This window comes from Chiloscyllium punctatum, chromosome 46, assembly GCF_047496795.1.
Source record: "Chiloscyllium punctatum isolate Juve2018m chromosome 46, sChiPun1.3, whole genome shotgun sequence".
Classification (NCBI taxonomy): domain Eukaryota; kingdom Metazoa; phylum Chordata; class Chondrichthyes; order Orectolobiformes; family Hemiscylliidae; genus Chiloscyllium; species Chiloscyllium punctatum.
This window is the reverse complement of record NC_092784.1, coordinates 58,503,360-58,633,593: the sequence shown is the minus strand read 5'-3', so window position 1 is coordinate 58,633,593 and position 130,234 is coordinate 58,503,360. Positions and strand designations below refer to the sequence as shown.

At 48.4% G+C, this 130,234-nt stretch overlaps 3 protein-coding genes across 4 annotated transcripts in view; 2 read left to right on the top strand and 1 right to left on the bottom strand.

The window, feature by feature from the left end:
• Window positions 1-1,913, bottom strand: part of slc27a1a (solute carrier family 27 member 1a) — a 79,100-nt gene extending 77,187 nt beyond the window's left edge. Inside the window, exon 1 of the mRNA XM_072564368.1 lies at window positions 1,817-1,913. The gene's annotated coding sequence lies outside the window, so the exon portion shown is untranslated. The remainder of the gene's footprint in view (window positions 1-1,816) is intronic.
• A 7,238-nt stretch (window positions 1,914-9,151) lies between these two features.
• Window positions 9,152-22,723, top strand: LOC140468151 (N-acetylmuramoyl-L-alanine amidase-like). Its single transcript, XM_072564356.1, has 5 exons — window positions 9,152-9,255; window positions 9,625-10,473; window positions 12,561-12,771; window positions 18,046-18,340; window positions 22,432-22,723. The coding sequence occupies exons 1-5, from the start codon at window positions 9,180-9,182 to the stop codon at window positions 22,441-22,443; spliced, it is 1,443 nt and encodes a 480-aa protein (XP_072420457.1). The 5' UTR covers window positions 9,152-9,179; the 3' UTR covers window positions 22,444-22,723.
• A 1,896-nt stretch (window positions 22,724-24,619) lies between these two features.
• Window positions 24,620-118,631, top strand: LOC140468149 (ras GTPase-activating protein nGAP-like). Of its 2 annotated transcripts, XM_072564354.1 has the most exons (18): window positions 24,620-25,126; window positions 43,980-44,119; window positions 49,176-49,248; window positions 80,327-80,415; window positions 83,710-83,780; window positions 87,870-88,014; window positions 89,633-89,731; window positions 92,258-92,806; window positions 94,951-95,095; window positions 99,154-99,298; window positions 100,918-101,154; window positions 101,810-102,011; window positions 103,265-103,365; window positions 105,568-105,940; window positions 107,202-107,333; window positions 108,049-108,221; window positions 109,156-109,240; window positions 115,865-118,631. In XM_072564354.1, exons 1-18 carry the CDS (start codon window positions 24,670-24,672, stop codon window positions 116,093-116,095), a joined length of 3,447 nt encoding a protein of 1,148 aa, XP_072420455.1. In that variant the 5' UTR covers window positions 24,620-24,669; the 3' UTR covers window positions 116,096-118,631. The 2 variants fall into 2 exon arrangements, with proteins under 2 accessions (XP_072420455.1, XP_072420456.1); XM_072564355.1 differs by lacking the exons at window positions 24,620-25,126; window positions 43,980-44,119; window positions 49,176-49,248 and adding an exon at window positions 60,170-60,370.
• Window positions 118,632-130,234: the final 11,603 nt, after the last annotated feature.

Genomic DNA, 130,234 nt, shown 5'->3' with positions numbered 1-130,234 from the left:
GGGGAGGGGGGTCAGTGATTGGGGAGGAAGGGGGATCAGTGATTGGGGAAGAAGGGGGATCAGTGATTGGGGAAGAAGGGGGATCAGTGATTGGGCAGGGAGGAGGGGGTTCAGTGATGGGGAGGAGGGGGGTCAGTGAAGTGGGGGTCAGTGATGGGGGAGGGGGGTCAGTGATGGGAGGGGCCAGTGATAGGGGGGAGGGGGCCAGTGATAGGGGGGAGGGGGTCAGTGAAGGGGGGAGGGGGTCAGTGACGGGGGGAGGGGGTCAGTGAAGGGGGGAGGGGGAAGGGGGGTCAGTGATGGGGGAACGGGGGTCAGTGATGGGGGAAGGGGGGTCAGTGATGGGGGAAGGGGGGTCAGTGATGGGGGAAGGGGGGTCAGTGATTGGGGGGAAGGGAGGTTCAATGACGAGGGAGGAGGGTCAGCTATGGGGGGGGGGAAGAGGGTCAGTCATGGGGGTCAGTGATGAGGGGAGGTGGGTCAGTGATGAGGGGAGGTGGGTCAGTGATGGGGCGAGGTGGGTCAGTGAGGGGGGGAGGTGGGTCAGTGATGGGGGGAGGTGGGTCAGTGATGGGAGGGTCAGTGATGGGGGGTTAATGATGTGGGGGGCTCAGTGATGGGGAAGGGGGGTAGGTGATGGGGTGGTCAATGATGGGGGGGTCAGTGATGGGGGGGTCAGTGATGGGGGGGCTCAGTGATGGGGAAGGGGGGTAGGTGATGGGGTGGTCAATGATGGGGGGGTCAGTGATGGGGGGTTAATGATGGGGGGGCTCAGTGATGGGGTGGTCAATGATGGGGGGGTCAGTGATGGGGGGTTAATGATGGGGGGCTCAGTGATGGGGAAGGGGGGTAGGTGATGGGGTGGTCAATGATGGGGGGGTCAGTGATGGGGGGGGTCAGTGATGGGGGGGGTCAGTGATGGGGGGGGTCAGTGATGGGGGGGAGTGGGTCAGTGATGGGGGGATGGGGGTTCAGTGATGGGGGGGTCAGTGATGGGGGGAGGGGGGTCAGTGATGGGGGGAGGGGGGTCAGTGATGGGGGGAGGGGGGGTCAGTGATGGGGGGGTCAGTGATGGGGGGAGGGGGGTCAGTGATGGGGGGAGGGGGGTCAGTGATTGGGGGCGGGGTCAGTGATGGGGGGGTCAGTGATGGGGGGGTCAGTGATGGGGGGGTCAGTGATGGGGGGAGGGGGGTCAGTGATGGGGGGGTCAGTGATGGGGGGAGGGGGGGTCAGTGATGGGGGGGTCAGTGATGGGGGGGTCAGTGATGGGGGGAGGGGGATCAGTGATGGGGGGAGGGGGGTCAGTGATGGGGGGGTCAGTGATGGGGGGGTCAGTGATGGGGGGAGGGGGGTCAGTGATGGGGGGAGGGGGGTCAGTGATTGGGGGCGGGGTCAGTGATGGGGGGGTCAGTGATGGGGGGGTCAGTGATGGGGGGGTCAGTGATGGGGGGAGGGGGGTCAGTGATGGGGGGGTCAGTGATGGGGGGGGTCAGTGATGGGGGGGTCAGTGATGGGGGGGTCAGTGATGGGGGGGTCAGTGATGGGGGGGGTCAGTGATGGGGGGAGGGGGGTCAGTGATGGGGGGGTCAGTGATGGGGGGAGGGGGGGTCAGTGATGGGGGGGTCAGTGATGGGGGGAGGGGGGGTCAGTGATGGGGGGGGTCAGTGATGGGGGGGTCAGTGATGGGGGGAGGGGGGGTCAGTGATGGGGGGGGTCAGTGATGGGGGGGTCAGTGATGGGGGGGTCAGTGATGGGGGGAGGGGGGTCAGTGATGGGGGGGGGTAATGACGGGTGTGTGTGGGTAGAGTCTACTCACCCTCCCCAGCCCCAGCCCCAGGTCCTGGTCCCGGCCTGGGCCTGAGCCTGAGCCTGAACCCGAGGCCGCCCTCTCGCTCCGTTTCCAAGACTCCCGCCCGCCGCCACCTCCCCTTCACCCACCCCGTCCCGCGCATGCGTCTCCCGCGGTCAACCATTGGCGCAGGCGAACCACGAGCCAATCACAGGCTCGTTCGAAACTGCCGCCCCCGTTGCACGCCGGGAAATGTAGTCTCCGGGTCACTCAGGCCTACAACCCCCAGTGGGCACCTCCCCCTTGCACCCCGGGAAATGTAGTCTGTGGACTGCTCCGGACTACAACCCCCAGTGTGCTTCGCGATAGTACACCTGGAGCAGGTATCTGCAATTCATTTAGGTGTGTGTTTCAGTCCCACTGCAACTGGGGAACTCCACAGGGTACAACTGATATTATTTAATCAATTTTAAACACACGTATACCCTCCTAGGATATAAATTAAAACTACTTTTTTTTTGTATTTATGTAGCAACTTTAATATGGTAAGATGCTTTAGCAAAATGTTATTGAGCAAGAGTTGATAGCAAGCCACCCACATAAGGAAAGTGGCCAAATTGGTGGGGCTTTAATGCATTGGACCCTCCTGGTGCCTCAAATATATATAAATATAATCTTGTACACTTAAGAATGTCCTTTGGTTCGCTTGCTGGATACAGTCAAACTCCAACGTTTGTTTGAAAGAAAAACAGAAGTCGCTGGAAAAACTTAGCAGGTCTGGCAGCATCTGTGAAGAGAAATCAAAGTTAGTGTTTCAGGTTCCATGACAGCCTCAGAGTAAATGGAACACCTTTTAGAATGGAGATAAGGAGAAACGTCTTCAGCTAGAGGGTGGGGAACTTATCGAAATCGTCACCACAAAAGACTGTGGAGGCCAGGTCATTGAGTACGCTTAAGACTGAGATAGATATGTTCTTGAGTATCAAATGAATCAAGAGTTACAGGGAGAAAGCAGGAGAATAGGGTTGAGAAACGTATCAGCCATGATTGAATGGCGGAGCAGATCCGATGGGCTGAATGGCCTCATTTCTGCTCCTATGTCTTATGGACCCTTCCTCAGAACTGACAATGTTTGCTTGTTTCATCCTATGCTACTGTACAGAACTGAACTGCTTTGGTTGACTATGTATCTACATAAAGATATTTTTATGAATAAAGTATATTTTTGAAATTAGAAAGAATTTCCTGCCTTTTCCGTCATAACTCTTGATTCCCTTCCTGATTTTAAAAAAATCTGTCGATCACAACCATGAATATACTGAATGACCCAGTCTCCACAATCATCTGTGGTAAAAATGTCCACAGATTTACAACCCTCTGAGAGGAAATACCTTCTCATAGAGTCATAGAGATGTACAGCACGGAAACAGACCCTTCGGTCCAACCCTTCCATACCGACCAGATATCCCAACCCAATCTAACCCATCTCTGTCCTGACTGTGTGGTCCCTTATTCTGAGATGATCTCACTGAATGGTGGAGCAGGCTTGATGGACTGAACGGCCTACCTTTGCTCCTACAGCTTATGGTCTTCATTACCATTCCCTGCACTTCTTCCAGAGTGACTGATGAGCATTCAAACAACGAGGCTGAAATATTTCGATTTGGAAACGTTTTTTCTCCTTAGCCAGTTAACCACCAATAAATGTCAAAACATTTGAGGCACGATTGCTTCCAAGTCTTTATTTCAATGACTTTGGTTTAGAGATTTTCTCTTTTAAGGCGAGGTTTGGTGAGATGCTGTAACTGAATGCACAGAGTCAGAAACTGCTTGGAGCTGTTTCTCCACTGATTCGAATGCTGCCAAAAAGCAGAGTGAGAGCAGCAAATAAAGTAAAAAAGCAAAACACTGAGTCTAGAATATGTAACCAATGAAACGGAAAATGACAGTGAAATGCTGGATGAAGAATAGGATTGACAGCTTGTGTTCAGAACTCAAGTTTCAAAAAGTTACGGAAACTTTGTGGGACTGAGAAATGTTGGCATTGCTCTACAGCACAACTCCGTGGCCATAATGCGGAGCTGCATCCTCACAAATCAATTGAATTACAACCAGCATAACCTGCATTTATGTAGCACCCTCAGTCTGTTCATGGCCCCCCCCCCAGGAGCCCTCATCTTTATATTAGCCTGCTTCATCATCTTCATAAGAGATTCAACTTTGTTAGTAAACCATGGTTCACTTGCTCAACCACCTCCTCCCTGCCTGATAGTAGCTGTTCCTTGAACAAGCTCCACATTTAAATTGTGCCCAACCCCTGCAGTTTCATAACCAGCACAACCTGCATTTATGTAGCACCTTGAGTCTGTTAAAGAGCCCCAGGAGCCAACAGCAATGTTATCATGCAAAGTTTCCCACTGAGGGAGACGTTTGGGCGTACTTTAGATGAGTCCGTTTTTGTTCAATGTGTGCAGGAAGGTTTCCTGACACAGTGTGTAGATAGGTCAACAAGAAGCGAGGCCATATTGGATTTGGTACTGGCTAATGAACCAGGCCAGGTTTTGGATTTGAAGGTAGGTGAACACTTTGGTGATAATGACCACAATTTGGTTACATTTGCTTTAGTGATGGAAAGGCATAGGTATATACTGCAGGGCAAGAATTATAGCTGGGGGAATGGCAATTATGTTGGGATAAGGCAAAATTTAGGACGTATAGGAGAGGGAATGAAACTGCAGGGGTTGGGCGTAATTGAAATGTGGAACTTGTTCAAGGAACAGCTACTGCGTGACCTTGATAAGCATATACCTGTCAGGCAGGGAGGAGGTGGTCAAGCAAGTGAACCATGGTTTACGAATGAAGTTGAATTTCTTGTCAAGAGGAAGAAGGAGGCTAATGTAAAGATGAAGGCTCCTGGCGCCCTTTAACAGACTGAGGGTGCTACATAAATGCAGGTTATGCTAGTTGTGATTCAATTGGTTTGCAGTGATGCAGCTCCTTGTTATGGCCATGGGGTTGTGCTGTATAGCAATCCCTACATTTCTCAGTCCTACAAGGTTTTCAGTAACTTTTTGAAACTGAATTCAGAACACAAGCTGTTAATCCTCTTGCTCATCCAGCATTTCAATGTCATTTTCAGCTTCATTGGTTACATTCAGTTAGAGCGCTTGACAGTTACAAGTTAGTCAGGAAGGATCTAAAGAGGGAGCTAAGAAGAGCTAGGAGGGAATATGATAAGTCTTTGGCAGGTAGGATCACAGAAAACCCTAAAGCTTTCTATCGGTATGTCAGAAATAAAAGAATGACTAGAGTAAGATTAGGGCCAATCAAGGACATTAGTGGGAAGTTTTGCATGGAGTCCGAAAAGAGAGGAGAGGCGCTAAATGAATATTTTTCATCAGTATTCACACAGGAGAAAGATAATGTTGTTGAGGAGAATACTGAGATACAGGCTGCTAGGCTATTAGACGGGATTGAGTTTTATAAGGAGGAGGTGTTAGCAATCCTGGAAAGTGTGAAAATAGGTAAAATCTCCTGGGCCAGATGGGATTTATCCTAGGATTCTCTGGGAAGCGAGGGAGGAGTTTGCAGAGCTTTTGGCTTTGATCTTTATGTTGTCATTGTCTACAGGAGTAGTGCCAGAAGACTGGAGGATTGCAAATGTTGTCCCCTTGTTCAAGAAGGGGAGTAGAGACAACCCTGGTAATTATAGACCAGTGAGCTTTACTTCGGTTGTGGGAACAGTGTTGGAAAGGATTATAAGAGCGAGAACTTATAATGATCTGGAAAGGAATACTTTGATTAGGGATAGTCAACACGGTTTTGTGAAGGGTGGATTGTGCCTCACAAACCTTATTGAGTTATTTGAGAAGGCGACCAAACAGGTGGATGAGGGTAAAGTGGTTGACGTGGTGTATGTGGATTTCAGTAAGGCATTTGATAAGGTTCCCCATGGTAGGCTATTGCAGAAAATACGGAAGCATGGAATTGAGGGTGATTTAACAGTTTGGACCAGAACTTGGCTCGTTGAAAGAAGACAGAGGATGGTGGTTGATGGGAAATGTTCATCCTCGAGTTCAGTTACTAGTGATGTACCGCAAGGATCTGTTTTGGGGTCACTGCTGTTTGTCATTTTTATAAATGACCTGGATGAGGGCATAGAAGGATGGGTTAGTAAATTTGAGGATGACACTAAGGTCAGTAGAGTTGTCAGTAGTGTTGAAGGATGTTGCAGATTACAGAGGGACATAGATAAGCTGCAGAGCTGGGCTGAGACGTGTCAAGTGAAGTTTAATGTGGAAAAGTGTGAGGTGATTCACTTTGGAAGGAATAACAGGAATACAGAATACTGGGCTAATGGTAAGATTCTTGGTAGTGTGGAGGAGCAGAGAGATCTGTGTCCAGGTGCATAGATCCCTGAAAGTTGTTACCCAGGTTGATAGGGCTGTTAAGAAGGCATACAGTGTGTTAGCTTTTATTGGTAGAGGGATTAAGTTTCAGAGCCATGAGATCATATTGCAGCTGTACAAAACTCTGGCGCGGTCGCATTTGGAGTATTGCGTACAGTTCTGATCACCGAATTATAGGAAGGATGTGGAAGCATTGGAAAGGGTACAGAGAAGATTTACCAGGATGTTGCCTGGTATGGAGGGAATGCTGAGGGATTTGAGGCTTTTTTTTTAAGAGAGAAAATTAAGTAGCGACTTAATAGAGACAGACAAGATGATCAGAGGGTTAGATAGGGTGGACAGTGAGAGCCTTTTTCCTCAGATGGTGATGGTTAGTATGAGGGAACATAGCTTTAAATTGAGGGGTGATAGATATAGGACAGATGTCAGAGGTTGTTTCTTTACTCAGAGAGTGGTAGGGGTGTGGAACGCACTGCCTGCAACAGTAGTAGACTCACCAACTTTAAGTAAATTTAAATGGTCATTGGATAAACACATGGATGAAAATGGAATAGTGTAAGATAGATTGGTTTCACAGGTTGGTGCAACATAGAGGGCCGAAGGGCCTGTACGACGTTGTACTGTTGTATGTTCTAAAAGCTTTGACTAAAGAGGTTGGGTTTTAAGGAATATCTTAAGGGAGGCAAACTAAAAGCAGAGGGGTTTAAGGGGAGAGAATTGTGGAGCTTAGGGCCTCATCAGCTTTTGACCCAGCTGCCAAGAAGTTTGAGGGAGTTGAGGAGAACAGAATTGGAAAAAGGAATGATCTTGGAGGGCTGAAGGAAGTTAATGATGAGAAGGTGGGGAGAGGGCTTTGAAGGTAATAAATGGACAATAAATGTTGACCCAGCCAACGATGCCCACATCCCATGAGTGAACAAAAAAAAAAGCAAAGCTTTGACTATTTGAATAACTACAGAGTATTGGTGAGATCATACCTCGTTACAGATTTGGCCACTTTAATGAAGGGTGGATAATAATGTTCCCGCAAAAACAATGCAACCGCTCAGAGGATCCCTGCACAGAGATCAGGCTTGTCTTCCAATTCTGGAAACTATTGCTGAACTCTGACCTCAGAGGCTGGGAAAATTAAAGGGAACGTTAGTGGGTTTACTTAATACAGAGAAGGGTCGCTAGGCCGATTCGCGGGAAGAGAGAAAGGCTGAGCAGCTTGTGTTATCACTTGTCAAGACCTTAGAAGCATCTTATTAGAACATTGTCATTTCTGAGAGGGGTTGAGAGGGTGGGTGCTGAAAGGATGTTCCCCTTGTGGAGAAATCTAGAACAAGGGAACATCACTTCAGGAGAATCGATCTCCTGTATAAAATGGAAGTGAAGAGGAATTTCTTCCTTCATAAGGCTTATTGAATATATTCGAGGCTGATTTAGGTCCGAGATTTGATCTACTAGAGTAATGGGGAGCTGACAGGTAAACAGATTCAATGCCACAACAGGATGAGCTTTGATGTTATCGAGTGTTGGCACAGATTTGATGGGCTGAATGGTCTACTCCAGTCTCTGATTTTCCAACGTGCCCATCAAGGGGTGATTAGTCCTTGGTGTGGTCTTATTTAGAGGCTTGTAATTGGCTGCTTCAGGTTTCCTGAAGCAATGACGGTGAGGTCACACACATCCTCCACTTGTATTGGTGTTTTTTGTTCATTTGTGGGATGCCAGCGTTGCTGGCTGGCCCAATATTTATCACCCGTCCCTAATTGATCTGGAGCAGACAGTGGTGCGCTGCCTTCTTGAACCTCACCAACCTTTGGGGTGGGGAGATACACCCACGATATTGTCAGGGATGTAGTTTCAGGGATTTGGACCCAGCAACACTGAAGGAACAATGACTCACTTCCAGGTCAGAGTGGTGAGTGGCTTGGAGGGGAGCTTGCAGATGGTGGTGTTCCTGTGTATCTGCTGCCCTCGTCCTTCGAGACAGAAGTGGTCATGGGAGTGGAATGAAATCTTTGAGGACAATTTTACGGCTTTGTGTGGCCTACGTATAATGATTTTGAACAGTTTCTGAATAGGGAAAGGCTTCAGAAATCTGAAGCACAAAGGGACTTGCGAGTCCTTGTTCAGGACTCTCCTCATGTTAATGTGCAAGCTCACTTGGCAGTTAGGAAGGCAAATGCAATGTTAGCATTCATATCAAGAAGCCTAGAATACAAGAGCTGATGCTGTATAAGACTCTGATGAAACTGCATTTGGAATATTCGGAGTACCTATGGGAAGATGTGTTGGCGTTGGAGAGGATCCAGAGGAGGTTTGCAAGAACGATCATGGGAATTAAGGGCTTGTCATATGAGGAGTGATTGAGGTGCCTGGGTCTGTACACGCTGGATAGAGTGGATGTGGAGAAGATGTTTCTACCAGCAGGAGAGACTAGGACCCCAGGGGCACAGCCTCAGGGTGAAAGGGCGACCCTTTAGAACTGAGAGGAGGGGGGAATTTCGTCAGCCAGAGGGTGGTAACTGTGTGAAACTCATTGCTGCACAGAGCTGTGGAGGTCAAGTCATTGAGTATATTTAAGACTGAGATAATAAGGGGGTCAAAGGTTAGGGGAAGAAAGCGGGAGAATGGGGTTGAGAAACATCTCAGCCATGATGGGAAGGCAGAATACACCTGATGGGCCAAATGGGCTAATTCTGCTCTTATATCTTACTGCCTTATGGTTTCAGGTCAGTGCTTATAGTAGACATTGGGCCTGTTGAAAACCCTGCTAATGGGTCCAAATAAACATCACCCAGCCTTAACACTGTTGTCTGAAGTGCTTTAGCATTTTGAAGAGATGTCATTGGATACAATTGTATCGCAATCTGATGAAGTAATAATTTGTTGATGAGTAGAAGTAAAGTTCAAGTCAATGATCCACAGGATTTCAGGTCAACCAGCTGATAAAGGGGGAGGAGAGGTTACTGCCTGTCTCAGGAGTCGGAGCCATGTCAGTCCACGGACAGATTCAGTGCTGCTCCCTGCTCCTCTGGTGGTTTTACCCTGTCCTCGGCTCCGTCAGGGGTGAGTACCATGTCCTACTGCCGTTCTGAAAGCTTTTCCCGTGGGCTTTGAGACGGACTGCTCGGTGGATGAACAGCAAGTGGCAGTGCTCCAGGGAGGGAGGGAGCCGGACGGATTCAAACACAAGGCCGGAGCCGGAGCCAATGGGTTTAAGGTCATCTTCGCCCTGTACCGGGTGGCTGTGTTAACGTTCCATTGAGGGACAGTGCTTAACTCAGGGAGTCATTACCCTGCTAGCACCAGTGACAATGTTCTTCATGACACTTGCATCACTACAGGACCGTGTTGAGTTATACTTTTAATGTCAAACCATTGCTAGTTATTCTGTTACCTTCTCTAACTCTCTCATTGTTTGATCTTTCCTTCCAGCACCAGACTATCACCTCAATAATGTCTTAAGCATCATCGAGGAGTTGGAAGGCCTCGACCCAGCGTTGACTATTCTCGATGTGGCCACTGGCCTAGGGGGACTGCGGACCTCTGACCAGGATTACCGCCATCTTCTTCTCGGTGATGGCTCAGCCCCTCCCGCTTCTCTGCCGCCTCTCTCCGAAGACCAGCTGTCTTTTATGAGAGACGTCATGAACCACAGAGCCAGCCCTCCAGCTGAGCGCGGCGTGGTCCTCACTCCGGACGGGACCACCATCGCTTTGGCCAACCTGATGGCGGGGATAGAAGCTGGACTGAGAAGGAAGAAGGACTGCTCTTGGCCGGACGTAGCTGGGGACGTCCCGATCGATAATCTCTACGCTCTGACGTTGGCCAAAGATCTCGGCTTAGCAATCGTGGCCCATCACTCAAACAGCAGCCAGGTGTTACTGGGACCCAATGGCTGCTGGGACAATGTGATTTCTCCTCAGGTTTTCACTGGGCTGAGTCCCTTGTCTCTCGCCACAGATGCTGTGATGAATGGAGGCATGGATGGCTTCATCCTGGGACACCTCCTAACTCAGTTCCAAGGCCCAACATTGCCCAAGCTCAGTGCTGTGCTGAGGGATTACTATGGCGAGACCCAGGGGCAGATCGGCCTCAAGGCCAATGCGCGGCGAAAGAACTTTCAATCAAAGGTTGACCTCAATTCTTTTACCAATCAGGTTATAAGTGCGGTTTATCTATACAACTACATCAGGAATGATTCAATTCTCCAACACCTCAATGACAGCGTCCTTAGACGAATTTCCGACCAAGGAGTTAAACAGTTTCGTCGTCACTATCTTGGTAAGTACACTGTTTGAACCGACTGGTACTCCTATCAAAAACACACCTAAACTATGGCAGGCAAGTTATGTCCAAAACACCCTCTGTTTTGTTGCAGATTTCTTAGGAATACTGTCAATGACGGAATATTGATTCTAATTAGATAAAGGTACCATAGTCTGACCAGACCATAGGCTGTTCCCTCATTAGAGAGAGAGACACTTGGAGTAGTTTAACCTGAGAGTTACCACACCTCAGGCGAGAGGAGATATTGGGAAGGGGAGTCTTTCATGGTAACCTCAGCCAGTGATGGGGATTGAACCCATGCTGTTGGTGACATTCTGCATCGGAAAGCAGCCCATCCAGCCAACTGAGCTAACCATGAACAGATTTTTAAAAAGCATTTCAATGTAAATGTGAACAATTCATTCACATTTAATTTTTCTTCTAAACGTTACACTGATATTTTGTTTGTGACAATTAAGGAATGGTATCATTATCTCCCTTCAGCACCCAGGGTCACTTCAGCTGAATAAGCTACCCCTGTAATGCTAATGTGACAGTTGTATTGTTTACATCTGCTCAAATGGCTTCATTGCCCAGTCACTGGCAAGGAAAGGGTACTATCCTGCTAGGTAGAGACTTCCCAATCCCATCTTCCCATTGACAGGACGAAGTTAAACAGTGTAATTTATAAAATCATGAAGGGCATGGAAAGGGTGAATAGATAAGGTATTTTCCTTGCGTCAGGGAGTCCAGAACTAGAGGGCATAGGTTTAGGGTGAGAGGGGAAAGATATAAAAGGGACTGAAGGGGCAACGTTCTCACCATGAAGGTGGTACGTGTATGGGATGAGCTGCCTGAGGAAGTGGTGGAAGCTGGTACAATTGCAACATTTAAAAGGCATCTGGATGGGTATAGGAATAGGAAGGGTTTGGAGGGATATGGGCCGGGTGCTGGCAAATGGGACTAGATTAGGTTAGGATATCTGGTCGGCATGGACGAGTTGGGGTCCGCTTCTGTGCTGAACTGCTCAATGATTCTATGAATCTATGATTGTTTTAAAACCTGAGAATGGCAGAAACAATTGCTCTACATTTTGAAAGCAAACTACCAGCACTTATCATATGTGATGTTCACACTGCTGCTTGATTCACCAATGGGGGAAGGTTTCTGTGGATGAACTGGAACCAGGGATTAAGGTAGTAACTGATTGGTCTGTGGAGTAGTGACCCAGTTGCTAACAAAATGGAGCCTTTCTACCTACCAACAACTACGTGATTGGCTCCAGGTAGCTGAACAGGTTGTGGGAGTGAACAATATAGCCAGAGGCTTTTGGACCTTTGAAAGAGAAAATGGTGCCCTTTATCATTGAGTCAGAGAGATGTACAGCACAGAAACAGACCCTTCGGTCAACTCATCCATGCCGACCAGATATCCTAAATTAAATAGTCCCATTTGCTAGCAGTTAGCCCATATCCCTTTAAACCTTTCCTATTCCTGTACCCATCCAGATGCCTTTTCAATGTGGTAATTGTACCAGCCTCTATCACTTCCTCGGGCAGCTCATTCCATACACACACTACCCTCTGTGTGAAAAAGTTGCCCCTTAGGTCACGTTTAAACCTTTCCCCTCTCACCCTAAACCTATGCCCTCTAGTTCTGGACTCCCCCACCCAAGGAAAATACCTTATCTATTCACCCTATCCATGTCTATTTATCTTATCCGTGCCCCTCATGATGTTATAAACCTCTATAAGGTCACCCCTCAGCCTCCGACGCTCCAGGGAAAACAGCCCCAGCCTGTTCAGCCTCTCCCTACAACTCAAACCCTCCAACCCTGGAAGATCCTTGTAAATCTTTTCTGAACACTTTCAAGTTTCACAACATCCTTTCAATAGGAAGGAGACCAGAATTGCACAGAATATTCCAAAAGTGACTGAACCAATGTCCTGTACAGCCGCAACATGACCTCCCAACTACTGTACTCAATGCACTGACCGATAAAGGAAAGCATACCAAACGCCTTCTTCACTATCCTGCGACTTTCTGTTTTTGTTTCTCACTGAGTTATTGTTAACTGCAGCTTTATTTTGTTATTGTTGCAGAATGTCCCGCCATTATTCCTCGGTGCCTGTGGGCTGCCAGACCGTACAAAGGGTCTCCGGTGATGCTCGCGCTTCCTCTGCACTTTGTCTATATCCACCACACCTATGTGCCCAGCCAGCCCTGCACCACCTTCCGCCATTGTGCAGCCAACATGAGGAGCATGCAACGCTTCCACCAGGATGTTCGTCAATGGGACGACATCGGCTACAAGTAAAGGAACCCAACTCCGTGAGCTCTCCCGAGTGCAGACCAGAGCGACAGGCCACTCGGCCCAACTCGTCCCTGCCCATCCTCGCACTGCCTCCTCACTTTACCCCATCAGTGCAGCCCTCTGGAGTTTTCTCCTTCATCTGTTTGTCCGGCTGGGACTCAAACACACCCAGTTATCGATCAAGCTTCTCACACAGTTCACCTTTCAAAACCTGAGTTCCATTTTATAAAGAAGTGATACTCCCGGTATCTGGTTGGTCTAAGAGGGCGGTAGGGAGTTTGGAGTGGAGGACAGGCTGGAATGAAGAGGCCATTGATCCATGAGATGGAAGCTGGGCATTGTCCATTGCCCATTGTGAGCAGGGGCAACAGGAGCTGATGGTCCCATGGCTAGAATTCCCACCCCCACCAAAAACAACTCCCATCATTGAAGTTATTCCAGGCTGTGGAGTACTCTCCTGGATATCGGTCTGTGAGATCTCTCACTCCGTTTGGGTCCACTGGGACCCCTTGGCCAGTTTGAGTCCGCATACCGGCAGTAACTACAATGGCTTGCCGGCCCGACCCTGAAGAAAATGTTAACCATTTGGCCGAGGCTTGGCTTTTGTTTTGGGGTCTTGCTGTGGGCTGACCTCAGTTCAGGATAGGTCTTGAGTGAGGATGTGCAATTGCTTTCACTCATGTGGTGTTCCCCCAGCTCAGTCAGACTGGTGAGGGTATCCACTTCCATCAGAATACACTGCAACTCCTAAGTTCCACTTGCTGCACTTTCCAACAATAAAGCCAGTTCTGGTGTCTGTTGGGCTTCAGTTAGTCGACACTTTGGCAGGGTTACATCATTACTCCCACATTCCAAATGGTCACTCAGCACCTCATTAAGTGTTAAACCAAACTCACATGCTTCTGCCGGTCTTAACTGAGTCAAAAATCCCAATATGGATTCCCCTAGTTCTCGAATGTCCAAGTAAAACCAATAGCATCTCAGAATTAGAGGGTGATTATATTCCATAATTAAACCTGTTAACTCTCGAAAGCTTTTAGTATCTGGTGCCTCAGGGACAGGCTTCTAGTTAGGGTCTGAAATAATTGGAAAAGCTGCAGGTCCACATGCTGTGAGAATTACTTGTTGCTTTTCATCTGCTCAATGTCATTCCCCCACAAAAAAAATCACAATATTTCTACACGCTGGGCTCAGACTTCAACAGCAGGATCGAATGAGTCAAACTTCCCAAATAATAGCACAATGTCAGAAATGCATATCCCGACTCAAAGGCGACTGTTATGAGTGAGTTTCTTCAGGAACATGCTCTACTCTCGTCGCCACTGAACTAACTCGACCAAGGCCGGTATCCCATCACCAATTGACCCTTTACTTTACATACCTTGACACTGATCCAGCTCCCTCAGAGCCAGCTCTCAGAGTGAACAGAACCTCTGACATTCCTGTTTATATCTATCAGCCAGGGATCCCTGATTGAACTAGGTTAACAGGGAACACATATTCTCTGAGGTCCACCTGGCAATCAATACATGGTTGCATTTTAAAAGTCAGGGGCTGCCATTTTAAGATGGAGATGAGGGGAAATTTTCTCTGAGGGTGCTGATTCTTTGTAATTCTCTTCCTGAAGAGGTAATGGAAGTGGAGTCCTTGAATATTTTTACAGCTGAGGTAGATGAATTCGTGATAAGCAAGAGAGGCGAGAGGCAGTAAGAGGGAAATCAGGAACGCAGATTTGAGGTTACAATCAGATCAGCCACCATCTTATCAAATGGGAGAGCAGGTTTGATAGACTGAATGGCTTCAGCTCATTGGTTGTTCTTTTCAGTGGATTCTTTCGTAAATCTACATCCTTTTTAAATTGCTTAAAGAATCAATCACAGCTCATGAGGGGAATAATTGATCAACCTGTTCAGAGATGGATTCATCCAACACGGAAACGGGCCCAACCAGTCCACACCGAACATAATCCCAAACTAAACTAGTCCCACCTGCCTGCTCCTGGCCCCATATCCCTCCAAACCTTTCCTGTTCATCTACTTATCCAAATGTCTTTAAATGCTGTACCTGCATCCACCACTTCCTCTGGCAGTTCATTCAACACGTGGGACACGCTATGTGCCAAAGAAATTGCCACCCTGTACTTTTTAAATCTTCCACCTCCCACCTTAAAAATATGCCCTTTCGATTTGAACTCCCCCCCCCGACCCGAGGGAAAAGACCCTGGTCATTCACCCTATCTGTGCCCCTCATGATTTTATAAACCCCAACCTCCTCAACCTCTTACACTCCAATGGAAAAATGTTCCAGCCTGTCCCTATAACTCAAACTCTCCATTCACAGCAACATCCTCATGTTAATACACACCTCTGGAATAGGTGGGCCCTGAAACTAGGTCTCCTGGCTCAGAGGCAGGGATGCTACCATTGCAACCACAAGAGCCTTTGCATCCTTTTTATAACATGAAAAAACGTGCAAACCTGGTGTGATCTGGGCACCATCTTTTAATAGGCAGGTAGAGACGATGGAGAGGTGGTTTACTGGGACAACGTTATGAAAGGGCAATGAGGGCAAAATTGCGTGGGTGCTGGAAATCTGTAATTACAAACAAAAAAACGCTGGAGAAATTCAGCAAGTCTGGCAGCATTTGTGAAGAGAGGAACAGAGTTAACATTCCAAGTCCGATATGGCGCTGCTTATGAACTAGACAAGGGAATGAATGAGGGAGTTCCGTTGTTGGGGAAGCAGGGATTGTTCTCCTTTGAGCAGAGAAGGTCATGGGACAGCACAGTAGAAGGTTCTGAAGGGGTTTGAGACACCAAGTAGGAGGAGAATATGTCCTCTGGACAGTGGGTTGCTAGGTTACAGGTATAACATGATTGGCGGAAGAACTGGAGAGGAACTGAGCAAATAGGTTGCCACACAAGTGCTTATTCAAATTCAGATTGCATTATGCGAAAGGGTGTTGAAAAGGTATGATGTGCAGTGTGGGGTGGGCAAAGTCAAAAATCACACAACCTGTTGGGCTATAACCTGGCATCGTGTCTCTGTAAAGATAATCAGATGTGTACTCGGAGAGGCCTCCTTTTCTATACAGTGGGCAATTGTAAAGATGTGTACAGGTTAGGAGTGAGAGCAGAACCTCTCAGACCTGCCCTGTCCTTCCATCAGATCAGAGCTAATCTGATTACTCCACATTCCCACTAACAAAGGAAGTGATTGACTAAAGCAAGGAAGTCCATAATGAAGCATTAATTTGTGATTAACATGAAGCACACTGGAGAGGAATCGCAAGCGTGTCATCACAACCCCAGATAAAAACCCTGAGCATTCAGGACGACTTGAAGCCTATTTCCAGAAACATGATGTGATAATGACAATATGACCTGTTTCTGTCAAGGTTCTGTTAGGTAAGGGCATTAGGACCCTGGAGTGACCTTGTGATGATGTCATGGAGCTGTGCCTCACGATTTATAAATAGTGCAGTGTGGGTGGAGTTAGAACATACTAGAACAGGAGGCACTTTTCTCAACAGTGCAGGGACACACACACACAGAACACAACCTAGTCCATACCTAACAGAACTACAAGTCAGAGTCTGGTATATTTATGATGTCTAAGTTTGAAGAGAATTTTTTGGCTACATCTTCTCCTTGATCCTGAACTCAAACTCATTGTAAGGCATTGACATGATAAAAGGGGGTCAGAGATGAATACTGGCCAAGGGTGGAGTGCAGGGGAATACGGATATGATAATGGTGGTGGTATAAGTGATGATCTAATGCTGGCATTGGCAGAAATCAGCAGAGTGGAGAGAGTAACGTGAAATGGAGACTTGAAGAGCACTGTGCGAGAGAGCTATATTCAGTATGAGGATATCTTTGTGTAAGTAAAGGTCTTAGAAAGAGTTAGGGATTGCAGAACAGTTGTGGAGACAAAGAAGGCCATTTGGCCTATTGTGATTGCACTGGGTTCTGTTCCCCACTGTCCACAGGCTCCTCCATTTTCTGGATTAGTGGTGCTGGAAGAGCACAGCAGTTCAGGCAGCATCCAAGGAGCAGCGAAATCAACGTTTCAGGCAAAAGCCCTTCATCAGGAATAAAGGCAGTGAGCCTGAAGCGTGGAGAGATAAGCTAGAGGAGGGTGGGGGTAGGGAGAAAGTAGCATAGAGTACAATGGGTGAGTGGGGGAGGAGATGAAGGTGATAGGTCAAGGAGGAGAGGGTGGAGTGGATAGGTGGAAAAGGAGATAGGCAGGTCGGACAAGTCAAGGAGACAGTGCTGAGCTGGAAGTTTGAAACTAGGATGAGGTGGGGGAAGGGGAAATGAGGAAACTGTTGAAGTCCACATTGATGCCCTGGGGTTGAAGTGTTCCGAGGCGGAAGATGAGGCGTTCTTCCTCCAGGCGTCTGGTGGTGAGGGAGCGGCGGTGAAGGAGGCCCAGGACCTCCACATCCTCGGTAGAGTGGGAGGGGGAGTTGAAATGTTGGGCCACGGGGCGGTTTGGTTGATTGGTGCGGGTGTCCCGGAGATGTTCCCTAAAGCGCTAGGGGGCACCCAGTCTCCCCAATGTAGAGGAGACTGCATCGAGAGCAACAAAGATACAATAAATGATATTAGTGGATGTGCAGGTGAAACCTTGATGGATGTGGAAGGCTCCTTTAGGGCCTTGGATAGAGGTGAGGGAGGAGGTGTGGGCGCAGGTTTTACAGTTCCTGCGGTGGCAGGGCAAGGTGCCAGGATTGGAGGGTGGGTCGTAGGGGGGTGTGGACCTGACCAGGTAGTCACGGAGGAAACGGTCTTTGCGGAAGGCAGAAAGGGGTGGGGAGGGAAATATATTTTTGCGGAAGGTGGAAATTTGCCCATCTCCCTGCTCACCATGATGTTAGGAGAATCACAACTCATAGCCCTCACTGTAATAGCCCACGGTATGGTCACAGAGGAGCTCTCCCCAAGCAGGAATGTAGGGAGAAATCCTCTTCTTGTTCAGAGTGAACATTGTGGGATCATCTATGTTCAAACATCTTAACTCAGTTTCAAAGACAGTAGCTCCATTAGTATGGCATACCAAGAGTACTCTGTTTAGCATGTGGGTGTGGATTTTCTGCTCAACCTTTAGAAGTGGGATTTGAACGTGTGATCTCAGTCTCAGAGCAGAAAGCGAGGGATTGACTCGCTTACTCCTGCTCCTAGTCCTTATGTATTGACTGAGCCACTGCTAATGTGTGCAAAGGAACAGAACCCTTTCTGTTTAAATGATCAGAATGATCTCTGTAGCTTTGTTGCAGGTTCTGATGGATACATCTATGAAGGACGTGGATGGTTCTGGCAGGGAGCTCACACCAAAGGGCAGAACTCAAAGGGGTATGGAGTCAGTTTCATCGGTAACTACACCTCCGAGCTCCCAGACCAGGCAACAATGGAACTAGTCAAGGAAACGTTCATGAGGTGCGCTGTTGCTAACAACAGAATCGTCAGTGATTACGCCGTTCAGGGCCATCGGCAACACAGACCAACCCTGTGTCCAGGGGAAAGGTTCTTCAACGAAATCAAGACCTGGGAGGCATTCAGGGTAATGATGTTTCTGTCGGGTAATCTTTGGGAATTGGTGTCACACCATGTTTTATAAAAGGTTGATGGTCTGATCCACCCCCCCACCAAGTCCAATCCCTGTTTGAACACCCTCTGTGCCTTTATTTGTTTTACACAGGGTTTGTTTAAGCAAGGCAATGTGGTCAAAATACTCAACTGCCAACCTCTTATCCTCTTCTTCATAATACTGGTTAATCACCCTTCTCCATTTACTCATGTCAAATCACCTATTCCACTCAGGAGCACCCAAATTCGGGACAGCTGTAGGCCATTCAGCCCCTCCCCCCTACCCCAGCCTGCCAATTGTATCGTGGATGATCTGATTACTGGCCCATTGCTGCCTATTCCCAATAACCATCCACCTCTCTCCCAACGCTTACCAAGAATGTACCGACCTCTGCCTTAATAAAAACCATAGACCCTGCTTCTCCCACCTTTCGATGAAGACTTTCAAAGATGCATGACCCTTGTGGGGACAGAATTGACTTATCTCTGTCTGAAATGGGCCTCTACCCCCATCCTGAATTGGTTGAAATCCTTTCAACACTAACTCTATCAATGTCAAAAAAAAATGACATTGGTATTGGGGCTTCAAATCATAATTATTATTTGTAGGCAATGGCTTAATGGTATTACCCCAAGACTATCAATCCAGAGACGCAGGTGATGTTGGAGGGAGCTGGGTTTGAATCCTACCACAGTGGCATTTGGATTCAATAATAATCTTGGAATAAGAGTTTGCTGATGCTGGGGAAAAATCCATCTGGTTTGCTAGTGTTCTTTAGGGAAGGAGGCTGCCATTCTTACCTACTGAAAATGTGTTGCTGGAAAAGCGCAGCAGGTCAGGCAGCATCCAAGGAGCAGGAGAATCGACGTTTCGGGCATGAGCCCTTCTTCAGGAATGAGGAGAGTGCGCCAAGCAGGCTAAGATAAAAGGTAGGGAGGAGGGACTTGGGGGAGGGGCGTTGGAAATGCGATAGGTGGAAGGAGGTTAAGGTGAGGGTGATAGGCCAGAGTGGGGGTGGGGGCGGAGAGGTCAGGAAGAAGATTGCAGGTTAGGAAGGTGGTGCTGAGTTCAAGGGTTGGGACTGAGATAAGGTGGGGGGAGGGGAAATGAGGAAACTGGAGAAATCTGAGTTCATCCCTTGTGGTTGGAGGGTTCCTAGGCAGAAGATGAGGCGCTCTTCCTCCAGCCGTCATGTTGCTATGGTCTGGCGATGGAGGAGTCCAAGGACCTGCATGTCCTTGGTGGAGTGGGAGGGGAGGTTGAAGTGTTGAGCCACGGGGTGGTTGGGTTGGTTGGTGCGGGTGTCCCAGAGGTGTTCTCTGAAATGTTCCGCAAGTAGGCGGCCTGTCTCCCCAATATAGAGGAGGCCACATCGGGTACAGTGGATGCAGTAAATGATGTGTGTGGAGGTGCAGGTGAATTTGTGGTGGATATGGAAGTATCCCTTGGGGCCTTGGAGGGAAGTAAGGGGGTAGGTGTGGGCGCAAGTTTTGCATTTCTTGCGGTTGCAGGGGAAGGTGCCGGGAGTGGAGGTTGGGTTGATGGGGGGTGTGGACCTGACAAGGGAGTCGCGGAGGGAGTGGTCTTTTCGGAACACTGATAGGGGAGGGGAGGGAAATATATCCCTGGTGGTGGGGTCCGTTTGGAGGCGGCGGAAATGACGACGGATGATATGAGTCGAGATTAGAGTGGTGCTGGAAAAGCACAGCAGGCCAGGCAGCATCTGAGGAGCAGGAAAATTGACGTTTTGAGCAAAAAGCCTTCATCAGGAATAGAGCTCTGTTCCTGCTTCTCGGACGCTGCCTGACCTGCTGCGCTTTTCCAGCACCACTCTGATCTAGACTCTGGTTTCCAGCATCTGCAGTCCCTGTTTTTACCGAGAGAACCGTCTCTGTCTAGCCACACTACACCATGGGTCACAACATCGATTTCACTGTTTACTTTGTTTCTGATAAGGCTAATCATGCCCTTTCTCTCTATGAGAGTAAAAAAGATCCAATCACTGGCTTTCTTTAGTAAAGACACAGATGTTTGATTTATTGTTAGACGAAACTTAATGAAGATGAGGATTGATTAAGACGCTCAGTTTGCATTATTCGGATATAATTGCTTACTTCTCTGAATAACCCAAAACATCTGCACAAACAGATACACCAGCAAACAGGGAAAAATGGGTTTCTGTCTGCAGAGATTCACTTTGGGGAGAAAACGTTTGCCCAAGAATTGTTGGTTCTTGAAGGAAACTAAAGGATAAAGTGTAGAATGTTAAATTGGCCGTGGATTTTGCACATGTAGACAGGTCAATCAGACATGGCAGCTGTCTTTGGGGTCTTAACCGATGCAGCTTGCTTGGGTGTTTTGGTACCGAGAAGTCTCTTTAAGGGAGCAATCAGGATTCACAATGAAGGTGATTCTGAGATCAGAGAGATGAGCTAGGTAGGAGAGTCGACATTTCGGGCATAAGCCATTCATTAGGACTTACACCTGAAACCTCAACTCTTTTGCTCCTGACCTGCTGTGCTTTTCCAGCATCACACTTTTTGACTGTGACTCTCCAGCATCTGCAGTCCTCACTACCTCCGAGACGAGCTGGTCAGCCTAGCTTCCCCCACTGCTAAACCCTTGTTCAAACTGAATGGCCATTACGGGGACAGTGAGGACTGCAGATGCTGGAGATCAGAGTCGAGAGGGTGGTGCTGGAAAAGCACAGCAGGTCAGGCAGCATCTGAGGAGCAGGAGAATCAATGTTTTGGGATGGAGCCCTTCATCAGGAATGAGGCTGGGAGCCTCGGGGGTAGAGAGATTAATGGGAGGGAGGTAAGCCTGTGGAGAAGGGCTGGGAGCAACCATTGCACCCAGTCAGGGTAGCCCCCAGCAGACAAATCCAGCAACAAGTTAAAGCAAAGTGGTTCTCAAGAAATAACTTGTTAAAAACAAAGATTTATAGCTTTTCATTGTCCATTGAAAATAAAAAATCCTCATAGGTCCACAGAATTTGAAATAAATCAAGTTTTTCCACAATCCTAAAATCAAGTCCTTGAAAAATGAATATGAAACTTCTTTAGCAGTTCAATGCTTCCATAATCTTCACTATTCCTCTTCCTTTTCAATTTGAGTCCAAAATACCTCAGCGTCTCCCAAAGCTTGTATCATGTGACTCAGACATTGACCTTTTCTCTTGGTACCTTAAGCAACTTTCTATCCCCATCCTGAATTGGTTGATATCCCTCCAACATGAATTGTATTAAGGTCAGAAAGGTGTGACACTGGTATTGGTGCTTTGAACCATAACCATTATGGAGTGGTCATGGCCTATTGGTATTATCCCTAGACTATTAATCCACAGGTCCAGGTCTGAGGGCCTGGGTTCAAATCCCCACCACAGCAGAACTTGAGATCAATCGTAATCTGCTGGTTGTTGATTGTTAGGAAAAGCCCATCTGGTTCACTAATGTCCTTTAGAGAAGGAAACTAATGTTCTAACCTGCAGGTGACTCCAGACCCTCCAGGTTTACTCTTAATTACCCTCTGGGCAATTATGGATGGGCAATAAATGCTGGCCTAGCCAGTGACGTCCACATCGCAAGAATAATTAGGAGCAAAATTGATGGAGTGCAGGTGAAATCTATAGATCATTCCAAAATTTTCCTGTAGTGTCTAGGTCTCAGCCTTCAGATGATCGTTCATTCTGACAGCTCTGTGAATGGAATGCCCAGTCGTTTCCCAACAGACATCCTGGTAGAGGAAAGCTACAGGAGAGACGTCCTTATGTGGTGAAGATAAGTGGTCAAGCAAGGAAAGGGACTGGATTTTACCTCCAGCCCCATAATCCAGCCCAGACTCACAATTCTCTTCGATCTGTTGGCCAGAAGGATCCCGTGCAGAAAGATTCTGAGCCATCTCCACCGAGGTGGAACTCCCTGACACCCAGAGAGGCCTCGGGTTTGGCGAATGGCCATGCTGTTGGAGTAGGGGATGTCTCTCTGAGATTGAGCTGATTGCCATTTTGTGGGTGGAACGGGAAGGCTGAATTCTAACCCTTTGATCTGTATTCCCTGCATCAGGAGGTTGAATAAGCCAATGGAGCCACTGGTAAGTTGCAACCCCTGAAGAACAAGGCTTAGAGAGAGCGTGAGGAGATGGAGAAACCAGTTCACAAACACAGAAGAGTTACTTGGATCATCCTGGCTGTACGAGTGAATTCTAATGTGTCGTCCTCCCACTTTCCTCAGTATGAATTATTTAATACCTGTTTATGATCTTAACGTTTGGAATTCCCATGTATACAATATTCACCAATGAAATTAAATTTGCATATTAATTAACCTTGAATTATACAACGCAAGATTGGCTGAATGATTTTCTGCCTGTGTCAGCTTTTTGAAAGAGCTATTTTCAACATACTCATTGGCTTGTGTTGGAAAAACCGATGGTGTCAGAAATGTTATTGAGCTGTGGGGGATATCGAAAGACATCATTTTAAAATTAGAGTCAGGCTGTTTAGTGGTAACATTAGGAAGCCCCTCTTCCTGCAGCTGGATTTTGGAAATCTAGAGTTTGTGCTATTGAAGGTCGGAGGGTCAACTGAAAATTTTGCAAGTGAGATTGAGAGATTTTTGTCAGAGAAGGTGATTATGACCTTTTGGAACTGATGTAAATACACAGAGCTAAGATACAGATTGACGATAATTGAGCTTCATGGCCTCTTCCTATGATGTACCATGTGCCTTATACGAGACTAAAATAGGGACGTGCTGCATTCTCAGTGTGATAGTGAGTATAATGTTTTAGATGCAACTCTTCTTCCTGGTGATCTGAGGGTAGAGTTGGTCTTTCTTTCAATAGTGATACTGTTTGTCCTTCAGGCTATTATTGACCTGGCCGAATATCAGGAGAAGTCATGTCTTCTAGCCTTGCTCAGACTAATTAAAGCACAAACCATTTCCTGTATCATAGTCAACATGTGCTGAGTACACTCTTAGTAACAAGGAAACGCACCAGCACCTCTGAGCAATATCTCATCACTGTCTCACATGCCTGATATATTACTGCTTTCTCAGATCGCCTTTCAATTTGTCAAGAAACACTGGACTATTGTCAAAATTCAATAGGGAATCCTGTACAGGGACATTAGCATGGGTGATCAAAAGCATAGTCAAGGAGGTAGGATTTAAGGATTACCATTAAGGAGGAGAAAGAGGGAGAAAAATGACCGAATAGTATAGAGATTTACAGAAATTCCAGAGCTCAGTACATTGGAATACTAAAGTCAGGACTTATTGTATTCTTGGTGTGATGATGGATACAATGTTCTCAATGCATCTATTTGCCTGGTGTTTTTAGGGTAAAGTTGGCCTTTCTTTAGTAACAACTTTAGTCCCTCCTTACAGCCTCCGAACCACAGAGAGATTAATTCAGGGACGTGTATGTGTCCCACACTGGGGGAGTCCAGAGACTTCGGGAGAGCTCATGGGTTTGAAGGCGTAGGTGAGAATTGTAGGACTGAAATATCAGTCAGCGTAGGAACCAATGATGGCCAGCCAGGTGAACGTGGCTCCGCGGGGAGCAGAGTATCAGATGTGCCTCTGAAGGTGGACAGTGGGAAATTGGGTGGTGTTAAACCAAGGGAAACACTCAAATGGTTACGTTCAGAGGTGTTAAGGGCATCAATGAGATTTGAGGTGTTACTGGGGAGAGCGATACTCTGCTCTAGAGGAATTGAAGTGCACTTTGCTTACACTACTGGATGGGGACATGTGCATTCTGGGCCATGTTGACACAGAGGTGAGGAGCAAATGTTATGATTGGCCCGGAATCTGCTGAGTTGAATAAAATTTAACCTTTAGCCTCAAACGGAGGAAAGAGGCCACTTTAGCTGAAGAGTTAGGATAGTAATGTTGTATAAATCTTGCTGTGAGTCGGTTTTGAGTGGAGGGAAGGATGTCTCACGGTTTTGAAAGAAAACAATCCATTTAATCTCTGTCCATCTGAGGTTGTGGTTTACAGTCTCCTTTTGAGTCTCAGGGTTTGATTGGAGCTCTCCCTGAGCTTGTACCCTCCTCTACTTCCTTTTTCAACAGATGTAATGTGACAACACCTTTTTAAAATATAAAAGAACACCCACACACACACACGCAGAACAGAGCACGTCTCTCTTTCTGAGCCGGGACCCTCAGCGACACGTGACGTTTGTGATCTCTCTCTCGCTCGCTCGCGCTCTCTCTCTCTCTCTCTCTCTCTCTCTCTCTCATTGAGCAGATACGATCAACGGGGAGTTGCTTTCCTCGCCTGGTTGCTTAGCGATGAATGTGGAGCGGAGCTCGGCCTGTGTAGTGGTGGACCCTCCGGACGGGCAGGCTGGGGACAACCCACTGGGGTCCTACAAGTGGTTCACGGGATGCAAGCTGGTCGCCAGGAGGGTCGAGGATGGAGAGGAGCAGGCAGCTCCCAGGGAGGGGGTCAGGGGGGAGGAGGAGGTGGAGGAGGCCAGGACGGCTGAGGGGGAGAACTCCGAGCTGGATGGGGGTCCGGCCCACGGCGAAGGGCGGTCAGCGCAGCCCGGGAGGGACCCACTCTCGAGGAGAGCAAGCTACCAGCGAGCTGAATCAGTGCCTTCCCAATCCAGCAAAGCTCCTGCCGCTCTGAGGAAGGTGAAGTCAGACTCAGCTGAGAGGTTCCGCAGGTTCCTGAACTCATTTTCCAGCCGGTTGTCCCGGAAACGGTCCTTTCAGGAGTCGGCCCCAGAGTATACCCAGCAAGGTAGGTGGCTGCACTGTCAAGATGGGCAGGGGAGGGAGTGGGGAGGGCTGTGCTGCTTCCCCTGGGTCATTTCTTCAGGCCTTCAGGGTGTGGCAGGGATCTTCTCACCCACTGGTTCAGAGATGTTATCTGGAGCAAGGTGGGACCTGAACCCAGGGGGCCTCCTGGCTCAGAGTAGGGATGCTACCGCTGCAACACATGAGGCCCACTATCAAGGTGTTGTAAGCGAGCATGAGCAGGGGATGGGGGGGGGGTGGGGGAATGGGGTGGCAGTCAAATGCCCTCGGTGGGGGAGAGCGTGCTTTCCCTCACCCCATCGGTGAGTTTCCAGAGTTTGGGAATAGCTGAGCACAACAGAAAAGCACAGAGCCAATTCTGCATTTACAATTCCTGAAAAACAGCCAGACCCAGGGTGGGAGGTGGGCGACAGGAACTGCAGGTTACTGAGGCTGGGACAGCACCGGGGGGAGAGTGCCGTCCTGTCCTTGTGCATCTCAGTTAAGGGTTAAACAGGGAGAAACGTTCATTTCTGTAGTGCCTTTCATGCGATACCCAAAGTCTTCTGCACTTTGGAGGAGCCGTCGGGGCTGTGCACAGCAAACAGCGACTTTGGGACGATGAGGAAAGTCAGGCAGTTTTATCTTTGCCCTCGGAGGATGAAGTTCCTTAAAGTAGTGGGGCAGCGTTTACGGTCTGTGTCGGCTGGTGTGAAAGATAGGATTTCAGCACTCACTCAGTACTGAGGGGAACCGCGTGGTTAAAACGAAAAAAAAAACACAGGCAGGTAAGTTGAAGGCTGGTGGTTAGCTGGCATTTAGCTCAGTTTTAATATTCTGCACATTTTGAAAGAAAGGGAGACCACAGGAAGTGAGAAGCTGCAGGGTTGAAGGCTCTGAAGAGAGATTCAGTAACTGCGCCAAAGCCTCGTTTCGACAATGAAGCTGTTAGACAAAGAATCTTGCAGTGGGTGACTGGAAATCTGTGGGCAAGGTTCAAATCCAGGACCGTGATGGGAGACTCCTGCACTTTCCTGGATGCGTGCAGCTCTCAATAACAGTCAAGAAGCTCAACACCATCCAGGATAGAGCTTGCAAGGCACCTGTTGAACAGTCAGTCCCTCCATTGTTGGTGTACAGTGGCAGCAGTATGTACCACGTACAAAAAGGCACTACAGTAATTCGCCAAGACTCCTCCAACAAATGTGACCCCTGCCACGTAGAAAGACAAGGGCAGCAGGTCCATGGGAACACCACCCCCTGCAAGTTCCCCTCCGAACCCCCCGCTCACCGTCCCATGTTGGGAAATACATCGACGTTCCTTCACTGCCACTGGGAATCCTGGAATTCCATCCCTGACAGAACCGCGGGTGTCTCTGCACACCCCATGAACAGCAGCCGTTCAAAAAGACAGCTCACCACTACTTAGTCAAGGACAATTGGGAGCAGGTAACAAATGCTGACCCATCCAGCAATACCCACATCTGGTCAGGAAAAACCAATAACAGAAGGAATGGGAGATGGTGTAAGACAGTTCGTTTGTAGCTGAGTAAGACCAAGGCACAACTACTGAAGAGTTAAGTATTAAAGAGATAAGCATTTGGTGCAAAAAAACATAAGAGCTAGGAGCAGGAGTAGGCCGTCTGGCCCTTCGAGCCCGCTCCACCATTTAGTAAGATCATGGCTGATCTTTTGATGGACTCAGCTCCACTTACCCACCCGCTCACTATAACCCTTAATTCCTTTATTATTCAAAAAATCTATCTTTGCCTTAAAAGCATTCAACGAGGTAGTCTCAACTGCTTCACTGGGCAGGGAATTCCACAGGTTCCCAACCCTCTGGGTGAAGACGTTCCTCCTCAGCTCAGTCCTAAACCTGCTCCCCCCTTATTTTGAGGCTATGTCTCCCTAGTTCTAGTTCCACTGCCCAATGGAAACAACCTCCCTGCTTCTTTCCTGTCTATTCCCTTCCTAATTTTAAATGTTTCTGTAAGATACCCCCCACATTCCTCTGAATTCCAATGAGTATAGGCCCAGTCTACTCAGTCTCTCCTCATAAGCCAACCCCCTCAACTCTGGAACCAACCTGGTGAACCTCCTCTGCACCCCCTCTGATGCCAGTTCATCCTTTCCCAAGTAAGGAGACCAAAACCGCACACAGTACTCCAGGTGTGGCCTCACCCAGCACCTTGTACAGCTGCAGGAAGGAAATAAGGAGACAAGACAGATTACAACAGGGAGAGGGGTGGAACTGTAAGGCTGGAGGTGAGAGGGGAATTCTATCAGACCAGCCCTCTTCGAGTGTCCTCCCAGTTCTAAGATCCCTGACCTTTGGCCTCTTCATCCAACAAGCTGTGAAGTTTTGGGTGAAGCATTCAAGACTAAGACCGATTGTTTTGTTCTGATCGGGAAGTAGGGATAAGGAGGAAAGGCAAGGCGATGGTGTTGAGGGCTAAGTGAACAGCAGTGCAGGTTTGAATGGCTGATGGCCAACTCATGCCCTCGCTGTCCTTGAGCGGGGGTGGGGGGGGGTTAGCAAGATGTTTCTTGATGGTGAAAGATTGAGGTGATGCCTTTAACTGTCAGGCCATCAGAGATCCACTAATTCAGCAGAAACCCAGCTGAAGACACTGCTGCGCTGGCAGACAGGAGCAGTGTGTGCTGTTGTTATCACTGAATCTACTCACACTGTCAATGAGTTAGGTTAAGAATGGAAACAGAGCTCACAGCCACTGAGGGCATGTCAGATACAACTTCAGCAGGAGACAGCAGTGATGGGGTGTGAGTGGGATTATTGGAACAGGATGAGAATGAGAATATAAAAGTTCGCCATGTTGTAATGGGGGTTGGGGGGGAAGTGACATTAATGTTTTAAAAATGTTTTTAAATGAAGCAATTCTTCAGAAACTCTCTGGGGCAAGACTTTTCTATAAGGCCACAAGAAATAGGAAGATGAATACACCATTCAGCCCCTTAAGCCAGCTCCGCTATTCAATAGGATCTTGACTGCTCTGATATTCCTTGTGTCCCCTTTCCGAATAACCCTTGATTCCCCGACTGATCAAGAATCCCTCTATCTCAGCCTTAAATTTACAGCGTCTGAAGTCACATGACATCAGGTTAGAGTCCAACAGGTTTAGTTGAAATCACAACCTTTCAGAACATCGCTCCTTTGTCAAGTGACCTCACCTGATGAAGGAGCAGCACTCCGATAGCTAGTGCTTCCAAGTAAACCCATTGGACTATAACGTGGTGTCTTGTGACTTCTGACCTTGTCCACCCCAGTCCAACACCGGTGCCTCCACATCTTAAATATAAACAAGGACTCCTCCCCATAGCTTTCTGTGACAAGGGGTTCGATGATTGAAAGTTGGATTCCTCGGTTCCTGATGAAGAGCTTATGCCCGAAACGTCGATTCTCCTGCTCCTCAGATGCTGTGCTTTTCCAGCAACACACTCTTTGACTCTGATCTCCAGCATCTGCAGTCCTCACTTTTGCCTTTCTTGGGTTCAGTCTGTGTTACCCCAACCGCAGAATGGATCTTGTTTTATTAAACTCAGCAACTTGTTGCATTTTGTTACAACAAACCATGGCAGGACTTATACAATTACTGGTAAGGCCTTGCGTAGTACTGTAGAAGAGAGGGTCCTAAGGATTCAGGTAAATAATTCTTTGAAGTTTTGTGTCACATGTAGACAGGGCGGTTAAGAAGGTGTTTAACACACACGCCTTCATTGCTCAGCCCTTTGAGTACAGGAATTGGGACATCATATTGAGGTTGTACAGGACCTGGGTGAGGCCTCTTCTGGATTACTGTGGGCAGTTCTGGTCATCCAGATACACGTTATCGTTAAACTGGAGAGGGTTCAGAAGAGATTTACCAGGATGTTGCCGGGTATGGAGGGTTTGAGTTATAAAGAAAGGCTGTGACTTTTTTTCACTGAAGCGTAGGAGGTTGAGAGGCGACCTGGTAGAAGTTCATAAAATAACGAGGAGCATAGATAGAGTTAATTGTAGTTGTCTTTTCCCTAAGATGGGGAATTTCAAGACTTGGGGGCACATTTTGAAGGTGAGAGGAGAGAGATTTAAAAAAGACATGAGGGGAAAATTGTTTACACACAAACTGATTCATCTGTGGAGTGAAATTCCTGAGGAAGTGGTGGACATGGGTACAATTACAATGTTTAAAAGAATTTAGATAAATACGTGAATTGGAAAGATTTGGAGGGTTATGGGCCAGGAGCAGGCAGGTGGGACTAGTTTCGTGTTAGATTATGGTCAGCATGGACTGGTTGAACCGAAGGGTCTGTTTCTGTGGCTGTATGACTCTATGGTGGGATGATTAATCTGCTTGTTACATCAGGAACACTTTGCATTGTAACATCTGCACCAATGGCCACTGTTGGAAAACACTGTGCAATCCATCTCCTCGTGGTATGTTCACTCTGATGGGTCCTGACCTCTACATCCATTCCCTATATTCACCTCTAACCACTGTTAGAATGTCCTTGCACTCATTTCCCCAAGTGTCCTTTCCATTCACTGTGTCATTGATTCCATTGATCTGAATGTATTCATTCCCAGGTCTGTTCAAAGAAAGGGAACATTCGAATTATGGGCAGGAAGAGGCCATTCAGCCCCTTGAGCCTGCTTTGTCATTCAATACCATCATGGCTGATCCCATCACAGCCTCAACGTCACGTTCCTACCTGCTCTCCATCACCCTTCAACCCGTTAATAATTAAAACCCCGCCTTTCTCCTCCTTACACTTAAAGAGAACATTTGCATTTCTGCAGCGCCTTCCATGACTTTAGGAGATCCCAGAGTGCTTTGCAGTCAAGGAAGTACTTTTGGGGAATAGTCACTTTTGCAAGAAGCAAGTCAGTCCATTTGCATATAGCAAGATCCCACACACAACAAATGTGGTAATGACCCAATCATTTGTGGCCGCCATGTTGGTTGAGATGGGGGCACCAGGCAGCGCATCCCATCACAATTTCGAGAGGTGCATCGGCATCTTTTATATTCACCAATGATAGGGTCGCAGTCGGACCCTTCATCTGAAGGACGGCGCATATCCCTCCAACCCCTTCCTATTCATATACCCATCCAGGTGCCTTTTAAATATTGTCATTGTACCAGCCTACACCACTTCCTCTGGCAGCTCATTCCACACAAGCACCACCCTCTGCATGAATAATTTGCCCCTTAGGCTCCTTTTATATCTTTCCCCTCTCACCCTAAACCTATGCCTTCTAAATCTGGACTCCCCCACCCCAGGGAAATGACCTTGTCTATGTACTCTATCTATGCCCCTCATGATTTTATAAACCTCCATTTTATAAACACCCTGGTGAAGCTCCTCTATATCTGCTCCAGGGCAACCACATCCTTCCTATAGTGAGGCAACCTGAAGTGCACACAGTATGGGAGGCACGGTTGCACAGTGGTTAGCACTGCTGCCTCACAGCGCTAGAGACCCGGGTTCAATTCCCGGCGACTGACTGTGTGGAGTTTGCACATTCTCCCCGTGTCTGCGTGGGTTTCCTCTGGGTGCTCCGGTTTCCTCCCACAGTCCAAAGATGTGCAGGTCAGGTGAATTGTCCATGCTAAATTGCCCGTAGTGTTAGGTAAGGGGTAAATGTAGGGGTATGGGTGGGTTGCGCTTCGGCGGGTCGGTGTGGACTTGTTGGGCTGAAGGGCCTGTTTCCACACTGTAAGTAATCTAATCTATTCCAACTCATCCAAAAGTGTGTTGCTGGACCCATGGACCCCATCCCGTCAACATCCCAAAATCTATTGGTGTCTATCTCGAACTTGACTGAGTTTGAATACAACATAACTCTCTGAGTGAAGGAAGTTCTCCTGGTCTCAGCCTTCAATGACTTCCCCCTACCCTGAGTTACTGACCCTTGGCATGTCGACTCTCCAGTAAAGGGTGGGGTGGGTGTCAAGAGGCCTCTTGACATCCATCTTGTCAAACCTCTAAGATTTTTATGTGTTTGAGCGTGATCGTTGCCTTCTGAACGTATTTCTATCGCTGCATCCGGGTTTGTGGTGAGACGAGAGCTGTCTAGTTTCACAGTGTGTGTGTGACACCAACTGTCAACACACAGATCAACACATCAGCAATCAGTGCTGGGAGAGTTGGGAAAACGAAGCTTTGTTAAACTGTGCTCAGGGGCAGTACTCTGCCTTCCTGGCCTCACTGGTCTGGACCCATCAGAGTGAACGTGCCATCCAGAAAGTGGGTGGCGCAGTGTTTTTCTACAGTGTCCATTGGTCATAGAGTCATATAGAGTCATAGAGATGTACAGCATGAAAACAGATCCTTCGGTCCAACCTGTCCATGCCGACCAGATATCCCAACCCAATCTAGTCCCACCTGCCAGCACCCGGCACATATCCCTCTAAACCCTTCCTATTCAAATACCCAACCAAATACCTTTTAAATGTTGCAATTGTACCAACCTCCACCACTTCCTCTGGCAGCTCATTCCATACACATACCACTCTCTGTATGAAAAAGTTTGCCCCTTAGGTCTCTTTTATATCTTTCCCCTCTCACCCTAAATCTATGCTCTCTAGTTCTGGACTCCCCGACCCCAGGGAAAAGACTTTGCCTATTTACTCTATCCATGCCCCTCGTAATTTTGTAAACCTCTATAAGGTCACCCCTCAGCCTCCGACGCTCCAGGGAAAACAGCCCCAGCCTGTTCAGCCTCTCCCTATAGCTCAAACCCTCCAACCCTGGTAACATCCTTGTAAATCTTTTCTGAACCCTTTCAAGTTTCACAACATCGTTCCGTATGATGTGAATTGTTCCTAATGTAACAGGCAGAGAACTCATTGAGTTGTACAGCTCGGAAACAGACCCTTCGGTCCAACCAGTTCATGCCAACCATAATCCTAACCTAAACTAGTTCCCACCTGCCTGCTCCTGACCCATATCCCTCCAAACCTTTCCTATTCATGTATTTATCTAAATGTCTTTTAAACATTGTAACTGTATCCATGCGCACCACTTCCTCAGGAAGTGGGTGGCACGGTGGCACAGTGGTTAGCACTGCTGCCTCACAGCGCCAGAGACCTGGGTTCAATTCCCGCCTCAGGCGACTGACTGTGTGGAGTTTGCACATTCTCCCCCGTGTCTGCGTGGGTTTCCTCCGGGTACTCCGGTTTCCTCCCACAGTCCAAAGATGTGCAGGTTAGGTGAATTGGCCATGCTAAATTGCCTGTAGTGTAGGTAAGGGGTAGATGTAAGGGTATGGGTGGGTTGCGCTTCAGCGGGGCGGTGTGGACTTGTTGGGCCGAAGGGCCTGTTTCCACACTGTAAGTAATCTAATCTAAGTTCATTCCACATGTGAACAACCCTCTGTATAAACAACTTTCCCCACATGTCTTTTTTAAATGTGTCTCCTCTCACCTTCAAAATGTGCCCCCCCAGTCTTGAAACTCCCCATCTTAGGGAAAAGACAATTACCATTGACTCTACCTATACCCCTCATTATGTATGCGTGGTTCCATGACAAGGTGCAACCTACTTCTCATCTTGTTTTTGACTCTTTCCAGTCACGTTAATATTTCCACTTGACGCTGATATTCAGGGCCACGTTACAGAAAAATGGGATTCTGAGTTTGAACTTGAATGCAGGTTCTTGCCTGCCTCAGAGACAGACAGCCCAGTTAACGGGGACAGTCAGGAGGAAGCTGCATTCCCACCTGTCCCAGTCGGACTTCCTGTATAAGGCCGGTCTTTGTGATTGGTTCTTAAAGGCATGAGTCCGCCCTACAACGGGGCACTTAGTCAAATGTCTGACTTTCCCAGAGCTTGCTTTCACCAGCACCTCCATTGTTATCGGAGTCCCCAGGTACATCATGGGAGTGTTGTCAGATGCTTTCAACCACACCAGCTTGATCGAAGAGGTGGGGGCAGGAAGCTAGAGCCTAGGACAGGGCCTCCCAAACACTTTCTCACTGTTACCCCCATTTTGAGACTCAATTTGTTGTGATCCCCTAGCGAGAGGGAGCAGAGAGGTAGAGAGAGAGACACCTGTGAGGAGAGAGGTCTCATCGAGTCATGTAGCACAGAAACTGACCCTTCGGTCCAACCAGTCCACCTCGAACATAATCCCAAACTAAACGAGTCCCACCTGCCTGCTCCTGGCCCATATCCCTCCAAACCTTTCCTATTCATGTACTTATCCAAATGTCTTTTAAACTACTCTACCTGCATCCATCACTTTCTCTGGAAGTTCATTCCACACATGAACCACTTCCTGTGCAAAAAAACTGCCCCTCATATCTTTTTTAAATCTCTCTCCTCTCACCTTAAAAATCTGCCCCCTAGTCTTGAAATCCCCCATCCGAGGGAAAAGCCACCTTATCACCTTATCTAAACCTTTAATAAATGATTTTATAACCCGTTATAAGGTGACCCTCAGCTCGAGTGAAAAAAGTCCCAGCCTCCAGCCTCTCCTAATAACTCAAAACCTCCATTCCCAGGAACGTCCTGGTCAATATCTTCTGAACCCTCTCCAGCTTATTAACATCCTTCCTATCCCAGGGCGTCCCAGAACCGGACACAGTATTCCTGAAGAGGCCTCACCCACATCCTGCACAGCCTCAACATGACATCCCAACTCCTGTACTCAAAGGTCAGAGCAATGAAGACAAGCATGCTAAATGCCATGCTGTCTGTATGTCATGCAAACTTCAAAGAATTACGTACCTGAAGCCTTGGATCTCTCTGTTCTACAACACTGCCCAAGACTATAATTTTATTGTGCAACTCTTGTCTTTGTTTGATTTGTCAAAACGTAATACCGCACAAAATTGAACTCCATCTGCCACTCCTTAGGCCATTGACCTAATTGATCGTGCTCTCTTTGTAATCTTCTTTACCGTCAATCCTGATGTCATTGGCAAACTTACTAACCACGCCTCCTATATTCTCATCCAAATCATTTATATAAATGACAATCAAAAGTGGACCCAGCACCGACCCCTGAGGAACACCGCTGGTCACAGGCCTCCAGTCTGAAAAGCGACCTTCCACCTCCACCCTCTGTCTCCTGTCGTCAAGCCAATTTTCTATCCAATTGGCAAGCTCCCCCTGAATCCCATGTCATCTACCTTTACCATGTGGGACCTTGTCAAGGACCCAGTAAACAATGTGTACAGCTCTGCCTACATCAATTTTTACTTCCTCAAAAAAAAACTCAGTCAAGTTAGTGAGACATGTTTTTCCTCACACAAAACCATGCTGACTATCCCTAATTGTTCTTTGTTTCTCAAATGCACTTGTATCCTACCAGCGTCACCTCCAACAAGTTACCCACCACCAAAGTCAGACTCAGAGGTCCATAGTTCCCAGGCCTTCTCCTGACATCCCTTCTTAAACCATGGCACATCATTAACCACCCTCCAGTCATTTGGCACTCACCCGTGGTTATAGATGATGCAAATATGTCTGCAAGGGGCCCCACGACTTCCTCCCTAACCTCCCTCAAAACCCTGGGGTACACTAGATCAGGTCCCAGAGATGTATCCACCTTTATGTATTCTAAGACCTCCACCGCTTCCTCTTCTGTATTGTGAACTGTTCCCAAAACATTAATATTTATCTCCCTCAGTTCCCTCGCCTCTATTTCTTTCCCAACAGCAAAAACTAACGCAAAGTATTCATTTACTATCTCTCCCATCCCCTGAGGTTCAATACAAAGACAACCTCTTTGATCTTTCAGGGACCCTACTCTCCCTCTGGTTGCTCTCTTGCTCTTGATGTACTTGTAGAATCTCTCTCAATTATCCTTAACCTTAGTTGCCAAACCTAACCCATATCCTCTCTTTGCCTTCCTGATCTCCTTCTACACTCTTTATATTGTTCAAGATTCATTTGATCCTAATTGTCTGTATCTATAATTTTTTCTTTTTCTTGACTAGAATCTGAATATCTTTATTATCCTTTGCTCCCTAATCTGACCAGTTTTACCTTTCACTCTGACAGCAACTTAACTCCTCTGGACTCTTTGTATTGCACATTTGATAGCCTCTCACTTATCTAACATCTGTTTATTTGCGAACAGTCCACTCAAAGCAACTTTTGAAAGTTCTTATCTCAAACCATTAAAATTTGCCTTCCTCCAGTTACTCTGAGAGGAAGCTGGGCGATTGGGATTGGTGTTGGAGTTGGGATTTTTGGAGGGGAGGTGGACAGAGATCTGTGAGGGATTGTGGGGTGGGAGCCTCTGAGTGGAGGGGATAGGCTGTCAGGTTTGGAGTTGGAATTGGAGTTGGGGGAGGTAGAGGTGCTCCAGTGGATGATGGGTGAGAGGGGGGCAAAGGGAGTGTCTGGGAGGGTGGAGAGCGAGTCTTATCAGAGGGGAGGGCAAGAGGGAATCCTGTGAGGGGGGGAAGGGGAGAGGGAGTCCTGTGAGGGGGGAGGGAAGGGGAGAGGGAGTCCTGTAAGGGAGAGAGGGGGGAGAAGGAGTCCTGTGAGGGGGGGGGAAGGGGAGAGGGAGTCCTGTGAGGGGGGGGGAAGGGGAGAGGGAGTCCTGTAAGGGAGAGAGGGGGGAGAAGGAGTCCTGTGAGGGGGGGGGGGAAGGGGAGAGGGAGTCCTGTGAGGGGGGGGGAAGGGGAGAGGGAGTCCTGTGAGGGGGGGGGAAGGGGAGAGGGAGTCCTGTGAGGGGTGATGGGGGGAGAGAGAGTCCTGTGAGGGGGAGGGGAAGGGGAGAGGGGGTCCTGTGAGTGGTGAGGGGAGAGAGGGAGTCCTGTGAGGGGGGGGCGGAAGGGGAGAGGGAGTCCTGTGGGGGGGGGAGTAGGGGGGAGAGGGAGTCCTGTGAGGGGTTGAGGGGGGAGAGGGAGTCCTATGGGGGTCCTTTGAGGGACAGTTGGTGGAGGGAGGGACTCTGTTAGAGCAGGAACATTGTTATTCCATCTCGGTCTGAGCTCCAAAGCTCCTTTCTTGGGGCTCACAATCTGAAAATTCCAGCTTGTGTGCCCAGCCTCAGATCCAGAATCCCAGTTTATGAAGCAACATCTACCCAGCCCATCGTCCTGCAGCTCACAACACTTATGGTGCAGATCCAGGAACACTTTAAAAAGAGTTTAGGGCTCCACTGCCAACTCAGGCAGGGAATTTCAGACATGCACCACCCTCTGTATAAAAAGGTTTTTCCTAACACCCCCTTTAATCCTTCTGCCACTTAGCTTGAATCTATGAACACTGGTTTTTGAACTCTCTGCCACGGGAAACAGGTTCCTCCTGTCTACTCTATCTCTACCTCTCACAATTTGTATACATCGATCATGTCACCCCTCAGCCTTCCCTGTTCCAAGGAAAACAACCACAACTTCTCTATTTTTTCCTCATAGCTACAATTCTCTAGCCCTGGTAACATTCTTTAAAGCTTCTCTGCAATCGCTCCAGAGCAATTACATCATATCTGTAATGTGATGTCCAGAACTACCCACAGTCCGGTTGTGGTCTCACCAGTGTCTTATACAGTTTCATCATTATATCCTTACTTTTGTATTTTATACTGTAACTCTGCTGATGAAGGAGAATTCCATATGCCTTCTCTACAACCTTATCTATCTGTGCTGTTATCTCACTTTATCTCCCCCCTCTCAGTATATTCCCATTGATAGAGTATTCCCCCTTTACTGTCTGACCTTCGTAAATGCACTACCTCACACTTCTCAGAATTGAACTCAATCTGCCACCTGCCTGCCCACTCTGACCCATGCCACTCTGGGCAATAAATGCTGCTCCAGTCAATGATGGCCACTGCCTGTGAATGAATTAAATCAAAACAGCATGACAGGCAGGAATAGATGCTGATAGGGGGGGGGGGGGGGGGGGGAACGACGCTTGTATAGATGGGATACATAAACAGAAATTGCTGGAAAAGCTCAGCCTGGTGCATCTGTGGAGAGAAATCAGAGTTTTGGATCTGATGACCCTTCGTCAGAACTGGTGGGATAGTTGGGTCTGTTCCTGTGCTGTACGCGTTGTGCCATTTTCTTGTTTCTGGTCATACGACCCCATGGAGTCAGTGCAGGGTGCATAACGAAGTCTGTGAGTGCAATAGCGGTTTGTTCACTGCATTCTGTTCTGCTGTCCCTTTTCTGTTCAGTAGCTTCAAAGGATGTTGATGTCATGAGCAAGGCTGTAACCTTGAACCAGCTCCCGCTGCAGTGACATGGAATCCCTACAGTGTGGAAACAGGCCCTTCGGCCCAACAGGTCCACACCGACCCTCTGAAACATAACTCACCCAGACCCATTCCCCTACATTTACCCCTGACTAATGCACCTAACCTACACATCCCTGAACACCATGTGCAACTTAGCATGGCCAATCCACCCTAACCCGCACATCTTTGGACTATAGGGGGAAACCAGAGCACCCAGAGGAAACCCACACAGACACAGGGAGAATGTGCAAACTCCACACAGACAGTCGCCCAAGGCTGGGATCGAACCAGGGACCCAGGCGCTGTGAGGCAGCAGTGCTAACCACTGTGCCACCGTGCCCCTCCTGATGGTTTGTTTGACATAACAACACCATCACAGACGGTCGATCAACAGTCAGGTACCTTGGAATGGGACTGGAGTCACATGGAACTCACACTGGGTGAGGGTGGCAGGTTTCTTTGCCCACCAGCCGTCAGTGAGTCCCTCGGGTGATCTCTCCCCAATCCGACGGCCACGCAATGGCTTTGACCAATTCCCGTCTTACGGCCCCAGTCAGCTTGAACATTCCCGTTGGCATGGCAGCTCTCCTGAATTGCCAGATTCTCCCCGCGGTTTCCCTGGATTGAGGGTGACTTTCTTCCAGGCAGGTTTGGTGGGGAGGGTTGACCAGTCCGATGTCTTATTGGCACATCCTGGGGCAGACTGTGATCAAAGGGTTTAGGCCTGGCTGGCTATTCTGGGAGTGTGTCCCCCAATACCCCGACTTCACCCCTTCACACACCCCCCTGACGTAGCCCCTCGCTATGTATGATGCCTATTCCGGCATGAACGGTGCCCATTTTGGTCAGTCACCAGAGACAGGGTCAGAGGGGTCTGTTTGACAGTTTATACCCTGTTGGATTTATCAGTGCATCAACACACCCACTGCATTAACCTGGAACAACCCTGTGACCTGGGAGACACAGAGTTCAGATTCACATTATCGATGTGAATTGTACGACAGGATTGAGAGACCGAATGGCCTCCACCTTTCCTTATGCTAGTGGTGAACAGGTCACTGAGTCTAAAGGTACCCCAGCACACTGGGGTAACTGATAAGCCAGCTCCTCCATCAGGTGGATGTGCAAGATCCCATGGTAATATTTCAAAGGACATTCTCCCTTGTGTCCTCGACAGTATTCAGCACACTGGCATGGCCAGCTAGTCAATCCAATCCTGGCTGATTCAACTCTTCAATGCTTTTCGCTGACTCCATCTCTATAACCCTGTATTCCACTGGGAATCCGACATCTCTCAATCTGGACCTTAAACATGCTCAAAGGCTGAGTTTCCACAACCCTCTGTGGCAGAGAGTTCCAAAGGATCACAATCCTCTGAGTAAAATAATTTCACCTCATCTCAGACCTAAGAGACATCCCCATTATTGTCAATATATGTCCCCTGTTTCTGAACCAGAGATACCTTTTCTGTTTTGATCTACCACTTCAAGTATTTTGTAAGTTTCGATGTGATCACCTCTCATTCTTTGAAACTGTAGAGAGTACCAGCCCAGTTTACCTAATCTCTCTTTATAGGTCAGTTCCACCTGGCCCAGGAACAAGTCTGGTGAACCTTTGTTACACTCCCTCTATGGCAATAATATCTCTCCTGAGATAAGGAGACCAAAACTGCACACCACACTCTCGGTGTGCTCTAACCAAGCTCCTATATAATTGAAGTAAGACTTCACTCCTCCTGTACATAGATCCTCTTGCAATAAAGGCAAACACTCCATTAATCTTCCCAATAACTTGCTGCACCTACATGTGAGTCTTCAATGTCTTGTCATAAGGATAAGAATACCAGCTCCCCTTGGACATCTAAGTATTACAACTTCTTACCGTTTAAGAAATTCTCTGCACATCTGTTTCTCCGAGGTGCATAACTTCACATTTTTCCACGTTATATTTCATCTGCCGTGCTCTCGCCCATTCACTAACTCTATCCAAATCCTCCTGAAGCCACGTTACATCTTCCTCACTGTACATATTCCTACTTGTAATATTTCCAAGTTTGGGGATGATACATTCAGACTCCTGACCCAGTACTGTCGTTCTGAGAATTCAGTTCTTTCACAATACTGAACCCCACAACAGTCCTGCTCCATAAATACTCTACAATGTACATCACTACACAAAGGTTATCTGATGTAATCACATTGTAATCTGTGAGATGGACTGCCTCATTTCCTATTTTACAACATGAGGTGGAGGAGCCAGTGTTGGACTGGGGTGGGCAAAGTTAAAAACCACACAGTACCATGTTATAGTTGAACAGGTTTATTTGGAAACACCAGCTTTCAAAGCACTGCTTCTTCATCAGCTACCTATAGCTGTATCATAAAAGTACTTATTTGGCTGGAAAGAATTTTGAGATGTCCATTAATTTTGGAGCGCATTTTATATGTGCAAGTCTTTGTTTATTCGGTTGCCCCTCCGACAGTGCGCTGTTCCCTCAGCACTGACCCTCTGACAGTGCGGCACTCCCTCAGTTACTGACCCTCTGACAGTGCAGCACTCCCCTGGTACTGACCCTCTAACAGTGCAGCAGTCCCTCAGCACTGACCCTCCGACAGTGCAGCACTCCCCTGTACTGACCCTCTGACAGTGCAGCACTCCCTCAGCACTGACCCTCCGACAGTGCAGCACTCCCCTGGTACTGACCCTCTAACAGTGCAGCACTCCCTCAGCACTGACCCTCTGACAGTGCAGCACTCCCTCAGCACTGACCCTCCGACAGTGCAGCACTCCCTCAGCACTGACCCTCTGACAGTGCGGCGCTCCCTCAGCACTGACCCTCTGACAGTGCGGCGCTCCCTCAGCACTGACCCTCCGACAGTGCAGCACTCCCTCAGCACTGACCCTCCGACAGTGCAGCACTCCCTCAGCACTGACCCTCTGACAGTGCGGCGCTCCCTCAGCACTGACCCTCTGACAGTGCGGCGCTCCCTCAGCACTGACCCTCTGACAGTGCAGCACCTCCTCAGTACTGACCCTCTAACAGTGCAGCACTCCCTCAGCACTGACCCTCTGACAGTGCAGCACTCCCTCAGCACTGACCCTCTGACAGTGCAGCACTCCCCTGTACTGACCCTCCGACAGTGCAGCACCTCCTCAGCACTGACCCTCTGACAGTGCAGCACTCCCTCAGCACTGACCCTCTGACAGTGCAGCACTCCCTCAGTACTGACCCTCTGACAGTGCAGCACTCCCTCAGCACTGACCCTCTGACAGTGCGGCACTCCCTCAGCACTGACCCTCTGACAGTGCGGCACTCCCTCAGCACTGACCCTCTGACAGTGCTGTACTCCCTCAACACTGACCCACTGACAGTGCAGCACTCCCCTGGTACTGACCCTCTAACAGTGTGGCACTCCCTCAGCACTGACCCTCTGACATTGTAGCGCTCCCTCAGCACTTTCCTCTGACAGTGCGGCATTCCCTCAGCAGTGACCATCTGATAGTGCGGCACTCCCTCAACACTGTCCCTCTGACAGTGCAGCACTCCCTCAGCACTGACCATCTGATAGTGCGACACTCCCTCAACACTGTCCCTCTGACAGTGCAGCACTCCCTCTGCACTGACCCGCTGACAGTGCGGCACTCCCTCAGCATTGACCCTCTGACAGTGCAGCACTCCCCGGTACTGACCCTCTGACAGTGCAGCACTCCCTCAGTACTGACCCTCTGACAGTGCAGCACTCCCTCAGCACTGACCCTCTGACATTGCAGCGCTCCCTCAGCACTTTCCTCTGACAGTGCGGCACTCCCTCAGCACTGATCCTCTCACAGTGCGGCACTCCCTCAACACTGTCCCTCTGACAGTGCAGCACTCCCTCAGCACTGACCCGCTGACAGTGCGGCACTCCCTCAGCACTGACCCTCCGACAGTGCGGCACTCCCTCAGCACTGACCCTCCGACAGTGCGGCCCTCCCTCAGCACTGACCCTCTGACAGTGCGGCACTCCCTCAGCACTGACCCTCTGACAGTGCGGCACTCCCTCAACACTGTTCCTCTGACAGTGCAGCACTCCCTCAGCACTGACCCTCTGACAGTGTGGCACTCCCTCAACACTGTCCCTCTGACAGTGCAGCAGTCCCTCAGCACTGACCCTCCGACAGTGAGGCACTCCCTCAGTGCTGACCCTTTGACAGTGTCGACTCCTTCAGCACTGACCCTCTGACAGTGCGGCACTCCCTCAGCACTGACCCTCTGACAGTGTGGCACTCCCTCAGCACTGACCCTCTGACAGTGCGGCACTCCCTCAGCACTGACCCTCCGACAGTGAGGCACTCCCTCAGTACTGACCCTCTGACAGTGTGGCACTCCCTCAGCACTGACCCTCTGACAGTGCATCACTCCGTCAGCACTGAACCTCTGACAGTGTGGCACTCCCTCAGCACTGACCCTCTGACAGTGCGGCACTCCCTCAGCACTGACCCTCCGACAGTGCGGCACTCCCTCAGCACTGACCCTCCGACAGAGCGGCGCTCCCTCAGCACTGACCCTCTGACAGTGCGGTGCTCCCTCAGCACTGACCCTCCGACAGTGCGGCGCTCCCTCAGCACTGACCCTGTGACAGTGTCCACTCCCTCAGCACTGACCCTCCGACAGTGAGGCACTCCCTCAGCACTGACCCTCTGACAGTGCGGCACTCCCTCAGCACTGACCCTCTGACAGTGCAGCACTCCCTCAGCACTGACCCTCCGACAGTGTGGCACTCTCTCAGCACTGACCCTCCGACAGTGAGGCACTCCCTCAGCACTGACCCTCTGACAGTGCAGCACTCCCTCAGCACTGACCCTCTGACAGTGAGGCACTCCCTCAGCACTGACCCTCTGACAGTGCGGCACTCCCTCAACACTGTCCCTCTGACAGTGCAGCACTCCCTCAGCACTGATCCTCTCACAGTGCGGCACTCCCTCAACACTGTCCCTCTGACAGTGCAGCACTCCCTCAGCACTGACCCTCCGACAGTGAGGCACTCCCTCAGCACTGACCCTCTGACAGTGCAGCACTCCCTCAGCACTGACCCTCTGACAGTGCGGCACTCCCTCCGCACTGACCCTCTGACAGTGCTGTACTCCCTCAACACTGACCCACTGACAGTGCAGCACTCCCCTGGTACTGACCCTCTAACAGTGTGGCACTCCCTCAGCACTGACCCTCTGACATTGTAGCGCTCCCTCAGCACTTTCCTCTGACAGTGCGGCATTCCCTCAGCAGTGACCATCTGATAGTGCGGCACTCCCTCAACACTGTCCCTCTGACAGTGCAGCACTCCCTCAGCACTGACCCGCTGACAGTGCGGCACTCCCTCAGCATTGACCCTCTGACAGTGCAGCACTCCCCGGTACTGACCCTCTGACAGTGCAGCACTCCCTCAGCACTGACCCTCTGACATTGCAGCGCTCCCTCAGCACTTTCCTCTGACAGTGCAGCACTCCCTCAGCACTGATCCTCTCACAGTGCGGCACTCCCTCAACACTGTCCCTCTGACAGTGCAGCACTCCCTCAGCACTGACCCGCTGACAGTGCGGCACTCCCTCAGCACTGACCCTCCGACAGTGCGGCACTCCCTCAGCACTGACCATCTGACATTGCAGCACTCCCTCAGCACTTTCCTCTGACAGTGCAGCACTCCCTCAGCACTGACCCTCTGACAGTGCAGCACTCCCTCAGCACTGACCATCTGATAGTGCAGCACTCCCCTGGTACTGACCCTCTGACAGTGCAGCACTCCCTCAGCACTGACCCTCTGACAGTGCAGCACTCCCTCAGCACTGACCCTCTGACAGTGCAGCACTCCGTCAGCACTGACCCTCTGACAGTGCAGCACTCCCTCAGCACTGACCCTCTGACAGTGCACACTCCCTCATCACTAGTTATGAGCCCTCGATATGCCTCAGTGTCTGAACTTTCTTACTGTGTAGGCAGAACACTTGCTGTTGACATCCCGAACCCTCACAGTGCCCTGTAAAGACAGTCTTCTCCTCTGCTGAGAGGTTCTCACGGTCGACACTGATGTTTCTGACACCCAGGCCGAGTGTTTTCAGCTGGGGCCGGAAATCCCTTGCATGCAGCACACCTTGTTGCTGCTTCCTGTGCACACCACAAAGTGGCAGGCGAGACAGGAAGGTGTGATCATTGACTGAACATGATCTGTGCCCAGTACCCACTGCCCTCCCTGGTGTATACCAGAGCATGATCAGTTTGACAGATGAACCTTGGTTTGCCCACTGGGGGGCAAAAGCACCCCTTTTGTAATTTTCTGGATGTTTAACGTATATTGAATGGGACTGTCATAATCACATGAAGTAGCATCTCTAAGTGACAATAAGAAAACCATTTTAACACATTTGTTGGTGGTGTATTAATGAAAACCTCCAGCCCGCAATCATGTAGCTGTGATTTTGCCCATACATGGATTGTGGGATCATTGGCCTTGGTTGGTCTGTGTGGTAATGAGCATAAAGGGTCTGATTTCTCTTCTTCACTTTGGGTACCATGTACAACTGCAATGCTTTCTTTTCACGGTGGGATGTGTGTTTTTTGTTCTCTCTTCCCTGATGTGTGTTTTTTATTCTCTCTTCCCACCTTGCCATCCCTTTACAGATAGTGTTGATGCAGCAGTGACCTCTGAAACTCAGAGCCCTCCCATTTTGCTGGTACCTTCAGCAGGAGTGCCAGTCTGGGACGTCAATAACTGTACTCTTGTCAACGGTCAGTTGATGCTGATGTCCAAAGATGATGAGGTATGTAATAGTACGTGGACAATGATCTTATACAGGGGTGTGTGTGTGTGTGAAGGAGTATGTGTGACAGAGAGAGTGTGTGTGTTTGAGAGAGAGTATGTGTGTGTTTGAGAGAGAGTGTGTGTGTTTGAGAGAGAGTGTGTGTGTGTGAGTGAAAGACAGAGAGTGTGTGACAGAGAGAGTGTGTGTGTGTGAGTGAAAGACAGAGAGTGTGTGACAGAGAGAGTGTGTGTGTGTGAGTGAAAGACAGAGAGTGTGTGTGACAGAGAGAGTGTGTGTGTTTGAGAGAGAGAGAGAGAGTGTGTGTGAGTGAAAGACAGAGAGTGTGTGTGACAGAGAGAGTGTGTGTGTGTGAGTGAAAGACAGAGTGTGTGTGACAGAGAGAGTGTGTGTGTTTGAGAGAGAGAGAGTGTGTGTGAGTGAAAGACAGAGTGTGTGTGACAGAGTGTGTGTGTTTGAGAGAGAGAGAGAGAGTGTGTGTGTGTGAGTGACAGAGAGAGTGTGTGTGTTTGAGAGAGAGAGAGAGTGTGTGTGTGAGTGACAGAGAGAGTGTGTGTGACAGAGAGAGTGTGTGTGTTTGAGAGAGAGAGAGAGAGAGTGTGTGTGTGAGTGACAGAGAGAGTGTGTGTGTGTGTGTGTGGTGTGTGTGAGAGGGACGCCCCCTGGCTCTGTAATAGAGCACTGCAGATCCCTGCCCACCCAGCCCCTCCAGGGCACACAGGGAGTGTTTGTAACACTGGTTCAATAGCTAGACAATCAGCACCTTAGTCCTTCCAAAACTGTCCCGAAAGGGGAAACAAACAAAAGCATCTGTGAAGATATGAAACAAATGTATGTGACATTGGTCAACAACTTGCCCTCAATACAGTGCCCTCAATGTTGTAAAATATGCCAGGGGGGGTTCACTGAACCACATCAGACAGACTGTAGCTAAAGATGGAGATTTTAAGTAACTTAAGAATGGAAGAACCGGGAGCAGGAGTAGGCCGTCTGGCCCCTCGAGCCTGGTCCACCATTCAGTACGATCACGGCCGATCTTTTCATGGACTCAGCTCCACTTACCCATCCTCTCACTATAACCCTTAATTCCTTTACTGTTCAAAGATCTATCTCTGCCTTAAAAACATTCACCGAGGTAGTCTCACCTGCATCACTGGGCAGGGAATTCCACAGATTCCCAACCCTCTGGGTGAAGACGTTCCTCCTCAGCTAAGTCCTAAACCTGCTTCCCCCCTTATTTTGAGGCTATGTCTCCCTAGTTCTAGTTCCACCGCCCCAGTGGAAACAACCTCCCTGCTTCTTTCCTGTCTATTTCCTTCAGAATTTTACATGTTTCTGTAGGATTCCCCCCACATTCTTCTGAATTCCAATGAGTATAGGCCCAGTCTACTCAATCTCTGTTCATAAACCAACCCCCTCAACTCTGGAACCAACCTGGTGAACCTCCTCTGCACCCCCTCCAGTGCCAGTTCATCCTTTCCCAAGTAAGGAGACCAAAACTGCACACAGTACTCCAGGTGTGGCCTCACCCAGCACCCTATACAGCATCCTATGCAACATAACCTCCCTATGTTTATACTCCATCCCTCTAGCAATGAAGGGCAATATTCCATTTGCCTTCTTAATTGCCTGCAAACCAACTTTAACATGATAATATTATAACATCTCCCCCTGTGTCTTTGGGAAGTTGTTGGATAACGTTTCCAAAAAGTGCCTTGGGATGTTTGACTCCATGAAAGATTCCGCGGCGAGCTGAGCTAACTTGAGAACTCTACAACACCACCCAGCCCCACAGGGATACAGTGGGATTGTGGTTATCTCACTGAGCTGGTTGTGCTGGAATGATCGAGAGAGTCATGTTCAATCCCAGCACGGCAGATTTTCGGTCGAGTGAATCCTGAATTAAAAGTTAATGTCGCAACCGCTGCGTTATGCTTTACAAACCTCATCTGGTTCACAAATTCACTTCAGGGAAGAGAGTGTGCCATGCTTGCCCAGTCTGGCTTGGCATGGTTGACTTTGAACTGCCTCCTGTTATAGTTTGCACATGTACTTGTCGGATATGGGAATCGCTGGCAAAGGCTGAATTGCTTTGTCCACCCCAACTGTGCCCCTAAACTGGGGCATGTCAGAGATGGTTTCTCTCTGGATACAACACGATTGAACAGGGAATAATCTGACAACTGGGGATGCTGGAAATCTGAAACACAAGCAGAGTTTGCTGGAGAAAGTCAGCAGTTCTAGCAGAGAGAGAAAGCAGAGTTCATGTTTCAGGTCCAATGGCCCTTGCAGAATTTCCTGAAGCAATCGATAAACTGTTTTCAAGACCAGCTTTATATTATTTTCTGAATTTAAATTCCACCATTTACCATGGTAGGATCCAAACTCATACCCCCAAGGGATAGCCTGGATTAAAGGCCTGGTGACATTACCAGGCGGCCATCACCTTCCTGCAATGTACCTCAGATGTCGATCTCCCGTGACGCAATTGGAACAAAGCTTGGCTTAGTGAACATGGGTCTGTGTCTGTAACTCACTCCCTTGGTCTGTCAAACTGCTCCCTCTGCTGTCTGTTGGAGGAAACCTGACAGCAGGAACTGTGTGTCGATCATTATCAGTGTCTAGCTCAGTGTGGTGCTGGGAATGCACAGCAGGTCAGGCAGCATCCGAGGAGCAGGCATATCGACGTTTCGGGCAAAAAGCCCTTCATCAGTAATTATTACCCTGGCTGTAACCCAGTTATGGTGAATCATTGCCTTTTCAGCCTGATAGGTGGACAAAAATAACATAAATGCCTTGTCATTGTGTATTTTGTTCCACTTTAGCCCACAACCTTGTCCCTGTCTTGTAGTGAGGTCAACCAAGTGGAACTCAGAGGATATAGTTCTGAGTTCTCAGAGGATAGAGTTCCTAGATCGGGGCTGTTAACCTGGTCCAATCAGGGAGCCCTGGCTGACAGATGTAAACAGGAGGGTTAGGGGTTCTGTTCACTCTGAGGGCTGGGTCTGAGCTAGCTGGGTCAGTGTCATGTACTTTGCACGTGTATATAAAGGGGGACTTGGTGATGAGGCCTATCCGGCCTCTCCTTATAACTCAAACCCTCCAGTCCCAGCAACACCCTCGTCAATCTTTTCTGAACCCTCTCCAATCCAATAATATCTTTCCTATAACAGGCCTCTGCATTTATTTCATCCCTGTCTCTCTGAAGTTCTCTTGCTCCACACGTTCCCCGTTCCTTCTAAGCTCTGACTCCAGCCTCTTATCCCCTGCTTTCTCGCTCGGTCTCACCACTGCTTGTCACTCCTTGATTCCAAACTCCTCCTAACCTTTTTCTTATCTCCCAATCCTTCCTGTAAGACTCTCGCTACAGCCCACCCAGTTGATCAAAGCCCTCTCACTTTGATTCAAGTTCCTTTCCCCTCCTGCCTTTGAGAAATAACCTGCAATATTTTTTTCACAAATGAACACCAGAAATTGCTGGAGAAACTCAGCAGGTTTGACAGCATCTGTGGGGAGAGAGAAAAACAGAGTTTCGGAAGACTTGAGGGCGAGTCACACTGGACTCTGCTTCTCTCTCCATAGGCGCTGCCATATCTGCTGAGCTTCTCCAGTATTATACAGTTATACAGTCAGAGGGTCAGACAGCACGGAAACAGACCCTTCGGTCCAACCAGTCCATGTTGACCATATTTCCAAACTAAACTAGTCCCACCTGCCTGCGCTTGTTCCATATCCCTCCAAACCTTTCTTATTCATGTCCTTATCCAAATGTTTTTTAAAGATTGTAACTGTACCTGCATCCACCACTTCCTCTGGTAGTTTATTCCACACGAGAACCACTCTCTGTTTAAAAGAAGTAGCCCCTCATGTCTTTTTAAAAACTTTTTCCTCTCACATTAAACCTACATCCCTCCGCCCTGGGGAAAAGACCCTTGTTCACCTTATCTATCCCCCTCATGATTTCATAACCCTCTACAATGTCACCTCTCAACCTCCTTTGCTCCAGTGAAAAACATTCCCAGCCAATCCAGCCTCTCCTTATAACTCAAACCCTCCAGTCCCAGCAACACCCCGATCAATCTTTTCCGAACCCTCTCCAATCCAATAATATCTTTCCTATAATAGGCCTCTGCATTTATATTAGATTTCCAGGATCTATAGCAAATACTCTAATACTTTTATTAGAGTATTTTTCTGTATTTCAAGGAAGAGTAAATAGGGAAAGGTGTATGGCAATGTTACGAGTCTAGTAGCCTAAAGGTCTAGGTTAATACCCCAGGGATAGGGATTTAAATCTCACCCTAGAAGCAGGTACAATTTAAAATTAATGAATTAATCTTGGAACGAAAACCTATTCTCAGGAATGGTGACCATGATAACTATCAACAATTGTCATAAAAGCCCAAACCAACAGAAAATACTGGAGAGACTCAACCGATGGTATCTGTGATGACGAATTGTGTTGAACTCGAAATGTTAATTCTATCTCTCTTTACAGACACTGCCAGACTTGCTGAGTTTCTCCAGCACTTGCTGTGTTTGTTTCAGAATTCCAGCGTCTGCAGTATTTTACTTATAAAGCCTATTAAAAAAAAAGCCCATCTCTTTCATTAATGTCCTTCAGGGCAGGAAACCTGCCATCCTTACCCAGTCGGATTTACACATGACTCTGGACCCACAGCGATGGAGTCGCCTCTTCACTGTCCTTTGTAGTGACACTCTGGGCCTCTATTTTATTCAAGAAGGCAGCTCATTGTCACCTTTTCCAGGGCAAGTAGGGAAGGGCATCAAATACAGCCTTGTCCATGATGCTCCCACATTTTGTGACGTAATGCAACAGTACCTATTTGTCCTTTGTCTTTATTGTCGTATCATTTGGTCTTTGTGCATTTGTCCATTGAATCTAATGTAGAAAGCACCAGTGATGTGTATCTCTCACCAACAAGATTTAAATGCATTTTATTATGGGAGTAGAAATAATGGTGAGATCTATAATAAAAATCACCAGTTAATAGTAGTTATCTGTTATAACCATTGCTATTTTTTGTAATTGTAGGCGGGCTGTAGAATTAGGCTAAGGACCAGTAGCTGCATATCTGATAGTAGCCTCGGTGCATCTCAGAATTGGGGTAAGAATCTTCTCTTTATTCCTCTCCCTTGACTGCTTCAATGTCTTTTTATAGTTGACTGGCCAAGCCCCAACAGTGTGGGGAGTCACAAAGACCAGGAAGAGAGATGGGATGACGATGGGCAACATTAAGGAGTGCTCAGAGGGATTTAGAGAGTCAAAGAGATGTGCAGCTCGGAAACAGACCCCCTCGGTCCAACTCATCCATGCCGACCATATATCGCAACCTAATCTATCCCATTTGCCAGTATTTGGCCCTTATCCCTCTAAACTCTCGAAAATATCACTCTTTGATCTTTTGTGCTTAGAGCTTTGGAGTCATACAGCATGGAAACAAACCCTTCTGTCCAACTCATTCGTGCTGACCAAACATCCCAATCTGATCTACTCCCATTGGCCAGCCCTTGGATCGTATCCCTCCAAACCCTTCCTATTCATAAATCCATCCAAATGCCTTTTAAATGTTGCAATTATACCAGACTCCACCATTTCCTCTGGCAGCTCATTCCACACACGTACCACCCTCTGTGTGAAAACGTTACCCCCGAGGTCTCTTTTAAATCTTTCCCGTCTCAGTTGATATCTAGTTTTGGACCCCCTACCCGGGGGGAAAAAGACCTTAGTTATTCACTCTGTCCCTGCCCCTCATGATTTTATAAACCTCTACAAGGTGCCCCCTCAGTCTCCAATACTCCAACCCATTGATGGTAAGAGGCAAACCCATGAGGATGAGATGGTGGAAAGGTATGAGTTGGGTAAGACTGTTCCTTTCAAAGCCAGGTTATACCAGTTAGGAACAGCTTCTGCACACAAAGGATGGTAGACCATTCTTCACATGGGTGAGAGTGATACATTTATGTTATCCATACGGGTGGCACAGTGGCTCAGTGATTAGCACTGCTGCCTCACAGCACCAGGGACCCAGGTTTGATTCCAGCCTTGAGTGACTGTCTGTGTGGACACGTTCTCTCCTTGTCTGCAAGGGTTTCCTCCCACAGTCCAAAGATATTGCAGGCCAGGTGAATTGGCCATGCTAAATTGCCCATAGTGTTAGGTGCATTAGTCAGAGAGAAATGAGTCTGGGTGGGTTACTCTTCGAAGGGTCAGTGTGGACTTGTTGGGCTGAAGGGCCTGTTTCCACACTGTAGGGAATCTAATCTAATCTGAAGGGATTCAGGATAAAATGGCATCTGGAGTCAGGTTAGAGATCAACTAATATCTTACTCAGTAGTGACAGAGATTTGTGGGACTGCCCCCATTTCTATGTTTCCACGTGGCTGTGTCTATATGTATTTCTAAGTGTGTGATTTATAGTCTGAAGGAACAGGGGGAAAATGACGCAAACTTTTATTTGCACAGAGTTCCATTGTTAATTTCATTGACTTTCATATAAAAAAAGATTTTTCAGTGAGAGGGAGAGCAAGGGCAGAACTGGCTGACCACCCACTTGGGATAACTTACCAGCTGTTAATGTTAGTCCCACTCAAGTGAGACGCAAGACTCTCAGGATTGTGACCGGTGCCACGGGTTAGTGAGGCTAGGAACAGAGAGTGAGGTTAGGATCAGAGAGTGAGGCTAGGATCAGAGAGTGAGGCTAGGGACAGAGAGTGAGGCTCGGATCAGAGAGTGAGGCTAGGATCAGAGAGTGAGGCTAGGGACAGAGAGTGAGGCTAGGATCAGAGAGTGAGGCTAGGGACAGAGAGTGAGGCTCGGAACAGAGAGTGAGGCTCGGATCAGAGAGTGAGGCTCGGATCAGAGAGTGAGGCTAGGAACAGAGAGTGAGGCTCGGATCAGAGAGTGAGGCTAGGAACAGAGAGTGAGGCTAGGATCAGAGAGTGAGGCTCGGATCAGAGAGTGAGGCTAGGATCAGAGAGTGAGGCTCGGATCAGAGAGTGAGGCTAGGATCAGAGAGTGAGGCTCGGATCAGAGAGTGAGGCTCGGATCAGAGAGTGAGGCTCGGATCAGAGAGTGAGGCTAGGGACAGAGAGTGAGGCTAGGGACAGAGAGTGAGGCTCGGATCAGAGAGTGAGGCTCGGATCAGAGAGTGAGGCTAGGAACAGAGAGTGAGGCTAGGAACAGAGAGTGAGGCTCGGATCAGAGAGTGAGGCTAGGGACAGAGAGTGAGGCTAGGAACAGAGAGTGAGGCTCGGATCAGAGAGTGAGGCTTGGATCAGAGAGTGAGGCTAGGAACAGAGAGTGAGGCTAGGGACAGAGAGTGAGGCTCGGATCAGAGAGTGAGGCTCGGATCAGAGAGTGAGGCTAGGATCAGAGAGTGAGGCTAGGATCAGAGAGTGAGGCTAGGGACAGAGAGTGAGGCTCGGATCAGAGAGTGAGGCTAGGGACAGAGAGTGAGGCTAGGAACAGAGAGTGAGGCTCGGATCAGAGAGTGAGGCTAGGATCAGAGAGTGAGGCTAGGAACAGAGAGTGAGGCTAGGAACAGAGAGTGAGGCTCGGATCAGAGAGTGAGGCTAGGATCAGAGAGTGAGGCTCGGATCAGAGAGTGAGGCTAGGATCAGAGAGTGAGGCTAGGGACAGAGAGTGAGGCTAGGATCAGAGAGTGAGGCTCGGATCAGAGAGTGAGGCTAGGATCAGAGAGTGAGGCTAGGGACAGAGAGTGAGGCTCGGATCAGAGAGTGAGGCTAGGATCAGAGAGTGAGGCTCGGATCAGAGAGTGAGGCTAGGATCAGAGAGTGAGGCTAGGGACAGAGAGTGAGGCTAGGATCAGAGAGTGAGGCTCGGATCAGAGAGTGAGGCTAGGAACAGAGAGTGAGGCTAGGGACAGAGAGTGAGGCTAGGATCAGAGAGTGAGGCTCGGATCAGAGAGTGAGGCTAGGAACAGAGAGTGAGGCTAGGGACAGAGAGTGAGGCTCGGATCAGAGAGTGAGGCTCGGATCAGAGAGTGAGGCTAGGAACAGAGAGTGAGGCTCGGATCAGAGAGTGAGGCTCGGATCAGAGAGTGAGGCTAGGAACAGAGAGTGAGGCTCGGATCAGAGAGTGAGGCTAGGGACAGAGAGTGAGGCTAGGGACAGAGAGTGAGGCTAGGGACAGAGAGTGAGGCTAGGAACAGAGAGTGAGTGCCGATGAACACGTGGCTGCAGGGCTGGTGTAGGAGGGAGGGTTTCAGGTATGTGGGTCATTAGGATACCTTCTGGGGAAGGTGGGACCTGTACAAGAGGGACGGGTTGCACCTGACCTGGAGGGGCATCAATATCCTGGGCGGGAGGTTTGCTCGAGCTCCTCAGGAGGGTTTAAACTAGATTGGCGGGGGGGGGGGAGAGAGAACCTGAGCCACGGATCAGAGGATGGGGTAACTGGTCAATAAGCAGATACAGCATGCAGAGAGTTTGTGGGGAAGAATAGACAGTTGATAGGGCAAAGTTGCACTTAGTGTGATGGGTTGAAGTGTTTCAAACTCAGAGCATAGATCAGTACTTGGAACTATGATGTTGTGGCCATTACGGAGACTTGGACATCATAGGGGCAGGAACGGTTGTTGGATGTTACAGGATTTAGATGTTTCAAAAGGAATAGGAGGGAGGTAAAGAGGTGGGGGACTGGCATTTCTAATTATGGATAGTATCACAGCTGCAGAAAGGGAGGGTGTTGAGGAGGGTTTGTCTACTGAGCCAGTATGGGTGGAAATCAGAAACAGGAAAGGAGCAGTCACATTACTGGGAGTTTTCTATTGACCCCCCATTAGCAACAAAGACACAGAGAAACAGATTGGGAGGCAGATTTTGGAAAGGTGCAGAAGTAACAGGGCTGTTGTCATGGGTGACTTCAACTTCCCTAATATTGATTGGAACCTCCTTAATGCAAATAGTTTGGATGGAGCAGATTTTGTCAGGTGTGTCTACGAAGGATTCCTGACTCAATTTGTCGATAAGCCAACTAGAGGGGAGGCCATATTGGATATGTTGCTTGGTAATGATGTAAAAACAATGACCGCAGATGCTGGAAACCAGATTCTGGATTAGTGGTGCTGGAAGAGCACAGCAGTTCAGGCAGCATCCAAGGAGCTTCGAAATCAATGATCCAGATCAGGTGTCGGATCTCTTGGTGGGAGAGCAGTTCAGTGATAGTGATCACAGCTCCCTGACCTTTGCTACACTTGTGAAAAGGGTTAGGTGCAGATGGTTGGGAAAGTATTTAGATTACTTACAGTGTGGAAATAGGCCCTTCGGCCCAACAAGTCCACACCGCCCCGCCAAAGCGCAACCCACCCATACCCCTACATTTACCCCTTACCTCACACTAGGGGCAATTTAGCATGGCCAATTCACCTGACCTGCACATCTTCGGACTGTGGGAGGAAACCCACGCAGACACGGGGAGAATGTGCAAACTCCACACAGTCAGTCGCCTGAGGCGGGAATTGAACTCGGGTCTCTGGCACTGTGAGACAGCAGTGCTAACCACTGTGCCACCGACTTAATTGGGGGAAGGGGAATTACAATGCTATTAGGCAGGAACTGTGGAGCATAAATTGGGAACAGATATTCTCAGGGAAATTCATGACAGAAATGTGAAGGTTGTTTAGGGAGCACTTGCTGATAGAGTTGGACAGGTTTATCCCACTCAGGCAAGGAAGGGATGGGAGGGTGAAGGAACCTTGGGTGACAACAGATGGGGGACATCCAGTCAAGAGGAAGAAGGAAGTTTACTTAAGGTTGAGGAGGCAAGGATCAGACAGGGCTCTAGAGGGTTACAAAATAGTCAGGAAGGAACTGAAGAATGGACCTAGAGCTAGAAGGGGGCATGAAAAAGCTTTAGCGAGTAGGATTAAGGAAAACCCCAAGGCATTCTACACTTATGTGGGGAACAAGAGGATGGCCAGAGTGAGGGTAGGGCTGATCAGGGAGAGTGGAGGGAACTTGTGCCTGGAGTCAGGGGAGGTAGGGGAAGTCCTGGGAATTACAGATCAGTCAGTCTTATGGTGGGCAGATTATCGGAGAGGATTCTGAGAGACAGGATTTATGATAATTCGGAAAAGCATAGTTTGATTAGAGATAGTCAGCATGGCTTTGTGAGGGGCGAGTTATACCACACAAGCCTTATTGAAGTCTTTGAGGATGTGATAAAACACATTGATGAAGGTAGAGCAGTGGATGTGGTGTATGTGGATGTTAGCAGGGTGTTTGATCAGGCTCCCCATGATAGGCCCATTCAGAAAGTAAGGAGGCATAGGATACAGGGAACTTTCCCCGTTTGGATACAGAATTGGCTGGGCCATGGAAGACAGAGGGTGGTAGTAGATGGAAAGTGTTCAGCCTGGAGCTCGGTGACCACTGGTGTTCTACAGGGATCTGATCTGGGACCTCTGCTCTTTATGATTTTTATCAATGACTAGGATGAGGAAGTGGGAGGGCAGGTTAGTAAGTTTGCTGATGACACGAAGGTTGGTGGAGTTGTGGATAGTGTGGAAGGCTGTTGTAGGTTGCAACAGGATATTGATAGGATGCAGAACTGGGCTGAGAGGTGGCAGATGGGGTTCAACCTGGAAAAGTGTGAAGTGATTCATTTTGGAAGGTTGAATTTGAATGCAGTATACAGGGTTAAAGTCAGGATTCTCTTCAGTGTGGAGGCACAGTGGGATCTTGGGGTCCACATGCATAGATCCCTCAAAGTTGCCACCCAAGGCGATAGGGTTGTTAAGAAGGTGTATGGTGTGTTGGCTTTCATTAGCAGGGGGATAGTGTTAAAGAGCCATGAAGTTATGCTGCAGCTCTATAAAGCCCTGGTTCAACCCCCACATGGAATATTGTGATCTGTTCTGGTCGCCTCATTATAGGAAGGATGTGGAAGCTTTAGAGAGGGTGCAGAGGAGATTTACCAGGATGCTGCCTGGACTGGAGGGTATGTCTTATGAAGAAAGTAACTGGGGAATTCGAAGACTAGGGGGCACATTTTTAAGATGAGAGGAGAGAGATTTAAATAAAGACGTGAGGGGCAAATGTTTTACTCAGAAGGTGGTTTGTATGTGGAATGAACTTCCTGAGGAAGTGGTGGATGTGGGTACAGTTACAACGTTTAAAAGACATTTGGATAAGGACAGGAATAGGAGGGATATGGGCCAGGAGGAGGCAGGTGGGACTAGTTTAGTTTGGGGTTACTGTCAGTATGGACTGGTTGGACCAAAGGGTCTGTTTCCGTGCTGGATGACTCGATGACTCTGTAATAAGATATAAGTAACTCATTTAAAGACGTTTACAAGTATTTAATGGGGAACGATTAGGGAAGAAGGAGGAATGAGCCCACATTATCAGGTCACTGACATTGTGTAAGAGTCTGAGAGCGACAGATCTGCAGTTCTCAAAACGACTTTGGTTGGAGATTCCCTTTTCAAGTATGTCAGTAGTAATGATCTCACAAACTGATGAAACCCAACAATACCACTGTTCATTTGGAAAGGGAGAACAAAAGAAGACTATTTAAATGGAGGTACATGTGAAGAACTTTACAATAAATGCCTTGAAGAAACAGATAACTCCTCATTGCAGCAGCTTGAGTTTGACAGATTAGACCCAGGAAAGTCAAGGATAAAGCTGATGTGACACTCGACTAATGTTGGGGTGTGTACAACCTGAACTGTTTTTGATGTGGGAACACCACCCCCTGCAAGCTTCCCTCCAATCCTGACTTGGAAATATATCGCTGTTCCTTCAGTGCCGCTGGGTCAAAGTCCTGGAACTCCCTCCCTGGAGGCCATTGCAATAGATCCAGAAGTGAGGCTTAGCTACCTCCTCTCCAGGGGCAATTAGGGATGGGTAATAAATGCTGGCCCAGCCAACGGTGCCCTCGTGCTGTGGAAATTGAAAATACACCCAAACAGGGGCAGAATAGGCTCCTCCCCTTCCTATGTTCCACATTCAACACAAAGAGTTATTGGTCAGATGAGCAAGTTCACTAACACACTGACAATTTCATTCCTCAAAGAAAAATTCCAATGAAGAAATAAACTTTCTCCCCTCTGTTTCTAATATCGGGGCAATCACATGAAAATGACTTTCTCCGGAATATTCTGTGCGCACTGATGGCAGCTTGTCTGTTATGTAAATGTTCCCAGAGTGTACACGACAGCTAGAAGGCTTATGTAAGGCAAACTGACCTTTCCCACGTTATCAACTCAACCAAACGATTAATATAAATGGGAAGTGTTAGAAATACCCCAGCTGGCCAGGCAGCATCGTAATGACAGTCACAGAGCCTAATTTCAACGGCTGTAATGGATTCCAAGTCTTCCATGTTGATTGAATGTGCCAAACCCCTCCCCCCATCACAAAATTAGAGCATTTACGATCCTCACATCACCCCCCCCCCCTCCTCCACAAAGTAACTGGGTGACTCAATGCATGCAAGGTAGCTCAGTGGTTAGCACTGCTGCCTCACAGCGCCAGGGACCTGGGTTTGATTCCACCCTCGGGGTGTCTGTCTGCGTGGAGTTTCGACATTCTCCCCAATGTCTGCGTGGGCTTCCTCCCACACTCACAAGATGTGCAGGTTAGGGAGGATTGGCCATGCTAAGTTGTCCCAAAAGGGATGTACAGGTTGGGGGGGGGGTCAGCCATGGGAGATCTAGGGTTATGGGGTAGGGGGTGTGTGTCTGGTCGGGATCCTCTTCGGAGGGTCAGTACAGAATTGACAGGCTGAATGGCTTCTTTCCACACCGTAGGGATTCTGTGGAAGCAGGCATCCATGACTGGGTCGAGTAGGTGTCTAGTCAGCCACCTGAGTGGGATTAGCATTAACTCTTGGTAACTTATCCAAAGTGGGTGGTCAGCCAATTCTAGCCTTCTCTCTCTCTGGTGGAGAAATTATTTTGTGGGCAATATTGGGAATCGCTACAGAATACCGCCAGGTCTCTGTCGACCTATTTGATAACCAATGTGGCGGACAATGCTTCCATTCAATCAGGAGAAACTCTCTTTGCCCCGAGAGCAGTGTGAGTGTGAAACTCACCACCACACAGACGTGAATATGTTGGGTACGCTCCAGGGTGATGCTGGATAAGCACATGGGGGTCAAAAGGAATGGCAGGATATGTTGATAGCTTGAGGTGAATTGGGGGCAAGGATGCAACTGGTGGGGTGATGTAGACCAACATGGAACAGTTGGGCCAAATAGCCTGTTCTTGTGTTGTAGATCATTGTCATGTTTAATGAACACCCTTCACTTGTTGACAGTAGCCTCTAACTGTTGGAAATGGTTACTGACTGCACTGTGTAAAGATGCTGTGTCTGGGAATGGTACCATCGGGGGGGCTTTTGGCTTCTGTTTAGTTCGGGCTGGTGTGGTTAAGACAGTTGCTCTATTTCCGAAATGTCGATTGGTGGGCAGGAAATGACTCACGCTCCTTAAGCACGTAACACCACAAGAGGAAGGGAGGCTTTTCAAGTCGGCCAACAACGTGCCCCAGTCCTGGGCACGCTCAAAGGAACGTCTGGCAAGATTCCTGGCAACGAGCTCCTTCTGCTGTTCCAGCACTTTCTTAACCTGAAGTGCAGGCCTACCTCCCCAGAGGATTGAGGCAATGCATTGCCAAACCTTTCCCCCACTGTGTTCCTGGTTTTAAACCAATGGTTACAACCTCTCAGTGAGAAGGTCTGAGGTAGTGTAAGTGGAGGTAGTGGTTGTGGCAGAGACCATAAAGATTAAACCATAAGATAAGGGAAAATCAGACCATTCGGCCCATTGAGTCAGCTCTGCCTTTTGATCATGATGGATTTGTTTCTCAACCCCATTTTCCAGCCTTCCCTTGATCCCCTTACCAATTAAGTACCTATCTATCTCCACCTTAAAGACACTCAGTGACTTAGCCTCCACAGCACTCTGTGGCAATGAGTTTCCAAGATTCCCCACCCTCTGGCTGAAGAAATTCCTCCTCATCTCCCTTCTAAAGGTTCATCCCTTCACCCTGAGGCTGTGCCCTCGGGTCCCAGTCTAGAGGAAACATCTTCTCCACGTCCACTCTCTCCAGGCCCCTCAGCCTTGTGTAAGTTTTAGTCAGATTCCCCCCTCACCCTTCTAAACTCCATCGAGTCCAGACCCAGAGTCCTCAACCGCTCCTCATATGACAAGCCCTTCGTCCCCGGGATCATTTTGCACGGGGTGATGGGAAGGAATGCCTGTGAGAGATGGGGCAAGGGGGTGAAGGGGACGGGTTGAGTCGGGAAATGAGGGAGACCTGCTCCCAACAATGGCCAATTGGACGTCAGAGATTGGGATCCCAAGGTCTCAGCTCGTGATGCCACGGTGTTGGGGAGCGGGGGTCCCAACTCCCACTTCGGGAAGCACTGGATGTGGAAGTTCATTCAGATGCTTGCCACAGTATTGCAGGATCTGGGGCAGCCATGTAATAATGAACGTTAACATTGTCCGTGACAACGTCACCCGTCCCTGTGCTCCTGTTGCTGTTTGTGCTGGTTATATGACCCAGGATCCAGACTGTGTTGTAGTCCACCCAATTAGTAACATTCAGGGGTGACATCTGGGGCTCTACAGTTGACCTCAGGATATCTGCAGGATTGCGAGGTGAAATCAGCCAGGTTCCTTCCCTGCTGGGAGACTGGAGGAGCTGAGAGAATTCTCTTCAGAGCATGGGATGTTAAGGGGATGCAAAACAGGAACGTTCAACATTGAGGATGGCTCCAAGAGAGTCATTAAGGGGGAACTGTATATAATGGCAGGTGGGATATAGGTAAAGCAGTGTTACTTCTGCAATTATGATTACTTATACAAGGTAAATGAACTCGCACCAGTGTATAATTGTTTCAGCCAAGAGCTGAGTTAACAAGAATGAAAACTATGTGAAGGATTGATAAATTCTTGATGTCACAAGGAATTAAGGGCTACGGGGAGAATGTGGGTAAGTGGAGTTGAAATGCCCATCAGCCATGATTAAATGGTGGAGTGGACTCGATGGGCCGAATAGCCTTACTTCCACTCCTATGTCTTATGGTCTTAAGGAAATATATAATTGCTGCTTCAGATCTTGTCTCGGACTGAAATTATTAAAGTGAGTGAGCTTCATTTCTCACAGGCAGGACAGCTGGAAAACACAAAACCACAGAATGGTTACAATAGTGAAGGAGGCCATTTATTCTGTCACTGCCTGTACTGGCTCTGAGAATGAGCACTATTGAAGGTTTATATAATTCACACAGTAACCAGAGTGGAAGGTGATTTTTTTTGTCATGCGCTGTGAGTTGTACAGGCCATCTGAATTTGAAGCATAAACCCAGAAGAACTAATTAAAGCCCCTGCTATCTCAGAATGGGCAGCTCAGTGGTTAGCACTGCTGCCTCACAGTGTCAGGGACAGCTGTTCAATTCCACCCCCAGGTGACTGTCTGTGTGGAGTGTGCACATTCTCTCCGTACCTGCGTGGGATTCCTCTGGTTTCCTCTCACTGTTGAAAAATGTGCAGCTTAGGGGGGAATGCAGGGTTGCAGGGATAGAGTAGAGGGGGTGGGCCCTGATGAAGAGTGGGTTTGCAGGCTGATGTGGAAATAGCGGGGTGCTGGGACTGCCGTTTTGAGTGGGACTCATTGGAGAATTTCTTCAAAGAGTTAGCAGAGGCTGACGAGCTGAATGTCTTCCTTCAGTTCCGTACCGTTCTATAGTCCCTGCCGAACTTAGCTGGCAAGCTGACAATTGCACGGCTTATCGCCAGTCTAAGAAGCACATACAATCTTGGTGTGAAACAGGGGAAATTTGATTTTTTGCAAACAGGATGTTAAGAAGGTAGACAGATGACAATGTTCAGGTCGGAATGCTTTCTTTGAATCAGACTGACGTGGTCATGTGACCGGTGAAGTTGGTTGGCTGTCAGTTACACTGAAGCTGATACTCGCTACTCTGCGTCGCAAAAGATCAGAGCGTCGTGGGGAAGAGAGAGAGAGAGGAGAGAGAGAGAGACACCACCCGGGTTTCGGGGCAGACAGGGAGAGGCTGGTGCTTTGCAAAGGCAGCACCAGCGGTGGTCGTGGGAGAGACTCTCACACACTCCGAGGGCTCTGAGCGCACCGAGTGTGACACCCGACCCTGGGAGCAACAAGACCGAGATGCAACAACGACAGAGCAAGATGGGCTTGAAGCGTTGGCTTTTCTGTGGGGCACAGCAAGGTGAGTGACAATTCTGTGCTCGCTGACCCAACCCTCAGCACTCATCGTTCAGCAGAGGCGAGAACTCTCTCCTCCCCTTTGGCTGTGCTGCTTTTACACAGGGAAGCTTAACTTAAGAGAGAAACAACGTTTTTTTTTAAAAACTCACTCCAAACCGTAGCATTGTTTAGCTGAGTAAACTATACAAGTTGGAAATAGTTCCAACCACCCACCTCAGTTCAAAAAAAAAATTTCCCTTCATAAATTACTTTGGATGTCTGGAGAAAATCTGAGAGGAACCTACATTAATAAGTCATAAGACTTTACTCCAGCAAAGGAATTTGCCAAGCAACGGATCAATTATCAATAGAATTTGCCTAATTGCAATGTCTCCCTGGGTTTCCTGCGGGTGCTCCGGTTTCCTCCCACAGTCCAAAGATGTGCAGGTTAGGGTGGATTGGCCATGCTAAGTTACCCCATGGTGTCCAGGGGTGTGCAGGCTAGGTGGGTTAACCATGGCATATGCGGGCTTAGATCAGATTCCCTACAGTGTGGAAACAGGCCCTTTGGCCCAACCAGTTCATACCAACATCTGAAGAGTAACCCACCCAGACCCATTTCCCTCTGACTAAAGCACCCAACACAACGGGCAATTTAGCATGGACAATTCACCTGGACCTGCACATCTTTGGACTGTGGGAGGAAACCCACACAGACACTGGGAGAGTGTGTAAACTCCACACAGACAGTCGCCCTAGGCTGGAATCAAACCTGGGACCCTGGTGTTGTGAGGCAGCAGTGCTAACCACTGAGCCACCATGCCATGGGTTGGGGTGGGGCTGGGTGGGATGGTCTTCGGAGGGTCAGTGTGGACTTGATGGGCCAAATAGTCTGCTTCCATTCTGTAGGGATTCTGCATCTAATGAACGGGCGCTGTTTATTTACCTCTCTCTAGATTCCAACCAACAGGTTTGGAACTAAAATGGGTCCATCTTGTCCAATGGCGTTAATGGATATTTTGTGAAGATTGAACTTTTAGGTTTCAAGAAAGACGGAAAATTTAGTTTTGTTTATCTGGGATAGCCAACATTTTCCATGAACGTATACATGTTCCTGATAGGTTAAAGGAAGAAAAAGGCTTGCATTTATATAGCACCTCCCATGATCTCAGAATGTCCCAAAGCACTCTACAACCATTGAAATGCTTTTTTTTCCAAGTGCTGTCCCTGTTGTTTTGGAAGGAGTCTACTTGTGCACAGCAAGCTATCCCAAAGAGCAATGTGGTAAATGACCAATTTATCGGTTTCGTGGTTTGATGTTGGGGGAGGGATGAATATTGGGCAAGGCAATGGGGAGAAATCGTCTGCTCTTCCCCAAATGGTGCCCTGGGACCTGTCGCATTCTCCTTACGATGTGTCTGGCTTTTATGTCTCATGTGAAAGAAATTGCTTGTGGCACCCCCTTCACACTGCACTTCAGGTTCAACATGGGGTTTATGCTGAACCATAGAAGGAAGCAGCACAAGGAGGCCATTTGACCCATCAATACCCATACTGGAAATAGTGCCATCCCCTTGTTTCTAAAATGGGCTGTGAACCTTCTGCCTCAGAGGCACCAGCTGGTCCTCAGCTAGCTCTAGGACAGGAACAGTGGAGGTGGTGACACAGTGGTAAAGTAACCCAGAGGCTAACGTCCATGGCGACCAGGGTTGACTTCCCAGCATGGCAGCTGCTGGGGTTTTAATTCCACTCAGAAATCTGGAATAGAAAGCTGGCCTCAGTGATGGTGGGCATAAAGATATTATTGACCATCATGTCAACCCATCTGAGTCACTGATGTCACCGTGGCATCCTGACCTGCACGTGGCTCCAGACCCACAGCCCTCTGACATGCCTTAGCCAGCCTCTCCATTCAAGGGGCAATTAGGGATGAGTAAGAAATGCTGACCCAATCAATGACACCCACATCCCTTCGATGAAAATTAAATTTTTTTTATTCGGTGAGATTAAATTGTGTAGGTTAGGTGGATCGACCATAGGCAATGCAAGGTGACAGAGATAGGGTAAGGGGTTTGGGATGCACTTTGGAGGGCTGGTGTGGTCTCGGTGGGCCGAATGGCATGCTTTCACACTGTAGGGATTCCATGATTTCTAGGGCAACATGGTGGCCCAATGGTTAGCACTACTACCTCACAATACCAGGGTCCTGGGTTTGATTCCAGCCTCGGGTTATTGACTGTGTGGAGTTTGCACATTCTCCCCGTGTCTGTGTGGGTTTCCTCCCACACTCCAAAGATGCCCTGGTTGGGGTGAATTGGCCATGGTAAATTGGCAATGGTGTTCAGGGATGTGTAGATTAGGTGCATCGATCAGGGGAATTGGTCCGGGTGGGTTAGTTTTCGGAGGGTCAGGTTGGGCCAAATGGCCAGTTTCCACACCGTAGTGATTACATAACTGAATTTCCAATGGGGAATAGCTCTTTAATCCAGTGGTAGCTATCCCACAGGATATTATAAATTAGTGGACAACACATATTGAGTAATGTCTGTGGAGTCGTAGAGATGTACAGCACAGAGAAAGGTCCATCAAGTCTGTGTCAGTCAAAACCAACTACCTGACTATTCCCATCTCATTTTCCAGCACTTCACCTATAGTCTTGGATACCTTGGCATCTAAATTCTCCTTTAATTGTGATGAGGGTTCTTGACTCTCCTCCCCTCCCAGGCGGTGAGTTCCCGATTCCCCACCACTCTGGTGCGGCAAGCAACTATTTCCTCACATCCCCTCGAAACCTCCCGCCCCTTACCTTCAATCTGTGCCCCCGGTCACTGATACCTTCATCAGCCGGGAAAGGTTTCTCCCTGTCTATGTCCCTCATGTGGTCTTGCCATTGGTACCCACAGGCCGTGAAAGAATGAAAAGGGGAAGCTGGCACATTGTAGGTTGTTGGCATTAACTCCATGCATGCCAACCCTTCTCATCAGGGTCACTGGAGGAGGAGGTGGACTCCTCACAGAGTTTCTGTCCCACCGAGGCTAATCAATGGTGGGTCTCAGAGGTATTACCAGTACACAATGTCAGCTTACACTGCTGGAGGATTGTTGTGAGTAGATGTCATGTCATTGGGTAGAGTGCCTCAGAAACTGATTGGACCACTACCATTGGAATCCTGAGGATAGAAATAGGAAGATGTACTGGCGTTGGAGACAGTCCAGAGAAGGTTCATTCAGCTGGTCCCTGAGGGACCCTATTTTGAGGGAGAGTTTGCGTAGTTTGGACTTTCGAAGGATGACAGCAGATCTTAATGAAACATACCCCGATTCTTAGGGGGTTTGACAGGGGAGGCATGGAGCGGTGTTTCCCCTTGTGGGAGAAGCTCGGAGCAAAGGGGAGAATTTCAGGATAAGACACATTTAAGACAAAGATGAGGAGGGAAGGGTGGTGGATCTGTGGAATACTTTACCGCAGAGGGCTGGGTCATTAAACGGCATCAAGGCTGAGATGTTTTAGTCAGTGAGGGATTTGAGAGTAATGGGGGGAACCAGCAACAAAGTGGAGTTGAGGATGATCAGATCAGTCAGGTTCTCATTGCGTGGTAGAGCAGACTCAATGGGCTGAATTGCCCACTCCCACTCTAACCTTGAGTACCAGGGATGAAGAAGCTGAATGATGTAGAGATACTGGAGCATCTAATGTTGGTCTCCTTAGAATACAGTCAGAAAGTGTGGTGCTGGAAAAGCACAGCAGGTCAGGTTCCGTCAGATGCTGCCTGACCTGCTGTGCTTTTCCAGCGCTACATGTTTCGACTGATCTCCAGCTCCACAGTCCTCACTTTCTCCTTAGAAGAGAGCAGACTGAGGACATTTGATAATGACGTCCAGGATTATGAGTGGTTTCGATTGAGTAAATGCAAAGAAAATGTTTGCCCTTGGCGGTGAGAGGGTCGGGTGCACAGATTTACTGTGGGAGAAGCAGCAAGGGAGATGATTGGCTTGTTCAGTGGGTTATGGTCTCAGAAGTGCTACCTGAAAGAATTCTGCCAATTGTAGTTTCAATACGAAAAACGGACTTAGGTCAATATTTGATTAAAAACAAACCGCAATGGGGAACGAATGGGGGGGGGGGGAAGGATGAGTTCATCAGCCCAGGTTCAATGGGCCGATTGGTCTTCTGTCTGGTATTACTCTGACGTGATCGAGAGTGGGACTTCCCCGCCCTGGCACATTCATTCTTTCATCAGCAACTTTTCATCTGGCTAAAAAAAAAACAACAGCGAAATTAGGTTGTTCGTAAGAAGCTGACTTCCCAAGCTAAATTCACTGAAGCCTTCAGAAGACAGTCAGTGCAACTGCAATATAAGCCCTGGATGCAACCCAGAGATCATCCTTCCCATCACAACCTCTGGAACGGAATCCAGTCAGTCATAGAATCAGGCAGCATGGAAACAGACCCTTTGGTCCAACCTTCTCCAGGTTTCCAAAACTAAACTAGTCCCATTTGCCTGCATTTGGCCTATATCTCTCTAACTCTTTCCTGTTCATGTTTCTGTCCAAATATCTTTTAAATGCTGTAACTATACCGACATCTACCACTTCCTCTGGCAGATTATTTCACATACAAACCACCCTCTGTGTGAAAAAGTTGAACTTGCGTGGTTGAGAGTATGAGAGCAGTGAAATAGTTAGATAACAGGAATCGGTTGCAACGCCAGCTGAGTATTTGAAGATCATCAAGCAAGTTAGGAAAATGATATTGGGTCAAGGGGACGACTGAGGCTGAGGTAAGGGCTAAGGTAGAAGCTTAGCGATGGCTAATGCGTGAGGGAAATCTTGAAGATCAATTGGGGGTACACCACAAAAACAAGCATTACTGATACCAGACATATGCCAGCCAATGACCGTCTCCAATCAGAGAGAAACTAATCATCACCCCTTGACATTCAATGGTGTTACCATCACTGAATCTCCTAACATCAACATGCAGGGAGTTACTATTGACCAGAAACTCAACTGGACTAGCCACATAAATAAGCGAAGATGAGGACTGCAGATGCTGGAGATTAGAGTTGAGAGCGTGGTGCTGGAAAAGCGCAGTAGGTCAGGCAGCATCTCAGGAGCAGGAAAATTGATGTTTCATGCCAAAGCCCTTCATCAGGAAAGAAGCCACATGAACACAACAGCGACAAGAGTGGGTTAGAAGCTAGGAATCTTGCAACGAATGACTCACCTTCTGACTCCCCAAAGCCTGTTCACCATCAATAAGGAGCAAGTCAGGAGTGTGATGGAATACTCCCCACTGGCCTGGATGGGTGCAGATCCAACAACACTCAAGAGGTTTGACATCATTCAGGGCAAAGCAAACAGCTTGATTAACACCCTATCCACCACATTCAGCATTCACCACTTGTGCACTCATGCACAAGATGTACTGCAGTGTTGCACTCTTATTACAATCCCATGACCACTTCCCACTAGAAGAGCAGCAGATACATGGGGACACCACCCCCTGCAAGTTCCCCTCCAAGCCACTCACCGTCCTGACTTCGAGATATATCGCTGTTCCTTCACTGTTGCTGGGTCAAAATCCTGGAATGCCCTCTTTAATAGCATTGTGGGTGTTCCTATGCTGCCTGGACCATCATAATTGTAGGGTGGAGCTCCCCACCAGCACTCCAGAGCAAGTAGGAACAGGCAATTAATGTTGACCCAGCCAGCAACATGAATAAATGGGAAGAGATTCCGAGTGTTCGAGAATGGAACTGTGTGGAGAGGGACTAAATAACAAAATGTCCATTTAACTTCAAAAGTAGTCAAACAAGAGGTTAAAAAAACAATTACAATAGACAGTCTAAGAGAAGACAGAGATGGTTGCATACCCTTTCTTGGTTTCATTCAGCCATGACTCTGTACATGTTGCTTTCAGTTGTGAGTCAGAAGGTGCTGGGTTAAACCACTGCTCCAGAGGATGAGGAGAGGCAATATGATTAGATTCCCTCCAGTATGGAAACAGGCCCTTTGGCCCAACAAGTCCACACCAACCCTTCAAAGAGTAACCCACCCAGACCCATTGCCCTCCATTTACTCCTGACTAATACACCTAACACTATGGGCAATTCACCTGACCTGCACATCTGTGGACTGTGGGAGGAAACCCATGCAGACACGGGGGAGAATGTGCAAACTTCACACGGACAGTCACCTGAGGCAGGAATTGAACCTGAGTCCCTGGTACTGTGAGGCAGTATTGCTTATCACTGAGCCACTCATACCTCAGCTCCTGATCTCACTGCAGTACCTAGGGAGTTTGGCACACTGCAGGGTACTGCTGTCTGAATGAGAAACATAAACTAGACATCATCTGGCTAAGAAAATGGACTTTAAAAAATCCCGTAGCAAAATTTAAAGACAGCAATCGATTTCTCCCTGGTGTCCTGGTCAATTTTTATCTCATTTAAAATCCTGAGAATATTTTGTCATTATCGTATTGGCGTTTACTGCCTGCACATTGACTGCTGAACCTCCCACATTACAATACCTCAGAAGTGCATTCTGAGGGTGAGAGTTTAAAAAGAAAACTGCAGATGCTGGAATCCAAAGATATCCAGGCAGGAGACCGGAAGAACACAGCAAGTCATGCAGCATCAGGAGGTGGAGAGGTCAACATTTCGGCTATAACCCTTCTTCGGGACAGGGGGGTGGGTGTGGGGAGCTGCAGATAAAGGGGCTGGCGGGGGCAGGGTGGTGAGTTGGGGATAGGTTGAAGACAGGTAGAGGGTACGACCTGGTTGGTCAATGGGTGGAATGAATCCGGTTGGCAGCAGGGAGCAGTGGAAGGGAGGGGGAGGGGCTGGGAAGGGAATCGGGGAATGGGGAGGGAAATTATTTGGAATTGAAGAACTCAGTGTTGAATCCTCCAGGTTGTAGGCTGCCCAGGCAGAAGATGAGGTGTGGGCACTGTAGGCGTGCAAACCATCACCTTTCTTAATTTACCACAGAACTAATTATTAAGCTCAATGGAGATAGTGAGGGCAATGGAACAGACCTACGATTGATGGCAGAAGTTTTTTTTCATGAAATAATTGCTGGCAATTGACTTCTAACCGAGGTTGTGGAAGTCAGTTTGATCCCTGATTGAGAGACGGTAAGTTTTTTAGCATGAGCTTTGCTAATTTTTATGTTGCTTCCGAACATCGTGAACAAGTACCCTAATGTGATATTATTAATGAAACAAAACAATCTGTGAGAAGAAGTGGGTTTGTGAGGAGCCTGTATTCATTGTTTACCAGGACCAGAGATACCAAACTGAGAAGTGTGAGGAGGAATCTCACATTTTATTTTTAGCCAAGTGTCAGTATCATCAATGTTTTTTTCCGGGGGAGGTTGGGGTGTTCTTGTTGTGGAGCCCTATGTGTTTTCCTGACGTGCCTTACCGAACATACCTCAGTAACTACCCGACCACTTATGGTGACCCACCCCCCCCTGTCCTGATCCCAGCCCCATTCAGCACTCACCGCGTTGCTGCTAAAACTCCGCGTCTTCTTTAAAAAAGGCCACTGTGAACCCAGATAAGCGTTGGCGATCCGTCTCGTTGGCAATGCAGTAGAATATAGCAGCCACAAAGCCACAGCGCCCATCCCACCCCCTGGCACATACACCCACTGTCTAATCACCAGGGCATACAGTCTACATGCTATCCCTAGATCACCAACACCCTGCACCCACCCAATGCTCACTGGAGACCAGCAGTTTGTCATAATCCAGTAGACGAACATCACACACAGGCCAGGAACCAATATGGTCAAAAACAGAAATTGTTGGAGGGTCTGGTATTGTCTGTGGAGAGAGAAAACCGAGACAACTTTTCGAGTCCAGTGACTGTTCAGCCTTTCTACCTTGTACTACCCCAGCAGCCCATTTCCATCCATCCCTATCCCACCCCCCCCAATGTGGAGACCCATCGCATCGAACAACACCAATGGCTGTCCTCCCTGTCCCTGAACCCCACCATTACACCTAAATAACCCCCATCCTGGTCCTCCATGATCCTGCGGTGGAGACCAGTGAGTGGGGTCGTGGTCAATAACCCCCCCCCCCCATGCCGTTCTGCATACTCCCAAAATGCCTTGAGACTCCACAACCCCCTCCCCATCACCATATTTGTTGTGAACTCCACAAATGCCAGTGTTTCTCTCCCCCCACCATGAGTCCACCCCAAACCCCCCGCAACCTTGTTTGGCAATGATTTCTCCCAAGTGACAGGAGTTCTTCCATCGTCCCAGGAGCAGCCTAATGGGTAAAGATGATCTGGTGCGTGAGCACACAGTAGTTTGGGTGGAGATCTTGTTGTGGCTATCAGACTTCTTGACAACTGTGGCAGCACTTTGAAACGACATCATTTCCTGGAAGTCACTCCAGTCAGCCTCAGCTTGTGAAAGACACCAGTTCCTCCTTTGTGATCTTGCTTTGTCAGCTCTGCCTTTGATGAGTTTTGTATTTCCCTGAACTTGTTAAGTCCTGGAGTAGTTTCAGGGGGAAGTATCTATAAGGACGTGTGGGCTCCAGCCACTGAATAGTCAGTGAGCACTCAGAGACATCCTGGATTGAGACCCAATTTGATTCGGCTGATGAACGTGATAAATTTAACACCAGTTCATCTTTTTGCCAAAACCTCTTGCTGCGGGAATTTGGGATCTGACTGGTTGTCCTCTCTCGCATTAGCTAAGCTGTTGTAACATCACTCACGAGTAATGTGGTTACTCAAGTTGCTTGTCTCGTCTGCTGTGAGATTGGCTCTGCAGGCATGTTGTGTGTTATTAGTGCACACAGCAACGTCTGAGAAAGAAACGTGTGAGACTGAGGGGGAGGGCGCCTTTCTGAGGTAAAAGGTTGTTGCATTTGCTCGTGTGCCTGGAGGCAGTGCCACTTCAGCCTGCAAACTGGTGGCAGTGTTTCCATCGGAGGGGAACGTGAAGACTGCAGATGCTGGAGTTCAACGTTGAGAGGGTGGTGCTGGAAAAGCACAGCAGGTCAGGCAGCATAGAGTCAGAGAGATGTACAGCAGGGAAACAGACCCTTCGGTCCAACCCGTCCATGCCAACCAGATATCCCAACCCAATCTAGTCCCACCTGCCAGCACCTGGCCCATATCCCTCCAAACCTTTCCTATTCATATACCCATCCAAATGCCTCTTAAATGTTGTAATTGTACCAGCCTCCACCACTTCCTCTGGCAGCTCATTCCATACACGTACCACCCTCAGCGTGAAAAAGTTGCCTCTTTTATATCTTTCCCCTCTCACCCTAAACCTATGCCCCTCTAGCTCTGGATTCCCCCACCCCAGGGAAAAGACTTTGTCTATTTATCCTATCCATGCCCCTCATAATTTTGTAAACCTCTATAATGTCACCCCTCAGCCTCCGACGCTCCAGGGCAAACAGCCCCAGCCTGTTCAGCCTCTCCCTGTAGCTCAGATCCTCCAACCCTGGCAACATCCTTGTAAATCTTAGAATCAACATTTTGGGCAAAAGCCCTTCATCAGGAATGAGGCTATGAGCTGAGGGGGTGGTGAAACCCCTCCATTATTAGATTAGATTCCCTACAGTGTGGAAACAGGCCCTTCGGCCCAACAGGTCCACACTGGCCCTCCAATATGTAACCAACCCAGACCCATTTCCCTCTGACTAATCCACCTAACACTATGGGCAATTTAGCATGGCCAATTCACCTGGCCTGCACATCTTTGGACTGTGGGAGGAAACTGGAGCACCCGGAGGAAACCCACACAGACATGGGGAGAATGTATAAACTCCACACAGACAGACGCCCGAGGCCGGAATTGAACTCATGTCCCTGGCGCTGTGAGGCAACAGGGCTAATCATTGAGGCACCGCGCTGCCCTTAATTATGAAGGGCCTCCTAGCAAACTAAGACGATTTCACGGTAAACAGGAAGCAGGAGTCTTTTCCCCGAATGTCGTCAGGGATGGGAGGTCCACATAGTCTGGCTGGAGAAGCTGCAGTTGTCCTGCTCAGAGCAAAGGAGTTTGACATAAAATTGGATGGGTCCAGGAAGGGTTTACAGGGATGTGAGCCAGCTGCTGACAAGTGGGACAAGATTAATTTCAGATATTTGGTTGGCTCTGTTTCCATGCTGTACAGCTCTATGACTCTGTTAGACTGAGGTGCACTAGAGTGTAGATTAGAGTGGTGCTGGAAAAGCACAGCAGGTCAGGCAGCATCCGAGGAGCAGGAAAATTGATGTTTCAGGCTTGCTTGAAAGGTTGAATTCCCTACTCCTCGGATGCTGCCTGACCTGCTGTGCTTTTCCAGCACCACTCTAATCTTGAGTCTAATCTCCAGCATCTGCAGTCCTCCCTTCTGCCTAGTTGATCTGTGCACAAGAGTGTGCCAGGCTTATGTGAGGTAGACAAAGAAAAGGTGTCCCCATGCGCTGACCAGGAAACTCGGATTTCGTGGTGAGTAATATGGGGTGGGTGGGTGTGATGTGAAGACATCTTCTTGTTGATATCATGAGTAACAATGACCATCTCTACAAGGACGGTGGGATCAGAGGCGATCAATCTTTCTCAAAGGAATAGACGTGCAGGGGTAGAGCATGGGAATAGACCAAGCTGGATTGCTCAACAAAGGGCTATCATCGACTTGAAGGGCTGCATGGCCTCTATCTGTGCCGTAATTATAACTTATAACTCTAACCGGATTCTGTATAAACTGTGGTATGGCCTGCAAATTAAAGCCAAGTACTGGGAAGTGGGATGAGTGGAGATAGGTTGGTGCAGTCTTAATGGGTCTCTTCAGTGCTGTGTGGCGGGAGGGGCAATTTATTTTACACAGAGAGCAGTTTGTGCGTGGAATGAACTTCCTGAGGAAGTGTTGGATGTGGGTAAAGTTACAACGTTTAAAAGCCATTTGGATAAGTCCATGAATAGGAAAGGTTTGGAGGGATATGGGGCCAGGAGCAGGCAGGTGGGACTGGTTTAGTTTGGGATTATGATCGGCACGGACTGGTTGGACCGATGGGTACGTTTCCATGACTCTATGACTTTATTTCTCCAGTAAAATGCAATAAGTGGAGGATAGCTACCTTAGACAATCTCAGGCCCAAATAGCAGTGCAGACTCCCATAATGACTGAGAGGAGAATTGTCTGGTCTGCTCTCAATGTGTAGCACTTTGTCTACTCCCAAGAGCCAGTTGGTGAGCTAGGTATAATTTTTGCACACCTTTATAAATATTTACTTACAGAATCACACATGACAAGCATGTGCCTCTTCACCCACCGACCACAGTTTCAGCCCGTGTCTATTTTAGGGGCACAATCAAAACTTCAGTTGATACCCACCACCCTTTGACAGCACAACTGAGAACTCTGTTAACTTTGAAGGTGTGGTTTCAAATCGGTCTGTCGGATTGAGCACAACTAACTAAACTGGCATTTCATCATGGTACTGGAACAGCAACTTACAGACTGGCCAAGGAGCTAGATCAAAGACTAAAACACTTAGTAGAAGGCTCACGCCACTCCATCCACTCCACCCAAGAATTCCTGAAGACAATCAAAGACACCAAGAGAGAAGAGGATGAAATAATGGTGTCCTTTGATGTAACAGCCCTGTTCATATCCATCAACATCAACCTGGCCAAGGAAACACTGACTACACTATTAGAAGAACCAAAGACACATATACCAAACACCACCAACCTCATCAGCAAGGACAATATCGTCAAGCTAGTGGACCTATGCCTTACCACCCACTTCACCTTCAATAACAAGACCTACAGACAAACCAACGGATCATCCATGGGATCTCCGATATTAGGGTTCTTAGCAGAGGCGGTAATGCAGAGACTCAAACAAACAGCTCTGCCAACCATCCAACTCAAACTCTGGGCCCACTACGTGGATGACACTGTTGTCATCACTAAACGAAACAAATTCGAGGAAACTTTCAAGACCATCAATAATACCCTCACTGGCATAAAATTCACTAAAGAGGAACTCAATAAAAAACTGCCATTCTTCGATGTCACAGAGTGAACAGCCAATGGGGGAACTTCAAACCAGTGTCTACAGGAAAACAATAAATACGGACCAAATCCTGAAGCCATCATCCCAACATCCACAAATGGAGCTGCATCAGAACATTATTTCAATGAGTCAACACACACTGCAGCACTGAGGAACTTCGCAGAGCAGAGAAAAATCACTGATAGTGTATTCAAAAAGAATGCGTACCCAGTGAACACAGTCCGCCGATTTCTTAGTGACAAACCCAAACGAGCAGACAAAACACATCCAGAGACCCTAACTACTCTCCCATACATCAAAGACATCTCAGAAATGACCGCCAGACTACTCAAACCCACCAACACACTAAAACCACAGCTAATGAACTTGGAAGACCCTATACAGACAACAAGCAAAACGAATGTCACTTACAAAATACCATGCAAGAACTGTAACAAACATTACATCGGAAAAACAGGCAGAAAACTGGCCACCAGGATATATGGACACCAACTAGCCACAAAACAACATGATCCTCTCTCACTAGTATCCTCACATACGGATGAGGAAGGACACACTTCGACTGGGACAACACATCCATCCTAGGATAAACCAAACAGAGACACGTACGAGGATTCCTAGAAGCATGGCATTCCAACTGGACCTCTACCAACAAACACATTGACTTGGACCCCATCTACCATCCCCTGAGGAAAAGAACAGGAAATGGCATCACCACAGGAAATGAAATAATCAACCCAAAGAAACCCAAACATGTAAATAGCGGGCAGGAACCATCAGCAGCGCTTCGCCTGAGGCCCACTGAAGATGTTACCTAGTATGGTGACGAAATGTCTGGAAATGAATCTTCCAGCTCAGCGAGCAAACCTACATCCAGAACCTCAACCTGAGCTACAAATCTTCTCAAAACCCGCTACGTTGGAAGAATTTAACAGCAAATAGTGACATTCAATCGGGTACATCCGGGGAGTCCCAAAATGGGGGTCGTGACCCCAGGTGGAGTTAGAACAACGGGGCACCTGCTCCAAAAGACAAGCCCCGTACTTCCACAGAGTCCATCCTCACTTCTTCCCCACCACTCTCCCTGTTTTCTTTAACATCCCCCTCTGACCTCTACCTCACTTACAGTAGGTCACACACTTCAATCCTCACCATTGTGTCACTGTGGGACGACGTTTTGAGAAGTCTGCTTCACACCCACCTGAGAACAGACAGAGCTGTGCTTTAGCATCTCATTAGGAGGACAGCGCCCACGGCAGTGCAGCACTCCCTCGGTACTGCACCGAGAATGCCAGCCTGGAATATGAGCTTCATGTGGGACCTGTGTCCTTCTGAGGGATGAAGATCCCAACTGGAGGCATCACTGATGTGGATAGAGGATTGGCTGACTGGCAGAAGGCATAGAGTGGGGATAAGGGAATCTTTTTCAGGATGGCAGCTGGTGACTGGTGGAGACTCAGAGGGGCCCGTGTGGGACCACAACTATTCATATTCCCACACTAAACGGTCTGGACAAGGGAACTGAGGGCATTGTTACTGAGTTTGCAGATGACCCACGATATATGGAGGGACAGACAGCGTTGAGGAAATGGGGGAGGCTGCAGATGGACTTGGACAGGCTGGGAGAGTGGACAAAAAAGTGGGAGATGGAATACAGTGTGGGAAAATGTGAGATTATACGCTTTAGTAAGAAGAATAGAGGCGTAGACTATTTTATAAATGGGGAAAGGCTTCAGAAATCTGAAGCACACAAGGACTGAGGAGTCCTAGCTTAGGGTTTTCTGAAGGTGGACGTGCAGGTTCAGTGGACTGTTAAGAAGGTCAATACCGATGCATTGTTCGCATACATTTCAGGAGAGTTAGAATACAAGAACAGGGATGTACTGCTGAGGCTGGATAACGCTCTGGTCAGACCGCATTGGGAATATTGTGAACAGTTTTGTACCTTGTATCTAAGAAAGGATGAGCTGGCATTGGAGAGGGTCCAGAGGAAGTTTGCAAGAATTCTGGGTATGAAGGGCTTGCAGTATAAGGAGAGGTTCAGGACTCTGGGTCTGTACTCCATAGAGTTTAGAAGGATGAGGGAGATCTGACTGATACTTATAGAATACTGAGAGGCCTGGATAGAGAAGACATGGAGAAGATATTCCCACGAGTGGGAGAGACTAGGACCCGGGGGCACAGCCTCAGGGTGAAAGGACGACCCTTTAGAACTGAGATGAGGAGGAATTTCTTCAGCCAGAGTGGGGGGAGTCTTGGGAACTCATTGCCCCAGAGAGCTGTGGAGGCCAAGTCACTGAGTGTGTTTAAGACAGAGACAGACAGGTTCTTGATCAGTATGGGGATCAAGGGTTATGGGGAGAAGGCAGGAGAACGGGATTGAAAAGTATCTCGGCCATGATCAAATAGCAGGCAGAGTCAACAGGGTGAATGACCTAAATCTGCTCCTACATCGTATGGTGTTCTGGTCTCCCTAATGAGCTGAAGGTTGTCTAACCAATCATTTGAGGCAATGGGAATGGTGCAAGGGCTTGCAAATGCTGAATGCTTGATTGTTACTGAGGCTGGTGTTTCCCTGCATTTTGAGATTAACTGGAAGCTCAGTCAGTTGATTTAATCACTCACCATTTCCTCCCCACTGTATCTATCAGCACACGTGGTAACCTCTTTGAGATTGTATCTACAAGACATGATTGACTTCACCTCAGCAAAATTCATTTGCAGCAGCATCTGCTAAAAAGCACTGATGTGTTTTTTTTTCTGATGGACTCCTCTGCTGTCACCTGGTTTTGGAATAGGATAGAGTGCCCGGGCGCCTCACAGTGGGCACAACTCAGATTACCAAGCCCACCACCCAGAATCATACCGAGTCTACAGCTCGGAAACTTGCCGTTCAGCCCATCTAATTCAGTGTTGGTGCTCCTCGTAAACCTTCACCCACTCAACTTCATCTCATCCTGGTGAAACACAACATCCCCAGCTTGATAATAATCGGGCCATGTATTGTAGTGAGAGCTTATTAAATGTCTTCTCTCTGCCTCTGAACCAACCAATGATCTAGCAACATGGGACTGCCTTGCTGTTTTTGGGAAACCTCTATATCGAAGGAAGGATGTGCTGGCCTTGGAGGGGGGGTCCAGAGGAGGTTTACAAGAGTGATGCCGGGGATGAAGGGCTTGTCGTATGAGGAGCGGTTGAGGACTCTGGATCTATACTTGATGGAGTTCAGAAGGGTGAGGGGGAATCTGATTGTAACTTACAGAATCCTGAGAGGATAGTGTGGACGTGGAGAAGATGTTTCCACCAGTACCAGAGACTAGGACCCGGGGGCACAGCCTCAGGGTGAAGGGATGACCCTTTAGAACTGAGAGGAGGGGGGAATTTCCTCAGCCAGAGGGTGGGGAATCTCGGGAACTCATTACCACAGAGAGCTGTGGAGGCCAAGTCATTGAGTGTGTATAAGACAGAGACAGACAGGTTCCTGATTAATAAGGGGATCAAGGGTTACTGTGAGAAGGCAGGAGAGTGGGGTTGAGAAACATGTCAGCCAGGATTGAACATTGCAGTTGTACTGAACATTGGTGAGGCCACCTTTAGATACTCTATACAATTCTAGTCACCCTGCTTTGCGAAGGGTATTATTACATTGGAGAGGGTTAAGAAAAGTTTTACCAGGACGTTGTCTGGAATGGAGGGTTTGAGTTATAAGGAGAGGCTGGATAGGCTGGGAGTTATTTTCACTGGAGTGCAGGAGGTTGAAGAGTGATGTTATAGAGGTTTAGAAAACCATGAGGGGAATGGATAAAATGAATAGCAAAGGCCTTTTCCCTAGGGTGGGGATTCAAAACTAGAGGGCATAGGTTTAAGGTGAGAGGGGCCAAGATTTAAAAGGGACCTAAGGGACAGCTTTTTCATCCAGAGGGTGGTTTGTGTGTGGAATGAGCTGCCAGAGGAAGTGGTAGATGAAGATACAGTTATAACGTTTAAAAGGCATTTGGATAGGGACATGAATAGGAAAGGTTAATAAGGGTATGAGCAAAACACATGCAAATGGCACGAGTTTAGTTTGGGAAACTTGGTCGGCATGGATGGGATAGACTGAAGAGTCTGTTTCCATGCTGTATGACTCTATGACTCTCTGAATGACGGAACAGACCTGATGGGTTGAATGGCCCAATTCTGCTCCTATATATTGCAGTATGCTTGGAATGAGGTCTGTGAGTGATTTTTAAAAATGTAGATCGAAAAGGAGTCATTTGTGGGGGTGTGTTAGCTTGCTCTGTCAAAGAGATGGAACAGGCACAATGGGAGGATGGGTAACTGTGTCTCAGTGAGACCAGATAATGAGACATTGTGGGCGGCACGGTGGCACAGTGGTTAGCACTGCTGCCTCACAGTGCCAGAGACCCGGGTTCGATTCCCGCCTCAGGCGACTGACTGTGTGGAGTTTGCACATTCTCCCCGTGTCTGTGTGGGTTTCCTCCGGGTGCTCCGGTTTCCTCCCACAGTCCAAAGATGTGCAGGTCAGGTGAATTGGCCATGCTAAATTGCCCATAGTGTTAGGTAAGGGGTAGATGTAGATGTAGGGGTATGGGTGGGTTACGCTTCGGCGGGGCGGTGTGGACTTGTTGGGCCGAAGGGCCTGTTTCCACACTGTAAGTAATCTAATCTAATGACATTCTTGCAGATAAATCTCTTGCTGGCCAATCCTGCCTGGCCAATCACCACTTGGTTAAAAAGTGGGACTGATTGCTTTCGTGGACTGTGTTGGAAGGGCTGTCTTTCTGAATTTTAGATTTCTCTATTCTCTAATTTATTCCCACGGGGCTGGACTTTTTATTTCTTTACTTTTCTATTTTATCTTTCTGAAGAACTCGTCCTGAAGGATCTGTACCTTGTACCTAAGATGGCGCCTTAAGTGGTGATGTGTGAACTTCACACTGTAATCATGTGATAATAAAGCCTCAGCTCAGTTGGCCATTGACGTGACCCGCCTGACTTTCTGAGCACTGGCTACCTCCCCACAGGGAGGGGCTGGGCCAATCCCATCCTGGAAAGGTTCCCGTATGCTCTGTTCCCATTCCGTAACCCGCTCGTGGCTTCAGCCAAAAAGGGAGTGGGGGGGTGGGGGGGTGGGTGGGGGCGAGAGCTGGGAATTCCCGGGTGCGCTCACCCTCCACCTCGCTATCGATTTTGAAGACCGTGCAGGATCTGTACGTTGGACACCCATCAACCCATCTCCCAGAAGGCAGCACGTTAACCCATCCACGAGATCAGAAACCTCTGTTGACCCTGTGCGCGGGCTGCAGTTCGGAGGAATGGGAATGTTGGGAGAACATAGAACTGTACAACACAGGAACGGGTCGTTCAGCCCACAGTGCTGTGCCCAACGTGATGCCAAATTAAACTAACCCTTTCTGTCTGCCCTGGGTATGTACCCCTTCCATTCCTTGCATATTCATGCACTTATCCAAAAGTCCTGTTAAAATGTCAATATTAAATGTGAAAGCAAGGCAGATGTTCTGCCCCCTGAGTCAGCTCACATCCTGCTGACCCCATCAGCTGTATCTTTGTTACCATCAGCCCTGGCTGCTCTATGACACTCCATTCTCCAACTCCCACTCTCTACAAACCCATTTCTCGTTCCATATCCCCACTGCCTGTGCCCAGACTTGGGCACCCTCTGGTCCCTCTATCTCCCCCCTGCTCACTGTCCAATACTCTAATGTTGGTCAAACAGTTCTGGATTTTTCAGATGATCACCTCTTTTTCAGGTCCCACCCTGTCCTTATCCCTCCTTCTCTCTGGAGGTCTCCCAGTCCTTCTGAGCTCACACTGTTCCCCTATTCCTGGCCTTCCCCAGCAGTCCTGACGTGACTCCCTCCTGAATGCTCACTCTTCCCCTCTGAGATGCTTCAAGAACCCACCTCGCCGACCAAGAGTTTGGTCACCCGCCCAAATTGTAGTCTTACCTCCAAATTTTATTCGAAGGAAGTGAGTCAGGACATCGTGTTGCACCAGTGGTGCTTTGGAAATGCAGGTTGTTGATGCTATCTGGCTCTGTAACCATTGAGAAACCAGTTTGGCTGTCTTCCACTGACCTAGACCAGCAGCAGAGTGTAAACAGGAAGCACTGACCACATCTCGCGAGTGTATCCCTACCACAGGCTGCCTGCAGTATGCAGGGTGGGGGTGAGGAGTGAAACACAGGCACTGTTCGCCAGGCATCTCTGTGACATTTTCACTGACCTTGGCCATTCCAGGAGATTCAGGAGCAAACAGACAGTGTGCCTTAAGGACAGTTACATGACAACAGCACATGTCCCAGAATAGAAATAACTGCCTTCCATCACTCTCTATACCCTCCTAGTCCCTACCCTGATCTCTATCTCTGTAATCTCCTCCAGCCCCTACACCCCCTCCCTATCTCTGTAATCTCCTCCAGCCCCTACACTCCCTCCCTATCTCTGTCTCCTCCTCCAGCCCCTATACCCCCTCCCTATCTCTGAAATCTCCTCCAGCCTCCTACACCTCCTTCCTATCTCTGTCCACTCTTCTAGCCCCTACACCCCCTCCCTATCTCTGTAATCCCCTCCAGCCCCCATACCCCCTCCCTATTTCTGTCCCCTCCTCCAGCCCCCACACCCCCTCCCTATTTCTGTCCCCTCCTCCAGCCCCTACACACCCTCCCTATCTCTGTCCACTCCACCAGCTCCTGCACCCCCTCCCTATCTCTGTCCACTCCATCGCTCCCTATCTCTGTAACCTCCTCCAGCCCCTACACACCCTCCCTATCTCTGTCCACTCCATCGCTCCCTATCTCTGTAACCTCCTCCAGCCCCTACACCCCCTCCCTATCTCTGTAACTCTCTCCAGCCCCTACACCCCCTCCCTATCTCTGTAACCTCCTCCAGCCCCTGTACCCCCTCCCTATCTCTGTAACCTCCTCCAGCCCCAACACCCCCTCCCTATCTCTGTAACCTCCTCCAGCCCCTACACCCCCTCCCTATCTCTGTAACTCTCTCCAGCCCCTACACCCCCTCCCTATCTCTGTAACCTCCTCCAGCCCCTGTACCCCCTCCCTATCTCTGTAACCTCCTCCAGCCCCAACACCCCCTCCCTATCTCTGTAACCTCCTCCAGCCCCCACACCCCCTCCCTATCTCTGTAACTCTCTCCAGCCCCAACACCCCCTCCCTATCTCTGTAACCTCCTCCAGCCCCCACACCCCCTCCCTATTTCTGTCCCCTCCTCCAGCTCCTGCACCCCCTCCCTATCTCTGTAACTCTCTCCAGCCCCAACACCCCCTCCCTATCTCTGTAACCTCCACCAGCCCCTACACCCCCTCCCTTTCTCTGTCACCCCATTCAGCCCCTACACCCCCTCCCTATCTCTGTCTCCTCCTCCATCCCCTACACCCTCTCCCTATCTCTGTAACCCCCTACAGCCCCTACACCCCCTCCATATCGCTGTCACCTCCTCCATCACCACCCCTCTGCCCTCCTCCAGGCTGGCAATCCTCTGCATGTCCCATGTTAATCTACTCCGTCCTCGGCTGACTGGTCCCCCAGCCGCCATCCCTCCCTCTCCACCTTGAACGCCCCCCCGCTCTGAGCACTCTGTGAGTGGGGTCGTGGAGGTCAGGGGTGTGCTGGAGATGGAGGAGTGTTGATGTCTGTGTAGATTGTCTGGTTGGACGTGGTCGGGGGTGGGGGGAGGGGGGGGGGATGTTTTTTAAACTGAGGCACAACTGGAGGGAAAATGCCAAGCGAGTCAGTGGGCACTTGGATTGTGGGTGAATCGGTGTGGACGGGGATTTGCAGATCCTCCCTGCTGCTTCAGGGCTTTGGAGGGGTCCATGCCACAGGAAGAGCTGATCAAAGTTAACCTCAACCAGGGTTCCTCTTGACCCTAGTCTGTCTCTTCCCTTAGACTCTGTACCTGGCAAAAGGAGCCCAGCTTCTGTGAGGAAATTGGAACGGGCAGGAGGCACTGGCGAGGGCCCAGTGAACAACGTGAAGGTAAGTTGCTTCGAGCTATTCCGCACTGGGTGCCATCGCGAGTGGACACCTTCTTCCTTTGGTGTTTGTTTTGTGTTGATTTGTATTGCTCGTTTCTGGTTGCTATGGAGCACGGACACCCCAGGAGACTGATTGAGTTTAAACCAGCTCTCTGTTAGCGTTATCCCCAGTCCTCTGCCCCGTCTCCTGTTAATCCTCCCCCTTGCAAAATCTGTATCCAATTCCCTTTTGACAATAACCATTCCCCTGCCCCTTCAGGCAGTAGGTTTCAGATCCTAACAAACCTCTGAACATCCAGAATCTGCTGGTCATCTCTCCTCCTGTTCTTTTAGCCAGTGATTGGGGGTGGCACGGTGGCTCAGTGGTTAGCACTGCTGCCTCACAGGTCCAGGGTTCGATTCCCGGCTCGGGGACTATCTACGTGGTGCCTGTATGTTCTCCCTGTGTCTGTGTGAGTTTCCTCTGGGTGCTTTTGTTTCCTCCCATGATCCAAAGATGTGCAGGTTAGGGTGAGTTTGCTGTGCTAAATTGCCCTATAATGTTCAGGGATGTGTCGGTTCGGTGCATTAGTCAGGGGTGGATGTAGGGGAATGGGTCTGGGTGGGGTTACTCTTTGGAGGGCTTTTTGATTCCCGACAGTGTGGAAATAGGCCCTTCAGCCCAACTGATCCATACTGACCCTCCGAAGAGTAACCCACCCAGACCTATTTCCCTCTAACTATTGCACCTACCACTACGGGCAATTTAGCATGGCCAATCCACTCTGACCTGCACATCTTTGGACTGTGGGAGGAAACCGGAGCACCCAGAGGAAACCCACGTAGACACGGGGAGAATGTGCAAACTCCACACAGGCAGTTGCCCGAGGTTGGAATCGAACCTGGGACCCTGGTGCTGTGAGGCAGCAGTGCTAACCACTGAGGCACCGAAGGGCCTGTTTTTACATTGTAGGGATTCGACTGATTGAATCCTCCAGTTGCGAACCCTCCAGATGATTTCCCTCGATTCTCTCGAACGAAAGCCCGTGCTAATTTTGACCGCCCCTTTTCAACTTCCTCTGCACCCTCCCAGTTCTCAGGACACCACCCTCAGCTTCTCCATTCTGGCTGCCTGAAACTGAAGTTCCTCATCTCGCATTTGGCTTTTCCTTTAAGAATGTATCAAGAGTTCCTGCCCACAACTAAACATCAGACTCAATGTCTCAAACGTATGGAGAAACCACTACCTCTTTGACTCTTTACTCAGAGATTAGTAGGGGCCTGCAACAGGAGTAGATTCGTCAACTTTACAGGGCATTTAAATGGTCATTGGATAGGCATATGGATGAGATTGGATAGTGTAGGTTAGATGGGCTTCAGATTGGTGTCCTAGGTCGGCGCAACATCGAGGGCCGAAGGGCCTGTACTGTGCTGGAATGTTCTATGTTCTATGTCCAAGCTCAGGGTTTCTAATTTTTCTTTGGAAAGAAATGCTTCCGCAGGCTGTGGGTGTCACTGACATGGCTGGAGTTAGTCACTCCTTCCTAGCTGTCCCCTGAGAAAGTGGCAGTGAGCTGCCTTCTTGAACCACTGCCCTCCTGGGATGTAGGAACAAAACACAGAGTGCTATTAGGGAACAAGTTCCAGGATTTTGACCCAGAGATGGTGAGGGAAGAACAAGCTATTCCCAAATCCGAATGGTACGTGGTTTGGAGGGAACAATACAGGGTCTGGTGTATTCATGTCTCTGCTGCTGTTGTCCTCTTGGTGGTAGTGGCTGAGGGTTTGGAATGTACTGGGCCCACATTCCAGATCCCCTGGTCTGACATAACTCCCATTAACATGGTCTTGGGGAAATATAGTCTCTTAAATTGATCTTATCTACACTCACTCACTCACTCGCTCACTTATTCACTCACTCACTCACACTTACTCACACACACTCACCCAGACATACAGACACACACACACACACACTCTCATTCACAGATTCTCACACACACTCTCAAACACACACTTACACACACACTCACTCTCTTATACACCCACTCACATGCACATACACACATTCTCACACACACATACATAAACTCACACACACAAATATACACACAGACTTGCACAAACACACACACATACAGACACACCCTCTCTCACACGCATGCATACACACACACATACTCACACACACTCTCACACGCACACTTGCATCCTTTAGTGATATCTTATCAGAAGTACTAGAATCATAACTCTGGTGTTCTCACTGCCGTTCGTAGTTATTACAGCAAGGCAGTACAGATTTCTGTGGGTTATAAAGTTGTTTTTTAGTTAAGTTGTGCTGCTCGTACACGAAGCCACTTCCTGTTTTATTGTCGATTAATCGATTTTGGTGGAAAGTACACAATTTGACTCCAACCCTCAGTAATGATGAACAGACTTGTAAGAGTGCAAGAGGGGCCCTTAAACCTAATACCAACCCGCTGTGCCCACCTCACTGTTCACCAGCTGCTCCAAATAAATCCAGGTGTGTGCAAGTGTGTCACAACGATTATAGTTAGTAAGTGAAGTCGCCATAGTCCCAGAGGACCCTGGGGCTGCTCTGTCATTAGAGAGAGATGGCTGGTGTTAGTTTAACCCAAGGGCCACGTCTCAGGTGAGGGGAGAGATTGAGAAGGAGAATCCTTCATAGTAACCTTGGCCGGTGTTGGAATTGAACCCTCGCTGTTGGCGTCAGTCTACATTGCAAATCAACCATTGAAGCTAACTCCCTCCCCCCACTCCCCCCCCAACACCACTTCCCACAAATAGGCCACATTTAAGGAGATAATCAATGCAAAAATAAAAATGCTGGCGATTAATCCAGGGGGGGGGTTCACCAATGTTAGAAGAAATCATAACCTTCTCCTGAAGCATGAACGACTCTTTAAGTCAGGAGGACGAACACTGCCTCCCCTTGGCCACCTTACAGATATCAACACATCCCAACAGCGCCCCCATAAAAAGATTTATGCACTCCCCAGGTGCCAGAAAACACTACCAGACTCTTTATCTCTCGCTCTCTCACTTACTTTCTTTCTCCTCTTTCACCCTTTTGTCTTCCTCTTTCTCCTTCTGTCTCTCCTCCTTTCTCTTTTCCCCCTCTCGCCCTCAGAGGGTTCCGGAAGTCCCTGCTCTCTGAGTCGGCATTACCTCCCTTCCCCACCCTGTTCCATTCATCACCGCAGTGTGTGAAAGACTGAAGGCTGTCTGTTGCTCTCGGAGGGGTGTGTGCTCAGCCCAGCCCTCGCGGAATTAACGCTCTTCACTCCTGTTCCAGAATCTGATCATTCGAAGATTGCGAAGGAAGAATCAAAATCAACCAGAAACACCACAGTTTCCAAATGACAGGTAGGGTGAAGGGACCTTATAGCGACTTAATATCATTGATGAACACTCCAAAATCAGGTTTGGGATGGGTTGGAGATGGAGACACCTCCCTTTCAAACACTGAAACCTGGTCTAATTTGTGAACCACACTTTGCAATCCAATAAACGTGACTTCCTTAAACTTTCTCTGAGCAGAGTTGTCATCTACCTATATATAGGTGAAATGTAACACCTGGCATTGGGAGTTAAACTCTTCCCCTGAGATTTTCCTTCAGCCCTTACTATACCGTTCTGTAATGCCACATTTATTGCTCTTTAAGAGATTTTTAGGATCCCTACAGTGTGGAAACAGGCCCTTCGGCCCACCAAGTCCACACCGACCCTCCAAAGAGTAACCCACCCAGGCCCATTTCCCTCTGACTAATGCACCTAACACTACGGGCAATTTAGCATGGCCAATCCACTCTAACCTAGACATCTTTGGACTGTGGGAGGAAACCGGACCACCCAGAGGAAGCCCACACAGACATGGGGAAGAATGTGCAAACTCCACACAGACAGTCACCCGAGGCTAGAATCGAACCGGGTGCTTGGTGCTGTGAGGCAGCACTGCTAACCACTGAACCACCATGCCGCCCATTGGGGATCAGAGGAAAAGTAGGCCATTTGGCCCCTCTAGCCTGTTCTGCCATTTGATAAGATCATGGCTGATCTGACTGTGGTCTTGACTCCTCATTCCCGTCAGTTGTCCCCCCCCCCCACCCCAACAACAGTAACCTTTGACACCCTCGTCAATCAAACGTCTGTCTAACTTGGGGTTGGATATATTCGATAAGTCCCACTACGGGACGGAATTCTATAGTCTGGTCTCTGAGGGAAGGAATTTCTCCTTCGCCCCACCGAGAATTTTCAGCAGTGGTCTCCCCCCATTCTGGAATCCCCCTGGTAGTGGGGGATATACTTTTGTAACAGACACGGTTTGAAACACTCTCTCAGTTGGAGATCATTTGTTGACTTCCCTACACTGGCCAGAGGTAATGAGCATTTGACAGTGTGACCGAGTCAGGTATGTGCACCGTAGCATGGTGTGGCGATATAGTTAATTGGCAGGACCGTCTGGGTAACTGGCCTGGATTTTAGCAGCTGGTTTAAAGGAAGCTTGCCTTTATGAATCCTCCAGTGAGGCTCCTGCCGAGGTGTGAGTGATCTCGAGTTGCTCAATGATTTGCGCCACTCAACCATGAGCCTGGTGAAAATGGAGCTCACCCCGACCCTCTCCAAGAATTGCTACACTTGAACATCGATTTTGCGCTCAACCCATGACAGAAATCAAGGTCTGGAGTTGAATAACCTCAAAATAACATACTTTGTATTTTGTTCAAAAGACACACAATTTGTAGTCATGGTCAGTCAAAATAGCATTTTACAAATTCCTAACAAAAACATAAGAACAAAAGAGGCCCTTCGGCCCTCTAAGCCTGGGCTAATCATTATGCCCCAACTAAACTAAAAAAACTGCCCTTATTCGGTCCATATCCCCCTAATCCCTCCCTATTAATGTAACCATCCAAGTGCCTCTTAAATGTCTCCAATGTGCCTGATTCCCCCACCTCTTTTGACAGTGCGTTCCAGGCCCCTACCACTCTCCGTGTGAAAACCTTCCCTCGCACATCTCCCCTTAAATGTTCCCGCTCTCACCTTGAACCTATACTCCCTTGTAATTGAAACTTCAACCCTGGGAAACAGCCTCTGACAATCCATCCAGTCATCATTGTCTAGTCCTCTATCAGGTCTCTGCCCAGCCACCGTCTTTCCAGTGAAAACAATCCTGGTCTTTTTAACCCTTCCCCACAGCCAATGCCCTTGAGACCAGGCAACGTCCTGGTGAACCTTCTCTGCACTCTCTTCGAAACTTCCAACATCCTTCTGGTGGTACCTTTTGAACGATAGTTACATTTCTGCAACATCACTCCGAAACGGAACATTTTAAACCACAGAGCCTCATTAGAGTCATAGAGTCATAGAGATGTACAGCATGGAAAGAGACCCTTCGGTCCAACCCGTCCATGCCGGCCAGATATCCCAACCCAATCTAGTCCCACCTGCCAGCACACGGCCCATATCCCTCCAAACCCTTCATATTCATAAACCCACCATGGATCCTCATTCCTACGCGGTAAACTGTTAGAGATTTGAAAAATATTTTCTTACTTTTCCTTCTGTCTGTTTTCTCTCTCACTCTCAATCCAATCTTTCTAGCGCCATTTGCACCTAATTCAATTCTAATCCCTCCCATTTCCTTCTGGTCTAATATTTGGTTGGTCACATTGCTAAATTTTGTTAGTTATTTTTTAAAGTTGAGAAAAGCAGCTCGTGGATATTAATTATCCTTCAGCACAAAAAAAAGAGACAAACTGTGACCCTACGGCATAGGTTAGGAGCTAGGAAACTGAGCAAGTCAATAAACTTGGTTCTGAGGAAGGGTGACTGGACCCGGAACATTGCCTCTGGTTTCTCTTTCCATCGATGCTGTCAGAGTCGCTGCGTTTTTCCAGCAACCTCTGATTTTGTTGTTGGTGTCAATAACCTTCCTTCACAGAATTGTCTGCCTTTCTTTCTAGAGTCAAAAGGTGTGGCGCTGAAAAGCATAGGCGGTCAGGTGGCATCCGAGCAGCAGGAGAGTCGATGTTTCGGATATAGGCCCTTCATCAGGAACTTCCTCCTTAAACACTGCAGCCTATTCGCTGTCGGGACACATTCCTGATGAAGGGCTTATGCTCAAAACGTCAATTCTCCTGCTCCTCAGATGCTGCCTGCGCGGCTGTGCTTTTCCAGCACCAGACGTTTTGACTCTGATCTCCAGCATCTGCAGTCCTCACTTTCTCCCAGTTAATTATGTCACACACACACACACACACACACACACACACACACACACAGAAACACACACACAGACGTGTACACACTCACGCGCACGCTCACACATGCGGACACACACAGAGAAACACACGCACACAGACGTGCACACACTCGCGCACACACTCACACATGCGCACACACACAGAGAAACACACCCACAGACGTGCACACACTCGCGCACATACACACACACTCATGCATGCGCGCACACACGCATACAAACGCACGCGCACACACAAACACACGTGCACGCACATACACAAACACTCACGTGCACACACAAACACATACACACACACGCACACTCGCACACTCACACACTCACGCACACAGGCACACATACACTATCTCTCTCACACACACACACACACACTCACTAACTGGCCCAGATTCTCTGAGCACCCTGTTTCTTTATTATTGCCTGATTTATTTACAAAAAAAAATCATTCAGAGGTTGTGGAATTTATTGTCAAGGCCAGCATTTATTGATCTTCCCCAATTTCTGTTGAGATCTTCCTCCTTAAACACTGCAGCCTATTTGCTGGAGGGCCAGCCACAGTGCTGTTGGTGAGAGAGTTCCAGGATATGGCCCCCGAGACACTGGTGATGTAGTTCCAAGACAGGATGGCGAGTGGCTTGGACGGTCCTTGCTGGTGTGGGTGTGCCTCGTAGATGGGGGACAGGCTTTGAGGAGCCAGGGGGAGAGTGACTCACTGCAAGGTTCCTAGTGTCTGACCTGCTATTGTAGCCTCTGTATTGATACGGCTGGCCCAGCTCAGTTTATGGTCAGGAAGATAGCCTGTTGGTTCCATTGTTAAGCAAGATCCCAGATGTCATAGAGACGGGTACAGTTACAACATTTAAAAGACGTTTGGACAGGTAGAGGGATAGGAAAGGTTTAGAGGGATATGGGCCAAACCCAGGTAAATGGGACTAGTTAAGTTCGGAAACGTGGTCAGCATGGACAGGCTGGGCCAAATGGTCTTTTTCCACCCTGTGTGACTCTATGTCCCATTGCCCTCATCGTTCTGTTACCAGCGTGTCTACATGCAAAGTATTTTGAGTTGAAAGGCACATTAAATATCATACAGTTACAAGTTATACCATGAGATGCTGAGTGATAAATAGTGCTAATTGTCCACTCACTGATTGTCAGTGATTCTGACCCAGCTTCTTCCTGCTCTTTCCTAGTGGACGGAGCTTGACTGGCGCTGGCTCCTATGAATCCTTGACTGGATCCTTAAACCCGATCGAAACTCTCGATCTGTCTAACGAGACAAATGTAATAATCAGGCCACTCCACAGCAGTATCCTGGGAGAGAGATACTGCTTTGAGGTAATGGAGTGTGTGTGTGTGTGTGTGTGTGTCTGTATGTGTGTCTGTGAGTGTATGTGTGTCTCTCTGTGTCTGTGTCTGTTTCTGTATGTGTATGTATGTGTGTCTGTGTCTGTGTCTGTGTGTCTGTGTGTGTGTATGTGTCTGAGTGTGTGTCTGTGTGTGTGCCTGTGTATATGTCTGTGTATGTTTGTCTGTGTGTGTGTATGTGTCTGAGTGTGTGTCTGTGTATATGTCTGTGTATGTTTATCTGTGTGTGTATCTGTGTGTGTGTCTGTGTGTGTATGTGTCTGTGTATGTTTGTCTGTGTGTGTATCTGTGTGTGTGTGTCTGTGTGTGTGTATGTGTGTCTCTGTATGTGTGTGTCTGTGTATGTTTGTCTGTGTATGTTTGTCTGTGTGTGTATGTATCTGTGTGTGTATATGTGTGTCTCTGTATGTGTGTGTCTGTGTTTGTGTGTCTGTGTTTGTGTGTCTGTGTATGTTTGTCTGTGTGTGTGTATCTGTGTGTATATGTGTGTCTCTGTGTGTGTCTGTGTATGTTTGTCTGTGTGTGTGTATCTGTGTGTATATGTGTGTCTCTGTGTGTGTCTGTGTATGTTTGTCTGTGTGTGTGAGTGTGTGTATCTGTGTGTGTGTATGTGTGTCTCTGTGTCTGTGTGTGTGTATGTCTGTCTCTGTATGTGAGTGTCTGTGTGTGTGTCTGTGTATGTGTCTGTGTGTGTGTGTATGTCTGTCTCTGTATGTTTGTGTCTGTGTATGTGTCTGTGTGTGTGTCTGTGTCTGTGTGTGAGTGTATGTGTTGGAGTGTGCGTGTATGTTTATCTGTGTGTGTGAGTGTGTGTATCTGTGTGTGTCTGTGTGTGTGTCTGTGTATGTTTGTCTGTGTGTGTGAGTGTGTGTATCTGTGTGTGTGTATGTGTGTCTCTGTGTCTGTGTCTGTGTATGTCTGTCTCTGTATGTGTGTGTCTGTGTGTGTCTGTGTCTGTGTCTGTGTGTGTATATGTCTGTCTCTGTATGTGTGTGTCTGTGTATGTGTCTGTGTCTGTGTGTGAGTGTATGTGTTGGAGTGTGCGTGTCTGTGTGTATGTCTGTGTATGTTTGTCTGTGTGTGTGTATGTGTGTCTGTATGTGTGTGTGTGTCTGTCTATGTATGTTTGTCTGTGTGTGTGTTTGTGTGTGTGTGTCTGTGTGTGTGTATATGTGTCTGTGTGTGTATGTATGTGTGCCTGTATGTCAGTGTGTCTGTCTGTGTATGTTTGTCTGTGAGTCTGTCTGTGTCTGTGTGCCTGTATGTGTGTGTGTGTGTGTCTGTGTATGTTTGTCTCTCTGTGTGTGTGTCTGTGTGTCTGTCTGTGTCTGTGTGCCTGTGTATGTGTGTGTGTGTGTATGTATGTGTGCCTGTATGTGTGTGTGTGTGTCTGTGTGTCTGTGTATGTTTGTCTCTGTGTGTGTGTGTCTGTGTGTGTGTGTGCCTGTGTCTGTGTGTGTGTGTGTGTGTGGAGTCGAGTTGCTTGTTTGTTCTTGGGACTGAAGTTCGATTTCTCAGGAGTCATTTATTCCCAGCAAGGTCCCATGAGCCATTGACCAGTCTGACACTCGAACTCTCGGTCTTTCAGGTGATTAATTCCAGAGGGAGTCGCTGTTTTGGCTGCACATCTGCAGCTGAGAGAGACAAATGGATAGAGAATCTTCTTCGAACAGTCCAGCCCAACAAGGTAGGAGACAGTGGCTTGCTCTGGGCAGGTGGGAGGGTGTGGGGGGGCAATGGGCTCAGTTACAAGCAACAGGACTGAAACCCTGTCCGTGCTACTCCAGTAAAACTCAGCTCAGAGCTACCTTCCCAGGGCATTGGCTGGAAGAACTACAAATATATGTGCATGTGGGTTAGGAGCACCTGGAGGCCATTCAGCCCTTTGAGACTGCTCCACCATGCAATAAGAACATGGCTGACCTGTTTGTGTTCCAAATTCCACATTCCCAACACACTCCCCCCCCCCCCCCCCCCCCCCCGAATAGCCTTCAAATCCCCCCAACCAAACCAGAGCTTGTCTCCTCAACCTTAAACACACTCTGTAGCAGAGCGCACCAACACCACACGCCCCTCTGCCCGAAAGAATGGTTTTGATTGGTTTGAATGGTCTAGGTAAAAGCAATGACTGCAGATGCTGGAAACTAGATTCTGGATGAGAGAGGTGCTGGAAAAGCTCAGCAGGTCAGGCAGCAACCCTGCTCCTTGGTTTGAATGGTTACCAATCTTGAGCCTTCCATGTTCTCAATTGTCCAGGTTTTGCTTTTTATTTTTTTATTATGGGATGTGGGCATCCCTGGCTGGTCCCAGCGTTTATTGCCCATCCCTAGTTGCCCCTGGAGAGGGTGGTAGTGAGCTACCTTCTTGAACCGCTGCAGTTGATGTCCTCGTCATATTATCGCTGGACTGGGCCAGGTCATGTTCTGTGGAGTTGGGATTCAATCCCCCCTCGACAGATGGTGGAATCTGAAGTCAATAAAAAAATCTGAAATTAAGACTCTAATGATGACCAACTGCTGGGGAAAAACCCCATCTGGTTCACTACGTCCTTTAGGGAAGGAAACAGTCATCCATACCCAGTCTGGCCTACACGTGACTCCAGACCCACAGCAGTGTGGTTGATTCTTAATGCACTCTGGGCAATTAGGGATGGGCGATAAATACTGGCCCAGCCAGTGACAGTCTCATCCCATGGGTGATTCTTTTTAACATGACCCACAATGCCCTTAGGGTGGGAGTTCCAGGACATTGACCCAGTGACACTGAAGGAACAGTGGTATGTTTCTAAGTCAGGATGGTGAGGGGCTTGGAGGGGAACCTTCAGCGGGTGGTAATCCCACGTATCTGGTGTTTCTAGATGAACATGGTCATGGGTTTGGAAGGTGCTGACTAAGGAGTCTTGGTGAGTTTCTGCAGTGCATCTTGTAGATGGTACACACCGCTGCTACTGAACATTGGTGGGGGAGACAGTGGATGTTTGTGGGTGTGGGGCCAATCAAGCGGCTGCTTTGTCCTGGATGGTGTTGAGCTTCTTGAGTGATGCTGGAGCTGCCCCCATCCAGACAAATAGGGAGTATTCCATCACCCTCCTGAGTTGTACCTTGTAGATGGTGGACAGGCTTTGGGGAGTCAGGAGGGGAGCTACTCACTGCAGGATTCCTAGCCTCTGACCTGCTCTTGTAACCACTCTGTCATCCATCAATCATTGTGACTCAGATGGTCTGAGCAGAATCCCTTTATTTAATTGCTTTCTGATTCCCTGAACCATTGGGAAATATAAAATGTAATGAACCAATATCCAAGTCTATTAGATATTTACTAAGTGCGTTGCTGCAATGAGACACTACCTAGTGCAGGGGAGTCAGAAATTACAGTCGGTCAATAGAAATAGCCCAACGGAGAATTCGGGAGAAAGGTTTTAATTCAGAGAGCAGTGAGAATGTGCATTGTGCTCCCACAGTTTGAGGTTGAAGGGTCAGCCATAGAGTCATACAGCATGGAAGCAGACCCTTCGGTCCAACTAGGGTCATGCTGAACATAATCCCAAACATGGCGAAAGTGGGGACTGCAGATGCTGGAGATTAGAGTCAAGATTAGAGTGGTGCTGGAAAAGCGCAGCAGGTCAGGCAGCATCCGAGGAGCAGGAGAATAGATGTTTCAGGCAAAAACCCTGATTCCTGATGTAAGGCTTATGCCCGAAACGTTGATTTTCCTGCTCCTCGGATGCTTCCTGACCTGCTGTGCTTTTCCAGCACCACTCTAATCGACAATCCTAACTAAACTAGTCCCACCTGCCTGCTCCTGGCCTGTAACCCTCCAAACCTTTCCTATTCATGAACTTATCCAAATGTCTTTTAAATATTGTAACTGTATCCACATCCACCACTTCCTCAGGAAGTTCATTCCACACATGAACCACCCCCTGTGTAAATAAGAATGTGGCTAAGCCCCAGGGAGAATGGATTGATGGATTTGTTGGTGCAGTGAGATGGGGTGAGGAGGCTTCCTGTGAGACAGTAGGTCCAGCATGATCTGGACAACATGATCATGAATGGCCTGAACCATCTATATGATTCCATGAATAGACTGTCACCGGATGATGACCATTGGCTGTGAGGTGCTGCTGGATGCCCCGTGGTTGGGAAGGGTGCTACCTAAATGCAGTCTCTCTCTGTCTCTCTCTGGATTGTAACCTGTTGCCTTGCTGTTGCAGGATAACTGCGAGAGGGTGGAGAACATGCTGAGCCTCTGGGTGAATGAAGCCAAGGACCTGACCCCCAAGAAGAGGTACTTCTGTGAGCTGCATCTCGACGGCTCGCTGTACGCCCGCACTACCAGCAAGCTCAGCCAGGAGGCGCTCTTCTGGGGCGAGCACTTTGAGTTCGGCAGCCTGCCCCCGACAAAGGAGGTCACCTTGCACCTCTTCCGGGATGACGACAAGAAGAGGAAGGAGATGAGTGCCCTCGGCTCGGTCACCATCCCCCTGAGCGAGGTGACAGGGCGCCAACATGTGGAGAAATGGTACAACGTCAACGCGCCCCCCCTGAACAAGGGCAAGCTCAATGTGCCCACCATTCGGATTAACCTGCGGTACCAGAACATCAAGGTGTTGCCGATGATACACTACAAGGAGTTTGCCGAGTACCTCATCTGTAACTACACCACCCTGTGCTCTGTGCTCGAGCCGGCTCTCAAAGTGAAGGATAAGGAAGAGGTGGCCTCTGCCCTGGTTCACGTCCTACAGAGCGTCGGGAAAGCCAAGGTACGAGTCGTAGGGTCCCAACGGAGGCCATTCGGTCCATCGTATCCACACTGACCCTCCAAACAGCATCTCACCCAGACCTCCCCTATCCCCGCATTTACCCATCCCTGGGCACACTATGGGCCAATCCACCCGAACTCACGTGTCTTTGTGACTGTGGGAGGAAACTAGAGCACACCCACGCAGGCACGGGGAGAATGTGCAAACCCCACACAGACTGTCGCCCGAGGTTGGGATCAAATCCAGCTCCCTGGCGCTGTGAGGTAGCAGTGCTAACCACTGAGCTGCCCACAACAATTTGGTAACCTTCCACAACTCTGCCTAGGATCCTGCCAGGCCTTGGGCAGAGTGGACTGGAATGCTGGCTGGAATATCTCAATGTAACTGCACCATCGGAAGACCTGCCCCCCTCCATGAGCTGCTTGTTCACTCAGGCAGCTCCCTGGTTTGGTTCGTACAGTGGACTGATGCCAACAGTACCAGCTCAATCCACGTGCTCACTGAGGGCACTGCACGCCTTGCCTGAGATATGCTTAACCCATTGCCAGTCCTCTCTCTCTCTCTCTCTCTCTCTCTCTATCTCTCTCTCACACACCCTCTCTCTCTCTTTCTCTCTCTCTCTCTCACCCTCTCTTTCTTTCTCTCTCTCTCTCCCTCGCTTTCTTTCTCTGTCTCTCTCACCCTGTCTCCCTTGCTCTCTTTCTCTCTCTCTCTCTCTCTCTCTCTCTCCAAGATCTCTTTGTTCATCAACACTCCCTAGGACCTTACCATTAAGTGTATAAGTCTTGCCCTGATTTGCTTCATTTGGAGGGCTAGTTTATAAACAATAGGCCAAATGGCCTTCTTTTGTGCTGTACCGTTCTATAATCACATGAGACCCATTTCCCACACAGTCTGCACTCTACAAATGAGACTTGATTGGTGAGGAAAATTTTCACAGAGTTGCCTAGATTCTAGCCAAACCAGTTTCATTCCCCTGCAGCAAGAATCTGAGCTCAGTTTGATCCCTGGGCCAAGTGATGGAGTGAGAGCTTCCTGACTTGCTGTATCACCAGGTTCCTCCCTCCCACTGACCTCATTCTGGGGCTAGCTGACTCTGCATCTTGACTCGAAACGTTAGCTCACTCTCTCTCTCCAGGGATGCTGCCAGACCCGCTGAGATCTCTAGCATTTGTTATTCTCAGAACAGATTCCAGCATCTACAGTAATTTGCTTTGTCCTCATTCTGGGAGCTGGTTGGAACTTTGGATTCAAATTTTGTCTAAATCACAGAGATCCAGAGCCCTGATTGTGTTTGAGATTTACACTCACGGTTTGGGGAATTGGATAGAAAGCAATTGGCTCAGAGACACTGAATGTTGGTGTTAAACTGAGCACCAATCGTATGTCCAAGCCTTTCTCGGTAAAAGGGCGATATGCAAATTATTGTCCATTTTGTTGCTGTGCCCGACATGAGATTAGATTACTTACAGTGTGGAAACAGGCCCTTCGGCCCAACAAGTCCACACCGCCCCGCCGAAGCGCAACCCACCCATACCCCTAACCTAACACTATGGGCAATTTAGCATGGCCAATTCATCTGACCTACACATTTTTGGACTGTGGGAGGAAACCGGAGCACCCGGAGGAAACCCACGCAGACACGGGGAGAATGTGCAAACTCCACACAGACAGTCGCCTGAGGCAGGAATTGAACCTGGGTCTCTGGCGCTGTGAGGCAGCAGTGCTAACCACCGTGCCACCGTGCCATACTGAGTAACATGTGGGCACACCTCTGAATCAATCCAAAAGGTGTTGCTCATTCAGCGTGCCAACACAGAGGCGATGGGCAGAACCTGCACCCTACTCTGGTGGGACTGGGAGGCTGAGCAGTCAATACCAACTGCACTTGGGGTCACGTCTGAGCTGGATATTGAGGACATGTGACCAGGAAATGCCCAGGAAAAGGAAGTGTGCATTTTGTATTCTTCCTGAAAAGGTGCACAAGCCGGATGGGGAGGAGAATGGAATTAGGGTCTACGGAACAGCAATGCTGCTCCAGCACCTACTCACCCTAGGACCCTGATCTCTTAGTCCTATTTAAATGGAATTGGACTCCTATCTGATGGGCTCATGGACGTATCTCTTCTGTCCCTGCCATGTAGGATTTCCTGATTGAGTTGGGGATGGTGGAGGTTGACCGCTGTGAGGAGAAACATTCCGTGCTCTTCCGGGAGAACACCTTGGCTACCAAAGCCATCGATGAATACATGAAGCTGGTTGGACAGAAGTACCTGATCGAAACCCTGGGTAAGATCGATGGGGTTGTGGTGTGGGCTGGAGGGGTGCAGTGGGGAGAGCTGGGTGGGGGGGGGTGGGTGATGGAGCAGGAAACGACCTTCACCTCGTGGAGGCTGGGATTGGAGTCGCCAAATCCTGGAGGCTTCATCAACTGACCACCAACCCAGCCTTCACCCCATTGGTCCATCCTCTGGGTGCTCTGCCTCTCTATAGCCAGTCGGAAAATGATTGGCTCTTTGTTACCGAATTGGATTTAAGGGTCAAACAACCATCATCTCTGACACTTTTTCATCCAGTAAATTCGAGCGTTCAAGGAAAGCCAGGGGGGAAGCAGCTCACAATTTTATTTAGTTGCTCTTAATAATTTTTCTACCTTCGTGAATGGGACATGGGCATCGCTGGCTGGGCCCAGCATTTATTGCCCGTCCCTAGTTGCCCCTTGAGAAGCTGGTGACGAGTAAACTTCTTGAATCACTGGAGTCCTAGGGGTGTAGATAGATCCATAATGCCATTAGCAAGGGAATTCCAGGACTTCAACCCAGCGACCTTGGGTACTTCAAGTCAGGATGGTGAGCTGCTTGGAGGGGAATTTGCAGGTGATGGTGGAATCTTTACCTCCTGGAATCTCCAATATAATTGTGTGTGGGAGTTTGACATCTTAGGTTGTGAGCTCTCCAAAGTTACCAAATGTCCCCAGCCACTTGCCCATCTTGGTGCTGGTCTGGCCATATCCAAAATGGTGGCATAGCGCTCATGTCACTGGATAGGGCATTCAGGCTAACGCTGAAGGGGCCAGAGTTCAGTCAGATCGGCCAGTGGGATTGATAATCGATCTGGATCCGGCCTTCGAGTTGGTAGCCAAGGCAACCAATGGCAACTGCTGTCCAATCCCGTCCAGTTCACTCATGTTCTTAGGGAAGGAAATCCACTGTCAATACCCAGTCTGGACTATATGTGACTCCAATCCAAAAGCAGTGTGTTTGAGTCCTAACTCCGCTCCCCTCCTTCCTCCGAAATGGCCCCGTATGTTGGCTCAGTTCATAGAGCACTAAGGGGTGAGGGTCAAACGCTGGCCTTGCCACCCATAGCCACAACCACTTCAAGAATTTTTTAAAACCTAAAAGATGGGGTGAGAGGAGGTGGGAGAAGGGGTCACTTCATGTCACTTAAAACACAAACAGACTGAGCGACTGCTCTGGCAAAACTCTGATTGTGAAGAAAGTGAAGGAACAGGAGGAGACCATTCTGCTCCTCAAGCCCATTGAGATCTTCAGTGGCTGGTTTGGAAATGACAGCCCCAGGTGGCACGGTGGCTCTGTGGTTAGCACTGCTACCTCACAGCGCCAGGGACCCGGGTTCGATCCCAGCCTCGGGTGACTGTCTGTGTGGAGTTTGCACATTCTCCCCGTGTCTGCGTGGGTTTCCTCTGGGTGCTCCGGTTTCCTCCCATAGTCCAAAGAGATGTGCAGGTCAGGTGAATTAGCCCAAGCTAAATTGCCCATAGTGTTAGGTGCATTAGTCAGAGGGAAATGGGTCTGGGTGGGCTACTCTTTGGAGGGTCAGTGTGGACTGGTTGGGCCGAAGGGCCTGTTTCCAGGGAATCTAATTTAATCTGTTTGGTCTCTGCCCCCTAATGCCATTCACCAGCAAGTACCTAGCCATCTCATTCTTTGAGGATTTCAGTTAACTGCACTCATTCACAGCCCTTTTGGAGGGGAGGGTTGTAGATTGGCATCACTCTTTGTGTGAGCAGGGCTACCTGGTTCCATGCCAATCCACCTGACTCGGAGTCTCTGATTGGTCACGAATGGATGGACCCATTAGAGCAAGTTTGGGCATGAGACCCCTGCCATCTAGTGGCTCCTCACATCATAACAAGAGAGGTTTGCCCATGTTCTCACTGGAGCAACACATAGAGTCAGAGAGATGTACAGCACAGGCCCTTCGGTCCAACTCATCCATGCCGACCAGATACCTTAAATTAATCTCTCCCCATTTGCCAGCACTTGGCCCATATTCCTCCAAACCCTTCCTATTCATGCCTTTTAAATGTTGTAATTGTACCAGCCTCCACCACTTCCTCTGGGAGCTCATTCCATACACGCACCACCCTTTGCATGAAAAAAGTTCCCCTTCAGGTCCCTTTAATATCTTTCCCCTCTCACCTTAATCCTATGCCCCTCTAGTTCTGGACTCCCCCACCCCAGGGAAGAGACCTTCTCTATTTACCCTATCCATGCCCTTCGTAATTTTGTAAACCTCTATAAGGTCACCCCTCAGCCTCCGACACTCCAGGGAAAACAGCCCCAGTCTCCAGGTTCAAAGTTCCCCATCCCCAAACAACCTGCTACCTTCTTCCCAAAATCCTCAAGCAGGAATGCCCAGGGAGGCCCATTGCTTCTGCCTCTTCCTGCCCCATGGAACATCTCTCTTCCTATCTTGGCTGAATTTTCTCTCCATTTATGCAGTCCCTCCTCACTTCACATCTGCGATTCTTCTGTCTTGCTGAATTATTACCCCAAAGCAGCCCATTTTAATGCTTGAAAATTAACAACAACCCTGGGCCTCAACAAAAGCCACACATTAAATCAACGTGGTAATATTTAGCATATCTTTATCACAGTTCTTGTGTTCCAACCTAGAACATAGAAAAGTACAGCACAGAACAGGCCCTTCAGCCCACAATGTTGTGCCGAGGATTATTCCTAATCTAAATGAAAATAACCTAACCTACACCCCTCAACCCACTGCTCTCCATGTGCCTGTCCAGCAGTTGCTTATATGTCCCTAATGACTCTGCTTCCACCACCATCGCTGGCAACACATTCCATCCATTCACAACTCTGTTGTGTTGTCGATACAATATCGTGTAAAGGTGAAAACTTTGGGTTTTCAAAGTGTTTTGTAAACAATATTATTCTATCATGGGCTCACCAGACCCTTTACGTTGTCGGAGCTGCTCCCAAGCATGGGCCTGTTAGTCTATGGGCATCTTGACTATCTTGAAGTGACTGCTGTGGAGATCCAGGGGCATTCTTCAATCCTCAGCAGGTTGGGTTCAGGCCTCAACTTGGCCAAGGGATGCTCATCGTCAGGACTAGGCTTTGAGATGTTGTGAAGTCATTATGGGCAGGTGCCCATGGCCCACAAATACACACACACAAAACATCGGAGCAAGAGTGGACCATTCAGCCCATTGAGTCTTCCCTTGCCATTCAATGGAACCATGGCTGATCCCCCTATCTCACTACTGCACTCCCAGTCTCTCCCCCCTTACCTTTGACACCATTAGCCTCTAGAGATCTCCCTCTTCCTTCTTAATTTTGCCTCCATGGTGTCAGTTGTTGGGAATCCCACAGGATCACTGAAGCACATCTCCTTATCTCATTCTGAAATAGCCCATTGAGGCCTTGAATGATCCCTAGTTCTGGACCACTGCCAACCCCACCTCCACCCCCACCCTAGCCCTGCATCAGTCCTATCTTCAGATCCCCTCTCGTTCTTTGAAACTCCAGAGAATACGGACCCAGTCTCTCCTCATATTTCCAAGGATTCAAGCTGGTGGGTCTTCCAAACACTCCCTCTATGTTAAGTGTACCTTATCCCTGGCATGGTGACCAAAACAGAACGCAATACTCTAGGTATGGCCTTACCAAGGCCCCGTACAGCTGCAGCAAGACTCGATTATACTTGAGCCATCTTGCTATAAAGGCCAATCCCTCATAACAGATCGCTGCAAAGACAGGGTTGAGGGTGGGGGGGGGGGGTGGAAGAGCGGAACAAGTAGACACCCTGGCACTGCCTGGACCTTGGCGTTAGTGCCACCCCTGTCTGACCAGGAAGCTCTAACAACTCCCCCCGCTGGTTCTGCTGTCCCAGGTGAGGTTGCGACCCTCGTTTTTCGGAACTTGAATAACAGGGGGATTGGCGTTTTGAAGCAGGGGAGAGGGGTTCTGAGAGTAGTCGGTCTCCTCGAGTTCCCCCAGCTCGATCGGAAATCCATCCAGGCCGGAGGATTCTGGCGCTGTGTTAAGGAGGGCTTTAATCTCCCTCGGTGTCATCCGCAGGAGACTTTGTGACCAGGCTTTACAATCCAGAGGAAAATTATGAAGTTGATCCCAACAAATGTTCAGCCAATGACGTGTCAGAGAACCAATCCAATATGAAGGCCGTCTGTGAAGAGGCGTTTCGGCAAATCACAGATTCGCGTTGGTGAGTACGTTAACAAAATCTCAACTGGACCAGCCATCTGAACGCAGTGGCTACGAGAGCAGGTCAGGGGAATCCTTCAGCGAGTAACACACCTCCCAACTCCCCAATGCCTGTCCACTATCTACAAGTCAGGAGGGTGATGGAATACTCCCCATTGGCCTGGATGGGGGCAGCTCCAGCCACACTCAAGAAGCTCAATACCGTCTGGGACAAAGCAACCCCCCCTTTGATTGGCACCACATCCACTATTTTCAACGTTCACTCCCTTCAATACCTATACACAGTAGCAGCAGTGTGTACTATCCACACGTTGCACTGCAGTACCCACCTTCTGCCAGCACCTTCCAAACCTGTGAGCTCCGTCCCCGAGGTGGACAAGGGCAGCAGATGCCAGGGAACCATCTGTAAGTTCCCCTCCGAGCCATTCGCCATCCTGACTTGGCAATACATCGCCGTTCCTTCGGAGTCACTGGGACAAAATCCCTCTCTAACCGCGCGGTAGGTCTCCCTTCACCTCAGTGCCAACCTCACAAGGATGATTGAACGTGGGATAAATGTTGGCCTGAGCAGCAATGCTGACATCCTGTAAAGGAATGTGAGGAGGGATCAGAGGAAAGCAGGAGGATGAAAGGTCCCTTCAGCTTATGTTCCCCAACATATTGGATCAGGACGGACCCTCTGACCAAGCCATGTTTGACCCCTAGACTGCTTTAATGTCCAAGAACCAGCTGAACTCATTCATATACATCCAGCCCTCTGGGATGGATGATTCCAGAGATGACAAACCCTGATTTCCGAGAGATTGATCCTCTCTGAAATGGGCCAATCCCGTGTCTTGTGAATATGATGCCCTAATATAACGACTCTCAGCATTCTCTGTCTTGCTTCAATGACCTCGCTTCCACAACTGCTGCTGGCAACGCCATAAAGACTCTTGCCAATTATTATAGATGCATCGCGGAAACGTCCTATCCGGATGTATCATGGCTTGGTACGGCAACTGCTCTGCCCAGGACTGAGGCTCTACAGAGAGTGGTGGACACAGCCCAGTCCATTACACAAACCAGCCTCCCATCCATTGACTCCACCTACACTCCCCACTGCCTCAGGAAGGCAGCCAACATCATCATGGACCCCTCCCACCCTGGTTATCATCTCCTTCGGGCAGAAGATATAGAAGCAGAATTTGAGAAGATTTGCAGCTCAGGTTGAGGTTTTGGATGTAGATTTGCTCGCTGAGCTGAAAGGTTCATTTCCAGGCGTTTCGTTACCTTACTAGGAAGATATATAAACGTTTGAATACATGCACCAACACATTTAAGAATTGCATCGTCCCTGCTTCTGAACGGACTTCTCAAATTTTAAATTGAATATTGATCCTGCTCTTTGTTCCCCTTCTCTGCAGCTGTAACATTGTAGTCCTCATGGTGTTCCATCACCCTGACGTGCATTGTATGGTATGATCTGCCTGCAAAACAAAACGTTTCACTGTACCGAGGTACATGTGACGATAAATAAAATTAAATCACCAATTTGCACATCCCAGGAGTGTCAGGATTCGCCCTGAATTTGTACAAGTGGATGTGTCTCCTACCTTTCTTCCTCCTTTCCTTTCACAGCATCTTTCCCGACGAGCTGAGGGAGATATTCGCAACTTGGCAGCAGCAATGTCTCAGCCGGAGGAAGGCGGAGCTTGGGATGCGGATGATCTGTGCCTCATTGTTTCTGCGTTTCCTCTGCCCCGCGATAATGTCCCCCAGCCTATTCAGTCTGACCCAGGAATACCCCAATGACAGCACGGCGCGGACTCTCACCCTCATCGCCAAAGTCATTCAGAACCTGGCCAACTTTACCACGTATGTACACCGTCAGTCTGATCTCAGCTGCTGAGCTCGGGCACAAATCTGTGGGGGGAAAGAAAAGATTTGTTTAGCACCTGTCACGACCTTGGGGTATTGCAAAGTGCTTTGCTGCCAAAGAGTTATTCTTAGAGTCAAGTCGTTGCTGTAATGTAGGACGCACAGGAACCAATTTGCGCACAGACAGTTCCGACAAACAGCAATGATCTGACTTTGTAATGTCATTGAGGGATAAACACTGACCAGAACATCAGAGAGTGCTCCCCTGCTGCCCTTTGGAATAGTGCCATGTGATTTTTTACACTGCAGAGGGGAGGTGGCACCTTCATTTAAGGTCTCATTAAAAAGGTGAAGTCAGGAATCACATGACACCAGGTTATAGTCCAACAGGTTTATTTGAAATCATAAGCTTTTGGAGTGATGCAACTTTGGCAAGTATCTAGTGGGAGCTGCACTATGTATGATATTGGCTGAGTTGGTAATATCAGAGTCAGGGATGGCATGATTTCATAGTACGTTCCACAATTATCGAAGCCCGACTTGCTCCTTACCTGTGCGCAGTCTCTCCCCAGAGACACGGTATCTGTCTTGTTTCTGCACCAGTTGAGGCTTTACCCAGAGGTACCCAGTTTGGTCTTTGCTCACCCTACAGGTTTGAAGACAAAGAGGGCTACATGACCTTCATGGACAATTTCCTGGAATCAAACTGGGACAACATGAAAATCTTCCTGACAAACATTTCCAGTCCAGAGCCCAGCATCAACAGTTCAGAGTTTGAAGGCTGTATTGACCTGGGTTTGGGTCTGTCCATCTTGCACTTACTTCTCTGTGACACCATGTCTCGCCTGGAGCAGGTAATGGTTGTGACACGTTGAGCTTGCTGTTATTTTCAGGTGGCACGGTGGCTCAGTGGTTAGCACTGCTGCCTCACAGCGTTAGGGACTAGAGTTCGATTCCAGCCTCAGGCGACTGCGTGGAGTTTGCACATTCTCCTCATGTATGTGTGCGTTTCCTCCGAGTACTCCGGTTTCCTCCCCCAGTCCAAAGATGTGCAGGTTAGAATGAATTGGCCATGCTAAATTGTCCAGAGATGTGTAGGTTAGGTGTATTAGTCAGGGGTAAGTGTAGAGGAAAGGGTCTGGGTGGGTTACTCTGTGGAGGGTCGGTGTGGACTTGTTGGGCCGAAGGGCCTGTTGCCAGACTGTAGGGGTTCTATGATTCTCCACTCTGTCTGAGCTGTTGACTTTGAACCTGGTTTACTCAATGGCCCTGAACCAAGACTCTCATGTTGAGAAAGACTGTTAGAATGACTCTTGGACATCTCTTCCTAGTCCAACAAGAAATGGGTTTGACTAGCTTTAGCCTGGTCAGCCCTCACGAGGAGTGCCTTGCTGATTCACAGCCACTGAGTTGGTGTTGTCAGAAAAAATATTCAAATGGGGATGCCATTTCATTTCTGATTGGTGGTTGGCATTGTATAGAGAACTTTCCCTTTAATAGACTTTGAGGTAATGACATTGAAGTGCAATGTGGATTGACTTTCTATCCAGCACCTTTTAGACATCATGTGGTGCACCAAGGTCCTTTATAGTTGTGTTATCCTAGTAAGAATCTTGCAAAGTTTTGTCTCTGAACCGATCAGGAAGATTAAAAACTGAAAGATCTGTGCATGCTGTAAATCAGAAACGAGAACAGACATTGCTGGAAAAGCTCAGCAGGTCTGGCAGCATCCGTGGAGAGGAATCAGAGTTAACGCTTCTGGTCTGGTGTCCCTTCCTCAGAACCGCTGAGCTTTTCCAGCAACTTCTGTTTTTCTATCAAGGAGAGACCAGGGTAGGCGAACAAAAGCTGGGCTCGAAAGATGTAGGGTTGGAGAAATATTTCCGAGGACGGGGGGAGGTGGGGAGGATAAGAAAGGGGGAGGTAAGTGGAGTTGGCAGTGCATCAGAAAAGGCTGCAGCCTTTGACATTCTTAAACATGATGACTAATAAATGTCTTTTTAAAATGACGTAACTTGCAACTCATGTTGCTGCCTGTCTAATGGTTTTTCCCTTTTCATGTCTATTCTTACTGCACCCTGTCGTTGCCATCGCCTACAAATGATAGCAAGAACTGGGCAGACTGAGACCTCTCCCCGCCATTCTCAATGGAATTACCCACTCTCTGAAAAACCCAAACATACCGCTGATACATTACCAAGACTTTGGGTAAGTCCGAATAACCCTTACTAACGGAGGTGGGGTAGGCAATGGACCAGGATCCCCGGAATTGGGAGTGATTTCAGAAGAGCAATTCCAACAAGTTTGTCAAGTACAGGGATAAATAGCAGGAACAGACCATTCAGCCCCTCAAACAGGTCCCAACCTTCAATTTCGATCGATAAGACAAGATATGGGAGCCACAGAAGGCCACATGGCTCACTGGGTCATCTCTGCCTTTCGGTCATGTCTGATGTTTGTCTCAGTCCCATTCTCCCACCCTCCTGATCCCCTTACTAATCAAAAACCTCGCTATCTCGGTCTCAGGGACTCTCGGTGGCTGGGTCTCGACAGCTTTTTGTCGCTGATCCACAGTTTAGCAAGTAACACCTTTTGTCCCAGCTCCCTTTAGCATGTTTTGTTGATAAGATTCTATCCATCACCAACTTTCCACGTAACCAATGTCCACTGCTGTGTGCAAAAGAAGGTTTTAATGTTCTCTTGCCCCTTGTGTATAGAGGTGTTTCTTAAATTCCCCCCTGAAAACGCTGGCTTTCATTGTAGATTCCCACCTTGCTGTTTAAAACTGCCTGACCATTGGGAATAGTTTCTGTCTTATCTCCTCCCCTTCATATCTTTCACATTTCAACTAAATAAGCCTTCCAAGGAGTCCCATTCCCTATCTCATGAACCAGGTGGATCAGGATGTAAAATCAAGATCAATGTTCTCTTTTTTAAGTGGGGTGTGGGTATCTCTAGCCAGCCTAGCATTTATTGCCCATTCCAGAGGGCAGTTCAGAGTCAGCCACATTGTTGTTGGTCTGGAGTCACGTGTAGGCCAAACCGAGTAAGGATGGCAATTTCCATACCTCAAGGACTTTAGTGTACCCAGATGGGTTTTTCCAAAGATTGACAATGGCTTTATGGTCATCATTAGACCCTTAATTTTGGATTTTTTAATCGAATTCTAGTTCTACTGGCTACCATGGCAGGATTGGAACCTGGGTCTCCAGAACATTAGCTGAGTTTCAGAATTAATAGTCCAGCGATAATACCACAAGCACATTGTCTCCCCCATGTCTGATCTATAACCGGTCATGAGTAAAATTGAGAAATCAAACAAAATTGAATGCAGGGTCAGGAAGTGTGTTCTGAAGGTGATGTAAGGGGATTAGTGGCATATTTCCATTGAATTATTGGGTCAAGGGGTTCACTGAAGAATGTTGCCCAGTAGGATGTTACAATATCAGGATAGGGGACTGAGTATCCAGCTGGCTACTGTGTGGTTTGGAAAAGACCAAAGGTGTGTGCTTTTTTCTGTCATGTGTATGTGTATGTGTGTATGTCTGTGTATGTCTGTGTGTGTATGTGTCTGTGTACAAGTGCATGTGTGTGTGTGTCTGTGTGTGTGTCTGCATGTGTCTGTCTGTGTGTGTGTGTCTTTGTGTGTCTGTGTGTGTGCGTGTGCGTGCGCACATGCATGTACGTGTGTGTGTGACTGTGTGTTTGTGTGTCTGTGTGCGCACGCTTGTGTCTGTGTATGTGTGCATGTGTGCTTGCATGTACGTGCATGTGTGTCTGTGTGTGTAACTGCGTGTTTGTTTTTGCGTGCTTGTGTGTGTCTGTGTGCACGTTTGTGTGTGTGCGTGTATGTGTATGTGTGTGGGTGTGTATGTGTGTGGGTGTGTGTGTGCATGTGTGTGTATGTGTGTGGGTGTGTATGTGTGTGGGTGTGTGTGCGTCTGTGCATGTGTGTGCGTGTGTGTGCACTTGTGTGTCTGTGTGCACGCTTGTGTGTGTGTGTGTGTGCGCACTTGTGTGTGCGTGCGCGTGTGTGTACGGGTCCGTGTGTGCGTGTGCGTGCGTGTGTGTGCGCATATGTGTGTGCGTGCGCATGTGTGTGTGTGCATGTGTGTCTGTGTACACACTTGTATGTATGCCTGTATTCGCACTTGTGTGTGTACATGTGTGCATGTGTGTGTGTGCGTGTATCTGTGTGTGTCTGTGTGTGGATGCATGTGTGTGTGTGTGTGTGTGTGCGTGTGCGTGTGTGTATCTGTGTGTGTGTCTGTGTCGGTGTGTCTGTGTGTGTGTGTCTCCACCATATTGACCCTTTTCCCTGTGGGAGGGTTCAGGGTGGATCCCAGATGAAGATGTTGCCGTGGACCCAGTATGCTGCACAGTCCTTACACATGCTGCCTTTCCTTCCAGTGAGTATTGCCGGGACGACAAGCCGGTCTATGTAGCACCCAAAAATGTCCAAACAGTGAGTGCATCATTACTAAGCCTGAACAAGTGTGCACAGGAGGAGCAGCAGCATGTGAAGAGCAATGGCAAACAAGACAAGGGAATGTCTGTGGTGAAACGGACCCAGAGTGCACCAGCTCGCAAACGACCCAACATCTCCCGGCAACACTCAACGCTGGAAACGGTATCCAACGTGCAAGGGCATGCCAAGGAAGACATACTCACAAACCTGCCGGACAGATCTTACGCTACCCTGACCAAGACTCCCCTCTCTGTTACCCAGTCCTTAAAGTCATCGTACACCTGCCCACAAAGCAACCCGCGCCTCAGGATACAGGTAATGGTCTTGTTCCTCAGAGGCTATCTCTGAATGCTACCCTGTGCACGTTGATGCCACTGAGTTTATGCTGAAACAGGAAGCACTGGGAAGATGTAACAGATCCTCAACCTCCTATAAAGAGGGACGCGGGAGCACTATACCCCAGATGAGGTGGGAGGAGGGGGTATATTTCTAGTGAAGTACATTTGCTAACCAAGGGTGCAGTATTAAACTTGCACGGGACCATGTTAGATCATAGCGTCATAGAGTTTATAACAATGTGGTAAAAGGCCCTTCGGCTCATTGATTCTATACTGGCCATCAAGTGGCTATCAACCCTAATCCCATCTGCCAGCATTTGGCCTGTCTCCATGACTCCCTATGGTGCCCGTTTTAAGAAGTCCCAAATGTCTTGAGGGTTCCTGACGTTGCTTTTAATGTGATGAGTTCCAGCTCCCCACCACCCTCTGAGAGAAAAATCTTTTCCTCAACCTCTCCCCAAAACTTCCTGCCCCTGCCCTTAAGACCACAACTCCCGGTCATTGAACCCTCGAAAGGGAAGAGGAGTCTCCCTATCTACTCTGCCTGTGACCCTCAGAACTGTGGACACCTCAGTCAGGATCCCCCTCCACCACCCCCCCACTCCCTCCACTGTAGGGAAACCAGCCCTGACCCTACCTGGTCTCTCTCCATCGCTGAGTCACTCCAGGCCCGGCTGTGCTCCAATGAATCTCCCCCCGGCAGAGCTGCAGCATCGTGCACAGCCCTGATCTCCCAGGTCGTACCAAGAGTCGGGAGGCTTCAAACAATACTCAACATCAGGTGGTAGGACAAAGGCACAACAGAGAGGCTGTGATGGTCGGGAAAGACCGAATGGGATGGTGAGGAGGAATGGGTTGATAGAGGTCTTTATAGCCATGAGGCATTTGGGAGTGAACAAAACTGTGGCCTTCTAAATCTACGATTAATAGCAACCAATGGAACGTCTCCATGTGTCAATTCAGAATGGAGCCATTGGCTTACTCTTTGTCCATTGGCTAGAGTCAAATCTAACATACCAAGATCTGAGGCTAAACATACCTTCCTATTGGTTGGTGCAAATTTTCGGCCTTCATTGGCTGAATTGACCTCATGCTGCGTACTCTCTTGCCCACTCATTGCCTGCACCCCTCCCCCCCCACCACCCTCTCCAACCTCACTCCTGGGTTTGGTTTTGAGCAGATCGTGAGGATTGTTAATGCACGTGTCTGAATAGCCAACTCTACTGTGTCTGTGACAGAGTCATAACCCGCGCCTGATGCCCGTTGACTCATTCAGAAAATCCCAAGTCCCATGGGAGCGCATCTCTGGACACGAGGAGTGGTCCTGTCAGACAGAGGGAGGAAGACAAGACTTCAAACCCTTTGAGAAGGTAATCAGGCTGGAAACCGACATTTGCTTTTGATGAGCTATCTACCTCTGATTGGCTCCTATCTTTACCATTGGGCTGGTTTCAGGGCTGATCAAAGTCAAGCACTTTGGGGATTCCTGAGGTTGTGAAAGGCACTATATCAATTCAAGAGTTCCTCGCCAGAATGCACTGGGTCCTGTGCTACCCTCCCGCTAGCTCCATCAAGTGTCCATCCTGACATGCAGGGATCTGCAGTTCTTTCAGACATCCAGCTGATTTCTATGCTTTGTTCACCTGAGGCTGGGGATCAGTGTCTGGAGCTGAGGGGTGTGAGAGCAGAGGCGCTGACCTTCTCACTGTTCCAGAGCTTGGCCTGGAATCTCTCCCAGTTTTTGGCTGTGTTAGACACACTCACCTTCTGTGTCCACATCGAGGGACCCGCAGCTTCTGGCTCAGAGGTAGGGACATTACCCACTGTGCTGTAGACCCGTCCCATCCTGGCTCTAATACCGTGTGGTTAGCGTTCCCATGGATAGGGGAGGAATGGGCAGTGGCATTTGAGTTGGCACTAGTCTGCTTTGGTTAAATCCTTCAACATTCTCCAAGTCCAGGTTTGACATCTCTCTCTCTCTCTCTCCCAGAATTCCCAGCTGGCCTAAAAATGCTAAATGTTCAAATCCCTGTCGAGAAGCTAATAAATCTCCCCTTGTTCCCTCCCTCCCATCCCCTACCCCAGCATGAGCAAGACATTTCACACCTCCAGGCAAACGTGCAAACCATCAATGAGGAGCTGAAGCAGTTTCAGAGTCGCATCGATGAGCACGTTCAGAGAGTCCTCCAGGAGAACGAGGAGAGGCAGAAAACCCAACTGGAAGAAAAGGACAAACAAATTAAGGATCTGAGCACCAGGTAAGGGCGGGTTAGTACTTAAAAAGCTCATTGTCCAACTCGGTTGACATTGTCCAGGACGTTAATGGGGCCTCCTCTGGAGTACTGTGTCCAGTTCTGGTCGCCCTGTTACAGGAAGGAGATTATCGAGTTGGAGAGGGTTCAGAAGAGAATTACCAGGATGTTGGTGGGTATGGAGGGTTTGAGCTATTAGGAGAGACTGGTCAGGCTGGGACCTTTTTCCCTGGAGCGTGGGAGGCTGATAGGTGACCTTGTAGAAGTTCGTAAAATCATGACGGGTTTAGATACGGTGAAGGGCAGGTGTCTTTTCCCTAAGGTGGGGGAGTTCAAGACTAGAGGGCACCGTTTTCAAGGTGAGAGGAGAGAGGTTTAAAAAGGACATGACAAGCAATTATTTTTACACAGAGAGTGGTTTGCGTGGGGAATGAGCATTCCTGATGAAGAGCCGATGCCTGAAACGTCAACTCTCCTGCTCCTCGGACGCTGCCTGACCTGCTGTGCTTTTCCAGCACCACCCTCACGGCTCTGAGCTCCAGCGTCTGTAGCCCTCACTTTCTTCTACTCTAAAAACAGTCAGGTCTAGAATGTGACGGCTGCGTTCTTGTGTATCCCCGAGTTATAGAAAAATCACGGTTGAGAAACGCCGCTTAAAGTGTTGACGCTGTAATGGTGTTACAGCCAGCACATATTTTAAAGATTTCCGCTTTAGAAACAGTGACCCCAATGCATCAATCTCATTACAGTGAATTTCCATTGAGGATATGTGAGTTATAGCTGGGCAAACTGTACTGCCAAACTCTGCGTTTTGTCCCTCAGATTACTCTCCCACCTTTATTTTCATTCTCACTCTCAACTTTTCTCTCCTATTTCCATTCACCTGTGTTATCATTATCCTGACCTGACTCTGATGTGAAATGTTCTCCAAATGTTCCAGACTGGAAGCAGTTGAAGAGGAGAGGAAGAAGGACCTTGAAAGGTTCGAGGTTGCTGCACAGAACCAGCAGAAGATTGAGTCTTTGGTGAGTATTACCTGCCAAGCTGCTCTTTGTCAGCTCGATCAGTCTCATCGCCCGCTTTTTGTAGTGCTTTAATGTAATCCCAAACTCCAGCATAGCCCTGCTAACCATTCCTCTCGAAGTACAGGTCCCACTGCTTTCCGGAAGGTTCCACTAGGACCTCATTCCATGAAGCTTTCAGGTGACCTCCACATCTCATCGCTCCTCCCCTGTCTGAGACCATTCTTCCTTGCTCCCCCTTTAGGTTTTTAACCAATCCATTACAACTGGTGACCTCTGGTTATCAGAGGAACCAGTTTCTCACCACCCCTCCTGTTTTATCAGTCCCCTCCCGATCACCTCTGTTAGATTTCCCCTTAACCCCCTCTGCTCCTAGGAGAACCATCACATTTTCCCTAATATCTCCACATATCCGAATTCCTACATCCCTGGGCGGTTGAACCCACTCCGTCCCCTCTCCAGTGCCTTGACAATCTTCTTAGTTGCTTGTTTTTCTTTCTCAGTGTCCCTATTCCTAAATGCACTCCCCCCTCATACACATAACCATTTCTTATTTCTCCTATGTCCTGTTGCTCCACACATAAACTATCTCGTTGATCTTTAAGAGGCCCTATTCTCTCCCTGGATTATCTTTAGCTCTTAATGTACTTATAGAATCTCTGTGGATTATGTTTAATCTTATCTGCCATAGTTATTTCACGGGTGGCTCAGTGGTTAGCACCGTTGTCTCACAGCACCATGGTCCCAGGTTCAATTCCTGCCTTGGGCAACTGTCTGTGTGGAGTTTGTGCATTCTCCCCGTGTCGGCGTGGGTTTCCTCAGGGCAGATATGGCTAACACGAGGGGTCATAGTTTTAAACTGGTTGGAGGAAAGTATAGAGGGGATGTCAGAGGCGGGTTCTTTACACAGAGAGTTGTGAGAACATGGAATGCGTTGCCAGCAGCAGTTGTGGAAGCGAGGTCATTGGGGACAGTTAAGAGACTCCTGGACGTGCATATGGTCACAGAAATTTGAGGGTGCATACATGGAGATCAATGGAGTGGGCGGCACGGTGGCACAGTGGTTAGCACTGCTGCCTCACAGCGCCAGAGATCCGGGTTCAATTCCCACCTCAGGTGACTAACTGTGTGGAGTTTGCACGTTCTCCCCATGTCTATGCGGGTTTCCTCCGGGTGCTCCGGTTTCCTCCCACAGTCCAAAGATGTGCAGGTCAGGTGAACTGGCCATGCTAAATTGCCCGTAGTGTTAGGTAAGGGGTAAAAGGTAGGGGTATGGGTGGGTTGCGCTTCGGCGGGGCGGTGTGGACTTGTTGGGCCGAAGGGCCTGTTTCCACACTGTAAGTAATCTAAAAAAAAATGGTCGGCACAACATCGTGGGCTGAAGGGCCTGTTCTGTGCTGTACTGTTCTAGGTTCTATGTGCATAATAGGGTGGATTGGTCATGCTAAATTACCCATAGTGTCCAGGGATTGCAAGTTACGTGGATTATTCTTGGGAAATGCAGGGTTATAGGGAGGGAGGGAAGCTCTTCAGAAGGTCAGTGTGGATTCGATGGGCTGAATGGCCTGCTTCCACACTGTAGGGACTCTATGACATTAGCAGAAAGAGGTAGGCACAGAGTAGATTCAGTGTAATGGAGTAAGTGTAGACTTTGTAAGAAACAAAATGGAGGAGTAGCAGAATCTAAATGTCGAGGAGGAGTCTCTGGTCTACATTGTCAAAGGTGAAGTGACCAGGGAGCAAAGATGGCTTGTAGAATCATATAGCACAGAAAAAGACCCTTCAGTCCAACTCATCCACGCTAACTAAGTTTCCTCTGGGTGCTCCGGTTTCCTCCCACATTCCAAAGATGTGCAGACCAGGTGAATTGGCCATGCTGAATTACCCATAGTGTTAGGGAAATGGGTCTGGGTGGGTTAATCTTCAGAGGGCTGGTTGGGCCAAAGGGCCTGTTTCCACACTGTAGGCAATCTAACCTAAACCTCCTGATTACCTTTTTAGGAATGGCCCTACACCTCTTTAGGAGATTTACCTGATCCCAGGTGTCTACAGCTTGGACTACAGAGGTCACCCTGCTAGAGGAAGAATGTTATTAAATTGGAGAGGGTTCAGAAAAGATTCACCTGGATGTTGCCCGGAATGGAGGTTTTGAGTTATAGGGAGAGGCTGGGATTGTTTCACTGGAGTGTAGGAGTTTGAGGGGTGACCTTATAAAATCATGAGGGGCATGGGTAAGGTGAATAGCAAAGGTCTTTTCTCTAGGGTGGATACGTTCAAAACTTAAGGTGAGAGGAGAAAGGCTTAAAAGGGACCTGGGAGGTAACTTTTTCACCCTGAGGGCAGTTTGTGTGTGGAATGAACTGCCAGAGGAAGTGGTAGATGCAGGTACACTTACAATATTTAAAGGACACTTGGGAAAGGTTTAGAGGGATATGGGCCAAATACAGGTAAGTGGGACGAGTTTAGTTTGGGAAACTTAGCGTGGATGAGTTGGACTGAAGGGTCTGTTTCAGTGCTATATGATTCTACAAGCCATCTTAGCTCCCTGGTCACTTCACCTTTGACAATGTAGACCAGAGACTCCTCCTCGACATTTAGATTCTGCTACTCCTCCATTTTGTTTCTTACAAAGTCTACACTTACTCCATTACACTGAATCTACTCTGTGCCTACCTCTTTCTGCTAATGTCATAGAGTCCCTACAGTGTGGAAGCAGGCCATTCAGCCCATCGAATCCACACTGACCTTCTGAAGAGCTTCCCTCCCTCCCTATAACCCTGCATTTCCCAAGAATAATCCACGTAAATTGCAATCCCTGGACACTATGGGAAATTTAGCATGACCAATCCACCCTATTATGCACATAGAACCTAGAACAGTACAGCACAGACCAGGCCCTTCAGCCCACGGTGTTGTGCCGACCACTGATCCTCATGTATGCACCCTCAAATTTCTGTGACCATATGCATGTCCAGCAGTCTCTTAACTGTCCCCAATGACCTCACTTCCACAACTGCTGCTGGCAACGCATTCCATGCTCTCACAACTCTCTGTGTAAAGAACCCACCTCTGACATCCCCTCTATACTTTCCTCCAACCAGCTTAAAACTATGACCCCTCATGTTAGCCACTTCTGCCCTGGGAAATAGTCTCTGGCTATCGACTCTATCTATGCCTCTCATTATCTTGTATACCTCAATTAGGTCCCCTCTCCTCCTCCTTTTCTCCAATGAAAAAAGTCCGAGCTCAGTCAACCTCTCTTCATAAGATAAGCCCTCCAGTTCAGGCAGCATCCTGGTAAACCTCCTCTGAACCCTCTCCAAAGCATCCACATCTTTGGACTGTGGGAGGAGAATGTGCAAACTCCACACAGACAGTGACCCAAGGGTGGAATCGAACTCAGTGCTAACCACTGAGCCACCATACCACCCATGTGACTAGCATCATCTTTATATCTATTCTTAGCCTAACCAGTATCTCAACTGCTCGTCCCTTGGGGATTGGGCTGAAGAAGGAGACTAAGTGAAAGGGTTGGTACAGTATTGAGGCTCTTTTGGAAATTGGCAGATACGATATTGTGGGGATAACTGAGACGTGGCTTCAAGTGGACAGGGCCTGGGAAATGAATAATTAAGGCTACACGTGCTACCGTAAGGACAGACTGACGAGCAGAGGGGGTGGGGTGGCCATGTTGGTAAGGGATGATATTCAGTCCCTTGCGCAGGGGAACCTAGAAACAGGGGATGTAGAGTCAGTGTGGATAGAGCTGAGAAATACTAAGGGTAAAAAGACCCTCTTGGGAGTTATCTACAGGCCCCCAAACAGTAGTCCGGATGTCGGATGTAAGTTGAATCAGGAGCTGAAATTGACCTGTCGCAAAGATGTTACTACAGTTGTTATGGGGGATTTCAACATGCAGGTAGACTGGGAGAATCAGGATGGTATTGGATCTCAAGAAAGAGACTTTGTGGAGTGCCTCAGAGATGGATTCTTAGAACAGCTGGTGCTGGAGCCGACCAGGGAGAAGGCAATTCTGGATCTGGTATTGTGCAACAAACCAGAATTGGTCAGGGACCTCGAAGTGAAGGAGCCATTGGAAAGTAGTGACCATAATACAATAAGCTTCAATCTGCAATTTGAGAGGGAGAGGGTACAATCGGAAGTGACAATATTTCTGTTGAATAAAGGGAACTATGGAGCTATGAGGGAGGAGCTGGCCAAAGTTCAATGGTGCAGTACCTTAGCAGGGATGACAGTGGAGGAACAATGGCGGATATTTCTGTGTATAATGCAGAAGATGCAGGATCAGTTCATTCCAAAAAGGAAGAAAGATCCCAGGAGGAGGCATGGATGGCTGTGGCTGACGAGGGAAGTTATGAAACATATAAAGTTAAAAGAGAAAAAGTATAACATAGCAAAGATAAGTGGGAAAACGGAGGACTGGGAAGCTTTTAAAGAACAGAGGATTACTAAGAAGGAAATACGCAGAGAAAAAATGAGGTATGAAGGTAAACTGGCCAAAAATATAAAGGAGGATAGTAAAAGCTTTTTGAGGTATGTGAAAGGCAAAAAAATGGTTAAGACTAAAATTGGGCCCTTGAAGACAGAATCAGGGGAATATATTACTGGGAACAAAGAAATGGCAGAAGGATTGAATTGGTACTTCAGATCTGTGTTCACTGGGGAAGACACAAGCCATCTCCCTGAGGTAACAGTGGCTGAAGGACCTGAACTTAAGGGAATTTATATTTGCCAGGAATTGGTGTTGGAGAGACTGTTAGGTCTGAAGGTTGATAAGTCCCTGGGACCTGATGGTCTACATCCCAGGGTACTGAAGGAGGTGGCTCGAGAAATCGTGGATGCGTTGGTGATTATTTTCAAGCATTCGATAGATTTGGGATCAGTTCCTGTGGATTGGAGGGTGGCTAATGTTGTACTACTTTTTAAGAAAGGTGGGAGATAGAAAGCAGGAAATTATAGACCAGTTAGTCTGACCTCAGTGGTGGGAAAGATGCTGGAGTCTATTATAAAGGATGAAATTACAACACATCTGGATAGTAGTAACAGGATAGGTCAGAGTCAGCATGGATTTATGAAGGGGAAATCATGCTTGACTAATCTTCTGGAATTTTTTGAGGATGTAACTCTGAAGATGGTCGAGGGAGATCCAGTAGATGTAGTGTACCTGGACTTTCAGAAAGCTTTTGATAAAGTCCCACATAGGAGGTTAGTGAGCAAAATTAGGGCGCATGGTATTGGGGGCAAAGTACTAACTTGGATTGAAAATTGGTTGGCTGACAGGAAACAAAGAGGAGTGATAAACGGCTCCGTTTCGGAATGGCAGGCAGTGACCAGTGGGGTACCGCAGGGATCCGTGCTGGGACCGCAGCTTTTTACAATAAATGTTAATGATATAGAAGATGGTATTAGTAATAACATTAGCAAATTTGCTGATGATACTATTCTGGGTGGCAGGGTGAAATGTGAGGAGGATGTTAGGAGATTACAGGGTGACCTGGACAGGTTAGGTGAGTGGTCAGATGCATGGCAGATGCAGTTTAATGTGGATAAATGTATGGTTATCCACTTTGGTGGCAAAAACAGGAAGGCAGATTACTACCTAAATGGAATCAATTTAGGTAAAGGGGCAGTACAGAGAGATCTGGGTGTTCTTGTCCACTAGTCAATGAAGGTAAGCATGCAGGTACAGCAGGTAGTGAAGAAGGCTAATAGCATGCTGGCCTTCATAACAAGAGGGATTGAGTATAGAAGCAAAGAGGTTCTTCTGCAGCTGTACAGGGCCCTGGTGAGACCACACATGGAGTAGTGTGTCCAGTTCTGGTCTCCAAATTTGAGGAAAGACATTCTGGCTATTGAGGGAGTGCAGCGTAGGTTCACGAGGTCAATTCCTGGAATGGTGGGATTACCTTACACTGAAAGACTGGAGCGACTGGGCTTGTATACCCTTGAGTTTAGAAGACTGAGAGGGGATCTGATTGAGACATATAAGATTATTAAAGGATTGGACATTCTGGAGGCAGGAAACATGTTTCCGCTGATGGGTGAGTGCCGAACCAGAGGACACAGCTTAAAAATACGGGGTAGACCCAGAGATGAGGAGAAACTTCTTCACCCAGAGAGTGGTGGCTGTGTGGAATGCTCTGTCCCAGAGGGCAGTGGAGGCCCAGTCTCTGGATTCATTTAAGAAAGAGTTGGATAGAGCTCTCAAAGATAGTGGAATCAAGGGTTATGGAGATAAGGCAGGAACAGGATACTGATTGAGGATGATCAGCCATGACCATAGTGAATGGTGGTGCAGGCTCGAAGGGCAGAATGGCCTACTCCTGCACCTATCGTGTATTGTCTATTGCTGGATTGTATGTTGTCCTTCTGTCATTTTGGGCTCCTAATCTATAAAACAGGTTATTCAGGCAAGCCATGCAATGTCAATCTACTTACAAAGCCTGGTTCGAAAAGAGGGCAGAGGATGTTAGGGAAATCAGGATGGACATTCTAAACGTAAATTCAGCCCTAAATATGGCTCCATTACTCCACTCACTTTGTGCGGTTTAATGATGGCCTTGCCATCCCTGCCTTTAACAGCTGTCTCTCGATGTTTGACCACAGGAAAGTCGTCTCACTGCGCTGCAGGAAGACCATAAGGAATTGCTGCTCTCCATCAAGGGGCTGAGGGACAGTCACCAACCAACAAACTCCAACCACGTCGCCCCGTCCAGCTCCACGCCCAAGACTCCATCCGAACCGAATCTCACACCCCCGGCCAACCCCAAGACACCTCCTGCCCCCGTCGAGGTCCAGGTTGTGGAGAACGGTCAAGTGGAGATCGACAGTTGCTAGGAGCCACCACCGGCCCTTTTAGATCTGTGTTTCTCCTCCCTCTAGCTCCACCCCCCCCTCCCCCCGCAGATCAGCATGAGCTGGGAAATATGCACTTATTTTGGTCATCCTCCTCCTTCCATTCCTGCACTGGAGTAACTTTTGACGTTGCTGTTCATCTCCTTGGTACCAGTGAGGATTGGGTCTGAAGTGTCACAGACATGGTTACTGGCACCCACTCAACATCATCGCGAATGTTGACATTATTGTCAACCCCATCATGAATCGCAGGGCAAGGATAGGGCGGAGGGCACAGAGATGGCAGGTTTTCGACTCAACCCAGCCGTGAAATTATATGGAGTGTGCCACACAGAAACAGGCCATTTGGCCCATCTTGTTCCAAATAAGCCTTCTCATGAGGTATTGTTCTGGGGACCCAGGTTCAAATCCGGACACAGCTGATGACGGAATTTGAATTCAATAAAAATCTGGAATGAAGAGTCTAATGATGACCATGAATCCACTGTCGATTGTTGGAAAAACCCGTCTGGTTCACTAATGTCCTTGAGGGAAGGAAACTGCCATCCTTACCTGGTCAGTCCTCCATGTGATTCCAGACCCACAGCAACATGGTTGACTCTTAACTGCCTACTGGGTAATTAGGGATGGGCAATAAATGCTGGGCCCAACTAGCGACCCCCTCATCTTGTGACTGAATGAAAAGAAATCCCACTTTATCTTACCCCATCAGTCTAGCCAGAAGGTCACATTGAAGGAACTTACAACGTTGAGTCCCATTGAAGCGATTGTTTCCATTTTTAGATTATGGCTTTGCATCTTAAGCTCTCCCCTGTATTTCCCGCATACTTCCAGAGCTCGGTTATAAAGAACAAAATCACTCTTCTTTATCCAGTTACTCTCCTGCTGGGCACAAGTCGAAGCAAAAACTCCACCGGGTCTCTCAGGTGTGCAGTACATCTTGCTCCAAAGAGAAATCCTTTTAGAAAAAAAATAATGTTTTTTTTTGTTCTTGGGATGTGTTTGTGTTTCTCGCCCAACGCTGATTTTCCTGGAGGAAGTGGCAATGTGCTGCCTTCCTGAACCTGCTGCACTCCACGTGGTGTGGGGTACATTAGCTCGGGATATATTGACCCAGTGACATTTAGCTGTACGTCACAGAGATTGAACGACGTGCTGGGGAGATTCTGCCTGCGGAGGGGGTGACATTTTGGTATCAAAGGGAACATTTTGTAAACAGCACAATGTAACATTTCTGTACGTTTGTATAAAAGTGTGAGCTTCATGTGGTAAAATATCAGCAGAATCGAATGCTTCATAGCTTGATCGTGAAATGGAAGATTCTGTGTTTGTCTGCGCTGTTCTAGCAAGTAAATACGATGTCAATGTAGAATTAAGAGCCAAATGATGACTAGGGATCCATTGCTGATTGTCAGAAAGACCCATCTGGTTCACTTGTTCATCTTATAATATATTTTAAGGATCAGTTTCAAATCCTGGTTTATACGGTATACAATCTCATTCTTGGTTACAGCACGGCAGCACTAATTTTCATCTATTTGGCATCCCTAATGTCGCAAAATATTCCAAGGAAGTTTGCAAGAGCATTATCAGAGAGAAATTGTCATGTACGTAGATCACAGAGGCCAAAAGCGGTTAACCTTTAATGAGAATCTTTGGAGATGGAGGGAGGTGGAGAAGAGAACGCTGAAACAAGATTAGACTATCAGCCCTTTGATTACTGTTTGATGAAGTTATTATGGGGTTGGGGGAGTTAGGGTAGATGCAGGTCTCAGAGTCTGAAGGCACAGCCACTGATGCAGGAGGCCAGCAGGTTGGAGGGGCGTGAATCTGCATTGTGCAAGAGTTCTGTGGATCTGCAGAAGGTTTCGGGGCAGGAAGGATGAAGGCCATGGAGGGATTTAAATACCAGAAGGAGGCATCAAAATTGAGGCATAATTGGGCTGAGAGCCAGGGTAGATCGACGTTCATGGGCATCATGGGATTGACGCAATGGGAGATGGGGTTTGCTAAGTTTCGGATAGGCTTACATTCACAGAGGTTGGAAGACCAGCCATTGCAATAGTCAAGGTGAGAGGTATTAAAGGTTGTGTCGAAGGGTTTCAACAGCAGGTCATTGGAGGAAGGGAGAGATATAGTCTCACCGGGAGCGCGTACCAAAGTGAGGTTTGTTCAGGGCTCCAGGTATAGGAGCCACTCGAGAGCAGATGTAGATAAGTTTGATTTTCACACTTGGTGCAAAAGTCTCCAATTACTCAGCTGGTTGAGCATCACTCATTCTCTTGCTTCAGACAATTAGGAAGGATTCTTCACCAAAGGTTGGTATAGTGTGTCGGTGTGAGACACTGCTTTGGGAAAGTTACCCACACCGTGAGCTGCTATTCGCTGAGGTAGCGGTGTGTGACCACCATCTCATGAGGAAGAGCAAGCAGAAACTATCCGTGTCTCCCTCACCATTCTGGCTGTGGGGTTGTCGGAAACTCTGTTTGGTATCATGCGGGACATCTCAAACTGTTAATAAAGGAAGATGATTGTACAGTTAATGTTTGACTCTGCAAAGTTTCTTCTGTACATTCAGCTGATCAAAAAACTATATTGGTCTTGACGCTACCAGATAGTTGTCAAAACAAAAGGCTCAAAGTCTGTTTATGTCTTTGGTCATGGTCTGAAATTTTAATGGATCCCAGAAGATCCAATAACAGGTAAGTCTTGAGAGGAATTCCTGTCCTACATCTGGGAATATTATTCCATGTCCGTCACACATGACCGGATTCATGTTAAAGTTCAGCATCTAATGTTGGAACTCTCTCCCCATCAAATTATCTTCTTTCTCCAATACTGTTCCTCTCTTCCTTTTAGGGATAGCATTAAGGCTCAGTGGTTAGCAATGCTGCCTCACAGCACCACAGACCCAGGTTCGATTCCAGCCTCAGGCGACTGTGTGTGGAGTTTGCACATTCTCCCCGTGTCTGTGTAGGGTTTCATCAAAGGGGCTCTGGTTTCGTCCTTGATTTTGTCTTACAGTCCAAAGGTTATGCAGTTTAGGTGGATTGGCCACACTAAATTGCTCCATAGTGTCAAGGGATTTGCCGTCGAGGTGGATTAGCCATGGGGAAGGTAAGGTTACAGATGTGGGAGGTGGGGTAGGTGGCTGGGTGTGATGCTCTTTGGTGGGTCGGTGTGGAGTTGATGGGCTGAATGGCCTGCTTCCACACTATAGGGATTCTATGATTATCCACATTGCACATGTTCAATATTCTGAGTGGAAGGATTGAGGCGATTATAGAGCGGGACTTTTTTGTCCCCCTGAAATTAGGGAATGGTAAAGGAACAAGAAGAGTCCATTAACCCCTTTGAGTCTGTTCCATCCTTCTTTTGGATCATGGCTGTTCTGAATCATAGCTCCACTTTAATGTCCTTGCCTAACAAAGTCTACCCACCTGGGTTGGATCTTCCCACCTCAGTCAGTGTAAACACACTGGAGTGGTGCATGACAACAGTCCGACAGGAATGGGACTCTCTCCCTTTCGCTGTGTGTCAATGTGATTGCAGACAATGTTGTCATCAGACACCTTACCCCTGGCTGTGTTAACTCTGATCTGGTGGACACCCTGCCCAATGCCTTTGACTCATCAATGAATTTCAATGCCCCATGGAATTTGCAACTGAGTGAATGTTGGAACGAGATTTGACTGGATTCCAATGATGACAAATTCTCGTTTAACAAGTGAGAGGCAGATGAAATCCCTAACCCTGCTCAGAGTCCCCAAAGAGTGAGGGCAAAGAGATCAGGAGTGAGGTTAACAAGACAACCATGGGCCTGAACTCAAATTGTCCTTTAAAGCAGCACAACTGAAGGATGGAAAGGGCAAATGATTGGACTGAAACCAACCTGAGGATGGCTAAGTGCCATTTTGTTTCATGGAAGGTTTCTCCCTTCATGGCCTAGTGAGTTTTCACACACTACTGTCCCAATTGTGCCACACCACCACAGCAGCAAGCTTATCCTGTAGTCCCACCCACCACCAGAATCTCCCAGGATCCCTGGCACCGGCGCCATCTTTGAACTGCAGTCATGCACCGAGTCAGTATTGAAGGTCAGGGTTACCCATCACTGAATATCTAGTGGGAGAGCAAATACAATCTAGTGCTTCTCAGGGTACACAGCTGAACACTTCATTGCAAGGACAACTGGACACTTGCCTATGTATCGCTGTTTTCATAACGGGCCACACAACTCACCTGACCAATTCATCTCATCTTCCAACTACCTCTCAGTCAGTGTTTATCTCTGTGTCAATGTTTATCTCCGGGTCAGTGTGTATCTCTGTGTCAGTGTGTATCTCTGTGTCAGTGTTTATCTCTGTGTCAGTGTTTATCTCTGGGTCAGTGTGTATCTCTGGGTCAGTGTTTATCTCCGGGTCAGTGTGTATCTCTGTGTCAGTGTGTATCTCTGGGTCAGTGTGTATCTCTGTGTCAGTGTTTATCTCTGGGTCAGTGTTTATCTCTGTGTCAATGTTTATCTCTGGGTCAGTGTGTATCTCTGTGTCAGTGTTTATCTCTGGGTCAGTGTTTATCTCTGGGTCAGTGTGTATCTCTGTGTCAGTGTGTATCTCTGGGTCAGTGTGTATCTCTGTGTCAGTGTTTATCTCTGGGTCAGTGTGTATCTCTGTGTCAGTGTTTATCTCTGTGTCAGTGTTTATCTCTGTGTCAGTGTGTATCTCTGGGTCAGTGTTTATCTCTGGGTCAGTGTTTATCTCTGGGTCAGTGTGTATCTCTGGGTCAGTGTTTATCGCTGGGTCAGTGTGTATCTCTGGGTCAGTGTTTATCTCTGGGTCAGTGTTTATCTCTGGGTCAGTGTGTATCTCTGGGTCAGTGTTTATCTCTGGGTCAGTGTGTATCTCTGTGTCAGTGTGTATCTCTGGGTCAGTGTTTAACTCTGTGTCAGTGTTTATCTCTGGGTCAGTGTTTATCTCTGGGTCAGTGTGTATCTCTGTGTCAGTGTGTATCTCTGGGTCAGTGTTTAACTTTGGGTCAGTGTGTATCTCAGTGTCAGTTGAGGCAGACCGGGAATCCCGCAACTGCCCGGTTCTACCTCCTTCCCAAGATCCACAAGCCTGACCACCCTGGCCGACCCACTGTCTCAGCATGCTCCTGCCCCACTGAACTCATCTCTACCTACCTCGACACTGTCCTATCCCCCCTAGTCCAGGAACTCCCCACATACGTTCGAGACACCACCCACGCCTTCCACCTCCTCCAAGACTTCCGTTTCCCCAGCCCCCAACGCCTCATCTTCACCATGGATATCCAATCCCTCTACACCTCCATCTGCCATGACCAGGGCCTCCAAGCCCTACGTTTTTTCCTCTTCAGACGTCCCCAACAGTACCCTTCCACTGACACTCTCATTCGTTTGGCCGAACTGGTCCTCACCCTTAACAATTTCTCCTTTGAATCCTCCCACTTCCTCCAGACCAAAGGCATAGCCATGGGCACACGTATGAGCCCCAGCTATGCCTGTCTCTTTGTTGGCTATGTAGAACAGTTGATCTTCCGTAATTACACCGGCACCACTCCCCACCTCTTCCTCCGCTACATTGATGACTGCATTGGCGCCACCTCGTGCTCCCGCGAGGAGGTTGAACAATTCATCACCTTCACCAACACATTCCACCCTGACCTTAAATTTACCTGGACCATCTCTGACACCTCGCTCCCCTTCCTGGACCTCTCCATCTCCATTAGTGATGACCGACTTGACACTGACATTTTTTACAAACCCACCGACTCCCACAGCTACCTGGATTACACCTCTTCCCACCCTACCTCTTGCAAAAATGCCATCCCGTATTCCCAATTTCTCTGCCTCCGCCGTATCTGCTCCCAGGAGGACCAGTTCCACCATAGAACACACCAGATGGCCTCCTTCTTTAGAGACCGCAATTTCCCTTCCCACGTGGTTAAAGATGCCCTCCAACGCATCTCGTCCACATCCCGCACCTCCGCCCTCAGACCCCACCCCTCCAACCGTAACAAGGACAGAACGCCCCTGGTGCTCACCTTCCACCCTACCAACCTTCGCATCAACCAAATCATCCGCTGACATTTCCGCCACCTCCAAACAGACCCCACTACCAGGGATATATTTCCCTCCCCACCCCTTTCCGCCTTCCGCAAAGACCGTTCCCTCCATGACTAGTTGGGCAGGTCCACACCCCCCTACGACCCACCCTCCCATTCTGGCACTTTCCCCTGCCACCGCAGGAACTGTAAAACCTGTGCCCACACCTCCTCCCTCACCTCTATCCAAGGCCCTAAAGGAGCCTTCCACATCCATCAAAGTTTCACCTGCACATCCGTTGCTCCCGATGTGGTCTCCTCTACATTGGGGAGACTGGGCGCCTCCTAGCAGAGCGCTTTAGGGAACATCTCCGAGACACCCGCACCAATCAACCAAACCGCCCCGTGGCCCAACATTTCAACTCCCTCTCCCACTCTGCCGAGGACATGGATGTCCTGGGCCTCCTTCACCGCCGCTCCCTCACCACCAGACGCCTGGAGGAAGAACGCCTCATCTTCCGCCTCGGAACACTTCAACCCCAGGGCATCAATGTGGACTTCAACAGTTTCCTCATTTCCCCTTCCCCCACCTCATCATAGTTTCAAACTTCCAGCTCAGCACTGTCTCCTTGACTTGTCCGGACTTGTCCTACCTGCCTATCTCCTTTTCCACCGATCCACTCCACCCTCTCCTCCTTGATGTATCACCTTCATCTCCTCCTCCACTCACCCATTGTACTCTATGCTACTCTCTCCCGACCCATACCCTCCTCTAGCGTATCTCTCCACGCTTCAGGCTCTCTGCCTTTATTCCTGATGAAGGGCTTTTGCCCGAAACGTCGATTTCGCTGCTCCTCGGATGCTGCCTGAACTGCTTTGCTCTTCCAGCACCACTAATCCAGTATCTCAATGTCAGTGTTTATCTCCGGGTCAGTGTGTATCTCTGTGTCAGTGTTTATCTCTGGGTCAGTGTTTATCTCTGGATCAGTGTTTATCTCTGTGTCAGTGTGTATCTCTGTGTCAGTGTTTATCTCCGGGTCAGTGTGTATCTCTGTGTCAGTGTTTATCTCTGGGTCAGTATTTATCTCTGGGTCAGTGTTTATCTCTGGGTCAGTGTGTATCTCTGTGTCAGTGTTTATCTCCGGGTCAGTGTGTATCTCTGTGACAGTGTTTATCTCTGTGTCAGTGTGTATCTCTGTGTCAGTGTGTATCTCTGTGTCAGTGTTTATCTCCGGGTCAGTGTGTATCTCTGTGTCAGTGTTTATCTCTGGGTCAGTGTTTATCTCTGGGTCAGTATTTATCTCTGGGTCAGTGTGTATCTCTGTGTCAGTGTTTATCTCTGGGTCAGTGTTTATCTCAGTGTCAGTGTTTATCTCTCAGTCAGTGTGTATCTCTGTGTCAGTGTTTATCTCCGGGTCAGTGTGTATCTCTGTGTCAGTGTTTATCTCTGTGTCAGTGTTTATCTCCGGGTCAGTGTTTATCTCCGGGTCAGTGTGTATCTCTGTGTCAGTGTTTATCTCCGGGTCAGTGTTTATCTCCGGGTCAGTGTTTATCTCTGGGTCAGTGTTTATCTCTCAGTCAGTGTGTATCTCAGTATCAGTGTTTATCTCCGGGTCAGTGTGTATCTCTGTGTCAGTGTTTATCTCTGGGTCAGTGTGTATCTCTGGGTCAGTGTTTATCTCTGGGTCAGTGTGTATCTCTGTGTCAGTGTTTATCTCCGGGTCAGTGTTTATCTCCGGGTCAGTGTGTATCTCTGGGTCAGTGTGTATCTCTGGGTCAGTGTTTAACTCTGTGTCAGTGTTTATCTCTGGGTCAGTGTTTATCTCTAGATCAGTGTTTATCTCTGGGTCAGTGTGTATCTCTGGGTCAGTGTTTATCTCTGGGTCAGTGTTTATCTCTAGATCAGTGTTTATCTCTGGGTCAGCGTGTATCTCTCAGTCAGTGTGTATCTCTGTGTCAGTGTGTATCTCTGGGTCAGTGTTTAACTCTGTGTCAGTGTTTATCTCTGGGTCAGTGTTTATCTCTGTGTCAGTGTTTATCTCTGGGTCAGTGTGTATCTCTGGGTCAGTTTTTATCTCTGGGTCAGTGTTTATCTCCGGGTCAGTGTTTATCTCCGGGTCAGTGTGTATCTCTGGGTCAGTGTTTATCTCCGGGTCAGTGTTTATCTCTGGGTCAGTGTGTATCTCTGTGTCAGTGTTTATCTCTGGGTCAGTGTTTATCTCCGGGTCAGTGTGTATCTCTGGGTCAGTGTTTATCTCTGGGTCATTGTTTATCTCCGGGTCAGTGTGTATCTCTGGGTCAGTGTTTATCTCCGGGTCAGTGTTTATCTCTCAGTCAGTGTGTATCTCTGTGTCAGTGTGTATCTCTGGGTCAGTGTTTAACTCTGTGTCAGTGTTTATCTCTGGGTCAGTGTTTATCTCTAGATCAGTGTTTATCTCTGGGTCAGTGTTTATCTCTGGGTCAGTGTTTATCTCTGGGTCAGTGTTTATCTCCGGGTCAGTGTTTATCTCTGGGTCAGTGTGTATCTCTGGGTCAGTGTTTATCTCTGGGTCAGTGTTTATCTCCGGGTCAGTGTTTATCTCTGGGTCAGTGTTTATCTCCGGGTCAGTGTGTATCTCTGGGCCAGTGTTTATCTCTGGGTCAGTGTTTATCTCCGGGTCAGTGTTTATCTCTCAGTCAGTGTGTATCTCTGTGTCAGTGTGTATCTCTGGGTCAGTGTTTAACTCTGTGTCAGTGTTTATCTCTGGGTCAGTGTTTATCTCGAGATCAGTGTTTATCTCTGGGTCAGTGTGTATCTCTGGGTCAGTGTTTATCTCTGGGTCAGTGTTTAACTCTGTGTCAGTGTTTATCTCTGGGTCAGTGTTTATCTCTAGATCAGTGTTTATCTCTGGGTCAGCGTGTATCTCTCAGTCAGTGTGTATCTCTGGGTCAGTGTTTATCTCTCAGTCAGTGTGTATCTCTGTGTCAGTGTGTATCTCTGGGTCAGTGTTTAACTCTGTGTCAGTGTTTATCTCTGGGTCAGTGTTTATCTCTGGGTCAGTGTGTATCTCTGGGTCAGTGTTTATCTCCGGGTCAGTGTTTATCTCCGGGTCAGTGTGTATCTCTGGGTCAGTGTTTATCTCCGGGTCAGTGTTTATCTCTGGGTCAGTGTGTATCTCTGGGTCAGTGTTTATATCTGGGTCAGTGTTTATCTCTGTGTCAGTGTGTATCTCTGGGTCAGTGTTTATCTCTGGGTCATTGTTTATCTCCGGGTCAGTGTGTATCTCTGGGTCAGTGTTTATCTCCGGGTCAGTGTTTATCTCTCAGTCAGTGTGTATCTCTGTGTCAGTGTGTATCTCTGTGTCAGTGTTTAACACTGTGTCAGTGTTTATCTCTGGGTCAGTGTTTATCTCTAGATCAGTGTTTATCTCTGGGTCAGTGTGTATCTCTGGGTCAGTGTTTATCTCTGGGTCAGTGTGTATCTCTGGGTCAGTGTTTATCTCTGGGTCAGTGTTTATCTCCGGGTCAGTGTTTATCTCTGGGTCAGTGTGTATCTCTGGGTCAGTGTTTATCTCTGGGTCAGTGTTTATCTCCGGGTCAGTGTTTATCTCTGGGTCAGTGTTTATCTCCGGGTCAGTGTGTATCTCTGGGTCAGTGTGTATCTCTGGGTCAGTGTTTATCTCTGGGTCAGTGTGTATCTCTGTGTCAGTGTGTATCTCTGGGTCAGTGTTTAACTCTGTGTCAGTGTTTATCTCTGGGTCAGTGTTTATCTCCGGGTCAGTGTGTATCTCTGGGTCAGTGTGTATCTCTGTGTCAGTGTTTATCTCTAGATCAGTGTTTATCTCCTGGTCAGTGTTTTTCTCTGGGTCAGTGTTTATCTCTGGGTCAGTGTTTATCTCTGGGTCAGTGTGTATCTCTGTGTTAGTGTTTATCTCTGGGTTAGTGTTTAACTCTGTGTCAGTGTTTAACTCTGTGTCAGTGTTTATCTCTGGGTCAGTGTTTATCTCTGGGTCAGTGTGTATCTCTGTGTCAGTGTTTATCTCTAGATCAGTGTTTATCTCCTGGTCAGTGTTTTTCTCTGGGTCAGTGTTTATCTCTGGGTCAGTGTTTATCTCTGGGTCAGTGTGTATCTCTGTGTTAGTGTTTATCTCTGGGTCAGTGTTTATCTCTGGGTCAGTGTTTATCTCTGGGTCAGTGTGTATCTCTGTGTCAATGTTTATCTCGAGATCAGTGTTTATCTCCTGGTCAGTGTTTTTCTCTGGGTCAGTGTTTATCTCTGGGTCAGTGTTTATCTCTGGGTCAGTGTGTATCTCTGTGTTAGTGTTTATCTCTGGGTCAGTGTTTATCTCTGTGTCAGTGTTTAACTCTGTGTCAGTGTTTATCTCTGGGTCAGTGTTTATCTCCGGGTCAGTGTTTATCTCTGGGTCAGTGTGTATCTCTGTGTCAGTGTTTATCTCTAGATCAGTGTTTATCTCCTGGTCAGTGTTTATCTCTGGGTCAGTGTTTATCTCTGGGTCAGTGTGTATCTCTGTGTCAGTGTTTATCTCTAGATCAGTGTTTTTCTCCTGGTCAGTGTTTTTCTCTGGGTCAGTGTTTATCTCTGGGTCAGTGTTTATCTCTGGGTCAGTGTGTATCTCTGTGTTAGTGTTTATCTCTGGGTCAGTGTTTATCTCTGGGTCAGTGTTTATCTCTGGGTCAGTGTGTATCTCTGTGTCAGTGTTTATCTCTGGGTCAGTGTGTATCTCTGTGTCAGTGTTTATCTCTGTGTTAGTGTTTATCTCTGGGTCAGTGTTTATCTCTGGGTCATTGTTTATCTCCGGATCAGTGTGTATCTCTGGGTCAGTGTGTATCTCCGGGTCAGTGTTTATCTCTGGGTCAGTGTGTATCTCTGTGTCAGTGTTTACCTCTAGATCTGTGTTTATCTCCTGGTCAGTGTTTTTCTCTGGGTCAGTGTTTATCTCTGGGTCAGTGTTTATCTCTGTGTCAGTGTTTATCTCTGGGTCAGTGTTTATCTCCGGGTCAGTGTGTATCTCTGGGTCAGTGTGTATCTCTGTGTTAGTGTTTATCTCTGGGTCAGTGTGTATCTCTGTGTCAGTGTTTATCTCTGTGTCAGTGTTTATCTCTGGGTCAGTGTGTATCTCTGTGTCAGTGTGTATCTCTGGGTCAGTGTTTATCTCTAGATCAGTGTTTATCTCCTGGTCAGTGTTTTTCTCTGGGTCAGTGTTTATCTCTGGGTCAGTGTTTATCTCTGTGTCAATGTTTATCTCTGGGTCAGTGTGTATCTCTGTGTCAGTGTGTATCTCTGTGTCAGTGTTTATCTCTGGGTCAGTGTGTATCTCTGTGTCAGTGTGAATCTCTGTGTCAGTGTGTATCTCTGTGTCAGTGTTTATCTCTAGATCAGTGTTTATCTCCTGCTCAGTGTTTTTCTCTGGGTTGTCTCTGAGTCGGTGTTTATCTCTGGGTTTGTGTTTATATCTGGGTCTGTCTTTATCTCTGGGTCCATGTTTATCTCTCGGTCAGTGTTTATGTCTGGGTTGTCTCTGGGTCAGTGTTATGTTTTATCCAATGACTACTATAGCCCAGCATCTTCTCACTGTGGTGCCTTCATATACAGGCGGTCTTTGTAATGCCTCAATCCACTCACTTGTATTCAGCAACAACAAGAGCCAGCCATCGGAAACTGCTTTCACTGGATAACGCCTGCTCACCATGTGCACGTGTGAGGGACCCTCTGGCTGGAGCCGAGTGTCCATCAGCCTCTGTTGGTGTTGGAGCAGCCCATCCCATTGAGCTCTCTCTGTGACAGTGAAGTCTCTCCTGCCTAACATTCTGCTCTCCCTCCTCAGGTAACTGCTCCTGCTCCCCCTGCTCCCATCTACTCTAGCTGGGCAGAGCACATGTAACTCCCTCTGGGGCTTACCGCAAGGCTTTGGGCTGACCTGACCCATCTCCCCCACCACCACCCCTATCCCCAAGCGGAGTCCTGGAGGTCCCCTGATGGTTTGTGCTGGATGTGTAGGACTGATCGTGGCTCTGTCCCAGGACAGCAGTGAGATAGAGCCCTTGACCCTGACCACCCTAGCTCTTCCATCACGTGATGCCTCTGATTAGTTGTACCCCCCCCCCACCCCCCGGCTTTCCCACCTCCCGAAGTGATGCCCTCTCCACCCGTGAGGGCCACATCCTTTCCGCTTTGAGAAAGGGTCATTTGGCTGAAGCAGGTGTGATCTGTTTGTCCTGTCCTGCTGGGTGTGAGATTGATGGGGCACAGTACTGTACAACATGGTGCCCACGCCCTTGGCTGAGACAACCACCACTATCTGCTTGGCTTCATATTTGCACTAAACAGCAAGGCAGGGATGCAACTGCTTGGGCAAAATGCCAACATTCATGACAAAGGTTGAGTGGACAGTGAGTGAGGGAGTGCTGAGACCCTCTGAGCACAGTGTCTGTCCCTCTGTGTAGTTATAGTGAGAGATCCCGGGCTGCTCCAAAGCACAGAACGTACAATGCATGGCTTGGTATGTGCCAGGATAAAGGGGTGAGGCTGGTACGTCTCAATGCCAATGTCTGTGGACATGGGTTACGTGCCACTATTGCACACAGAGTGTGCCCTGTGACATGATGCTGGGTGTCCAAGATGGAGGACGAACTGTAGTCACCAAGTACCCACTCAGATTGTCATGCCAGGGGTTGTCAATGTTTAGTTTCTAACTGGCAGTTGGGAGGTTGGGTGATTGCATACCAATGAAGGGAGACTAAGCAAGAACCACGCTTTTAGTAGGTGATTATCCTTGGAAATAGGCATCTCACCGCTCACCAATGAGTAACCAATCTCACTGCTCAACACTTGCTTGGACAATGGGATTGTTGGGTCTTGATGTTGAGAGGTTCCTCATTGACCACCTGCTGACCACCTCACCATGGACCCTGTTTTTCATTGTGTGAGAAGAGAAGTAACGAATGAAGGAATTGATTCAGGAGGGACAGCTGTTAAGAAATTGGAACCATTCTCCTTGAAGGAGAAGGTAAAGGGTTAAGAAACATTGACTGTTTCGATCGGGTAAATGAGGGGAAGCTGTTTCCAGTGCAGACAAACAGTTATGATTAGTTCGTAAAAGAACCACAGGGGAAATAAATCGTGAGCTGTTCTGCTTTGGAATGAACTCAGTCATGGAGACAGATTCAGCTTCCAAATGTGAATTGGACAGGGCCATGTTGAACAAGGCCAGATTGGGGAAAGGCCAGGAAGAATAAGGCTAATTAGGTAGCTCTCTCTGACAGCCAGCACAGAGGCGATAGGCCAAATCGACTCATTCTGCGTTGGGATTCAGTTGGTGGGAACCATGCAGTACCAGGCTTTGAGCTATGCCGCGTTCATTGGGAGTTGGATGTGGGATTGAAATCTCACTTGACTCGAGAGCAATTGAATTGTGTGTGTGCGGGCGTGCGCGTGCATGTGTGTCTGTATGTGTGTCTGTGTGTGTCTATGTGTGTGTCTCTGTGTGTGTGTGAATGTGTGTGTCTATGTGTGTGTGTCTCTGTGTGTGACTGTGTTTGTGTGTGTCTGTGCGTGTGAGTGTGTGTGTGCATGTGTGTCTGTGTGTGTGCGTGTGTCTGTGCGCATGTGCATGTGTGCGCGTGTCTGTGCATGTGTGTGTGTGTCTGTGTGTGTGTTTGTGTGTGTGTCTCTGTGTGTGTTTGTATGTGTTATGTCTGTGTGTGTGTTTGTGTTAGTCTCTGTGTCTGTATGTGTGTGTGTATGTGTGTCTGTGTCTGTGTCTGTGTGTTTGTGTGTGTTATGTCTGTGTGTGCGCGTGTCTGTGCATGTGTGTGTGTGTCTGTGTGTGTGTTTGTGTGTGTGTCTCTGTGTGTGTTTGTATGTGTTATGTCTGTGTGTGTGTTTGTGTGTGTCTCTGTGTCTGTATGTGTGTGTGTATGTGTGTCTGTGTCTGTGTGTTTGTGTGTGTTATGTCTGTGTGTGTGAGTGTTTGTGTGTGTGCCTGCGTCTGTGTGCCTGTGTGTGTGCGCGTGCGTGAAGTCCACCCACTGGCTGTGATAAATGGTTTCCAAAGGTCA

Excerpts from the sequence above, each read along its gene's own strand:
- LOC140468149 (XM_072564354.1), top strand. The coding sequence starts at position 24,670 with ATGAATGTGGAGCGGAGCTCGGCCTGTGTAGTGGTGGACCCTCCGGAC. Across the intron at positions 25,127-43,979 it reads CCCAGAGTATACCCAGCAAG|ATAGTGTTGATGCAGCAGTG; the intron begins GTAGGTGGCTGC and ends ATCCCTTTACAG. Across the intron at positions 103,366-105,567 it reads ATACATTACCAAGACTTTGG|TGAGTATTGCCGGGACGACA; the intron begins GTAAGTCCGAAT and ends CTTTCCTTCCAG.
- LOC140468151 (XM_072564356.1), top strand. The coding sequence starts at position 9,180 with ATGTCAGTCCACGGACAGATTCAGTGCTGCTCCCTGCTCCTCTGGTGG. Across the intron at positions 10,474-12,560 it reads GTTTCGTCGTCACTATCTTG|AATGTCCCGCCATTATTCCT; the intron begins GTAAGTACACTG and ends TTATTGTTGCAG. Across the intron at positions 12,772-18,045 it reads TGGGACGACATCGGCTACAA|CTTTGTTGCAGGTTCTGATG; the intron begins GTAAAGGAACCC and ends TGATCTCTGTAG.